Below are 115,027 nucleotides of genomic sequence, written 5' to 3'. Positions count from 1 at the left end.
ATGACCCGTCTCAGGTGTCGCACTTGGCTGGTGGCGTGTCTCTGGGGTGACTCGAGCAGGAAGAGAACTTCCGGCCAGCTGTTTTTCTGCATCCCAGGCCTGATGCTGCCGCTCAAGATGAGATGGGTGCAACATGCCTGGACACAACTGTGGCAGAAAAACTGGTCCCAGCAACTCAAGTACCCTGCAGTCCTTGAGGAAGGCAATCCTCAGGGCCAACTGAAATGTTCACACCAGGCAAGAGGGCCAGCTACCAGGTGAGGCACTGTGAAACGCCACCCGGACACAGAGAGCAAGGGGCCCCCGCGGGACAGCTGGGGAATGGTGTTTGAGGTGTTGCAGACATCGCACCCCTGCTCCGTGCCCGGCTCCGCTCCACGCCGCTGCAATAGCTTGCTGCTGGTAGAGGCACCACAGGCCACTTCAGTCAGCAGCTGGCTCGTTTCTTCCTCTTCTGGTCTCAAACTGCCCCAAACCCCAAGGTCCCAGCCACCCCCAAGACCTGAGGGAGAGGGACGGGTGAATGGCCAGTCCGCTGCTCTCTCACCAGCTCTCTCCCAAACTGAGAGGTGGAAGGGGACGAGCCACCCTTACGCTGTAGCTATCAGGTAGCCCACGGAGCACATCACCCCTCCGTGCTGAAAACATACCAAAGGGTGTTTTATAACAGTATAATGTATCTCTTCGGAGGCTGTATTTCCTAAGCGTATTGGTACGGTAGTAATGTTATCCCAGATTCTCTCTACAGGTTACTCGCTGAAACAATATACCCTTTCCTTCTCAGGAAAGAGGGATTCATGAATAGCTACCAGGCTTTTCTGCTACTAGATACTGTACAATTATATATATCAGATGACTCGTTAATCAAATAGCTCGTTATTGGGATACAGGCAGGCTTTCAGCGTTCCACATATTGCTTTTGTGTGAACAGCCCGGAAATAAACAATGGGCAGCGGCACAGGGAACAGTCAGCTGTCATCACCCACGCAGCTGAGAGGTCCTCGGTACATAATTTAACTCGATGTGACATATCTTGCTTCTCTGATCTAATTCCGGCTCACCAAACGGCTCTCATGTAGGAAGTTTTCGCTACTGTAATTTCTTTGGGTCAGCGCTGAGCGCTGTCAGAGAGCAGGGCTGGCCGAGGCTGGGACAAGGGACTGCCTGAAGGAGTGCCTCGCCTCTCTCAGGCTGCTCAAGTCCCGTAGTCGCCTGCAGGACACCGTGCTTGTGGTGGCCTCAGCAGCGGCGGCACTCCCGCAGCAAGGAAGGTTGTACCACCAGCGCCAAGCAGCAAACGTACCTTTGACCTTAATGCACAGTAATGACAGGCTGTGTGGAAAGCCAAAGGACTTGCAACCCTTTCTGCTCCCTAGTGCAAGACAACATGCAGCAGTTTAGTCCCCTGGAACCCTTTCAGCTGGAGGTATGTCTGCACCCGAATGTCATTGCAGCTTTGTTACGTTAATGTTAAACGACCCCCAACAACCATCTCCCAAAGCCTGTGAGACAAGGGTCTCCCCTGGTGCATGCACCGTGTGCCTGCTCTGAATCGGCGCTTTTGTCTTGCGTTCTCTGGCCATGAATCACACCGGTATTTTGAACTATGTGCTCTGAATTTCTGGCTGCTCTCTCATGATTTTTTTGCTGCACCAGTGTGATTAAGTCGTCCGTCCCTGTCCCCGTCCCCCCATTCTGCTACACACTGTGGGTTATGGCCAGCCTGGGCTGAAATTCAAGGACTTGGGACAGAAAGGATGATTCCTGGTTCCGCTCCCTTCACCTCCTCATGTCCTGCTTCCATAAATTGATCAGCACCCCACTCACAGCTGAGTTGTGCTGTCCTCCAGAGCAGGGGAGTGCTGTGGTTCTCATTAGAGTGCTCCGTAAATGTAAAGAGATGTAAATGTAGCTCAAGTCATGATGTCAGCCAGGGCAAGAAGGATATGGGAGAAGACGGAAGAAGCTGATAGTTCTTTCATGCTCTTTTCCTGGAGCAGTTTAGCTGTGAGCTCTGTTAGCACTCCAGGTTCGGGTGGCTGCCAGTGATAGGCAAGCAGGAGGATGCTACAAACCACTTTTGCGTTGATTTCACAGCTTTGGCGATGGCATCTTCCCAAGTGGCTCTTGCTGGAATGGTCCTGGCCCCTGTATGACAGCGCTCTCTGCCATCAGCCCTGCAGAAGACTGTATTTCTGCAGAGTCCTGCACGCCTAGGCAGAGCCTTGTGGAAGGTTCAGTATCATCAACACGAGCTGTCTCCATAGATCCAGACTAGTTAGGAATTTGGGACTATTCTCTGTAGCAGATATCAATTCCTGTAGCCATTCTGGGCGCTCCCATTTACCTCCCCTCAGATGGAAGACAGTTTGTGCTAGCCTTTGTCCTGAGTGGCTGCAGGCTGACAGGGGAATGTGCACTTGGAAGGCCAGAGACAGATGGAGAAGCTTCGTGTTGCAGCTGGTGGCCCAGGGACTTTCACCCCTCTTAGTAACTGGTCGCTGCGTTTTATGCAACCTTTACGGCGGTAGGCTGTATGTCAGAAATAGCCAGGAGCTCCTCACCTGTTCCACATAAATCGCAGATATGCAATTGCTTTTCACACTTTTCCTCCTTTTGTTTCATCTCTCAGGTTGGTTCCTTTCTGTGGAACCAGGATGTCTGAAAATTAATTCAAACCTTCCGTTGACTTGAACTTATCAATCTCAGAGCATGTCACATTATGTTAAAATGAATCAGTAGAAGGATTTTATTTGCTTCCTATCACTTAAACTTGAAGTGGGTCTCCAAAAAAAGCAAGGATCCCAGGCCAGATCATCAGCTGATGTAAACTAATTTGTATAATTTTATACCAGTGGAAAAACTCCGGCCCTGTATTGCAATCCTGAAGTGTCATGCAACACAGGGATCTGTCTTGGCACATTGGTATAGAAATTAAAATAGAAAGGAAATTTGTGTTTCCTGACCTGTGAATTATGTTGATTCTCCCAGGACAGCAGCGACAACTCTAGATTTTTCTGGTTGATCTCCTTCTCCGTCTTAGTTTCTACTTCTGAACGAAATCTGAGCAGTGAAGCCTGCTCACATGCTCTTTTCTTTCTGCTCCCCTAGGATGGTGAGGTTATTTTCCCATTTCCATTACACAGGGAATCCACTCAAACATGCACCCTTGGCAGCCGTCTAGTGTCCTGAGGGGAGGTCTTCTCCCACCTGTACACCACGCTTGAACTCGTTGGCCATCATTACCTGAGGAGATCTACTTAAAACGTGTTTGAAACCAGTTGCAGGTGGCAGTACGGGAAAGGCTAACACAAATAATTGAGTACAGAGGACAGAAGGAGTGCTTCCATTTTATAGTATGCATGGGGGAAATGGATCTGTGTAGATGTACTTCCATCGCAGGGGACTCTGATGTCACTGACAATTGCAATGCCAGAGCAATGGAGATGCGAGAAAGATGATGTTACAGGTGGTGGAAAACTGTGCCGGTATTCAGTATGAACTACTTCAGTGTTAAATTGTACATTTGAAATCATGAAAAAACCCGCCACTTAAATGCATTTCCAAGTGTGCCTGCCTCGGGTAAGGATTGTGACCTGCTTTTATTCTCTTAACAGTGTTCAGAGGCTTGCATCCAGCTTGAGCAATACTAAAGAGAATTTGTGTAAATAGTTTATGAATTTTATATAAACTGCTTCCTTCCACAGGGAGTGATGTAGATGGGAACTGTCACTAGCAGAAAAAACCAAAAAATAAATTTGCCATGAAACAGATGAGACCTTCTGATCGCTGGAAAGGTTTTACAAGCAGGACAAATGAGACCAAAGTGTATTTCAAACCTCAGCGTACCTGCACGCAGACCTAAACCTCTCCCTGCAATAAACCCCATCCCCTCTAGTTCTTTTGGGCACCACAGGGGGATTCCTCCCCCACCCCCCATTCCCACCTGTGCTGCTCTAGGGAAGAAAAAGGAGCACAACTCTCTCTAGTCTCTTGGTGAGTGGTCAGGGATCCGTCTGCTTCTGCGTCTCTTCAACATTCAGTTGAGGTCCCATCAAGGCCACTTCAAGCAGACAAACTCCTGCACCTTCTCCCTGATAGCCATGTTAATAAATCCCGCCCAGGACTCAGATTTAGCCTGTGATTCCCTGGGATCCCCAGATCTCTCTCTGTGATGCATCTGCCAATTCACATCTTCATTTCCTGTTGGAGAATTTGATTTTTGTCTCCTCAATGTGTCTAGCCTTCCTTAGTGATCAAATTTTTACTTTCCATCACCACAGACTGAAACAGGGTTTTACTTATTTTTCTATACTTTGTTCTAATAGATACTGGCAAAACCAAGGAGGTTGCTAAACCGCTAACACTAAATATGGCAAACAAACAGCAACAATCAACACGAGAAACTGAAGCAGTTCTGCTGCTGCTCTGTGGCTAAGTCAACATCATCCATTACTAATGGCCAGAAGAAACAGTCCTACCCTTAGCCTGTACCTCTCATTTCCCTTACTTCTGGCTTTAGGTCCTCTGGCAAAGGCAAATGTAATAAAATTAAACGGTGAGTTTCAAATCCATGATATTTTGGAGCCAGACTTTTTGTTCTACTGTGCTCAGACCTTCCTGACACCGCAGATGCCTACCTCCAGGCTTTTTGTCTTGCTCCATTTAAAGACCTCCATCCAAATACCGTAAACGTATTCATTCAGTATTCGCGAGGCATAAACAAACCAAATAAAGTACAGAGTGAAAACTGCATCTGTACTATGTGAAAAACTATCTTTCTTCCTAGCCTGTCCCATGTGACACTAGCATAATACCACATGCCCCTGGGAACAAGCTCATTTAAGAAATGTGGGTTAAGTATGTAGACTACTATTAATATTTGATGTACTGAGTATTTTATTAGATATTTATAAGGAATCAGCTAAAGTACGTAATCATGCATACCACAAGTATATAGTGTAATTGCCGTTTTTTGCTACAACTACAGTTAATCAAGTTTGACAATATAAAGCGAATTTTGGATATCTAGAGTTTTAACAAATATTAATTGAGAAAACACAGCACGCTTGAGTCTGTTAATTTACTGATTCTATTCATTTGCTTAAAAGAATGTCTCTAATGAAGAAATCAGAGACATGCAAATCAGGGAAAGATAAGGGAAAGATGTGCGCTGCTGAGATCTGCATGCGACTGCGGCAACCTATGTTTTAGTGATTGTGTGTGTTTTCCAGAAGGGGCAGTTCTGTAACAGTGAAGGCTCTGAAGAAGGCGGCTTAGACACGAAAGCTTTTCAGACTCATCTGGCCTTCAGAGAGAGTATCATGCCCCTCTACAAAGCATGTCCAATTTATGCCTTCAAGGTTTAAATGCGTCAGCTGGCATCCTGTGCTTTTGTTTCAGCTTAACTACCCCAGGATTAGGTTTGAGTTAACTTTCCTTTTTCAAAATGGCATGCCCTGTGTTCCTGCAATGAAATTCTTCCGCTGCATTTACCCATGGGTTAATTCAGCCTTTCATCCCCACTGAAAGTGGATTAAGGTCCCTGCATATTGAATTTGCACAAAGTGAGGCCGGTGCAGACCCCACTGTGGCCAAGGGCTGACCCTCCTGGCGTCCGCACTGCACCAGAATGAGCCTGCACCTTTACCTGTGTGTCCTCTGTGCGTCCGAGGCTCTGCAGACCCTTAACACCAACAACATGCTTTTAACAGCAGTATCCGGCTGGGATCAGCACTTAGGCAGATGTCCGCGCTGCTGGAGCACCTGCCTACAGCGCAGCGAGAACACTGTCACAGCCAGCCTCGGCCAGCAGCACCGCACCGATGGGGGGTCCTGCATCTCCTTCCCCCTCTGAAGGCTGAAAAAGCGCTGGTGACCCCTCAGAGAACCACCGGCTTAAACAAAGTTGGCTTATACACATGAAGGAATGTGCAGCGCAGAGCAAAAGGCCAAAATTGTCACTTAGGGGAGTTTATCTGAAGTCACAACAAAGCAAATTGTTCCTTGTAGTGTTGACAAAAAGCCGAGGGTGAAGCGCTGTGACACTCCTGCTCCCTGGATCTGGGCCAGCAACTTGTCGTGGATGTGAGATGGATGCCAACGCTGGCCAGCACTGTTTGGGGCCAAACCCCCCAAATCATGGTTCCCTGTGTGTGTTGTGGGGCAGGACAAGCCAAGCAGCACAAGGTGCAGAGCCAGCCACAGGGTGTAGCATAAGAGAGCTGCAGCCCCGAGTGCTTGGCTGTTGCTTTGGAAGGTGTTCCTGTCCCATACACACTGCAGCGCCGAGTGAGCTAGTACAAACCTTGCTGCGTGAACTTGGTTGCTTTTCTCACATGGGTGATATGCAGAAGCACGGTCCCTGATGGTGGGAGACTGGGCCCCACCACGGGCAGACAAGCACTTACGTGCTATTCTGGAGTTTCTAGAGAAGGAAATTTCCCTGGTTTTCCATGCAAGTTTCTTTTCATTCCTTTGACTCCTGCAGGCCTCTTGACAACTTCAGCAGTTCTCAGCATACTTAAAAAGGCATCCCTGATGCAGCAACCCGAGTGGAACGGATTTCCCTCTGATTCAGCTATCATGCACTCACTTCACGAGGGCACGCTCGCTTTGCCCTACTGTGAAGGAAGGGAAAGTTAAATGCACGTTGGTCTGCCAAGGGTGGCTCCTCCCAGCATCCTCCCCAAATAACTTGCCAGCCAAGGATTTCAAACTGGTTGAAGACAAGAAAAATCCTTCTCCTACTAGCTAGGAACATTGCGTTATTTATTATCTTTTTACTGTTTTCATATAGAGCTGGGGTGGGTGAAGTAAACTATGTTGGCAAAAGGACACTTTAGCCTGGTTTGGTTTTATTTTTTTATTTATTTTTTACCATTAGTTTAAAGCAATCAAGAATAATCTGTTCCTGACTGACACCAGTAGATGAGCAGAAGTGTGTAGGCTTGAGCCACCTCAGCCCGCAAGACAAAGCACCTCCAAAGTATCTGAATCTTCCTTTGCCAGTGTTTGCAACGTACAGACCTTCACTGGAGTGACTGCCATCGGAGCGTTTATTTTTGAAGGACAAAATAACCCCCTTCCTTTATGTTCCTGTTTGCTCCAAATCTGGCTAGCATCAAAAAGCACCAGAAGGCTCAGCTTGTTCTGATGGCAAGAGTTGTCTGTGGGTAGCTGGAGTCGGCTGGGCAGCCAGTAAGAGGATGGGAGGGGGATCCCATCCAGACTGGCTATCAGATCAACAGCTGCTGCAGACTTTAATTTCCTTTTATAGAAGGGAGATCGTGGGAACTGTTGCTCTTCATAGCCTGCGGAGTCTTCGGCTTAAAATACTGCCCTCCCTGGGGACCAGACGCTACGTAACATCTCAAATGCTGGTCTGCGTGTTTCCTCAGGTTTCTGCTGCAGCCAAAAGCAGTGTGCTTGCCTTTGCTTTGTACAGGGACCTGCGAAGCCTCCCTGTTCTGTGGCTCCTGGACCATGACCTGGAGTCACAGGAGGTGAGAAAGCCTGCAACAGTTCAGAGGGGTTACAGGCGGGTGGTAAAGGAGATGCAGAGTTAGGGCCACCCAGGAGCAGGAGGAGAAATGTGCTAGGAGCCTACCTGCTGCTATGCATGGGGCCCCGCAGGGCAGGGTGCAGGCTCTGGTGCCTGCCTGGGTCCTGTGCTGAGTGCCACTGAGCACAGGAGCGTGCCCATTACAGGGCTGGGGAACAGCTTTCCCACCGCTAGCTGCCATTCCCAACTCATCCTCAGAGTTGGGAACACCCCTCCGCGGGGAGGGGTGTGCATCTCAGGCAGAGCGGAGAACATGTGCCTCTGCTCTTCCCTTGTATCTGCGTTTAATAAAAACCAGGATAAGCCCGGGGTGGCAGAGGGGAAGGGGACAGGACTTGGCCTATGGCCAGGGAAGCTCACCTTGTTAACACGGTTTACATCTTTTCTTTAGATACCCACCATCGCAGTCCTCACTCGTACCAGCAGCAGCTCATTTTGCAGAAAGTTGCTTGAGACTGGAGTTTATTTACAGTGAAAACAAGTGTCAAGGCATGGAGCCTGCTGGTAGGAGCACTTTGCATGGTCTGCACAGGAAGCTATCTATAGCAACTGGGAAGCCACAGAGGGCACATGTCATCACCACTCCACAGGACGCACTCTCTCTGGCCATATACAGGGAGTTATATATAGAGCCATACACAAAAAAATATAGAAGAGCCCCATGGCTGTGTTGGAAAGCCTCATCCAGACAGATCTCTAGCAGAATCCTGTGCTTGACCCCACCAGAGAGCTGCGTATTTCAGAGGCTATTTCAGAAGGATGCTGGGCAGCCAGCACCACCCCAGGACGGCTGACCTGCAAAGTATGAGCGTACAGACCAGAGTGCAAATATGCCCAATCCTTCTAAGATTTCTGATTTCCTCTGAAGTATCTTTGTGCTATTCATAGAAACATCCCCCCATTCCCATGACGTGCCTTGCAGATCAGCACTACCTTAAACAGTTCCACCAGCAAAACTCTCCTTAATTGAAGAATTTACTGGGGGGAAGGGGAATTACAAAAATTACAGTGTTAAAGTAGAACTAAAGAACTGTAAAAAATAGTCCAGGAGGGTCCTTAAGAGTCCACCAAATTGTCCCAAGGCGGGATCAGCTGTCCTTACGTCATTCACAAAAGTTGTTAGTGTAACCTGCTATGGAAGAGGACCCCTGACAAAAGCTCCTTGGGCAGTAGGTTTACACAGATGCCTTTCGGCACAGTGCTTCTCCACAATGAGTCTGAAGTTAAAGGAGGCTTTAATGGTATAATAAGCAGTACGAAGGTTGGGTCCAAGATTAAAATGTAATTTTGTAAAGTGAGCCTATTTTAGTAAGGAATGGTCATATTTTAAAGAAGGTTGCTAAATGAAGACTCCTGGGCAGCATAACAGCAGCAAATAAATATAGCTCTGTGCTTAGGGAAACCTTTAAATTAACCAAAGGCAGCATACAATTTCAACAGCAGTCCTGCATATTTAGCTTTCTAGGCAGCATAAGCACCACTCTTGTCCCACAAGCGCTCAGGAAGGGTGATGAACAACAGGAAGCTGTACCTTGACTTCTATTCTGTCATTTTCACATCAAATTGTCCTTCTGCAGACTTCCCATAAAAGGATAAGGTGGGATTCTGCCTCCCAGGGTGAAGGCAGAGCCTCTGTCCCGTGTGCTGTAGCAAAGGGGACACTGGGAGAGATCTGGTGGAAACCCAGGGATGGTTCTTGCAGAAATAGCTTCATGAAGGTCTCCGTGCTCTCTCAAGACTGCGAGCATGCAAGGTGGTTGGTTTAACCGGCGCACAGGGTCCTCCTGGTCCTTGTACCAGAGCCTGGTTATCATCACTGTTAGGAGTTACCATGGAAGCCACCTTCACATGCATACATGACTAAAACTGTAAAAACACAGGCTTCCACATGTGTTATCTCCCTCCTTTCATTTGCGAGTTTAACATAAACAACCTAATCTGTCAAGCTGAAAGCTCTTCCCTTGACACAAACATTTCCCCTCCCATGCACATTTTGAAACTCTTGAAGTGAGAGGTTGCAGATTGTTCTCACACACATTTTTCTCTTCCTTCATGAACTTCCACTTTTTATTGAGAGGCAGGACTGTTTCCTTCCTCGGGATCCTGCTTGTTCTCCAGTGATAATGGCCACTTCTGTCCAGTCCCATTCCCAAGTACAGAGCCTGTACCTACAGATGAACATTTTAAAGGACGTCCTTGCGATGCAGTTATCAAAGCACTTTGCCAGTGCCTCAAAACCAAAGCAGTAGCGTAGGGGTTTGCTGCCTTTGGTGGGTTCAGCTTGAAAACCTTTGGAGGTTATAATTTTCTGTGCCCTTGAGAAGGTGGTGTGTGGGCAATTCTTCACCCAGAACATCTGACTGGCTTGGCAAAAAAACCCCACCCCACAAGAGCTACAGCTCACGAAGAATAAGAGAGTCTTCCCTGCTTCCCAAAGCAACACTTCATTGATTTTCATTAAATTCAGAAACTAATCAGGAAAATAGAGACCGGGAAGACAAAAGCTTTAAATTGGTGGGCTGGAAGTGTAAATCTGTGACATACTGTAACCACTCGGTGCAGTAATTTAATAATCATTTAGTATAAAGATGATGAGACTTTCTTCTCTTTCACCCAGTGCTTGTCTAAAATGAGGAAAACTTGTTAAGTAGTCTCTACTTGCAATAGCAAAACAAGAGCTTTTCAGAACAACCACGGTATCTAACACCAACCTAAACAGATGAATATTGTCATTCAACTGATGAATTCTGGAGATGTTTCACATTTTAGTTGCAGCAATAGGTTCTGCTTACCTGGGGGTCTCTCTCCTCACATTCCGACAACATGTCTTCTACCTCTGCAGGGGCACCAACAGCGGGGTTCTTCCAAAACGCAAGGAGATGGGCTGTCCAAGAAGGCTCTGACTCTGGAATCATTGTTCCTTCCCTTCTACACAAGGTAACCCCAAACTGAAGGGCAGAGGACTTGCTACAAAGGTGAAATGTATTTTTCTGGGAACGCTATTGTTTCTACAGGGTATTTAATTTTTGATACTGGCTTCCATGGAGAACTGCATATATGATGTAACTTCTTCAGCTCCTCTCAGGTTATCTTTTACTTTGTTACAGGGCATTAGAGCATGGATCAAGGTAGACTTAATATGTGCTTCAGCATACCTGCTCCAACACCCAATTTACTTGTTAGTTTTTTTCACAGCTGATGACCGTTCCATTTAGGAAAAAACTTCTCAAGGGGAAAAGTTCATAAATACGAACATAATTAACAACAGTCTTCCAAAATGGTGTTACCATATCTGGCAGCAGCTATGTAGAAATCAAGTTGCTGTGAAAGCCCTAATGACAATGTTTAAAACCTCAGTCCTCAGATCCCATTGAAAGGACACATTTAACTTCCTGTGTTCAACAAGCCAGTTCAAAGCTGGTTTTCCCAAAGATGAGGTAGAACCACAGACACAGTTTGTGAGCCCTTCAGGTAAGATAGGGGCAACCCAGCTGGCATATATTTGTCAGCCTGAGCCAACATCAGCAAGCTTTGAGCGCTGCTGAGGATTACATAAGGCATTAATTTTATAAATATATTCTTGATAAACAGGAAGAATTGGGAAGTGGGTCTGTTGTACGATACCATTGCTGGAACTTCAAAAGGTTGTGGCAGTGTAGCCATTTTGCGTAGTGCAAGCCCTGATGGTCAAGATGTTTTACATCCTCAAGAACATGCTAAAGCCATTTAACGTATTAATTTCTTACTTAGGTTCACCCTCAGCAACGTAAAGCTGTGGTTAACAGAAAATTATTACTGGTGGGTAGTGATCACATGGTTTGCTTTTTCTAGCTACATTTAAGCTTCACAGTTCATGTTCAAGTTTTAGCTGCATTTGGACGTCTCCGTTTAAAAAGAGGTTTAGGTTATGGACTCCTATCTGTGAAATTGTTGTCCATTGATTTATGATTTAACATTTTTCTAGTCAGAAGACACAATAACCACAAAAATGGGAGAGGCAATGCAATCTAGCATTAACTACATAGTTAACATTCAATGTTCACCATTTGTTTGCCTCATATCAACTGGGGCATTAAGAATGGCAAATGATGCATGTGGAGTTGCTTATTAGCACAGATTTTTGCCAACTTAAAAAAGATTAAAGATTTTAAACCAGTTAATTAATTGATTCTCAGTGTAATCAGATTCTCAGTGTAGGGTGAAGGCATACCAATTTTTCTGGCTTCAGAACAAACTTTGGGAATTAATGGGAAACAAATACACCTCCTGCAACCTTTAGAAAAGGGTAACTGCTGTCAACATTCAGCCTGAAAGCAAGCCGTTATTTAGCTGTGAAAAAAAAAAAAAAAGTTGTAGAATAACTGGGTGCCAAGGAGATGTGAAATGTAAAATCTGTAGAAACAACCCAAGGTATCTTACAGATACAGAAAACAAAGCAAGAAATATTAGCTGCTTTTCAAAGCAGAACACTGTTAAATTACTTGCCATGAGAAATTAACTTGTTATTCACAGAGTATGATTTTTCACTGTTGTCCCCATATACTTCTCCACCCTGATGTCCCCCACAGATGAGAACCCAGTCACAGACAGGCAAATTCAGGAACCATAGTTTAGGATTTTGCAAGTAAGGATTTGCGCCACAATAATCAAATACATCATTCCTCACGCAGCCAAGTAAGAAAGTATCAATATTTGGGATGCTTCCCAGCAGAGGCTTAGAGCTCTTCCTTATTCAGCTCTTCCAAAATTCAAAGGTACTTCCTCTAACAGGGAATGTACTAAATGCTAAAAGTGGTTTTTCGACATAGACAGTTCTCCAACAAGGCAGAGAGGTACAGGTAAGGATGGGTAGCTACAATTACATCTCATCTTCATTGTAACTTCACCATGTTCCAAAACCCCACCCCACTCTACCATGGGTCAACTTGCAGCCACCATCTGATGTCACGGACAAGCAAATACTGTGCTATTTTGAACAAATTTTACACCAAGTTTGGTGTGTTTTTTTTTTTTAGTAGACTCTCAGCTAGGTAGATCCCCATGACCTGAGTCTTCTGTTCAGGGAAGCTACCTCAGCCTTTGCTGACCAACATCCCATTAAGCTCCTCCAGAAAAATGGACTCCCACAGAACTGCTGTAGTGTGCCCCCAGCCTGGTAGATCCTCTCTTTTAGATATCTCTACTATTTGTTTTTATTTGCAGCTGATTTCAGGTCATCTCAGGACACGGGGAATAAAACAAATTCCCAAGCTCTATCTTCCTCACTTCACTCTCTCAGGTTGCTTGAGTCAGTACCTCCCTCTTGCTCTTGCTCCCTGATCTATGCACTTACCCGTGGCAGCTCAAATCCTTTCTACCATTTTGGTTCCACACTCTTACTCCACATTCCCGTCCCTATTCTTCTCTTCTTTCCACCCTCCGTATCTCCCAGTTTTAATATTCTCTTACTCTGCACCAGTCCTACTCTAGCACCTCATTCACCCGTCCCAATACTAGCCCTACAGTCCTGTTGCTTACAGTGCTCCAGATTCCGTAGTTCTTCCAGCTACGTAGCCTCTCCTCCTGCAAGGAAAGTGTCTACTGGGACATGCCTAGATCACACGTCTTACTTCCAAGCCTTGCCCCATGCTCTTCTGCTTTTCAAAGCAGACCACCACCACTGGTGATGCTCCCAATGCTGCCACGGAAATTAATCTGCTTATAGAAATAAAATCATTTCTTTAAGTAGGAAGGCTGCTACAGGTTTGGACACTGGGATTGTTCCGTTAGCCTGCAGATGCCCATTGGATCTCTCCAACATGTCTAACAGGGGTACAACTCCTCTAGCCTTTTCACTTGCACTGCATTGCAAAATCAGAACCATGGTTATTCCTGAAGCTCTTTTTGCTGACTGAAAGGGTCTATATCCTGTTTGTTTGGGCTTAGAGGTGTCAAATGGTGTGCTTAATCTGGCTTGAGAGGTCTTCAGTTATCTGTGTTTGGGAGTCCTTTAGAAAAAAAATGTGCCTTAATGACTGGCAAGTAGAAAGACATCCTCGTATCTACTGTATGCCTGAAATGCACAAACTGACCCGCCACAAACACAACAGCTGCAAAATTACATGCTTTGATTGTGAGCAGCATTTCAAGCATACGAAGTAAGGCACCACTGCTAAATAAGCTGAAAATGTTCATCATCTCTCTCTAACAGTAAACCACTGCCACTACTTTAAGCCCAATGTTTCATTCTTTACACAGAATGGTTACGAAACTCCAAATTATTTCACACTAAAAGGGAAATACGTATAAAAAAAATAATCAGAGTGCAGTTGTACACTTTTAATGTATTGCAAAGGCTTGACTTTGGAAACAGGTTCTAATGCTGCTCTGCACACAGCTACTCCTCCAAAAGACTGTGTTCAATATCTCTTATTGTCATACCTCAATCCACCACACTCTCATTGCATTTCACACAAGGAGAACATTTCAAATGAAAACTCTTTGGCTAATGATCCACTGCATCTGTGTAGAAGCTACTCAGAATTATGAAATCCATTTAGTAAGGCCACACGACTTTAGAAGTCCAGTATACTGAATAAAATAATTTTATTTTATTTTTTTTTTAACAAAGTTTATGGAATCTGAAAGTAGACGATAAAAGGTAACTTTTAACCGAGACTTAAAATGGGAGATTCTCTACCAAAAATATGTCAAACATTAAGGTCATAAAGAACTCCAAGGTTCTGTGCTATACTGTATGATATGTAAACAGATTTTGAAAATACTTCCCCATTATATATTTTGACACAGTATGCACAAATTTAAAAAAATAAAATAAAAATGAAGTTTAAATGCCTCAAGGGATTTCTCAGAAGTAAAGCCATTTGAAAAGCCACTTACAGTCTGCGGTGACAAACTTCTATATAATCAAAATATTTCCTTTTTTCACAATGCAGAATAACCTGCTGAAGGCAACTCCCTATCAAAGTGATGCCACCAACACAGATCTGATTGTATGACTCCAGCACTTAAAAGAGCACATTGGTTATACATGGCTTTTAACCTTGGGCTACAATTATGCTACCAGAACTACATTCAAGTCTAAATCAGTCATGTAGAGACGTGTGTGTTGTCTGAACACTGTTTAGAGTCCTTGTTTTCCAGATCTGATGAAGGTGGTGAAGGCGCTCTGTGGTTCTTGTGCTTACATTCAGGGCAGGATGAACTTGGCAAATACCAGGTTCTCCAATTAACGACAAACCACAGATCCCAAAGTAGGCATGTAAAGCATCTGAAAGAAGGACAGGAAAGGAAAAAGAAAATTATATCAGGCTGTAACAGCCAAGTGTTCCTGGGTTAACACCTCTGAATAATTACAGCCAAGGAAAACAAACAAACCGGTGCTACATTTTAAACTTGAGTTTTGACAGAAGAAATCAATTTCTACCCAAAGCCACCAGCATGAACTGATAGTCTGCAATCTCTAAAACTAGAGTCCAGTTTTCTTGAGTGCTCAGGCCAAACAGCAAGAGAATTTGAGCATCTGGAGATAATTTCTGTCCACAAAGCCAATTTTTTTTTCCCGAACATGAACATTTTTTTGCTGATTACTTGATGAACAGCTGACTACTGAAACACCAAAATTAGTGCCAATAGCTGCCAAACAGTAAGATTTAGAAGTATGAAAAGGAGTCATACTCAAAGAGGAGTCTCTCAAATTCCTGGGAGAATACACTAAGGGTAAGAATTCATGAGGTGGCTTGATCAGTCATAACAGATGACTGCCACAAAAAAGGGATGCTCCTATTCCTCTGTCCCACGCTGCTCCTGCTGCCTACACCAGCCTGCCTACCTTACAGCTTGCTGAACACCCTCCATGACGTAAAGCAATTGAAAAAAGATGGAAGAAAATTAACCCAAGCAGGAGAAAATGGACAGTTTTCTGACATTTTAGTGAATTAAACTGGTTTGCAGGTTTTGATATACACCAAAGCTAATGCAAAAAGGAGAAAGGACGTACAGCCGTACTTGGCAAAGCTGGGAGGAAGAGAAGTGAGTGTGCCTCCTCTGGGCAGCAGCAAGCCACTAGATTGGATTATTTGCCCATGAAATCACAACCTAAAGATGGAAAGAGGATGTGAACTTAAATGTGCCCCTTACAAATTCTCAACACTTAGTAATCTTTTGGAGGTGTCAGTAAATTCATATCTGACTAAAATGATATTACAAGAAGGTATCTGGAGAGAGAGGCTCTGAAAAACGGCTTCTGCTTATCAGCATTAACATGCAGACAAAAGCATGCTCAGCAGATACAGCCCCCACTGACCTTGCAGAAAGTACATCAGACAAGGACACCTCAACTTCAGGACGTAAGACTATATTAACCCCTGTGGACAGCTGCACTGATATGCACTAAAAACAATATACAAACCTAATTACCTGTATATGGCTATTTGCTGGGTTTAACCACAAAGTTCAGCAGTTGTGCAAATCCATGCTAACTTAATACTCAAGTTAGTTCTAGCCAAAACACATATATGTAGCCTGTGTACTCCTGTTTCAAGCTATGAAATACACCAGGTTTTCAAGGTCAAAAAACACAGGTCCAAACATTTTGTTTCCTAAGTGACTCACAAATACAGAATGCCGCACGCAACCTCACAACTGCTCGGCTGCTGTCTTAAAAACAGTAACAGAGTAAGGTGTATTTACACTTCTATGAGAGCAAATGTAACTTCAGTGTTTTACATGTAGTAATTGTGCACATTCATTTTCATCCTCTCACTCTTTTATGTTAAACCTTTCGATCTGTATGTACTTCCAATTCTTTTATATTGTGTATAATTTAAAGATAACAAATGAGATGCATCAGAGTCACGGCACGACCTCCTGGGGCATGCAGCAGTACATCTAGTAATTTCAAATAAAAGTTTATTTATATCTAGTCATGACTTACACACAAGTCTGAAAAAACCCAAATGGCTTAGGTATGTGTTGTAGCTAAATGTTGTGGATTAACGCTGGTACACAGCTAAGCACCACGCAGCTGTTCACTCACTTCCCCCCCTCCACCCCCAAGGGGAGAAGAAAAGGAAGAGTGAAAGTGAGAAAACCTGTAGGCCGAGATAATGACAGTTTACAGGGAAAGCAAAAGCCACGAGTGCAAGCAAAACAAAGCAAGGAATTCGTTCACTATGTCCCATGGGCAGGCAGGTGTTCAGCTGCTTCCCAGAAAGCAGGGCTTCATCACCTGTAACAGTTACTTGGGAACACAAACACTGTAACTCCAAATGTGTCCCCCCCCTTCCTCCTCCTCCCAGTTTCTACTCCTGAGCAAAATGCTGTGTGGTATGGGGTACCCCTGTGGTCAGCGGGGTTCAGCTGTCCCAGCTGTGCCCTGTCTCAGCTTCTGGCGCACCCTCCGTCTGCTCGCTAGCAGGGCGGTGTGAGAAACAGAAAAGGCTTTGACACTGTGTAAGCGCTGCTCCACAACAGCTAAAACATCGGCGTGTTATGAACGCTGCTTTGGTCACAAATCCAAAACACAGCACCATACGGGCTCCTAGGAAGAAAATTAACTCCAGTAAACCACATTAATGTGGTTTAATGCTTTTAACAAGTAACATTAACACCAGGTAGCAGATCTAACTGCTTAACATGAAAGACTTAGAAAAAAAAATACGTATCAGTCATTTGTAAACAAAGAACAGAACAAATGCAGGTGTTCAGTTCTGTTTTGAAGTATGACTCTCCTTAAGCCAGTGTCCATGCCTGCTTCATAGAACAGTAATACTACTACAATGACATTCAGAAGATTTTTCAGATGAAAGCCTTTCCTATATTTGACAACCTGTCAATCACTATGAACAAAACAAGTCATGTCCTGATTCACTTTGTTATGCTCATGTTTTCAGAGGATTACTAGCATTTAAGAGTCTTTTGACTTTTTAGATTTATTTTCAAAGGCAAGAAAGTTTTCTAAGCTCACTGATCAATAAGCATGCTAGTCCAAACACTATTTTAAATCAAGAAAAAGCGTTAAATAACGCTACTGGCCTCCAGACCAACACTGTATTGATGTCTGTTAGCATGGGAATATCAGTACTACAAAGTAATATTTCCCTGAATCACGAGTTGTGAAAAGTTACTTGCAACTTTGGAAGTCCATGTAATACATATATTATCACAAGCTGTTGACTGTTTTCTGCAATTTCTTCTAGACTTCTTCCTAGAAACATTATTGCCCTGCAAAGACAGGTTGACTATCCAAATTTAAACAGAGCTTTTATAAAGTAGGAGCTACAGAAGTTCAAATTCTGAATCTATCTTAGAAATCACCTTTGAAAAAATGGCATGTTCTTACTTTGCAAACTTTCCCTGGAATATTTTGTCACATCTGAGTTTTGCGACAAAGCCAAAGACAGCTTGCCTTTCAGATACTATACTGAGCTTGTAGGAAGCTCAGCTTGTATGTATGACAATGAAATCACAGTTCCACAGAAACAATCTTTGCAATGCTGCATTTACAGTCACTCTTCACATCAGAACTGCATTGACTTTTTACTCTGTCCTTCAAAACACAGACTTACGTCACCATCTGCCTGAGGAAAGAATGGTGCAATAAGCCCACCTATCACAACAAAACAAGAGACAGCAAAAGCTTGCTTTATAGGAAACAGTAGCATTCAGGCTGTAAGACCACACAAATCAAAGGAAAACAGCTTTATTATTAGTCTTGACTTTCTCAAATCTTATCTCAAACAATCACAGCTATGCTAAAAGACAGGTTAAGGAACTTTGCACATGACTGGGTTTTAAACAGATTCTTTAACCCCTAGCTCACTACGTAAATGGTTCATCAAGATAAACAGAAATATTTCCTCCAAGTGATACTGACTGATCTATATAATAAAAGAGTAAATACAGCTAAAGTTCTCAGGAATCCTAAGCTTATTTTCAGGGGAGTGGGAGGAGCAAATCTATCACAAGCACTGTGTTTTCAGTGTGGGTTCACCTTGAAAAATTATCAACTGTTGTTGAGAACGATGAAAGGATGAAATATCAGGACACAGATTCTGAACAGACTCATCCTTTATTACAACTAAATTTTTATCTTATTTGGTCAGTTTACAGACCGTTTATCTGCCCCGTACAAAATGTCACTGGGCAACACTACTGGCACAAGGTTTGTTTTCACAAGTTTGCAATACCTTCATTGAATTCTAGCATCTTTTAAAATTATTTCAAATTAAAAGATTTTAGCATCTTTTCAAGTTTTTCACTACTTCAAATTAGGCCCTTCCGAAAGGATAGTAATTAACTTTCAGATATACTATGTATAATTGCTATGTGCAACTACAATCTGTAAATCGTAATATGTGACTACGTAAGTTTTGACTATTTTTACATACATCAGTGACTTCTAAATAAGCTTAAGGATTCCTTTATTAAGGAAACAAATGTTTTGAAATACTTTACTCAGAGGATTTACAAAGATACCCACTGCACAATATTCCCTTTAACTAGAACAGTTAAACACATACAGAAAGGCTTGCCCAGCTCTAAATACACAGCGATACTCTTTTAGCAATAGTCTAAACAACAACAGCTCATTTGCTCTGTGGCTGAGCAGGGAAAAACTATACCTCTCTCTTTCCACTTAAATAATGAAAATCTCATTATATTTTAAGGTGGGTTTTTTTCATTTTTTGAAGGAGACTGAGGAGAAAACTTCCTTTACACCTCTTGGATGTCTGACTGCTGGAATGTATTTCTAGCTTAGAACACACTCACCATGATTTTGAAAAGTAAATTTACCTGGATGGCTATCTGGCCACTTGGCAAATCCACCAACAAGACGATCTTGAGTTGACAGGATGTAATTTCGGTTTTTCTCAAAATTGGTATATTCGAATATATTCAAGAGCTGAAAAGAAATAAATTACACCATTACAGTAACATGCTAAATCTTAGTATATTTTTAATACTAAAAGATAGTGCCTATTTATGAGATAAGCAGTCACAGCAGAGATAGCACTAATCTGGTAAACCTCCATATCCTGCATTTTTGCAAGATGAAAGGCCTTTACAGTGATCTGTGCATATTCATGCGCTTGTGCCAAATATGTAACTCTTTCAAGCAAAAAGATACGATGCTTAAAGAAATCAAAACAAGTCAGTAACTATCCTGTAGCTGTTCCATACACTACCTTCAATGTTGCTCCCACCCAAAAGGAATAGCAAGTGTCTACAGGTTTGTTGGGTCGTCCATGGTAGCCATTCTGTTGCCTCATTATACACCATCTTCTTACTCTGTTCAGTTCTTTTTCTGAAAAAACTTCCTCCAGTTTACCCATCAAACATAGCGATGCAATACCACAAAATGTAGAGCCACCTGTGAAGACAGAGTTTTTGCAATGTTTTGATACCCAGATTTTCACTGAAGCCTGTACGACCTCATTCAGAACTTTAACTAGGGCAGTAACAACTAAATCAATGGATTTTTAGAAGTACAAAAGTGTTAATTTTAAGCCTAAAATCCACCTAAATAAAAAACACTTTAGTTCATGTATGTCAAGGGGGAAAAAAACTTCAACCCAACCCTTGCACAAATAAACCTGAATTTGTTTTCTTAAAGCTGGATTGCCTCTCAATGCTGCGCAATTTACATTACACAGCAGTCCAGAAACAAGTAAATTGCAACGCAACAGAAAACATTTCTTCATATGTAACTTAAAAAAGAAAGCTATTGGGATGCCAGCCATCAGACTGAAGCAAAGATGCCAAAGGCAGTCTCAGACTCAATCCCCCAGAGGATATAAACACACAGAAGTGTCTGATGAGCAGAGAGCCAAAAAAAAAAAATTAAGGAAAAAGCAAAAAAAAAAAGAAAAAAAGAAAAAAAGACGTGGTTAATACTATGAAAAGACTGCTGGACTCTCATGGTTGTAATAGATACAGATTATTATAAAATTCGAAGGAATTTTTTGTTGTCAAGGAAACTGCACTATAAAATTCGAAATTAGAAGAGAAACTCATGTTCTTTGTGTATTATGGCCAACACTTCTTAAAGACCATCAAAACTCATTCTGAGTTTATTACCTGATATGATAAAATTACAGCCTGGGAAAGACCGTGAGCAAGCTGTTGATGCAAGACTTGGGGCCCAAAGTTCCTTACACTATCCCGGTGCTAGAAGACCTCAGTAACTCTAAGGTTATTTTCATTCTGATGCTGCAATGGAGCAGCAGAAGGATACTGAAGTAATGCTATCTGCTATCACTAGCATTCTACAGTAACTTAGTTAACTAATTTTTTAAATACGTAGGGGTATAATTGAAGTTTTTCAACTTTATCCATCCTGCAGGAAGAAAACAGATGGAATCCTATCAAAGCTCAATACTAAGGATAAAGCTAGCAAACATTTGACAGATTTAGTATCAGTCACATAAAAGTCAATAGTTTCTCTGTCACAAGCAGACCAGACTTCATGGCACAGAAACATTTTGCTTAAAAATATTAGTCTCGGGAATTCCTATCTTCACTACTACAGTTTACAAAAATTAACTGCTGCTTCAAGATTTGAGCCCTTCGTGGATGCTGTAGTCTATCAGACGAAATGTTTCTAGGTTTTACTAATAGCTGCTGAAACTGGAGATTATCAGGTGCACTGCACAAAATCTCTTGCAGATAAATCCAGAGTAGCAATGGTACACATGGAAAAAGTTTGCTCTGTCAGCAAGAGATGAGAACTACAGGCAACACCTTTCAACAAAACATTCATGAGGTAAGATTAATGGAGTTGTTATATTAACAGCCCGTCTGGTCTGATATTAAGCTGGAACTAAGGGAAGACAACAGATGATATTCTGAGGCATGTTTTGGATTTGCTCCTCATCATCCTACGTCCTTAAAATTAGAAAAGATGGAAAGGCATGACATACCCTGCATCTCTTACAGCATTTGCAATCCCAGTCTTTACAACAGGTGTAGAACATTTTAACACTTACCATGAGATTCCAGTCCAGCTCCCTGTGCCAGGCCATTATCATAAGACTGAAGAAAAAAGCCCATAAACCAGTTACTTTAGAACCACATCACTTTCACAGACATCGCAATTTCTCAGTTTGCTAGCAAAATTATCATCAGCCCATAACCACCATTTAACCTGATTAAATTCTGAACCTACACCTCAAACACAGGTCTTGGCACAAAACAGTTAACAAATCAGCCTTGTTTCAATGCAGGCAGCTTTTATGACTTTAATGGAGTTCATTTTAGTTGTTACCTATGTTAAAAGTCTGAAAATGGGTAAACATGTCTTTGCCAAAAAGGGAAAACACGTGATGCAGATAACCATTAAAGAAAAAAAAAAAAAAACAGACCCATTTTTTTTTGTCTTTCTAAAAAGAGAAAACGGATATGTAATTCCAAACAAAATTAAATGGATAAAATAATCTGTCTCTAACCCAAAAGCTGGTTAACATACAAAAAGGCAAAACGCAAGGTACTACTGTGTGTGTAATACTCGAGTACAAGAAATGCTTTAGTAAGGAGCAAGAACATCAGGCTTTAAAAAAACATGAAGATGGGGTGGGGGCTGAAGGAAACCAGAAGCAAAAACATAACAAAGCATACTATTGGACTAAACCTGCCCTGTAAAATATTACTGTTAAAAAATAGCTCAGAAATGCTGAAAAATCACTTTGTTAAGTGAAAGAAAAAGGAGAAACTTGAGTCTGATGAACAAAGCACCAAGCATATTATAGTACAGGTCTGTTAAGAGCAATGCAGGACCAGATGACGCTGTATATGTAGGAATAACAATCTTTCTTCCCTAAAAATTCATTAAATCATTTTGCATAAGAAACAAGAGATCACAGTAAGTTATACGTAAACTGTTTATTTTACAAGAGTTCATAGAATATTTAATAAATTATCACTGGACAAATACCATACTGTTTAGTAGGAACAAAAATGAAGTTTAACTTTTGAAGTGAAATTGCACAGGTCCTACATCTTCTGTATTAACTGCTCAATTAATGATTGGTTCCATATCTGATCAGACAGAAAGCAATTTTAACTCCCCCTCCTGGGGTGCTGACTATGAACTTCTCATGCTTTCTCCAAAACATTTAACAGTGGCTAGTAGATAAAGGACACCTTGACAGACCACTAATGACTCCTATAGTCCTAACCAAAGAATGGCTACAGGAGCTAGCATATCTTTAGGAATGACCTAAGGATTATTTTGTACATCTGTTTTTAAAGCTGACATTGAGAAGAAAAAAAGAAATAGAAGCAGACACAGAAGTGTGCTGGCTTTGGCTGTGATAGAGTTAATTCTCTTCATAGTAGCTGCTATGGGGCTACGTTTTGGATTTGTGCTGAGAACAGTGTTGATAACACAGGGCTGTTCTCGTTACTGCTGAGCAGTGCTCACACAGAGTCCAGGCCTTTTCTGCTTCTCACCCCACCCCACCAGCAAGCAGGCTGGGGGTGCACAAGAAGTTGGGAGGGGACATGGCCGGGACAGCTGACCCCAACTGACCACAGGGATATTCCACACCATATGGTGTCATGCTCAGCATATAAAGCTGGAGGAAGAAGAAGGAAGCGGGGGACGTTCAGAGTGATGGTGTTTGTCTTCCCAAGTAACCGTTATGCGTGATGGAGCCCTGCTTTCCTGGAGAGGGCTGAACACCTGCCTGCTGATGGGAAGTACTGAATGAATTCCTTGTTCTGCCTTGCTTGTGTGTGTGGCTTTTGCTTTACCTATTAAAGTGTCTTTATCTCAACCCACGAGTTTTCTCACTTTTACCCTTCTGATTCCCTCCCCCACCCCAGCTGCAGGGAATGAGGGAGCAGCTGTGTGGTGCTTAGCTGCTGGCTGGAGTTAAACCACAACAAGAAGCTATATTAAAACTATATTGCTCAGTTTTTGAGTTGTTGCTGCAGGTTGAGGCAACTAAAAAGACTATCATCTGATACATACACTTCAAGCTGCAGCTTGACCTTCTGAAGTTTGAACCAGTCAATTTTAAGTAACACCTACGAACATCTGAAAGTTAAAACATACAGTGTAAACTCTTCGCACTGCCTTTTGAGAACGCAATGCAAAGGTGCTACCGCACACCACAGACCCATTAATTGCTAAGCAAAGGCAAGATGATTACCACAGCTATGCTGACAAAGCTAATTAACTCTGCAAACAGTAACTGTAAAAGGAGATGATTTGCTTTATGTATGACAAAGTAATTAGCTCTGGAGAAAAGCTGTTAAGCGTGCATCCCAGACAGTGTAATATGTTGAGCTGTACAATTAGCTTGAAATTTTAATAGACAATAGTTGACCTTTGGCTTACTGGTGCCTATTTATTTACAGACAGCAGCTGCTCTTTGGGGACTTGTATGCATTAAAGAACTAAGGAAATACTTTTGTTTCTTTGTCCTTTTGAAAAGACCCAGGAAATTATATATATGCAAAAGAGGCTCTAGGTTACTGCAACATGAAAACTGCATAATTAAATACTATCCTCAGGAAATGTGTAAATCCAGTGGGGTACAATCTTTGCTTCACAGTCTAAAAGTTTTACGACCAGCTTAATTACATCAACAGACTCATATACCTGCATTTCAGGAGGACTCTACTATACTAGAAGTAGCAGATGCTATACTTAAAGCTGCTTTCAATAACTCTACTTAAAAAAAACTGGCAGTAAACCAAGCAATGTTGCAAAACCCAGTAATTTAGAGTCTGTGGAAGTCACTAAAAATTTCTGCATCTTAGTGTCTGTTGTTTTGATTAGTGATATATCTGTCTTTTGAATGTGAAAGCCAAAAATCAACCTATGCTGATAAAAATTGTGTGATTAGAACCTGACTATTTTACTGACAATAAAACTGATGCACAATTATTTTTGTGACCAGTATTGTATAAACACTTTTCAGTCAGATGATAACAAGAGCGCTATCCATTCTGTGTGAAGATTCAATTCTTTTTAATATAGTCACTTTTCCGAATAAAGCAACACCATTGTTTCATATTCCAATCTTCTGCTGTTCTTGACATGCCTAACTACACAAACCTCCTCCCTCCTTCAGCTGTATTGAACTACATCTGTCACAATTCTTATATTGCATGACTAAAGAGACAAATTCCAAAGAATAAGCTAAAATAATCCAGAAACTTATTACAAAGATTACAGTGTTTTACCAGTCATGTTACTCTCCATCCAGATTAATTGCACTTCACATGTATGCCAATTTGAGTAACTGAAAAAAGTTTGTTAACTATCACTCGTTTCATCTATGTGCAAATGACATATGATGGTACGACAAAACCACACCTTTGTCACAGCAGTGTACTACTGAGCAATGCAACCTCTTTTGTTTTATAATTAACGGAAGTACCAGAAGGAAGTAACATTGTAGTAAAACAGGCATAAGCATTTGCAAAAAAAGTCAGTAACAATATTCACTGTATAGTTGGTTACACAAGGACTAAGAGATGAAATAATCTCAAATAGAATTTACTTTGAATTGTAATATATATATAGGTTATTTTTAGCCCCACCTACAAAACCTTAACAGGAGAAATCAAGCTAATATTCTTGGATACCACATTTCACATTCATTGCATTTATTTAACAAACATGCTTTAAGAAATACTTGGTTCACGTGATAGGTAATTCAACTGGAATACATCTCAAGGAGGGTTGTGGAAAGAGATGAATGAGAGGAACAGCCACCACTGTGAAATGATTTTCACAAAGGTCTACTCCCCAAATGTTTGAGACTTCTTCAGAAACTTCTTCAGCTCTACGATGTGACCAAGCAGGGTGTAAAGATTTTGTGTATTTGCCTAGAAGTGCCAGACACTTTGCAACCGAGTTAGTGCATTGAAATACTGGTCTGACCAAGCAATGCACACTCGGAAAACCCAGACAAAACTAGTGTACATGTGCATACCAACTCTGCAGTGAATTAACAATATACCAATGCTTTTAAAAAAAGAAGTCCTACTGAACACAGCATATAGTCAATCTGACAATTCACAGTAAACCTGGACAAAAATACAGCATCTCTTGTTATATGTTAGCACATGCTAAGACAACTGCTGCCTACAGAACACTGCTTACAGGATCTCTTTAAGTTACTCTCTGAGCTAGCCGGGAAAAGACACAGTCTTCATGATAAGCAACGGGACTTTGACCACGCCCAGACTCCAGCTTTACTTCACTGGTCAACTGAAGTATTACTACTATTACTACAAGCCCTTGTTCTGTTCAGGCTTCAAATTTTTTTTTTTTTTTTTTTTTAAGAAATGGTGTCAATTTTCCCAGTAGGAACATAACAATTGGAATTTGCAGGTACAAGGATTAATACTAAGGCTCTAGAAGCAAACTATAAATTTGGTTCAAGATCACTGTAGACAGTAAATCTCCAGTGCCATTTCAAAGCTCCAAACTTCCAAAAAATCTCCCCTTGCCTGCTCTACCAACGGCCTCATATGATGCTCTCTAGTTCTTGTCTTAGAAATAAATAATTGCTCCCTGCTCACTTCACCTTTTCAGTGCTACTTACTACTTCTCATACCTCTGTCACACTCCATTTAATCATCTCATTTCCAGAATGAAGACTCCTAGTATATCAAATGGTCCTTTTACAGAAGCTGGTTCATACCTCTGACAATTCAACTCAACTTTCTTTGTACCCTTCCACTTCCAGCATACACTTGGGACCAAAACTGCACTAAGTGTACAAAATGCTAACTAACAGTTGATGTGATGTATAGAACAACACAATGAAGATTTTGCTCTCTGGTTTTGTTCTCTACTCTTTCTTAATATTTGATTCTCCCATTGTATTGCTGCTAAGCTATCTGATTACAGGCTAATCTCAGCAAACACAAAGGTCCAGCAAGCATCAGAGGATGAAGAACCCTCCTGACCTAATCAGTCAAAAGCAAGCACCCTGCGTTGGCTGCTCCCTCAGACTGTAAAAGGAGAACAGATAAATCATTGTCCCCAGTTGAAACCCACCGAGAAGATTCAGCAGAGGGAAAAGGGATAAAAGGTGATAGTAGAGCATGAACAGACTGCTGGTCTGTATGCTTGTATGACTGAGCCCTGCCCTTGATCACCTTGGTTGGTCCAAGACTATGGTAGTGTGCCAGAAAGCTTCTTGTGATGTACAGTAAGAAATGCTTACACATTTAACTACCTCCTTAAAAAATAAAAACCAGTTTGGTCTGAAGCAGGAGATTAAGTCTTTTTTAGACTTAAGAGTTTCTCACTCAAATTTTACAATCTCATTGCTGGCAGCAACTACTAAAACATAGTGGTTTACAACAGAAGCTGTATGTAATCATAAATTTGGCTCTTTTTTGTGGACTGAAAGAGTTTACTATGTATGTTTACTCACATTCAGGGAACTGTAGTTTTCAAGCTTACTCAGCTTCTTTGAAAAGCACTATTTTAATCTTGGAAAATGAAACTCAATTGAACTAATGAAACATCATGAAAAAAAGCTGAAAACTCTTTTGCTCCAACCAAATATGAAGACAGCTTGCACAGACACAGAAAAAAATGTGTATATACTAATATTTTCCTTCATTCCAAATATCTAATAAATAATGAAGTACATGACTGGAAACAGTTATTAAGCTTGAACTGATGTTAGTAATTAGTTTTTCCTTTGATTTTGTATATCATTTAAAAAGCAGGACGACAGCTCATTGAAATGTGAGGATTTTATGGATGCAGTGCTTTATTTATGCACTTTTTCTAAGTTATAGGAACATCAGGCCCCAGTTTTCAAAAACTTGCTTTCGATTTTAAATTGAGTTTTAAAGAAAAAAGATCAGATTTAATTTGCAGTGAACAAACACACCAAATAAAATTATCTTGCTAGTGCACACGTTACAATGAAAATACAAATGCAAAAAAAAAAAAAGTAGCTTTGGACAGAGAGATTTTTAGTCATAGTTGAGAAATAAAGCTAGTAACTTTAAAACGTAGTAAGAAATAACACTTTGTGAATACTCACCATACTTCTTCTAATATAGTCTATCGCTTTTTTCATATCCATGCCTGACCAGTTATCAAGCATGTAGCAGATGCAGGAAGCACAGTACACAAACCTCATATCATTCTCACTTCCTTCGAGCACTGCACAGAAACTGAAAGAAACGTTTCTGTCATTATACACTATATAGCCGGTTATATCCGAAAATATGAAAAGCAGTTTAAGAAATTGTGTAATTTATCCTTTAAAAATTAGTTACTTTTATTTACAGTATTCACATAAATATAACCCAAAGCTATGCTAGATTTTCTTTTTAGAAGATGTGATTCTAATTAAGCCAAGCAAAACGAATAGAACTATTAACATTTAGAGGCCTGGGTGACTATTTTCAGCAATGCAATGGCACTGGTCTTTACTTATTCAAAGATGCTAATGCTTACGGTCTTTCACCTATCACACTATATACTGATGTACGAGTTACCATTTTAACATTTACTGCTTTGGACAGAATTCTTTGCCTTCCTAGAAATCTTAATAGCTCACAAGGCTTTCTTTCCTGACTGCACCTTCAGGATCAGTTTCCCATGTATGTATAAATTTAATTATTATTACTACCATTTCTAATACAAATGGTGAAAATGACCTTCAATCCAGTTTTTGATTTATTACAGCTACAATCTTTCCAAACTCTATGAACGTTTTAAGTTGTTGTATCTGGGTTAGCTAGTACAATCCTGTGCTCTCTCAGAGGCCCTTAAAATGAAGATGGATGCTGTAATTTGGATGCTTGTATCAGAAACGGTGTGGCCAGCAGGAACAGGGAGGTGGTTGTTCCCCTGTACTCGGCACTGGTGAGGCTGCACCTCGAGTACCGTGTTCAGTTTTGGGCCCCTCACTACAGGAAAGACATGGAGGTGCTGGAGCGTGTCCAGAGAAGGGCAACCAAGTTGGTGAGGGGCCTGGAGCACAAGTCTTATGAGGAGCGGCTGAGGGCGCTGGGGCTGTTTAGTCTGGAGAAAAGGAGGCTGAGGGGAGACCTTATCACTCTCTACAACTACCTGAAAGGGGGTTGTAGTGAGGTGGGTGCTGCTCTCTTCTCCCAAGTAACAAGCAATAGGATGAGAGGAAACGGCCCCAAATTGCACCAGGGGAGGTTTAGATCGGATATTATGAAAAAATTCTCTCACCAAAAGGGTTGGCAAGCACTCATCAGGCTGCCCAGGGAAGTGGTGGAGTCACCATCCCTGGAGGTGTTTAAAAGTTGTGTAGATGTGGCGCTTAGGGACATGGTTTAGCGGTAGACTTGGCAGTGCTAGGTTAACGGTTGGACTCAATGATCTTAAGGGCCCTTTCCAACCTAAATGATTCTATCATGAACAGAAATAGGTAGTAAGTTTAATTACCTGTAACAATAAATAAACCTTTAACTGTTTGTTCTATGATTGGCTGCCTGACAAGCCTCCATTTGGTTCAAAGAGCTAGTTAGTATATTTTGATGACTTAACCATTTGCAAGAAGCCAGCACAACAGAATATTTTGATGAGTCCTCCGGACAAATCTCTTCTCAAACAAAAGAACAAAACCCAAAGGTACTTCTGACTTTAAAGACAGTCTTTTAAGCACAGCTATCACCACTAGGACACTCCCTCTTTGACCCTGCAATTCAACTGTGAACCGCATTATCTTCTTGCACAGAAAAGCCTCCAACATTTACTGGGACATACTTTCAGCTCTCCTAACCCCAACTGTGCCAGGCCCTGCTCTCTGCTGCACATACAGGCATGAACGCCACTGCTCTCTGGATATGGCACAGGACATTCTGGGAAACCAGGACACTTCTCAACATGTGCCAGTACTGTGGTTTATAATCTCACCCTATCCTCAGGTGACAACCACACTGTATGTTATCCAGATACTTCAAATCACATTCAGCTAAGGTGAGGTAGAAATTAAAATACACACACTTATTCATAATGTAAAAAAGACAATATAATTTAATTAAATTTGTTTGTTTGTTTTTAGGTTTTAGTTTTTGTTTCTTCACACTTGTCTTTTGTTAACTAAGGCTTGCATACTTATACTAGGGTAACACGAGAAAAATGTCTCTTTCCCTCACTGAGCTCACTTGCTGTTTCCATTCGGACAAGATGTTGGCTCAGGTTCTGGCCTTCACGCATCCTTCCCCTTTGGAGCAGTAAAAGTGGTTTTCACAGGTATGAGAATGTCTGTCAGAGTAGAAATTGACTCCTCTCAAAGTAACAATTCTATACCAGTGCAAAGCACTCTCCTTTCCCTATAGGGGCTAGATGGCACTCTTCCACAGGGAACATAGAACACAGGATCATGTGTAAGAGTTATCAGTCTGCACATTAAAACCACACAGGACACAAACACGCAAAAGAGGTTAACTGCATGTAGCTTATTCCTGTAATTTGGCAAGATGACAAGTAACCACTTCAAGATGCTAGTGGGTTGGGAGCAACTCCTTCCTTTCGGATATACTTTAAAAACAAAAATGGTCTGACAAATAATATGAATGCTTGGAGCAATGGAACAGGCACCTCCACACGCCTGAAGGAACTGCAAACTATAGCAGATCAACAAATACATGTATATGTATCTGCATCCATACATTAGGACTTGGCCCATTAAGGTCAGCCTGCTGTTATAAATAACAGAAAACTGTACATCATATAGTTCATATTCACCAGTTACATTCTGAACATTCTGAAGTTTCGTGTTTGTTTTTCCTTTGTAAACACACATGTTACATTGCATTTTTACAGTTGTGTTACAAAAAAAAAAGTTTTAATTATACAAGATGTCTTGGCGATACACAGCCATTTGACCAAAATAAAAGCTTTCTTAACTCATAAAGGTTGACAGCAATTTCCTTGTGAAATAAAAGATAATTCCTTCAGGAACTACACTTCTGTAATTCTGCATTTCTTAAAGTACTCTTTCAAAAATTACATTCATAAAACTTAACAACACAGAGAGATCATGTGCACTAGCAGAAGTTTTCATTAGCTACCAGCTTCAGCCTGCATTAAAAAAACCCAAACCCCCACCAACGAAGTGGATCAAGGGTATATACCATCTATTAAAAAATGCAGGCGAAAAGGACAGATTTCACAATGAAGTTTAGTAATATTATACTCCTATTACAAGTAATATATAAGCTAATTCATCCTGTGTATTGATATCTTGAATCTCTCAAAACTAAATAAACCCCATCCTCCCACAAAGCACAGCAAACATCATCATGGTAGTGTTCCAAGGGCCCTGCAAAAAACAAGAGAATATAAACACAGAAAACCTCACTTACCTGAAGGACAGAGCAGAAAAACTATCCTCGAGACATAAACCAATCCATTAGCTTTCCAGTAATATGCATCTACAGTTGTAAGCAAATACCATCATTCTCCAATACAAAAGCAAATCTATACACAAAGAGCTGTTTGGTCCTGTAAACTGGCATGTGTTCTACGACTGATACTGATTACCCACTGAAGTATTTTCTAATAGAAAGAAAAGATTACATAGGTACTTCCATAAAAAACACGTTTCTTATGTTTCATTCCACATCGGGGTTTTCTATTAACCTTCCAGGGAGTTGTAGAACATAAAATATCTTTCACCTTCCATCCTCCAGCTGGAGAGCTCTCAGTCCTGCCAGTATGGCATCTTTGTTTACTCGACTTAAATCATCTCCAAGAATAACCAGACATGACAGACCTGTGTAAGTCATTGCTATGTGCCCACTATCATAGGGATGAAATACACCTGGACCCTAGAAAAAAGGGGGGAAAATAAAAATATTAAAACACCATAAGACCTTAAATTACAGTCAAGCTTCTCTCCCCTCCCCCCTCCAAATTAAGAGGTAAACAAAGTTCTTTTCCCTTCGCTCATTATGGTTAAACTGAAGGCATCCCACTCAGCTTTTCTAACCAAATTAAGCTACTGCACAGCTCTGCTACCCCCTGTAAACAGCTGGTCAGCAGGAAGCTTTGGAAAAAAGCTTTGCCAAGAGTGCTATTTATGCAAAGTTAAGCAAAAAGATGGGATGTGCTCAACTGTACCTAAGTTTATCCTGACACACCACTGGGCATTGGCTTCCTCGCAGCTGGGTAAGCACTGTTAGACAGCCAAACCTCTCTCTGGAGGTCCCTTCAACAAAGATTTTACTATCTAATGATCTACAAGTAGAAAGCAGTGTGAGGGATTACTAGTAATCTGTCAGTTGAAGCAATACCAAATTAGCCTCTCATCTACTTTAATCTCTATTCTAAAACAATAATCAGAGCTTAAACAAAGTATTAACAAAGCAAATTATGTCAACTGAGAAGCTAAAATGAGTTAAACGCTGACTAGTCACATGATACAAATCGCAATAATGGGCGGGGATTGATACAGCTGTGCTAAAATTATTGGTTTTCCTTCTGATATTTCATAGGCACATCCTGGACTGTACTGCTTCATGAAAACAGAAAAAACACGTAACAAGATGACTCTGGGGACTGTCGTGGTTTAACCCCAGCCGGCAAGTGAGTGCCACACAGCCACTTGCTCAATGTGCCCCCACCCCCCAGGAAGTGAGCCCCATACTATGAAGAAAATGAACTCTATCCCAGCCAAAACCAGCACAGATAGTTAGGATGGTTCAATTTGGAGCGACTGCAAGACAACTGTTTTGAACAGGGTAAAAGGTATTTCAATACTGAGTAGTAGAGACAAGGAAGTTTACAGATCACATTTTCCTAGCATTATTGCCCAGTCAGTTGCCATTTTTATTTTGCAATTCATCCTAAAAACACAAGCAAAAAGTAGTATAAAACCAAATTTAAGATTATGTTATGTGGGTGTTTTTCAGGCAAGTCACACTTATTCCCAAAGCCAAAAAGCTTTGCTCCTAGTAAGAAACTGGGAGAGAAATACTTATTACCCACTAGACAGCCAGGGACTGTTCTCACACTAGGGAATGAAACACAGTTGGGAAAGGGAGGCAGAAAACAAGGTGAAAGTGGCTGCAGCAGCACTGACAAAGCTCTAGCTATGCAACAGAGAAGGGGAACAAGGGAGTGAGCGCTGAGAGCTGTACCTCTTCTCCCCCATTTCCAGCCCTGGACTCTGTTGAGAAGGGGGCACAAATCTCAACAGCTCCCACTCCTACCCTGAGCTGCCACTGCCCCCATCACTGTCTCCTGCCCTGCATATCCCCTAGTCGCACACACACAGTCACAGAATGGTGGAGGCTGGCAGGGACCTCTGGAGGCCATCTGGTCCAAGCACCCTGCTCAAGTGGGGTCACCCAGAGCCGGGTACCCAGAACCATGTCCAGAGAGCTTCTGAATATCTCCAAGGATGGAGATTCCACCACCTCCCTGGGCAACCTGTGCCAGCGCTCGGTCACCCTCACAGTGAAAGAGTGTTTCCTGATGTTCAGAGGGAACCTCCCGTGTTTCAGCCTGTGCCCATTGCCTCTGGTCCTGTCACTGGGCACCACTGACAGAGTGCACAAGAGCCTGGCTCCGTCCTCTTGGCACCCTCCCTGCAGGTATGTACATGCATTGGATGAGATCCCCCAGCCTTCTCTTCTCCAGGCTGAACAGTCCCAGCTCTCTCAGCCTGTCCTCACAGGATAGGGGCACCAGTCCCAGACTGACTTCTCCATAGGGCACCCCACAGATGGAGGACAGCTGTGCCCTCAAACAGCTTAGAAAAAGCTACTGCAGTCGTGAAACACGTTTTTCTAACTTGAGTGGATGACAGGCTCTAATCCCAGAAGGAACAACTTGGCCTATCATACAAATTTTAGGGATTTTAAATCTAACAGAACCAAAACTCTTTCGTTTCAGAATACCTTCCCCTTAAAAAATTTATTATGAGCAGCTTAACCCTCGTGATGCATCAGCTTATTTCAAATGTAAAATTCCGCTCCAAAAATCCTTATCCATATAAGGCGATACAAATTTGCCCTGACAGAGAAGTATTCAGTTTAATGTAACTGATTAATTTAATTTTAAGCAAAGCAAGACTCCAGTCTAAAAAGCTAAATTTGAACCAGTTCTTGCCGTAAAAGAATTCTCAATGTCTCAGCTCTATAGCTAAAGCTTCTCACATATTTTGTCAAATGAAATACAAGACACACACTAGTCAATGAAAAATATCTGGAAAGGTTCTCTGATAGTAGGACCAACTGCTTACAAAATGTCCCAGCAATTCCCGTCAGCAACTACAAAGAAAACTAAGTTTCCAAACACCTATATAAATGATGTTAAACTGGAATGAGAGGAACACTTATTTTCTTCCTACTTGGAATAACCTAGAGCAGGGGAAGTGCAGAAGATGCCTCTGCTCATTTCACACAAATACGCTGAAAATGCTGGAGCCTGCAAATCAATGTTAACTGTTCATGCTGAAAATGCTGGAGCCTGCAAATCAATGTTAACTGTTCACCACTGCTGTTTACACACTTTTACAGGTAGTTCATCTCCGAATCAATACTGACATCAGGAATAACTGAACAGTATAGATATAGTGAAGGAGTTCGACTTTACATTTGAAAATATTATTTCCAGAGAAGGCTATGTTCACTAAGCAAGGAAGGTTTACTCTACGGATATTCAGACTTGCTTTTTAAAATTGTATTTATGAAAACTCTACCCAAATGTTCTAAGTACTACAAATGTGCTTGGATATTCAGGAAATTTTTTAAGGCACCAATAGTTCTCAAACAACATTCTCCTTGAAGTAACAATTTTTCACACAGTGTCTACATAAAGTAAGTGAAAATTCCCACAAGTTTGTTTGTTTGTTTTTTAATTGTACTTGTCTATACACAAGGTAATTCCATATTGCCTGTAAAACTTTGGTAGCCTACAAACATGTTTAAATAACTGGGCCCTTATTTTTTAGTGAATTCTGTATTTTAGTATTGTGGTTACACTATTACTTGCTGCAGTAAAAACAGGCTGCAGATGAAGTGTTATAAGCACATACACTGTATGCTCATGCAACTAAGTAATACCATCCTCCCCAAACAAATTGCATCAATCACTACAGTACCTGGACAATGTACAAATTCTATCTGTACTTCCTTTTCTATGCAAGTATTTCAACATGTAGTGGTAGCACACTGCTTTTCCAAATTCAGGGTTTCAGCAACACCAGAGCTGTATAAGTTTTTGCAAGTCCGGTAGTTTTAATAAAGAGCACAAACTATACTTGTATGATGCGTATAAAGCAAACAATAGTGTCTGATGCCTGTACATACAATCATGAAGTTCACAGCTAAATTAGTACTGCCATCTGTTTCTGTCCCTGAGCATCAAACAAGTATTTAGGTACAAGTAATGCAGAAAAGACTATTAAATACATGATTTTGAAACATCGTTACTTGGGGAATCTGGGAGATGGTCTCAGCATTCAAGAACAGCTGCTTGTAGGTCACACAACTACCTTTACTACTAATAGTTTTCTCGTATCACAGGATTATCATGTGGCAAATAATTAAAATCTTTATATGGTAAGTTGGTATACTGCTAGGTATCTTGACATGCAATTACTAAAAAAGCCAGTGGAAGTGACAGAGGGTCCGACACACTGGTATGGAGCCAATGTCTTCAGACCATTTGGTTTAGGGCCAGAAATCCCAACAATTATGGCCAATATTTCAATAAAATTAAATTAAACACAGAAGGATAAGAATCAAATGTGAAGTCATATAGGAATTACTACAAGGCATACTCACAGAGGCCAAAATGATGTTTCATATGCGTAATTACTGTAGTATTTTGGAAGCTTTTGAGAGCCTAAAAGATCTTTATACACCACATATGGTTTTAAAAGAAATAAATAAAACAGATATACTTATTCACCAGAAGAATAATAGAAGAATAATATTTTCTGTAAGCTAACCATAATTGTTCAAATTTTAAGTGTACTGGAATCCACTTATCTTCTAGGTCCCCTGTAATTATTTCAAGCTCATTGTGATACTACTTAGAAATTTTATGTTGTATGTACTAACACCAATACATACTTCACACACTAATGCAACAAAACACCTGAGCCCAAGTAACAAGATGTCTTTGAGGGGACAACAATCGTAATTATTTGACATTTCAGACAAAAAAAAAAAATCACCCAAGAAAAGAATACTTTTTTGCATAAAATTAAGAATCCATAAAATTTGTAGAAACCGGCCCTGTGACAATTTGACATCACAAAGTAGGACTGGAATGGCTTCTCCAAATGCAAAAGATTACAACAGCAAGCCTCAAAGGTTTCACGAGACACTGGCTAATACCTCTAAAATTTGCATGGCTGGGAGGAAGTGTTGCTAGACTGTCTCTGCTATGAAGGGCAAAGTAATTCGACATTGTGTAGAGATTTGTTCCGAATTTATCAAAGACACCGTAGTCAAAGCACCTAATTTTTAATTGGCATCTTCAAGCTTAGTAAAAAGAGTTCTGTTTTAAGTTCTGTATTATGAACAAAGTCTACTTTTAGCGAAATAGAACTGTTTCTGCCTCACAGACACTGCAGGCTAAAGCAACAACAGCAACTAAGCAAACTGTCAGCCTAAGCACAAAAACCCCACCACTGCCACCACCTCAAACTGTGAGCTTCATGGTCCAAGGACACAGAGATAAACAGAATGAAGTTATTTTAAGACTGGCAGAAGTTACATCTCAAAAACTAGGAACAAGCTCTTAAACTGTGGATGGATTCTAAACACTTAGACTAAGTAACCAGAAGAAATACACTTAATCCATTAAGGTTATGCCTACATGAAGGAGGAATGCAACAGGAGTGTGTCTGGAGGGCAGAACAGTAGGTGCTGCAGTACTGGTGCCCACGCTATATGCATTTCACGATTTGTGCCACCTGTAGTCTGACTACATGGACTAACAGCCCACTAATGAAGAAGTTCATTCAGAGTGCACCTTCTGGTTCAGTTTCATTTGAAAGGAGCCCAGTTTGCGCGACTTGCTGTTTTGGAGTAAGCACATTAAACGGCTCTTATAAAGTGCTCTCTACTGATCTGAACTAATACACTGGAGCAGACATACTCTGAGAAGACAACAATGGGGATATGGCCAGGTCCTGCTCTCTCTATACACTTTACCTTTTGTGATAGAGTTTGTGGGTCATACAGGAAACAAATTAATTTGGATCTCATCGATGGAGTAAACCAGTTCTGCTCTACGGGCGTTACCATCATGGTCTCCACAACCTAAGCCTTCCTTAAAAGAATTAAAGATGCAAGGTAAGGGGAAGCTTTCAAGCATTTAAATCTCGTTCAGTGACGCGATAATGCTCCCTACCACATTATCCAGAACAGCTATTTAAACATAGCTCATGGTCACCAACAATTCCTGCTGACCACTGCAGGGCTAGAAACTCTCTCTCCTGCAAAAGCATGCGCAAGATCTCTCCAAACACTAAAGAATGGTACTAAACATATTCCTACACAGGCAGAGTCCCACTTTCAAAAAACTTTCTTCTCTCACCTGGCATCGGTGTTACGAACATGGATTGTTTCAGCCTTAAGAAAATACAATGTTGTGTCAGGAACACAAAACAGATCTTTTTTACCCAAGTGAAAGCATATGTTATTTACTGCAATCTTACATAAAAGTTCCAGGTACTGGCTTTCAATCTACCTCCTAAAACTGATTCGTAACACTGTGAAGAGACTGAAAAGACCTAGGCCCATCTGAAACTCTAAGGAGACTGTTCAACCTTAAATTAAAAAGCTAAACTCCAGTAACACCAAATCAGAGAGACTGCAGAACCTGAAGCGATTTCAGAAAATAATTGTTATCTAATTTTCAATGATTCATGTTTAAATGCAGTGATAGAAGCGGCACTCTTAACCTTCATTTACAGTTAAGATTGTTCAGGCTTGTTAAGGCTGTGTGTGGTGAGTTGGTCAAGTAGATATCGTTTTGCTTCACTTTTGGTATAGTTTGAAAGAGCTACATAGACACTACCATCAAACACTGAAAGGGTAACAGCTAAAAAAACCAAACCCCAAACCAAAACCAAATGAGCTATCCTAGTAACATTTAGTAAAGTTGGAAATTCTAACATATCCCTTGCTTGCTTCTATTATTTTTGAAGGGACCCTAGTGACAGAAATTTAGCTACCTCCAGTATGGCACTTTCTCAAGAGTTCAAGAATGAAATCACTGTTGTGGCATGTAATAAATAGCAACTGTCAATGCAAACCCAAAACGCTTACAGGCTTTTTCAAAAAGTATTTTTCAAGACATAGATTTAATAGAACATTTTAAAATGATGAATAAAGAAAAGTGACAAGACCTTAAACATAATTCAAAGTCATCGCTGTGGATTTCCAAGCCTCTCTTTTTCTGAGTTCTTTTAGAATATTTTAGGGCAACAGTGCTGGAAACACTTCAAACCTTTGTATGCTAATAAATCAAGCAGATCTGATCCCTCTGATACAGATGCAATGAAAAAGTATTGCAATGCTTGAATAAAAAGCACACCCATCTGCAAATAGAGATGTTTTCTAGAGATAATGATCATGTAGCTCATTTCCACAGGTTACATGATTCTACCCCTTTGTCCCTTCTGCAGATTGGCTAACACATTATGAGACACCCATGGGCTGCAACATATTTCCTGAAAAGAGAATATTTAAGTATGAAGCATGTACTATTGGAAGTTGAAACTTAAATTAAAACACCAGAAAGTGCTGGGAAGGGATAATGACGCTTTGCCAATCTTACTGACTTTTTGTCTTCAGAGGCCTTTACAAGATCTCACAACTGTATCCAGAACTCACTCTTCAAGCTTTATATGCTGGGGAGGATTTGAAAAAGGTTCCCAAAAGCATGCACTGATTCAATGTACTACACCTTACTGACCCAAGTCTTTAAGGAAACACGACTGATACATTTTTATTATCTCAGTTTGGTAAAATTATGTCTTTATTCATTTTAATATGCTGTTATGCCACAATAATATAGCACGACAACCTCAATTTCTTTAGGTGACTGTTATCAAATACAACCACCTTCCTTCTGAGTAAACCCAGTCATTTTCTTATATAACTATAGTGAGATTATTGTCCACTATTTTGTCTTTTAAACTTCATTTCTAACAAAGTATCCCAGTAAGTCACCACTACTACAGATCCCAAATTGGTTTAGGTTTTAAGCAGAAGTTTTCCTTTTTTCCCTTCAAGCTCAGCGGGTGGTTGGATTGCCACTGAGGTTAATTCCAATTAAACAGATGACGAATTCATCTTGCTACTACAGTGGGAGCTCGCTACAGACACCATCTGTAGTGCGAAACAGGATAAATGCCAAAGCAAACCAAGAGACATATTACCTTGCCTGTCACATCCTGCTGTATCACCCAGTGTAGAGATGTAAAAAACCCTCTTCACAATTATTTTTCCCTTGTTAGAAAGCGCAACCTCTTAATATTACTGCTATGAGTAATTGGCCGACTTGCTATGCAGAGAGGTATACACAGTTATTACTCCAATGTAGATTAACAGTCCCACAGGTTATTCAGAAGCATAAAGTTATGCTGTTAACAATAAATAAAAATAAGGCCAAAACAGGCTGCTGTACTACCTTCATACTCAAGTTAGTTCACGCAGGTTTACACTTAACTGCAGTCAACAGTGTACCCCATGTCTATCCTTGCTTTCAATTTCAGATCCCAAGATTCATTCATTTATATCTAACATCTTGCTATCTGTCCACTACAAAAATCAAATACTTCGTGATAACTTAATGCTCTTCCAGATTTTTCATCTGCTCTTTAGTGAGATTTGACGACTCACTCTCAAACACAGGGTAGAACTCCTGTACCTCTCTCACAGCCCTTCCTGCACACTGGCCTATACTGCCCTCTTCCAACTGTATCAGACCTTCTGTACCATCTTTAGCAGCCTCTAACCTTCCTTCCCTCTTGTAATACGGGTACCTTCTTTTAGTATACAGATTTCAACTCTCTTGAACCTCAATTCCCTCAGCTTCAAAGCATCCTCTTACAGTCACGCCAAACTGGGATGAGCAGAGCCTTGCCTATATTCAGTGGATACCAGGTACAATCATATATGCGTGTTTCATCACAGGAAGAGGAATACTGAAGAACAGCATGTGCTGCACCACTTAATACAAAGCTGTTCTGCCCTTCTCTACCAGGTGATAATTCTTGAGTTAGAGAAGTTTCCCTACTTCAGTAACAGGCCAGAGAAGGGGGAGAGTGCACTGAGACAAGCCACAATTCATGTCAATTTCTTCACTGGCCTGGAAACTCAAGCAGTACCATTTTAGTATGTTTCTTATGCATGTTTCTTAAAAGCTCTGCAAACATTTCAGTGTATTAACAGTGCAAAAATCCCTGCCTTCCAGATATTCCATAATTATGCAGTTAATATTATAAAGAAGACTCAAGATCATTTATTGCCTAATTGAAAATATTTCACACACACAAAGACACACACTTAACTGACCTTGGAGGGATTGAATGGCATCCCTAAATATGAAGAGCCTCTGAATCCACAGCGATTCAAGTTTGAGCCTGGAAAGGATAAAAAAATAAAGACTCAACTAACTTGCTTTGCTGAAACACTCATTATAAACTATAATTCTCTAGTCAAGACCAAGACCTGTTAGTTCAACATTATTCACAGTACTACTAGAGTTTGCATATATCCTTCAGTATGTTCCCAACCTCAGTTTGTTATCGCTCTGATTAATAGAAGAAAAAAACCAAAGAAAACCACAAGCAAACTTGATCCTGTTATAATGACAAAGCAACAGATTTTTTTGATTTGGTGGAAATAGAGAGTTCGTATCAGCACAGAATTGTCTTCCATGCTCACCAAAAAAAAAAAAAAAACCCCAACCAAAAAAACCCCACCAAACCCAAAAAAAGAAGATTGCTCCCCTGGAAAAATGCCCAGAGTTAACAGATTTTTCTTCCTCTATGGATTCCTGCCTGGTAATACCGTCTGTTCCCAAGCAGAATTGTTTTAAGTTACTTTGCAACATGTACAAGGACAAACAAACTGTTTGCAGTTTTAAGCTAGCACCGATCTAACGGAACACTGTCAGAGTGAAAGATTTAAAACTATGTAAAAGGCAAATTTTTAATTGGAGCCATTTTTCTCTCACCCAAAACACAGGTACAAGAACATTGTAGCTAGCAAACATTTCTGCTAGTGATTCAGTATAATTTGTTTTAAATGTGTCACAGCACCAGTGCACGCAGCATAAAGAAGCATGCAACACACACTGTCTAGAGCTAAGTACGGGTTTGCAGGGCCCAAATCTGCTTCTGCATGGCAAAAATTCAATTACTTTACTCCCCAGCCTCTGAAAGTAAAAACCTAATGAGTGCCGTAGTTCAACAGCACTTGTTCTCTTCTCTCCCCTTCTTTTTTTTTTTTTTCCCAGCTCTTCAGACTTTAATCTAAAAATCCTCAAGGAGATTAGGGAAAATTGCACCAGACTAACCAAACAATGATAGTTATAAAGCTGAAAGTCCTGAAAAACATCACTATGCAATGTGGTCTACCATTTCTTGTGTCGTTTATCAGCACATTAGCTTCTACTTTTAAATCCCTTCTGCATGTATGCAACATTTAAACCAGAAGCTTTTATTAGTCTAAGTACTTCAATGTGGTTAAAGTATGCAAGTTTCCCAGACAAGTCTTTGGATCTAACTTACATGGAGTGAACCACCTGCAATTCTCCACTTTTCCACCTTTCAATCAAAAGTACTTTTTAATGATTCTACATGTGTAATGAAGGTCATTTCAGCCTGCACTAAAAACTGGTATGCTGTAGTCATACCCACAAAGAGGAAACAGAAAGAGTATCTGTATTTGCAGACAAAAAATGCATAACTTATAATTTGTTATAATCTAAATCTGCTCAGCAAAAAACATTTGTCTGTTAGTTCCTGGAGTCAAGGACTTGCATTTTATGTTGCAACAGGTTCTGGAAAGCTCAATTAAATAAATAAATAAATCAAATAAATATTAGTTTTAAGGACTACACTAAGGCCCTGAAGGACACTGCCCCAAAAGTATCACAATTTGAAGAATGACACGATGTCAATGATCAGTAAAAGGAGCACTAGAATTCCTACTTCTTAAATACCAGATTTCCTAGGTGACAGTGTGGAAAAAATCACCATTCACTTAGCCCATTTGACTCTGTGTCTTAAGTGCTTAAGTAAACTACAATATTCACTTTGAAATGGCACTAATGTGGAAACTCTTCATCCAGAAAAGTTGCTAGCCTACCAGCACACAGCTGTTCTGGCCTGCTACAAATGAAAACATGCTACAATTAGGACAGCTCTGCAGTCAAACAGAACTCAGCTGCTAGTTGCTAGATGGAAGGATCCATACCAGAAAGACTGATACCCATCATCGGCCTTTTAGACCATAGCTTATAATTCATTATCAAGGTAGAAATGGCAGTATGAAACCCAAGTGCAGTGTGCTGTTAGTGGGTCACTTTGATTGGCTTCTGACTTGACAGCTACTACAAAAAAGAGAGATTAAAAATAAAGTACATGAATGAAATCAGGATCTATTATTCCCTTTATCCATTCAATTTTCATGTAGTATTTTAAAACTTTTCTTGTACTACTAAACTGCTACCAACTAAAAACCAGCATTGGTATTTTTAAAATGCTAGATTTTTAACTGTATTGCTATCATGGATTTAAAATCTATTTTGACTCTTTATGTCAGTGACTTCTTATCTCCCATCCTAGACTTTACACACTGGCTCCTAGGAGAAACAGAAGAACAGCATAGCTCTTCAATGCCCTTACTACTGCATAATCTTTAAAGGGAATTTTATCCCCTCCTTCAAACAAAAAACCTTTGTCATTAATGTGCATGCAATAGATGCTTCCTAGACCTTCAGCATTACAATTGAATTGCTAAATTTCTAGTTACAATTCTTGAACTAAAAAATAGAAAGCTGAGCTAATACAGGAAGTGTTAAAACAGGAAGTGAAAACAGCTCATTTCTAACCAGATGACTCTGGCATATTGACATCATGTCTCAAAATTTTTTTTAGCTTCCTGTGAACATACAAGTTCAAAACCAAATGGGAACCAAAGGGGAACTGGGGAAAAAACACTGTCTTTCAGTTTATGCACATCATCTTATCTTCTGTGAAGTTGGTTTTACTATTTTATTGCAAAGTACTTGTACTTCTTATCTTACCTAATAGCTTAGTAGTGCTAATCAAATTCTTGCCTACATTCCTGAACCACAAACAGCCTGTCAGAATCAGAAACAGAATTAGAAATTAAACATACCCTAATTAAAAGTATATAACTATAGTTTATGTCCCTTGTAAAAAAATTGTTGGAGTGACCAGTTCAGCTCCAGCACAGTATGCTGAAGCATCAAGTATAACTGCAGTTATAAAATGGTACCACCTAGTGTTCACTTTTAGAATTAAGCATATTTACCCACTTCCTTAAAAAGCTTAGGACAGCGTAAAAAGTAATAAACGTTTCATCAACCACTGCATGACTATTGCAAATTGAACAAAACACACCTGGAAAAAACTTTTCACGTTTGACAACACAACTAAAGAAAACTGACCCTTTTCCCAAACCAAAAGACTCCACACAAATCAAGAGCTGAGACTTTCCAGTGTAGAAAACCACATTACGTATGTGTGCATAGGCCAGAAAGTCCTTAAGACATGTAACGGAGCTTCAAGTGATGACCACAGACAGCTTATTCTGGGAGCTATTTTGTTACAGACAGGACATTTTTGTTATTTATCTTTTATGATTTGTCTTCTGTGGGAAGATTGCTAACTTTTACCACTACTTCTTCCAATCAGGTTCCTCTCATTCCAGGGCTTTTCCCTTTTTGCTAAGTACAGAAGCAAGCTTACACACATCATTAGTATCTTAATATAAAAAAAAAAACAACAAAAAACCCATAGCTTTAACATAGGCTGACACAGTCAGTACATCCAGATAAAAGTAAGCATAAGCAATTCTTACTGAACTAGGGCTAAAAAATAAATATTCTTATAAAGCAAAGCACTAGAATATGTCATAAAATGCAAAGTTGCATTCTCTAAAACAGAAGTCCATTATACATCCAGATAAATACTTCAAATGTAAGCATTGAAGAAGGTTATGTTGGGAGGAAAATTCATATTTCTGCTCAAGAAACTCATGATCAGAAAGCTCACATGTAACAATGATCTCAAAAACAGTGACATTTTAGCTGTTCTTTTCAGTACTGACACACAAGTAAAGAAGAAGGAGTCATTATTACAAATCTAAATTTAGACTTTGACAGAAGAAAGTTTTAGGTCCCTGATGTAGTGTAATGGTTTTCAGCCTGCTATCCATGGGTCACACAAATGAAGTATGTCTCAGCTCTCCTTTTGGTGCCATTTCTTAGTACTGCATAGTGAAGCATCCAGCTGTCAAAAAGTAGAATCTTCTTCCCTCTCCCTTACCCGGCTGGCACTAGCACTCCCAGCCAACAGTTCACCAATGCAACACAAAGCTAACCTTCTGTTAGATAAATGAATGCATGCTTTTCTGCCACTTCAACAAGCTAAACCAGCTCTCAAGCGCAGTCAGACAAGCGCCAGTGTTGCTATGGGGTAGGATGGTGGATGAATATGGCCAAGGAGTGTGCCTCCACTGTCTGTCTACAGTTAGATTACTTGAGTACAGAGCTCTGGATTCACTCTCTTTCAAAAGTGCTGAACTGGATTTATATGTGACCTACAAGAAACTGGGACAGCTCTTTCTCACATCGCTAAGAGTTGCACTTTAACATAGTTAGAGTAAATTTGAAATTCTGCCTGGGAGCTGTTTTATGAGAGGAGAGACAGTAAAGCTCTGTGTGGTGGGTTGACCCTGGCTGGACACCAGGTGCCCACCAACGCCATTCTATCACTCCCTCCGACTCAGCTGGACAGGGGAGAGCAAATATAACAAAAAAGGCTCATGGGTCAAGATAAGGACAGGGAAAGATCATTCACCAATTACCATCATGGGCAAAACAGACTCAACTTGGGGAAAATTAACTTAATTTATTGCCAATCAACCTGACCAGGGTAATGAGAAATAAAACCAAATCTCAGAACACCTTCTCTCCACCCCTCCCTTCTTCCCAGGCTCAGCTTCACTCCCGGATTCTCCACCTGCCCCCCCAGCAGCGCATGGGGACAGGGAATGGGGGTTGTGGTCAGTTCATCACACGTTGTCTCTGCCACTCCTTCCTCCTCAGGGACAGGACTCCTCACACTCTTCCCCTGCTCCAGCATGGGGTCCCTCCCACGGGAGACAGTCCTCCATGGACTTCTCCAGTGTGGGTCCTTCCCACAGGCTGCAGTTCTTCACAAACTGCTCCAGCGTGGGTCCCTTCCATGGCATGCAGTCCTTCAGGAGCACACTGCTCCAGCATGGGTCCCCCGCAGGGTCACAAGTCCTGCCAGAAAACCTGCTCCAGCGTGGGCTCCTCTCTCCACGGCGCCACAGGTCCTGCCAGGAGCCTGCTCCAGCGCGGGCTTCCCACGGGGTCACAGCCTCCTTCCGGCACCCACCTGCCCCGGTGTGGGGTCCTCCATGGGCTGCAGGGGGACAGCCTGCCTCACCATGGTCTTCCCCACGGGCTGCAGGGGAATCTCTGCTCCGGCGCCTGGAGCACCTCCTCCCCCTCCTTCTGCACTGACCTGGGGGTCTGCAAGGTTCTTTGTCTTACATGGCCTCATTCCTCTCTCTGGCCGCCGTTTCTGCGCCCGACGCAACTTTTTTCCCTTCTTAGATCTGTTACGCCAGAGGTGCTACCACTGTCACTGATGGGCTCAGCCTTGGCTGGCGGTGGGTTCGTCTTGGAGCTGGCTGGCATTGGCTCTGTCAGACATGGGGCAAGCTTCTGGCATCTTCTCAGAGAAGCCACCCCTGTAACCACCCCACTACCAAAACCTTGCCACGCAGACCCAATACACTCTGACATGACAAGAGTCTTAAGAACAAGCAGTTCAAAGAGGGTCTTCTGTCAACCCTTTTCCAATTTCACTAACACTTTAAAAATATGTGTAATTGCCGATAAGGCTTGGAAAAGAGCACCATATTCCTCAAAATGGAAAAAGGAAAAAAAATTTTTTTTCCAAAGATTTCAACTTCTTTCTAACAGGAAACACAGTGAGGTCTTGCGGCAGTGAACACACAAACAAAACAGAACCACATATTAGCCATGCACCTAAGCAGAGCATCTACTAGAACTAAAGGAACAATGGACAAAATCTACGGAATATAAAGCCAAACTATTCTGCAAGAGTTATAGAAGACAGTGGCCCTTCAAATAAGCAGAAGAGAGCAACGAGACCAAGCATTCAGCTAAGGATGGTAGGCTTCTGTGTGAGGGTCAGCTCGCATGGGTGACATGCCATTCCTTCCTAATTAGAACTGGTATTGAGTCAGCCTCTAAAACACTTGAGCTGAAATTATGGTAACTAAAGGACATTATTTGTTTGAATCAGAGTTACAATAAACGCACAGAAGAATACAGTCTATCCTGACAGACCTTAATCTTTACCTTCCTTTAGTGCATTTCAGTTAGGTTCACAGAGTATATATATGCTTTCTTACTCAGCAAGATCAAGATCTCATCACTTTGCATTCATGACTTTTAGTTTCACATAAAAATTTCAAAGGCTACAAACCTCTGAACTGAAGCTTTCATTAGCCATCAGACATATCGCATACCAGTAAATACAAATCTGTTACCTAAAACTATCACAGTATGTTGTAAGACTCTAAGAAGTATTCTAAACCACCGAATTCTGAATTTTCTACCAGGTTCTGTAACACGCTGCTGTGGCAGGTTGACCCTGACCAGCAGCTAAGCACCCACAGAGCCACCCAGTCACTTCCCCCTCCCGTGGGAGGATGAGAAAACAGACAGAAGGGGAGAAGACTCATGGATTGAGACACAGTTTAATAGGTGAAGCAAAAGCTGTGGGCACAAGGAAAGCAGAGGAAGAATTCATTCACTGCTTCCCATCAGCCACTCGTCAGGCAGGTGTTCAGCCACTTCCAAGAAAGCAGGGCCTCAGCACGTGTAAGGGTTACTCAGGAAGACAAATGCCACAGTCACAAACATCACCCCCTCTCTCCTCCTTTCCCCAAGCTTTTACTCCTGAACATGTCACAGACGGCACAGAATATCTATTGGGGTAGTCAGGGTCAGCTGTCCTGGCTGTGTCTCCTGGCTGTATCTGCTGGGCAGGGAAGGGGTGCAGAGGAGGGGAAAAAAGAGAGAGCCTTGATGCTGTGCAGGCACTGCTCTGCTATATCTGAAACACTGGTGTGCTACCAACACTGTTTCAGTCATAAACCCAAAACACAGCAGCATACATGCTACCATGGAAAAAATGAATTCTATCACAGCCAGTACATCTACTATAATAGTTATTGATAAAAACAGACATTAAGTTTGCAGAGCATCAACCGTTCCGTCTCCCATACATTGGAAAAATGACTGTAAAGTAGCTGTAATTCTCAAAATAATTTGAATTTGCCATCTTAAAAAAGTGCTTTAAATAAAAATCAACCGTAGTGCTATGGATATGGAACCTTTGGAGGGACAAACATGAACAGCAGAGAAATTTATTTTTCTGGTAAGAATTACATGAATTATTTTTTTGCTCATTTTAGGAATTCAACCAAGTGATGTGATCAAAAACAAATCCCAAGACTCTGTAAAAACAATTTAAAAATGTAAGTTTTAAATAGGTTTTCAGTCCCAGAGCCAAAATTAATGAAGACTTATAGGAAATACAATACAGTTACTTAAGGCAAGATTACTGGAATTCATCATTCCAGGAACTAGATCATAAACCAGTGTTATAATTTAGATGTTTAAAAATCAGTCTTCCACGGAAAGAGAGATTTATCAGCATGCACGTAAAAATAGCTGCAAAAGAATGTTTCTTTAAAAGCAGAGTAAAGTCTTGTTTTTGTTTTTTTACCTGTAAGGATTCTGATGCATCAAGCTAGCAACCATTCTCTTTCACCAGAGATGCACAAGCATTTTGAAACCAAAAACTTCACTGCTGCAGCCTACCAGAGTTTAGCTACTTCTTCAAACAGGCCAAAAGAGGGAGTCAGAGCTCTACTGCTGGGAGGCTGCCAATTAACAAACGTTGCACGTACCCACGATTAAAAACCAGAAAGTCAATACATTTTATTGAAAGTAGACTTTACAGTAGGGTATATGTTCTCTTCTGCACATTTAATCATCCAATATCCAACTTGCTGCCGTTGGTATCATTTACATTTTGCATCATCTGTTGTCCATTAGATGAAGTAAAAATGGAATAAAAATAATGTTGAAGTATTAGGGGTCAAGCGAGCAGATAGAGTAGTGTTATTACCAAAAGCATACAAGCGTAAAAATAACAGTGTTTTTACAATGTGATACAAAAATACAGGATTGGAGGGAAGTTTGTTCTTCTGGTGTGTCCTGCTTACAGCTGGGATAGAGTTAATTGTCTTCCCAGCAGCTGGTATAGTGCTACGTTTTGAGTTCAGTATGAGAAGAATGTTGGTAACACTGATGTTTTCAGCTGTTGCTAAGCAGTGTTCAGTCTAAAGTCAAGTATTTTTGAGCTTCTGATGCCCAGCCAGCAAGAAGGCTGGAGGGGCATAACAAGTTGGGAGGGAGCACAGCCAGGGCAGCTGACCCAAACTGGCCATGTCTAATATATAAACTGGGGTGAGTGGGGGAATCGCCACTCAGGAACTAACTGGGCATCGGTCCATGGGTGGTGGTGAACAATTGCATTGTGCATCACTTGTATGCTCCAATCCTTTTATTATTACTATTGTCATTTTATTAGTGTTATCATAATCATTATTAGTTTCTTCTTTTCTGTTCTATTAAACTGTTCTTATCCCAACCCATGAGTTTTACTTTTTTTTTTTCTCTCTGATTTTCTTCCCCATCCCACTGGGTGCAGGGGGAAGTGAGTGAGCGGCTGCGTGGTGCTTAGTTGCTGGCTGAGGTTAAACCATGACATGGTGAAAAGGTGATTTATTACTTAAAAGCACAGAATGCACTGCCAAAAGTGCCCTCCCCAAAACTACTCTGCTGTAGTTTTATGACAGGATGATAGCTAGAAAAAGAAGGAGCACTTCTCAGCTGTGCCCTGGACTGTTAGCCTACACATCTGCCTGCTGAGATTTATACTGCCCTCCCTAGAAGGCTCTTGACAATGGGACTATTCCAGAGATCGGCGAGGTAGAACCTCCCCCCTGCAAGAATTACTGCATACTATCGAAGACAAAGAAACAAAAAATGCCTATTCTAATCTCTCTTCCTGTAAGCTTCACTGTTCTTTCAGAACACACTCCTGAAGACTGGGGTAAAGATCAGAAAGTGAGCAGCTTCTAAAAACAAAGCAGGTACACCCTGGAAAATTTTTTTAATGCTATGGGACAGGAGCCTTCTCATGATTAAAAACATTGTGGGAATAACTATGTGATCCAAACCCCTAATATTGTACAATCTGTCCTGGAATACAACACAAGAAAAAACAAATCTATTAGAACTAATGCCTGCGGTGGATATGATGGTTTGTAAGTCTCCAGATTAAGAAAAGGTATCTTTTTATCTGTAAAGATCAAGCATCAGCAATCTTGACTTCCATATGCTTACTTCATAAAAATGCTTTTATTTAATAAAACTGCTTTTAGGGAAGAGACCTAATTTGTAGTATATAATTAGACTAGATATTATAAGGAAACACACAATTTTCTTCCTACAACCATCCAACATACAAAGTACATGTTCATGATTTTACAGACAGACACCTAGAATCACCTTTTCCCTAGAAACCAGCCTGGAGCTATTCCCACACCAGCACTTAACATGCCAGCACCTCCTGTCATAAAGCAGCAGTGCCTTGCCCACATCCCCCTCCCTTCCACCCCCTCTACTGCTATTAGCCATTCACCTGTGCTGCCACAGAAAAAATTGCTAATATCAACCACCCCACAGAAATAGCACCTCCCTGACTTCTGTCAAGTCACCAGGAAAGGGACACTTCCTGTGTGCTCCCTCTCCAGCCTGGATTTGCTATGCATCTTCCAAGCTGAGGACAGCCAGGATGCCGTGACAGCATTACTGCTTCTAAAAACCTTAGGTAAATTTAACCTTCACAGATCTAAGGAACAGATTTTTCATTTTAAAGCAGGAAGTGTGTTTATCATTTTTGCTTCTTAACCTTACACCTCCCATTTTCCAAAAGCTGTTCCAAATAACCACACCTGTGCTCAGAGCTCCTAGTGTAGCTACAATTAGCGGAAGTCAATATGATCACTATTAGACTTGTAATACCTATCTGCATTTCTTTTAGAACTAGGTGATACATTCCTCTGAGATGCTTAAAGGTGCAACTTCATTATACTATTTTATGCTGTCTTACCTTCAAATTAATGAACTCATTGCTTCACCTTGTACACATAAAAAGAGCTAAACTAATTGTTTCTTCTAGCTTTATTACTTTAGAGGGATGTACTTCTAGGATTTGCTTGACATCACTATCTGAAATAAATCAGGACAGCACTTCAGGAAGGTCAACCTTGTATCTTATAAAAACCAAGAGCCATCCACTATTCCCCAGGTGAAAAACAAAAGTAAAGATGTTAATATCAATTAAAAAAACTAAAAACTCACTCACTGTCTTCTGTGGGAAGGACCTGCAGGGAATAAATCCATTCTATTATATCATCTTTGTTCACCACATCTAAGGAATCCAACATATCCAGACCAGAGAGCGCGAAAAATGCAACTGTCAACCTAAAAGAAAAAGATAAGACTTACACTTCCCACCATAAATATCATGGGGAAATTAACAAATGGTTGCAGAAACAGAAATATCTACAGATTCTCAGCCTTTGACAGTAGTGCAACACACAGAGCCTAGCTCAGAAAGCATGAAATTTATCTATGGGACCAAATTTTGTTCTTTGTACTGTAAACATTATTGTGTTTCAACAAGGCTTTTCATATAAGTCACCCCTCCTTTTATATAGTAATGATATGCCAATTCAGACATTAACCTAAGGGCCTGCTTACCTGAAAAAACCACTACAAAGTAAACGAGGTTATTAACATACAGAGCACTAGTTCTCCGTGATGAATTCTTACATGAACAATCCCCTAATTATGCAGTAAGTGCAAGGTAACCCTGAACTACCATAAGCTGTCTCTCCTTGTGTCCAAAACCCTATTTCAGATGCTTAGAAGTTAAGTGTCAAACAGTAAGGCTCCCTTTGCAACCAATCAATGTATAAATAGGCACACAGGATGAATTACCATCTAGAGGTACTTATTCCTCATCCTTTGGTATAAAGGAGCCTAGATGACTAACTTATTTAAACATCTAAAATTAAGCACGTCAAATCCAAGTATCCCATACGGGAGTGGAACAGCTAGCATGCTGAATGTCTTTCTTGCCCACAGCTCATTTCCTTCCATAAATGTATGTTACCATACCGTCTTTGAAGTTTTTGGTTTTACCTCAAAGCATTGCAGCCACCTAGCTTACAGCATGACTCCTCAAACAGTTGCATTACTTGCTCTGACAGAGCACCAAAGCCAACAGCACTGGGTTAGGAACTTGAGAGCTTGCTATGAGAGAAAACGTTCATGTAATTGTAAATTCTGACTCAGATTAAAATTAGCTGGATGTACATTTTGCCACCCACACTTGCATCTGCCTATCCTTCTAGAAATTCTTGCTCTCCTTTCACCAGGTAAGATGATGGATTGTGAAACAGCTGCTACACAGGCAGAAACTACAGTTTAGCATGCTAAGGAAAACCAAAGGTTAATGCCAGCTTTCCTTAGAAGACTAAGTTATCATTTGCAGCTACGTCACAAGCTGGTGAGCCACCTTGGCCACCAGTAGTGGGCACCTCTGAAGTTGAGGAGACAGATGTGGACAGAAGCCTCTACAGCCACTTAATTTCTGCATGTGGTTCTGCATCAGAGCCACAGTCAGACCAAAGGAAAAATGGTGATGTGAGTCAGCCCAAAACACACCTCCAGAAAAATTCTTCTAATTAAAACACACAAGCCAAATGATGATGCAGTAGACACTGATCTCAATACAGTGGCACAACCTCAAAGGGTGACATTCCTATCAGTGGGCTGACTGGTTGCTATAGTCATCATATGGCCATTCACAAGCAGAATTTAATTCAACAACTTCTGCTTCAAAACTCTTATAATCTAGGATTACATAGCACAAGCAGGGCCCACAACTCAGTTGAATAATGCGACTTGTTAACCTGAGGTTACTTGATTTTACACTTTTATTTTGACCCTCAGCTTTTGCATTGCTTTTCATACCACTCTTACAAACAAAAGGTTTTAATCTATAATCTGCTTGGATATTGAACACTAACATTCCCTCTTCAAAAAACCCCTCCATGCAACTCTAAGGTCCTTGCAAAAAAAACAAAAAAAAAAAAACACAAAAACTCAAACACAGAATAGCATACAGCTCCATTACTGCAAGTATTCATGACAGAAAGAAAGTGTATACTTACTCTGTTGTTATTGCATTCTAAAATATGTCTCTTCACTACTATTATTATAAATAAAGATTTTGAGTATAGAAAGCCAAAAAAATGTATGTTGCACACAAAGATATTTCTATGTGGAACAAAAGTATTTTAAGTCCTTCGATGACTAAGAAGTTGTCTTTCAAAGTGCAAAATTAACACTTCAAGGCTTGTATCAACTTTTGCCATTGATCAGATCTGTGTAACCCAAGATCTGACTCTGGATAATAACCCACTATTTGAAGCAAAACCACTACTTTTATAAAAAAACAAGGAATTTATTGTTCTGCTACAGTAAATTATTTGTTTGAAACCTTGCATGTATTTTCTGATTTTCACAAACACTAAGTTTGACAATCTTTTACTGAAACTACTTAAAGACATTTTTAGACTATGTTACCCAGCTAAGCTACTTCCAATGAGGCACAAACAACACACCAACTTCAGCACTAGAAACTGCTGCAAACTAGGTCCAAAACTGCAAGGCTGTACATACAAGACAAACAATAAATCTCATCTGTACTTAAAAAACATGTATATCAGATAAATGAATGTAAAAAGTGGTTTTACACATAGTTAGGTTTCAGTTTACTTATTTAGAGTTGATTCTCTGAGTTAATAGTAGCAGCATGACTAAGAAACAGGCCGTACAGTGTGTTGGAATGCACATGTGACAGGCAAGAACATCTGGCACCACCGGACACAGACAAGTCCCGACACAGCCGCCTAGATACTGCATCCTTACTTCCGCCTCACAGAAACTTAACAGACACATGTTCTAACACTAACAATGATAATTTTTAGCTGCACCTTAGCTGACACATACCATGAAGTATAAAAACTGTATACACAGCAATTTCCAGAGGGCTGCCCTTTGTAAGACAGCCCCCAAGTCTGGCATCACTTTTGCTCTCTCTTTTCTTCATGCCTTCTACCACTTTATTTATGGCATGTGTATTAATTTCGAAAGTCAAGCATCAAAGCTTGACAGCCGAAATTTGTTAACTGACCTACCGAAAACTTACAAAACAGGCATCATTTGTCCTGAAGTTCCCCTCAAAGACAAGCACTAAAGACACTTCTGATAAATTCAGAGCTCTTCATCTTCAGGCATGGACAAAGAATACAGTTTCTCAGCATAATTCAGAAAGCATCTGAAGTGACTGATTTGAGAAACTGAATAAGCATGCTACAAAAAGCACATCTGAAAGACTTCAAAGACTAGGGGAGTTGGATTCTACAAAACCTCACAGTACTGACAATCAGTGCATATGAAACACTATCAGTCAGATTACTTAAAAACTACGGTTGCTGATGCTCCATGCAATAACTACAGACAAAAATAATTACGAAGGCTCTGAGGCAATAAGTTGAGTAAAGAACGTGAAATCGATTTTCTTTATTGTACCTACTCCCTTATTGTTTGACAAACTACAGGTTAAGTTAGAATGGACTGTCAGTGTGGCAAATTTCATCCTCTACCACCCTGCCTGGTGACTAGAAGTGCAGTTGTTTCTTGCTGCAGTGCAGTGAACCAAAACCAACCCACTGACAAATGAAAGATTTTTTTTTTTTTTTTACAAGTCTCTCTCTAATTTAGTTGAGTTTCCGCATCTAATTCACCACAGAACCACACAATGCAGGAACAAGGGATGCAAGAATAATAAAAGGGTAACAGCATTTCTTTCTGCAGCAGTACCAACTCAGGAGGCTTGCTGAACTCAGTGACCTTTAAGTTGTCAAAAATACAAACTTAGTACCCTCAAGGTCAAACTGGGGATGATGCATTTATGGTTCAATCCCCCGCTTAGAATTTGTTAACAGACATGTACGCACATCTGCAGAACACTGATCTAAAAATCAGTATGTGAACTGAAAAACCTCCGGCTGAGTAAAAACTTCACAACTTCAAAAAATGCATGAATTTAGATACCTTCCACTTTTATTCTAATTGAAGGCTTAGACTGTGCTGATTAGCCAAAAATTAAGGCATCCTGAAATAGTTTAAAATCGACAGTTCCGATTTTCAGAAAACAGTGTTCTTCCAGTGCTGCACAGCCCTTAGGTACAATACACTGGGCTGCGGTTATTTAATGTATTGTGGCTACTATGACCACACATTAAATTTAAGCTCAGGCAGCTCACTAACTTCTCAAGAGTTCTCAAAACAATTAGTATTATTAGCATTATTCAGTAAGATTAGGGAAGAGCCCATGTAAACTAAACCCTCCGTTTCAGCTCAGGGGCAAACTGCAAGAGCTTAGCAATGTAAGTCATAGAACAGAAACATCTAGGTTGTCAAGGGCCTCTGGAGATCACTGGTCCCACCTTCTGCAAAACACAGGGCCTTATATGAGATGACCCAGGACCCTGACAAGCCACGTCTTCAAGGGAGACTCCACCACTTCACTGGGCAACCTATTTGTGGTTAACTGCTCTAATGGTGAAGGGCATTTTTCCTACATCCCCATAATTTTCCCCGAAGCAACTCATTCTCATAGCCTCCTGCCCCCCCATCATTGTGGTCCCTTGTGAAGGGTGCACCTCCATCTTTCTCTGTAACTAGCTTCCTGGTAATGGAAGATTGTGATCAGATCCTTTCTCCTCTAGGCTGAACAAACCCCTTTTCTTCAGCCTTTCTCCACATCTCAGTGCAACTAAGGTTAGCCCTTTGCATTATGATTCTAATACACCTGCGTGTTACTGTAACTTTAACGCCTAGAAAAAGTTAGAGAGTATCACATGCCTAGACTTCCTCTTGCTGTCATTTAAAATAACTGACAAAGTATACTGAAACATCTGCTAATTCTTAATGGATAAATGATTTACAACTCTGAAACCAAAATTTCTAACCTTCCTTTTGAATATAAAGTTACCTGTTACTCCACACACAGTTTGGCGCTATCCATACTAGTCCTTGAATGTTTTTGCCAAGTGTTCCTACTCTCAACTGACATAAAGCTTCATTTAGGAGAAAGAATTGATCAAAGCCATTAAGCATTCTTCACAGCATGACTTGCAAAAGACTGCAAAGTGAAAAGCATCTGATGATTTTATTGGTTGAATAAGATGCTGAACCCTCTACACGTCTCCAAGTTTTTATCAAGTGCAGCTTGACAATCAAATTATTGATCCTCTTGTGCTGCAGATGTAAGAACTACCTTAAGTGAAGACTTTTAAGAACCGGAAGTAAATGCATTCTGAAGACATTACAGGCACGAGCGTCCCTCTAATTCAAAGTGAGGAACATAGTTCACTAGTATTTTAACTCCTACGCTAGCTAATGAAGATTTTAATTACTTCTGTTACATAAGCAAGAGTCTTCTGCATGCTGACTTCGAGCTACAAAAGGATTAAGTCATTTACTTTAGAATCAGCTTCTGGGGTGGATTAAAAGAGCAAAGCACAAGAACGAAAACAGATTAAAAGGATCAGCAAGTCTTCCCTCCTGGATATCGGGGGCTGTGGCGGACACAGCTTAAGCAAGCACAAACCAAACCCCTACGGCGACTCCTGTTTCTTGGGAGCCGTCTGCCGGTGGGCAGATTTTCAGGGAGCGCCTTCCTTTCGGCCACCGCCGCGCCCGGCCGTGCCGGCGGCCAGCACGGCGCGGTGCTGCACCACCCTGCCCACCGCCGCGGGAGGCGAGGCCAGGCCGGGCCGGCAGCTCTCCAGGACGGATCTCCCATCCACGGGGCTGCCCACCGGAGAGGGAAGAGCCGCCGCCTCCCCGAGACGGCGGGGGCCTGGGGGTGCGTCCCGCCTTCCCACCGCGCGGCCCGAGGCCGGCGGGGGCGCGCCGAGCCCCCGGCCGCCGGCCCCAGGGCGGCGGGGCCCCGCGGCCCCGAAGGCCGGCACGGCGGCCACCGTCGACCCCGAGGCGGGCAGGCGGCCGGCCCGCCCGCCCGCAGCCCGAGGAGCCCGGCCCGCTACCTGCTGGTCTCCAGCGAGGAGTAGCGCTCGGGCAGGAGCTGCAGGCAGCGCTGGAAGAAGCGCACATGCCGCTCCCGCAGGAAGTCCAGCCGCTCCGCCTCCCCCGAGGACGACAGCTCCTCCGCCGCCGCCTCCATCTTGCCGCTGCCCACGCCCGGCGCGCACGGCTGCGTCACGCACGGCGGCCGCCCCGCCCCCTTCGCGGCGACGTCACCGGGAGCCGCCGCGCCGGGGCCCGCGAGAGGGTCGGTGGCCGCGCGTTGCTTCGCTGCCGGCGGGGAAACGCGCTTTTAATGCGAACGGGAACGCACGCCGCCAGTCCGACGGACGACGCTTCAAACCGACACTCACAAACTGCAAAGGTAACACACGTCACTGCGTCAAACACATTTTGTGACAGCCCCGGAGCTCTGCTGGCCGCTTCACGGGCCAGGAAGTCATCATCCTGCGACAGGGACAGGCGGGTGCTCGTCCTCTACAGCCCTTGTCTCCAGACCGGGGTAGCTCTGAAAACAAGGCCAAAAAAAAGCGTAAAGAACTCACACATAAACTGTATTTTTGTCATGCCGTGCATCCGTCGTTCTCCTCCTTACCGACGAGGAACAGGTAAAAGCGGTTCTGACGCTGTCACCGCGACCTCTCTTGTGCGTTCCTCCCAGCCCTGCACAGCCCGGTCAGGTCTCTGGTTACCCGAGTCTCGACCTCGGAGTGAAACAGACAAACAAATTGGTCGTTTTCATCGATCGCAGAGCGAGTTACATACACTCATTAGGTCTCCATCATGTGGATGGGTGCAGAGTGAAAAAAAAAAAAACCAACACCAAAAAAACCCAAACGAAACGAACCAACACAAAAACAACACACAGCTGGTAGCCCAAAAGAGACTTTTCCCTCCCCTCCATCACAGGAAATGGGAGAAACATGAAATCAGTAAAAGGGGCAACAACTGCTTGCTCTCATTGAATTTTAGTAATTTAAAAGGTTAGAGACTCCAAGAACCCAGACAGCGTCCCCCAAATAAGCCTGCTTATTTAGCTAATGGCAGAAAACCATTTAAAAAATAAAAAACGCCACCCATATTGCAGCTCATTTGTATGAGCTGTAGGCTTTACCCAGAATAAGTATTGCTGGGAGTTAAATAAATTCTCTTGTCTCCCCCCCTCCCCCCTTTTTTTTTAAACACAAGAACAACTATGCCTGCTACATTTTTGTCTCCTGATAACAAGCATGACTGACTTAATTTTTTTCCCTTTATCAACCATTTACATAAGTAAAAATAATTGCTTTTTAGCTCAATGAGGAGAAAGGTCGTTTGAACAACCAAGCTGCACACACCTCAGATTAAAATAAAGGTAAGTTACCTTCTCTCTTAACTTTGCCAGCCTTTTTTCTTTTTCTCGTTTCTCTACTTCTTTAGCTTGTTTTTGTAGACTCCTTAGCTTCAGTTTATGTAGAACCTGAAACACATAATGAAGGAAAAGCAAACTTTTCTTTGGAAGTACAACACATCGTATGAAAACATATATGCAGCCTTTTCACAGTTTTTGTTTTGATATTATTTCGTCATAGTACAGAATAAAGTTATACTAGGTAGCTACTTGCTATAGCTTGTCCTGCACAAACAAATTATAATTACACAGTTTTGAAAAAACATGGATTGTAATAGTTTAATCTCTGTTTATAAAAGTGAACTCTAGTGTAAATGCTGAAAATAATAGCAGTTCTCCAGTAATCAGATTTACACTGATATGGGATCTAACTTGATCTTACAGCTACTGAAACCTGCAGGATATTCAAACATTGCTTTATTTCATATCTGCACACAACAATCAGGTCTTCTGACGTTTTCTATAGCATGGAGAGCAAGGCAGCCCAAGCTGGTTTTCCCCAAACATTTTCACATTGAAGTAAATAAAACCACTTCTATATGTAGAAAGAAATATGGGCTTGAATCTTCCTGTAGAACTTAGATAGTGAGGAAAAGGAACATCTTTGTCTAAAAGTTTCATACTGTTTCTTGTATGTAACAGATGCTGTTATTCATAGTGAATCAAAAATAGATTTAAATTAATGAAACTTGGATTTTAAAAGTGTTTAACAGATTCTATTGTAGGAGGAAGTAGGCGAATTTAAAACAACAACATGCATAAATGGAGATATAATTACGCACATGCTCTTGAAACTTAGTAATTTCTTCTGCAGCAATTCTCTTCCTTTCCTCCTTTTCAGCTTCCTCCCTCTTTTCCTTTTCAAGCTTTTCAAGTTCCTCCTTTTCTTTCTTCTGCAAGGTATACCTTTCCAACAGTAACTTCATGTGGCATTGATGCTGGCGTTCTTTTTGCTTTTTCACCTTCTCTTTTTCTAGTTTTAGTTGTGATGCTTTTTCCATTGCAAATGCTATTGCTTTCTGTTTCTTCCATGCTTCAATTGCTGCTTGTCGTCTTTTTCTTTCCTCTGCTTTTTGCTTCTGAGCTTCTTCATGCTGTAGCCATTCTTCCTTGAGCATTTTTCCTGATTTCTCTTTCTCCTTCAAATTTCCTTCTTTTTCTTGCTGCTGCTTTTCTTTCCACTTCTTAATTGACTGCAAGAGAACAGCAGGGGAAAGAAAATAAGGTTTTCATGAAAGTTTTCCACATTCCCATTGATTCAGTCTGATGAAAACATACGCTCCAAGGATACAAAGTGCAGATAGGAATTAAAAGTCTACTAAAGGTGGAACCTGTGGCCAAGAAGCAACTATGTCTGCTTTCTCACAGGTTTGGGGTTTTGGTTTTTGTTTTTGGTCGTCCCCCCCCCCCCCCCCCCCTATTTTATGGATCACACGTAGCAGGTTAATACATGCCTGCTAAGATTATTTAAGTTATGGCATTCATATTAACTTTGGGTAGTTATGAATGTTTGTGTAATACACTTTTTAAATGCAAACATATTTCAGGTCTTAATTTTTTTTTTCTTCAAACTAAAAATTCCACCTACTATTTTATAATTCAGTTTTTATGTCAGTGTATCTTTTATTATTCAGAGGGGTAGTTTTTGAAGTAATCTTAATTCTCTATGTCAGTATGGCATAGGCATATTGCCTGTACAGTGGGACAGACTTTCTTAGGGACAGATATAACAAGAACTGCAGTTTCAGATAGGATCATTTACTGATCTGGCATTGGCATCTAACTTGCTGGACCACTGCCATCAAAGGCATTTATTATATACTTTGGCAATACACAGCCCACTTCAGTGCATTGTTAGGTCTACGCTTACTGCTAATTCTTCAAGACAAAGTATTTCTGGCAAGTTGAGGATGCTGAAGAGTTCAGTTATATATCATCACCTATAACAGAAATCCACCTAGCACTACCACCAGAGAGACAAATACAAAAATAAGACGTGCATGCATTTTAAAAATAAGTACTTTTTCTTAAAGCTACAAAAGCCCTAGAGGGGTTATTTTACCTCTTTCTTTCTTTTCTGTAAAATTAGAAATTCTTGATACCATTTGCCATGCTGTTCAATATCTTCTTTTGTTCTTCCACAGAGATACTCAAGGGCTTCATCCACATAAGGTAGCCTTCCTTTTTGTTTTGTCCATACTTTCAGAAAATTTTGATGATCATAATCATCCCAGCCTCCTTGCCACCCTCCTGTTCGCTGAAGAAATCTTTCAAACTCTACTACTTCTTCAGGTAGATGATTTTCCAGTGTTTTATCAACTGAGACCCTGGCTGACGGTAATTTTGAAACTTTTTCTGTTATTGAACTGCCTAATGCCCACAGTTCCACTTTTCTCTCAAAGACACTGAGCTCATTGATGGCAGTTTTTTCCTCCTTCAAAAGCTGTTCATATCTGAAAAGAGAATAAACACTGAAATGCAAGAAAAAAAATCCAGTATTCATTGTTCATTCACCGAAAATGAATTTTGGAATTGTTCAATGCCACAAAAAAGCTATTCTTCAAAGATTAAGAACTGAAATGGTAACACAGATGACAGCATGGTTGTAATGATCCCATAATAAAGCACTACACAGTCAGAATTAAGTTACCCTTTTAATGAAAGCACACATTTATGGCACTCAAACAATTAACTCAATCCCCTCCTGACACCAGTAGAGAGAAAGGGAAAAAAACCCCACCCACTTAAAGAAACAGTAACAACAAGACTCCCACAATCAAGACTCCCACAATCTCATCTCTTCTGCAGCCTTTCTCCAAGAAGCCTTTTCATAGGCAAATCATTGTTACATTGCATCACTGCAATAGCTATATAAACAGCCTCTTTAAAATGCTGTTTATGAAGATTCTAACACTGATAGCTTGAGTTTTGATTTACATACCACAGGAATCACAAGCAACAGAGTAAATTAAAAGAATAGTTTACTTGATTAATGCAAAGTTTTCATTGTGTTTTATGAAAGCACTTTTTCTTGTAGCTGAAGCATGTATAAACATACATTTGCCTCTGTTCCTCTTTAAAAGCATTGATTGCATTTTCAACTTCTTCCATCATTTCCTTGAGCTTGTCAACAACTAAAGGAAAAGAAGAAAAGAGCATATCTCACTTAAGAAGTCTACAGTATTTACCAGTAATTCAGCACTATCCAGAACTGTAGGCACTTGTAGAGACTTCTGGAACACTTTTATTTCAGTGTACAACAAAGCATGCATTTCCATCTCAAACAGCCTTAAAAGACAGACTCTCATTTATTCAAAAGGTGTGATTTCACAGTGATTTAGCCAACTGGAAGCAGATCCCAGTATGTTTACTTCCATTAAACAAGTCTCAGAGTAGCCTTCAGCTGATTCACAGAATAAGACGGCCTTGTCCTAAAGAGTTTCCACTTTTGTTTTTTATAACAATGCAGTTAGCAACTTAAGAAAGATTTGAGTGTGCTTCATTTATACCAGGCTTTAGCAATCCTATTTAACCTACAGGTCACTACTTTTACAAAGCTGACAAAGAAACATCAAAGTAAGATTTTATCCTGTACTGTCAGCATGCTGTAGTCCTGATGTGGAGAAAGACAGTAAGACAGCTGTATTTTGCAATGGTAGAAAAGAAGCTCTATTTTGCAATGGTAGAAAAAAGTTTTAGAATCTGTTTCAAACCAGCACACCATCTCTATGGACACATATTGAACACATAGTTTAACTAACTTGTCTTTAAAAAATAATAAACTAAATTGGTACAGTTATATCATCTAAAACTCGTAGTTCAGCTTTCATGCCTTGTTAGTTCTTGGTATCTTTGCTGACAGCTTAAGAGGATAATGCATTTTTATTGACTAGACACTGAATAAATGAAGGAGATGCATTTTATCTAGCATCAAAGAGCCGTCAGCTAGTAGGAGGGCTTCAACCTGAACTCCACACAAGCTGGTAGAGTATCACACGAGAAAGACACTGAAAGAACCAATTTCCCAAAAGTTTCAAAACATCCAAACTCAATGAGTTGTTTCAGCATTTTCTATAGAATATTCCGCCTCACACTTCAAGCCATGTGGATGGCTAGAAATGAGTCCCTGTAGACCCTACTCTGTGACCTCTTACCAGATGAAAGGGAGCTACATCTAAATGGCACTACAATACTAACTTTCTTTTACATAAGGCAAGGAGTTACATACAGAAAATACCTGGCTTTTAACAGCCTGAAGAAACAAACCCACACCACTTCTAAGACAGGGCAAGTTTCTCTGTTTCCACACAGAACTGCAAGATCTTTCAACATTTCTTACATTTCTGTATTCTTCCCTTCCCAGATTCCTGGAAAAGCAGACAGACTGGGGAAGGAGTATCCGAAGTCTGCAGGAGAATCACAAACCCAACTACACAAGAAATCTGTCTACAGACAAAACAGTTTTTAAATCTGTCATCACAACTTACATTCTGGTGTAGGCTTCACATCTTTTAATTGCTGCTGAAGTCTCTTCACGTTATTTTGTATTTTTGATAGCTGCTGCAGGATTTTAGCTTCTGTTAAACAAAATAAGGTGCTGATAGTTCCAACAGTTTCCTTGTGCATTAAATTCAATACAATAACAAGAGCAATAAAGTGTCTGAAATAAACTGTAGATTTCGTCTAAGCAGGAACACAAATTTTGTTTGATCATAAGAAACTGCCATAATACTAAGCATGACTGTAACTGCATGTAGCTGACTGCATGGGCCATTTATCTCCCCACACAGCATCAACAGATTTTAAAATTAGTAGCTCCTATTTCTAAAGGGGTCAGCAGGATAGTCATATCTAGATTAAATCAGTTGGTTGGTTGTTTTTTTCCCCGCTCAAACCTTTTATCAGGTAACTGGAGTTTGGAGAATATTGCCTATGCAGATGACACCTGCTCCAGAATTTTGAGGGATACTCTGACCTAGGCCTCAAAACACTCAGCAGTTAAGAGAAAACAAACATGGAAAGCGTATGTGAATGTACTACTTCAGTGTAGTTAACTGAAGTACAATAAGTGGTTTTGTGTACTCCAAGCACGCATATGCTTATTTGCTTTGTTACCACTTGGCTCTTCATGAGTCCATAAATACGATACTGATGAGGATGAAGTTCTGGATACATCTTAGGTACTAAGGAGCTGTATCTTCTATGCTAAAAGATTTGGTTGAAGGAAGGGATAACAGAGTCCAAAACCTAAATGTAACAAAAAGTAGCTAAGACATGACCCTAGTGATTCCTGCTGAGACCACAGAAAATGTAAAAGCACACAGATCATGCTGAAAGACCTGAACATAGTAAATGGGAGGTCTGGGGGTTCTCGTACACACCCTAAATGATCATACTCCAAGACTCCTTCACATCTCGCATGTAGTGCCTTACACCTCTCATCTTTGTCCTCTTTATTATCTCACAACAGCATCTCCACCCATACTTCCATGCTCCCTTCTTACCCTGGAAAATTTTCTGAACTTTTTAGCTTAGTCATTCCTCGGAAATATTTACATTTCTTAAGGATTGCAAGATGTAAAGGACATGATAAATTTCCTTAATTAAAACACAGACATTAAAACACATCCAAATTTGTAAGGTAAGCGTATTTTTAGTTGTCTCTACATGTCCTTTCCCTTCTTCAACTTACTGATCTTCTGTATCAGAAGGCATAGCATGATTTATTTGATTACTTTTGAAAGAATCTAGGTACTGTGACCACGGAGTCACTTTTCCCCCCCTGAAGTAATTAATTAGTCCATAAGTGGACCAGATATTGTAGGACAGACTGTGTACCATCTCACACCACTATTTAGACTATGAATATTCATTACCCACAAATTTAAAAAATGCAAACACAGAACTCTTTATATTTAAAGGCAGCAATCAGTCTGAGAAAACTTATGTTGCGGTTAAGTATATATTTATTGTACCTTAAGCTAGACTACATTAGATTTTGCAATACACACACAAAATTGATTCCAAGTTTCTAGAACAGTAACCTTCCCCTGAAGTTGTTGAGGGTGGTATCTGCTACATTCAAGATTAAAAGAAAACAGTTAATAACACGGAAGGCCCCAAATGTTTATGCTTCTGAATTTTGCAAGTGAATTGTGGAAGTCTTCTTTACAAACAGTAGACATGGTGAAATACCACACTTTTATTAGCATCTACCTTCCACCTGAACTAATCTCTCTGTACTACTGATTATTAAAGCATTTAAACAAACAGTAGAGTAAAAAAAAAAAAAAAAGCAAACAAAAAACCCCCCAAAACCACCACTTACTTTCAGTTTTCCTGCTGACAGTCATGCTCCGTTCCAGTTCCTCTAGTGTGCTGTATTCTACCCTGAAATCACTCTTCCTATTGTAAAGATGTCCAATTTTTTCTCTTTCTATATTTGCAAGCCTGCAAAAAAAAGGTTACCACACTAAGACATGAATACTTCACAAAGCCCTGAGGTTTTCCAAGGTTAGTATCCAGCTGAGGCTGTGTCACCAGGACTGTCTTAGATTTTATACAAATCACTAGTTTGTTCCTACAGCTGTTTTCAAGGAAAATCTTTCTGCAGTTGTAAGACTACACACCAAAGTAACCCAAGAACTTGAACACGAGAAAGAAGTTAACATGGAAATCACCTCGCTGACAGGCAGTGGCTCACACATGAAATGGCCTGAAATTTTATCTGTATGCTCACTATCAGGAAGCCTCATGCAAATTTTCATTGGAAAGCGCACAGACAGGCACAGGCTGCATTAACGCAGCTGCACACATAGATGGAGCGCCAGCACAGACAAAACAAGTACATTCCCTCAGCCTTAGCACCAGTAACAGTACTACTGCAACTGAAGATTCAAATTCATTAGCATTTAAATAACTTAAGATACTAAAGCTGCTACCTTACTTACTATGTATAGTACAGAGAGCTATAGGTGACTTCTGCTTTCCTATTAAGGTCAGAAGCTTTAGAGTACAAGTCAGAGTGGGATGTGCTTTGCTTTACTACAACCAGGCAGTATACTAGGGTCTGACCTAGAGAAAAAGCAGATACTGCAATCCTGAGCATATCGGTGAGGTTTGGTGCCAGCACATTAGAGATCAGAACAGCAGGACACTGGTGCCACAGAGTACAGAGATATCTGGTAGGATTCCCACCATTAAGCAACACTACCAACAGCCCCAGAAACTCTTGTCAGTAGCAGCTTCGTTCTTCAGCAGACTATTGCTGCTATGTGGTTCAAACCCCTATATGGTACAGTTTATGGTCCACAGTTTAAATGTTTTGCTGTCCACTGGAGTTCACAGACCAGACCCAAGTACTAAATCTCCCCACACAGTGCACTAGAAGCCTTCAGAGCACAACAACTACAGAAGAAGGACAATGTGCCGTAGTTAAATGGCATGCCTTGTTTGAAGTTGCTTGGGAACGTTTACATTACCCAGTAGTCAATTTTTTAGCCGTAACCCAGGATCCAGGATAACCAAGGAAGAGCTGATTCAGTCAGTCAGCGCAGAACACTGCTGTGAGACTTAAGTGTCACTGCTCTTTCAGGATTCACAACTACAAACCCTTCCTTCAGCCAGGTGGCTATGTCAGCTCTTCCTCATAAAGGTCATCTATTCAAGAAGAAAACTCCCTGTTTTTTCAGCTGCCAGTGTAGTTGTTACAGGACTTACTCAAGATGTGGGGAAACAGATTTAAATCACTTCTGTGCCTGAGCTGTCTTGAACCCCCATTTTCCAAAGCAGTGGCCTAGATACTCTACATGAAGTGCTTTCAGTCTTCTCTGAGTAAGCTGTTGTAATGGTGCTGCAACTCCCCTTTTGTTGGTGTGTCTTAAGGGCTTTAGGTCCTTAGAAGGGTAAGCACAGCTGAGTAAGAAAACTGAGAACTCAGTTATGCCACATGCACTTTCTTTTTTGTGCATCTGGCATAGCAATAGCTTACTAAAGAAAATGACCGACTGAAGTCCAAATGGTAATTAGAACAACAGGCATTTTGGAGCTCATGAGCCTATCCTGAACTACTGTAACAGCCACAATAATCTGCCTGAGCTCCTAAAAAGGAGATCTTAGCCTAAAGGTTTTGTTACCATAAATTCTCACCTTGAAACCTTGAGTTATGTTACCTCCAGAACAGCATGAAAATATACTTATGATGAAGTGTTTAACTTACTGAGTTTTTAGCTTTTCTGCAGTCCTTACGAATTCAACTTTCTTAGCTTGTTCAGCTCTCATCTTCCAGTTCTGAAATTGTTGACCAGCACCTGCAGTACTGGAACAGCTGTCATTCTGTACATAACAAAACCAAATATTATTCAAAACCAATTGTTTTTTAAATGCTTATTGGTTATTTTTAAGCAGACAACACCACAGTGCAGAGTAACAGCATTACTTCAGTTTTATACTGGTGCAATTCAACTAATTTTAAGTCACAGAGATATAAAACTGGAGCGATAGCAAGCTGATGACTGTATATAAAACCACATTCTTCAGCAGAAAAATGGAAAGACTGCAACACCAGCTTGCTTTAAGAGAGGCTGCTCACCACACTGCAACACTCAATCAAGGCGACCGCCTTGCCTCTCATGGCGGTCAGTCTCTGACGAGTCTGAATAACTACCCACCTGACTATAAGCATGTAGTCTACACTAGGCAGATTACCCCCATTTCATCTTGTTCAAGAAAAGCACTAGCCTGATGTCTCTACCCTGCTTAATAACGCTTGCAAATTGCCAACTCGTATTCATAGCAACCCTGGACATCCTTAACACAACCACTGCTAGGAATGCAGTTAATGAAACCGCCTGCTCAGGTTATGAAACTACCATTTTGAGGCCAGCCCGCCAAACCCGCACTGCTTCCTACAGGTTTCTTTTTAACGTTTATCCCTGCACCTTCTATGAGGCTGGAACTCCTCAGCCGCCGCCGCCGCCGCCTCCCGGCGGGCCCGCACAGAGGGGCTCCCCCCGGCCGGCGGGAAAGACAGACCGGCAGGCTGGGCGGCGGCCCCGCAGCGCGGCTAGACAAGACGAGCCGAGCCGAGCCCAGCCCAGCCCAGCCCTTTACCTGTTCCTGGCCAGCGGCGGCCGCCACCGCGACCGCCATCGCCAGAGCAGCCATTTTGACGGCGGCCGCGGCGGCGGCGCTGAGGGGCGGCCCGCGCCCCGCTCCGCCCCGCCGCGCCCTGGCGGTTTGAGGCGCTCGAAGTCGCTGGGATTTCGGCAGAGCGCAGCGGGGGGTCGGGGGGGTCTGCCCAGTGTTGTCCGAACCGAACGGTACGTGCGAGAGACATGCCGCCGCCTTGAGGGGGAAGGTGCCGTCCAGAGCGCCCGCAGCCGCGCGGTCGAGGTGGTGAGCGTTTGGAGAAGACGGCGGCCTCGAAAGGCCCCAACCTCTTCTCCAGTGCTGTTGGAGCCCCCTGAGTTGTCTTGAAGAGCTGGGGTCATAGGCTGGGCGTCACAAGGTGGTGTCCCGTCAGAGCCACGTGCTGAAGACCCGCTGGACAGCCCTGGCCTGGCCTGCGGGGCTGTTCAGAAATCCTGTACATGGAGATCCATCAAATGGCATGGCAGCCGGTGGTGCTTGCTGTAGGGTAGCACTGTGTCAGGCTCTTCTCTCAGTGGCTGGTGTTAATAGGGAAGAGCCATGTGTGGTTCTTGTGATAAATGATTTAGTCCCAAACAGGATTTTAATTAAAGTTTACAATTTATTAAATGAATAAAGGCAAGCAAACAGCGCTGAGCACGCTGGCAGCCTCTGCTGTACCAAGACGTGCACTGTGAAAAACAACACGGCTTCTTTTATAGTCTAGCATTAGTTACATATAATAGGCGTGTTCTCCCTAAAAAACTTTCCACCTCCTGGCTGCGCAGGTGCAGTAGTTCTTTTTGTATCTTTTTGAACTCTCCGCAGCAACCGAGGGGCCCTCCAGGCAATGCATCTCCGACTAGGCTCCCCACTGCTCAGACACAACAGCGGACATCTTGTGTAACAGCCGACACCCTGCACAACACCAGCTGTGGCTACCAAAACCCAAACAAGTTCAACAGCAAGACATAACAGACACTTCTCTTTTAACAAATGCATATAACAAATTGCTTATACACAGTTATCTCAATACACCCCTTGCTCACACATACCAAGGGTCACCACATTCACAACATTGTTCAACACCATGACAAGTGCCTCAGTTCTCCCTTAAGATCTCTTGCTTAACACTGTGTAGTTAATCAGCTCAAAACCAGTTTTGAGCTAGCAGAAAAAGAACTATATACATGCTATCTGTTTCCCCTTGGTCTGCGGTTATACAAAGACCCAACAAAGTGGTTAAAGATTATAAATTCGGCGAGGGTCACATTTTACTATGCGACTCTAGCATTGTTTTATATTAACACGAATCAGGTGAACACATTTCACAGTTGTGATTTGACTATGACTGATTAACTGTCTTGTGTCTACGACTGAACACTTTTTTCTCCTTTCTTAACTCATGGAGGGCGCTTGTTACTGGCTCGGGTTTCATTTATGTTAGGACGCAAGGTTTTGTATTGATTGCTTCCTTCAGGAAGACCAGAATATATCCTCATTACCCTGACAGAAAATAAAAAGAGCTTTGCATTACTCAATACATTTTTGGGACTCTCAAGATCTTGTTTTTCACTCACATATACCAATCAAACTTTTAATGAGTTGCCAATTAACATTTCTGCAGAATAGAAATAATCTATTCATGTAGTGGCTTTGCTAGCTAAAGAGATTTTACAAACTGGTGTTTTCCCAGCTGCAGAACACAAAAGCATTCACAGATGCTAACCAAATGGCCTAAGCTGAAGACATTTTATTGCCTAATTGATGTTTTTAAGAGCACTTCCCTGATATATTTTTCCTCTTCGTGCTTTATGGCTGCACTTACATTTGATTTCTTTGTATTTGCTGAATAGGAGTTAACAAGTAAAGAAGAACATTTCAAAACCTGAAAACAGTCATCAGCATAAATTAAGAAGGATTGTTCTCACAGATTGCTACCTGAAATGGCTTGTAAAAGTATTCTCTTCACAGCAGCGTTTCAAAATCTTCTTTGTCTTGTCCTTCACTATCAGATGTAAGAGAAAAAAGTGTGTCTTCTAGAACTTGTTTGTATTTGCTTTCCTTTGGTGACTGTCAGCCCTCCCAAGGTTTCTGTTAAAAGGATCAGCAAGCTGGTAACTGGTCAGGGATTGCTCCACAGCAAGCACCTGTTTTCAGCAAGCATTTTAACAAGGTGGCTCCGGTCATGGTGTAATTCAGATACTGTTCAGTAGTTTACCAAATTCTGGATGGTCAATCTATATTATTGTTTGCCACACATTTTACTCGTGAGTTACTCAAAATCCTGAGGACTTTAGAAAGATGACGTAGAAACCATGTGCAGAGATATTTCAGGTATTGGAGCAGAGCTCGGCTTTGCTAGTTCTTTGCTAGCACCAGGGAGGGTCAGGCATCAAGGTGTGATGCTGGTATAAAGATGAACCCTGGCTTTCAGCTGGGCCAGGATGTTATTTCATTCCTTCTAAGAAGCAGGATGCATCTAAGCCAGGATATGCCTGTGGTGGGTTGGCCTTGGCTGGCCACCAGGTGCCTACCAAGCTGCTCTATCACTCTCCCTCCTCCAAAGGACAGGGGGAGAAAATAAGATGAAAAACTCATAGGTCAGTAAAGGCAATTTAATGAGTAAAAGCAAAGGCTGCGTTCGGAAGCAAAGGAAAGCAAAAAAAAAAAATTCTCTACTTCCCATCAGCAGATAATGTCCAGCCACTTCCTGGGAAGTACAGCCCCAGTACACATAGTGGTTGCTTTAGAAGACAAACACCTTAATAACAAATGCCCAACCCCCCCCCCGGCCTTTTCTCTTAGCTGTTATTGCTGAGCACGACATCGTGTGGTATGGAATATGCCTTTGGTCAGTTTGGGTTAGCTGTCCTGGCTGTGTCCCCTCCCAACCTCTTGCCCACCCCTAGCCCACCGGCCTTCGGGGAGGATGTTGGAGAGACAGCCCTGATGTTGTGCGAGCACTGATCAGCAGTAGCCCAAACGCTGGCGTGTTGTCAACACTTTTCTAGCTACAAACACAAAGCACAGCTCTATGTGGGCTGCAGTGGGGAAAGTTAACTCCATCCCAGCCAGACCAAATACAATGCCACAACTCTTAGGTGGCCTCTGTGTCCTTTTTGTAAACAGGTAATCTAGATCCAGAAGAAATGAGCTAGATAATTACGTAAGGTAAATACATCCTGACCTCTCTCATACTCTCTGAGCTTAGTTTGGTATTTGAGGTTAGCAAATCCCTGACTTCTGTGTGTGTTTTGCTTCATAAAAGCTTTCAAGATTTTGCACAGAAATGAAGCATGGAAATACACCAAGAAAAAAATAAAGCTGTTAAAATTTAAAGGAACTGGGTATACACAGAACAAAAAAGCCCAAGTAACAGAAAAAAAACTGTTAGCCTGGAAGATACCATGCCGGCAATCAAAGATTTGATCACAGCCACTTACCTTTGTGGAAGAGGCCTCGTGTCACAGTATTGGTTCACCATTTTCCTGAAATCCTTCAAGCCAAATAGAGAAAAAGGACTGCACAGTAATGTTGCATTCCCATCCATGAGATCCTTGAGGAAACTGCCTATCTTACAAAGACGCATAAGCATCCACTCACTGGATGCAGATCCCCGGAAGAAAGACTTTCCTAAGTCAATATTTCTCTTCAAAGTGTTGGGGTGTTTTTTGGTTTTTTTTTTAACTGGTGCCTTACCTCTGAGTCCTCAACAAGAATGCATTAGGGGAGTTGTAAAGTATCAAGCAGAAAAGACAGCCTGTGTTAGAGAAGCAAACTGGAAGCAGTTTAAAAGAGAAAGAATAAACTAATGATCAGAAAACCAAAGCCTTTAACCCTATGGGTACAACTATCCACTTGTGAAGGCACTCATAAAAAATTGTCTAGTTATGCTAGACTATAAAAGCACCCAGCTGCTGCTAACAACATGGGCTTTCCCTGTATTTTCATTTCTGAAAAAAATGTCTCCACTCTACTCTATGCTCAAACTCACAGGTCAGAATTAAACCAACTCAGGGCATCAGCCAGAATATGAAAAAAAACATGGATGCAGGTGCAAAAAAAGCTATTACAGGTACATGGATGGTATGTGCTTATTCTGGGGTGCTGTAATAACGCACTCTGGGGGGCGATAAGCAGAGTAGGGAGAGCACCTGATAGGTACACCAGCAGTAAGTGCAATAGTGCAGATGTGGACAGGGGTGGTACAGTTCTGCACTGTGAAGGCAGGCTGCTTTCATCTCTTTAGTTTTTGTCCACCAGGTGTCATCTGAGAAGCACCTGATAGCTACTACAGGCATAGCTTTTGTATTTTTTTCTTTCTAGAAACCAACAGCAAGCTTTTACTGTCTATAAGCAACACATCCTGCATTCGGCCTTTTGGCTGTCTCTATCCCTCTTTACAGGATGATCTGATCTGGCCCCGTACTGGCGCCATCAGCTCCCCTTCATTTGATGAGGACAGAGTGATTAGTACCCATGGGCATGGGAAACAAAGGAGAGAGTGGTCATCACTTCTTCCTGTGAGCCCTGTCCTGGAGTGCTAGCAGACCTGACAGCCTGAACACACAAAGGTTTGTTGTTCTGTAGCCACAGCCCAGTGTTGGTGTCCCCCAGTACCTTTTCCTACCAGTGCCTAACTTGCCCCAGAAGTTGAGGAGCTCCAGACTAGACAGTGGCAGTATAGTAGATCCCTTTTCTCTGTTCCCCAGATGAGTGCCTATTCTGCTCACCCTAACTCATTTTTTGCATAAAGCTTTGCTTTAGGTAGAAGGAACTTTGCATGGTGTCGTGATGGCAAGGAATGGTGGCTTGGCTTTCATGTTTTGTTCTGTGTAGAAGGCATCTCCAAAGAAGCTAAAAGCACAAGATACAGAAAGAGGCCTGGAGTCAGTAGCTTAGTTTTAGTAAATGTTTGTCGGAGAATATAGATGGTAGGAATAAAAAAAAACTGTATTCATAATGTCCACAGAAATATCTGCTCATCTAAACTACCACTTCCTTTCCTTTCTGTAAAACACAGTCTGTATCTTTCAAGAAAATCGACCTTTATTTGAACCCCGATTGAAGTTTAGATTTCATGCTAAAAGTGAAGTGGAAGACCAAAAGGGAAATGAAAAAACCTGAACAAATCCACATGACAAATCCAAGGGTCCCAAATGAACAGGAGCACATCATTTTGCTGTTCTTCACTCTCTCCTGATTTATAACTGTGTAAATGACAACTGAATCTGATCTCTTAATAATTCGTCCTATTCCTTCCTTTTTTCCTCCAATTCATTCCTTCTTTTTTTCCACTCTCTAGGATTTCCTCATCATTGCCAATTCTTGGCTCTTCTGTAATTCTCTCCTTCTTCATCTCCCTTTCCCGTTACAAAAGGAAGAAGAAAATGTTCCTGCAACTGTACTTGAAACACACAAAAAGAGATAGCAGGCGTGCCAGTAGAACACAGAGTGATAGTCCTAAGTTCAAGTCCCAATCTTGCAAAATACCTTCCTTCTTAGATCCTGCAAGCAGAGGACAGAAATGTGCTCTGGCAAAATTACAGGAAGTTTTAGGCTTGGCCAAACTTCAACACAGCAAAAAGTTGGATGCTCTCCCCAGTACACATTTGTATATTCAATCAACAACCTTAGCAGCTGCTTGTGTTTGAAACTGGCACACTGCATAAGTCACACTATTGACTGCATCAGTCATGCTGGGGCTTCAAGACCTTACTCAGCAGCTGTCTCTGCCATTTCTTTTTCATGGTGAGTTTTTAATTTATCAGCTCCTATGCTACTTTTCTGCAACTGGTTATTAATTCAGTCAAGTGTGTTGAACTTTCTTAGGGCCTTTCACTGGCCTTTTCTGTGGCTTCTGCAAAAAATTGGCTGCCTACTTCAGTCTGTCGAGAGCTTTTCTTCCTCCTGTCACATAAAGGCCAAGAGTCTACTAACTCAAGTGACTCTCAGCAGCACTCCCCAAAACCTCAAATAAGTCAGAGGCAGATAAATGAGAATGCATTACCAACATAATGAAGGTTGTCTAGGGAAGTGTGCCCTGCAGAAAAGAGAGGGTTTCCTAGGTCATGATGAGAATGGCTGGCTGGCAAAGCTGACCTGTACTAGGAGCAAGTGCAAGGATATTTGTGTGCAAGCGCGAAGCTGCCATACACAGATGAAGAGAATCACTTGGTCTGTCGCAAGTGTATGGCCTGGTGTTGCTACAGCTGGAAGCGTTTAAGAGTTTTGGCACTGATTTCATAATGGGCACATTAAAGCTTTACATTTTTATGATTACTTCTATTTTTCTCAGTTCTAAGCATTGTGTCTAATTTCACACCTGGCCTCAGAAATGTTTACTGTAAAACATGACATTATCTGTGCAAGAATATACCTGTCTGTGCCCATATTAGGTCAAATAAGTGTTTTGGCAAAAGAGGCAGTAAATTTTTGTGGGTGTAAGGTAGGATCTTGGTACTATTTTAGAGGAAAGGATGTGGTGAAGACCCTCAACACATTGTCCCCTTCCCTTGATCTTCCATGCAATCTCTCATGGGGAGTATGCAGTCTCAAAGTTGTGTGACACTGGGATAAGTACTCCTGGTTTCTGCCCTGACCGAACATTTGCCCTGGTGAAGCCAGGAGAAATGTTGCCATGTGAACAAGTTGACACGAACACCATTTGTGTCTAACTTGATGCTTTTTGCTAAGGTTTTGGACAAGTTTTTCAGGCTAGTAACACTGCCTTCAGGTTTTAGGACTTCTTGTGTCCAGGTCTCAACCACAAATACTATTGAAGCAGCATTCACAAGCAGTGTGAGAGGAAACGGAGAGCTCAGGAGGCTTTAAAGCCCTTGGTTTACATTATTGCCTTCATTTTTCATCTTCCTGGATTTTAAAACAATATTTAGAGCCAGAAGAGCCCCAGTGGAAAAACTTAAGAAGCAGAAACAGATGAGACAACAGGGCAAGGAGAGACTACCTGTCACATATGCGAGGACTGATCTGGTAGCCTGCATACTGTTCCTACAAAACTCTGCCTCTCTATGTCACCAGTCTTGTGGTTCTCAGCATAGCTGCAGGAAGCTGAGGCTGTGATGGGAACCTGAAAAATACTCTGTGTAGATGATTCGCAGATGAGTTTGAAGACAATGATTTCTTATATATTTGGCCAGCAAGAAGCATAAAGTGTCAAGGATTTTTTGGTTTTTGTTTTTGGTTTTTTTTTTTCCTGGATTGGTACTACTGTATAACTACCTTAGAAGGATCAGCATAGCCATTATTGATTTCTGTCTGCAGTAGATAGGAATTAGAAAAGGTTTGAAATGAGCCAAAGGTGAAAATTAATCGAAGGAACATTAGTAGTACTCGTCTGTTGGAAACCTTCAATGTCAGGCAGGTGTTGTGCTAACAGGGGTTAAAAATGCTATAATCAGTAAGTATTCCAGGGCCAAACTGTGATCAGTAATTAGGTTATGTCCTTATATTTTTTATTCTTTCCTATTTGGGTTTTTTGCTTTTCATGGGATATCAGATTTTTGTCCCTTTCAAAGTAGAAAATGAAAGCAGAGCACTTTTGATTAGTCCCTGCCTGTTGGCAGAATGGCAAAATATTGAGCTGTTATTTTCAGTGGAAGTGAATGGGCTATCAAGATGGATGAAACACTGTCATCTGCATGTAGGTAAAAAAATATTTTTACATGTATAATGTGATATCAAATGTGCAAGGCACTGGAGATGGCTGGAGTGGAATAACTCACGGTGGAGGCACATCGGTGCAGTGGGCCTGGAACGGTGACAGGAGTTCAGAGGTTGTCACTCCTGCCTCCAGCACAGCTGCCTGGGGGACCTGAGGGAAGTTGCAAAGGCACCACCCGTCCCTACACTGGAACATGCACGCCCGTGTGTAGTGCTTGAGGAGCTTGTGTGGGTAGCGCTGCGGCATTGCCACACACCATAGGAATGAATGACAGTGTTGAGAATAGCACGTCAGCATTTGCTTAACCGTTCACTTTGCAGCACACAAGATCAAATTAATAGTCACATCTGCATTTGTACTTGTGCTGCTGTTAGCCACACCTCTAAAAAACCCATGCAAACATATGTAGACTGTGTGTATAGTATCCTATCCTTGGTAGGTAACGTGGACTGCAAGCCTGCAGGTCACAGCAGCTCTTAGATAATCCACAGAAATATGTTTGGCTGTGAAAAACAACATTGTGGGGCACAACGGAGAAGTGAGGTATTCTTGCTTCCCCCTCACAAACAAGCTCCTGTACTGGGCTGATCCATGCTTCAGGCAGTTGATAAGGAAATGCAGGATATCATAAAACAAGCTTTGTCCCTTAGTGAAGTGTGTAAGTAAGGGTAATGCTGCTGATTACACCTGTGAGAGGAAATAGCCTGCCGTACATACCTTTGGAGGATGAGAGGTGTGAGGAAGGTGAGAGGCCTGGCTATATGTTACAGATCTCTCTGGCAGGTCAGGGAAAAATATGTAGTGCAGTATATTGCATAGTTCCAGAATAATACAAACAGGTGGGACTGTTAGTGGGGGAATTTGCAAGGATAATTCATCAGCAGACAGCCCAGTATAATTACATGGTTTTAGCTGTGTATGAGCATGGACCAAAATCTAAAGGTCAAGGTGAGATTGCAAGTGGTTTAAATGCTGGTGACAGAAGTATGCTCACAAAGCCAGCTGCCAAACATGTGTGTGATGGTGTAGGCTGCTCTGTAGCACTCCTGATAATAACATCCACAGGTTTCCACTTTTTCCTGTGTTTCCCATGGTACTAATCACAGGCACCGTCCACTTCCCACATAAATATTCACAGGACCCTTCTGAACTCCACTCAGATGGGTAGTCCCCAGAGCAGAGGCAGCACAAGAGATTGCGTAAAGCCACTTTTGCCCCTACCACTCTCCTCCTTGCCTTCTGGCTGAGTGGCACTTCAGTACCCACAGGAGAGGGAACCCACAATAAGCTGTAGGACACCAGGGCTTTTCTCTTGTCAAAAGGCACATGTCTAAAGTGATGAACACACACTGTCAGTGCCCTATAAATAAACAAATGGTAGTTACTACCCAAGCAAAACAAAATACCCTTTTCTTGGCACCCTTTACAGATATTTAGCTGAATCTATGTTGAGAGAGGTATTAAACCTCTAAGTATACAATAGTCCATTTGGTAGCATATTCTAGATTGGTACATGATAAAGCTGGAGAACATCCCTCAAGCTCAACATTCTCCTTGGAAACAATTTCACTGCACAACCACACTATTAAGCAAACTGTTATATGCTCTAACAGAACTCCTCAGGCAGTTTTCTCTATTTCCAAGCTAAGTTCACCTTCACCGCCCCCCCCCCCCCCCGGTGTAATTTTTTTTGTTTTATTGGAGAACTCCAGTAGGACTGGTATGCTCTTTCTCTTCCATCCTTCCCTTTCTGACACCTGTCAAAAGCTACTCCCATTAATTATGTTTTCTTTTAGGGAGAGCAAATCTGGATCCTGACCATTCCTGCAAGTCAGATTACGCTATCAGGGCATACCACCCTGTTGAGAACCTTTAGTATCCCAACTGTATCCTGCAGCGCTGAGGATAATTAATGTTTATGACAGGGTACTGTGAGTTGTTTGATCCCTGCTCTGCATAAGAGGAATTGTCCTTTTTTTTTGACTAGACCTCTGCTGACGTTTTGGGGTTTTTGGTTGTTTGTTAACTGGTGTTTTTCTGTCATAGCAATACACTGAGCACTCAAATGAGTGCACCGTTTGCTAGGACCCAGGGATACTCATGTGGCAAATGAGCATGCGATTAGGCACACTGACTCTCTGACAGTGCTGATATAAAGTGATTTGAAAAGTTCCCCCAGTTGGAGAACTTTGCTGCAGAAAGATGCATGGCTTGCTTTAACATGATCTTTGTGTTGGAAGCATCTATTAACACTTCAGTGTGTACATATTAGCATTTCAGTACCTCTTCAAAACAAAAGCAATCCTTCTAACACTCTATTTCTATGCCTATGGCATTAGATCCTTCCATGCGTTAAGGTCACTTTGTGTCTTTTCCTGAAGCCAGCTAAAATGACCCAGAAGGATTTTCCCAATGCACCCATGTCCCAGATGGCAAAGAGCTGACATCGTGTCTCTTCCATTCTCCAGCTTTGGGCTCAGGGCACATGGGTGAGGGAGAAGCTTGTTTGGAAGTGTAGGAAGCCACATAACCTGGAAACAGCTGAGTTTGATGGGGAACTGGCTTGCTGAGTTACCCCTATGCGGCGCATGGTTTACCTACATACCAGCATCTGCAGTTCTCCTTCCATCCTGCCCTCAGTCTCCTTCTGGGTGCAATCAATGTGATGTAAGCATTTGACTGCCAGGTTATTTTTCACAACACAATTGCTCCTGTTGTGTTTGCACTAATACAGGTTCCTGCAAGGGTAAAGGAGCAGGCACAGTGGTGTGTCCACAGCCATGAAGTCAAAAGGAAATGCTGGGCCTTTCAAATCTGGCTCCAAGTGTCATGTCACAACTTAGTCTCAGAAATATGAGAAGTGATCAAAATGTATTTTAATCCTTTCATTTCATAGAGCTTTTACATAGCTTTGCTTTTATCAGATGAGATTTTACTTGGGTGGATGAAGCAGCAGATGCTGCCAGTGCCATACCACTGCTGACGGACTACCTGTGGGAGATAGGAGCTTCTCGATGGCCACGGAGACACCCATTCAGACTGGGCCTGTGCCTGTCTGCTGTGTCATGCCACATGCAGGTCCAGCAGTATTAAATCCTAGTCCAAGTGCCAAATTCCATAACCAGGTACACCCGTCGATAACTTGACATGGTTGAGTAGGTCCCCCATAAAACAAATACTTGTGGGTGTAGATTCCAAGGTACTGAGGAATATATTACACAATCCCCAGCAAGTGCTGATTGCTAACCTCAAGACACGTTCTTGTGGGAGCCTACTGATACATGTGTATGTTCTGGTTTTAAACACTCTTGAAAATAAGCTTAGCTGTCATTCCTTATCTAACAGCTCTATCTTGTCTTTCTTTATTGTACAATATCAAGGTGCTTTCTCTGTATTGCTGTGTTTGGTGTGCCAGAAAGATTGAATTCCTCTCTATAAAGATCCTGGAGGAGCAAGGGGAGAAAAAGAAAGATAACTGCTTGGGTCATGATCAGCAATTAGAGGAAAGAACAGCAGCAAGGGAATCTACAGATGCGTGTGTAATTCCAGTGTAACTCCTGAGACTTAATGCACAGGAACTAATATTAATCCAAAACACAAACATCAAGTTCTTCCAAATGCTTTTTATTCATAACACGAATATTTCGAAGGTTTCAATCATAGTGTGCTTTAGTGTGCTTGTTAGTGAATCAGGCCATACTTCTCAATATGCACTTCTTCTGAGTTAGCCCCCAGCTGACCAGAAAGATATTGCATAAAAGATGGTGTCTGCAAGTAAATGTGATAACAAAATTGTACTGAATGGCTAAACCCCAGACCTATGTTGTAGCTACCTTACATGATACTCGCAGCACAGAGTGGTCTAAGCATTCCTCCTCGTGTGTGGAAAGCTTTCTGTGGGAAGCACCTGAGATGGCAGCTGCTGTCAGAGCTCACCAAAAAGCATCAAACCTACCTGTTAGTAAATGCCATTTTCTGTCATGCTCCAGTCCTGAGGACATTTTCATTCTGACCATTGTTACGCTAAAAGGTAAAGGAATTTGGCAGAAAATAAAGCCCCTTGCATTCCAGCTTATCCTCAGATGTCAGAGGGGCTGGGAGCGGCTAGGTTTAGTTTCTGAGTAATGTCCAATTCAGCGCTGTAAGTCTGGCTGCGTAACTATCACGATGACAGATGCACTTATAGCACACTGCACTCTCGGCTTAGCCGCGTTCAACGCACGATAATTACCAGACTTAGGGATTTTGGTTGCGTTAACAAACTATCACGACTTGATTAATGAGCAGCGCAGTTTATTAAAGCAACAGTACAGGTTCTTTTGGATTGTCGGTGATAAATACACTGTCTGCAAAGCACACGCAAATGATAATACAGTCAACTACAAGCGCATAAAATTAGGAAAGAAAAGAGCTCTAAAGGATTCTAAGTTTCCCGGGGCAGCACTTGGTACAGCCGAGTGTTCGAATCTCACCCAATATGTGTCCCTACAGGGGGCAAGAAAGGTTCATCCCGTCAACTCATCCCGGAAGTCAGTGATGTCCTCCTGACTTGTCTATGATGGTATCCTCCCTAATAGTCTTCCTCTTTTGGGGTCTTTTTATACTATTTTTCTTTTAGGTGAAGCTTGAGTGACTCTAGTCATACATACCTTTACTTTGATTGGTATAAAGTTCTCTCGCTTTGCTTTTAAAGGTATATGCTAGAAAAAATTCAGAGCGCGTGTTCTGTGGGGGAGTGGTTGCACCTTGGAGGTGGGTAGCTTTTGGGATGGAGGTGTGTTTTGGTATTATAATGATATTATAATGAGCAAAGTTCACCCAAAGGACATGGTGTTACATGTCAGTACCCCAGAACTGGGCATGTGTGATATAAATCAGAAGTAGGGCATTAGGTCAACAGAACCCCCATTATTTTACCTCCTTGCTTCAGTGGATTCAATGCAGGGACCAACCGTTCTTGTTCCTATCGTTCCAGTTCCCTATCCCTGTGATTACAGAGCCTGGCTGTGGCGCCTCCGCTCCGCTCCACCCTCTGTGTTACTTTTCAGAGTCAGCACACCAAGTTCCCCTGGTGTTGCTACCATCTAAAGTTGCAGGCTATATGTTGCTTAGGGAACTACCATGGAACTGATTCTTTATGTGTCCATTGTATTCCACCCTGGAGGTTCACCTTCCCTTGACGGGGGAGGGGGGGGGTGTCATATCGATAAGTCACCTCCAGCAAACATCCCACAACCATTTGCACTTGAGTATTGACTGGGAGGCATGAACATGATCTATGCTATTCCCCTCCTGCTGTTCTGGCCTGGGGCAACCCTGCACACAGCTGATGTGGTGACGTGACATCTGGGTGCCCAGGGGTGGATGCCCCGAATATTCAGACATACTTCCTGTACCAGATTGTAAGAGTAGGCACAAAGCACTGAAAAATCGACAGACTGTTTAACAAACTGCCCTTTTTGTCAAGTGTTTGCACCAAACTCTCAGTATTTATCTAGAGTTTTAGAATGTGCCCTTCCCCACAGTATCTGTGCATGCACCTATATAATGGAAGTAATGTCTGTCTTTACAAACCTATGTGTGCATTATACTTACATACATTTCAGTGTGTTACATTATTTTATAGAACTGGCCTGCTACTGGAAGTAAGACTTAATTAAATTCAAATACCTTTTGTTATAGTGATTAAGAGCTATTGGGAACTAAAACTTTGGACTTTACTTGAAAAAGAATTATTCACTGTTAACTTGCAAAATAGACACAATGCCCACTGAGTCTCAGATATGCCATGCCATGATAAGAGGGTATGAGGATCAAAATTCTTTTTCTTAAACAATTAATATCCATATCAAGTACAGAAATACAGTTTTTAAGTGGGTTTGGGCACACTGTCATGCACAAGTCTTTTGAAAGGCTATGTTAATCTGGGGCTAAATCATAGATGACATCTCTACCCAAACCTGCACTGTGGAGGGTACAACCAGCTTAGGCCCTTTTGTTCCAAAGCCAAATGCTTCCTATTTAAACTAAAGTATTTGTTGCCCCGATTATAAAGACTAGTAATAGCAGGACTGATGAATTTCCCTACATTTGCACCAGCACTTGTAGTGGATATAATTGAAAAGCTGGTTTAAAGTGGTTAATGTTACATTTTCATTTGAAATGGCTGGGCAAAAGCCAGTTGTCTAAAAGCCAGAGATGGATCAGTACTACAGATTTTATGCATTGCTTGCAGAACTCCTCCAGAACACTGTGCACTCAAAAAATATTAATGACATAGCCATAAACCAGACAGTAAACACTTCTGGTGCATATGGAATTAGAGGGCTTAACTGTTGTTATATCCATAGTTGCCTAAATTATTAGCAGACCAGAGCATAGTGGTGTTTATGTTTTGAATAAAATACAATCCAACATAATCATTAACATAAAAAATTAAAGCTGAAAAAAATCTTAGCTCTTTTTTTGAAAATAAAACCGAGAAGCAATCTAATATTGATAGAGAAATTAATCAAATAATCTAATGTGGAATTGGACCAATAGATTGCATTTTCACCTTACAAAAGTTTTATGCAAAATCCAGAAATGTACAGGTCTCTAACTCTTGCTGATATCTGCAAAAGTTTGATTTCTAAATGCATTTTAAAGTTCTGTCTGTATAAAATTAAGAATATAACACCTGGACTAGTACGATGTGAATCAGAAAGAACATTAAATTCTGCTGTCCAAGGTGTCTGCTTCGTTAGTCTTGGGGCCATTATAATTTTCTTGGCTTTTGTCAATATATTAAATGTCTTCCAGAAACTTTTCTTAAAGAAGAATATTAGCATGCTTAGTAGTTCTTCCATGGTATCTAGAAAAAATCGATGTGGCGCTATAATGTCTGCTCTAAAATACATCAAATATCACAGGGCTTGAGCAGCAGCTCAGATTATCTAAATAAATACACGGACCTCTGTTTCCTAGTTTCTACTTGTTTTTACTGTTGTAGTTTAAAAATACACTAAAATAAATTTAAATATACACTAAAACGTTAAATGCATTACATGAGTCAACAACAGAAGTTCTTGTCCCAGCAGGACGATGATATTAGGGTCACATGAGGCAGTTCATAGGAAAAGACAAGACTTGCCTTCTGCTTTTGCATGTGGCAAATCCTGCAGTGGTAATGAACGAGCTTCTGAGGGGCTAGCTAGGAGGGAAATAAGAAAGGGAACGGCTGCTGGTAAAAGCCAAAGTTCATGGGGGAATGACCACCATGCAGCAGAGTGCCCACTGTCGCCTGGAAGCTCACACCGGGACAAATGGAGAAGTTGCCCTCAGAGGCTGCTGAAAGGCTGCAATGTTGGGGTTGTGGTGGGAATCTGTTCTTGGGATGGTGACCACCTGGAGACACACGGCTGCCCCCCTGCAAGGCCAAAATAGCTGCCAAAGCTGACGAATGGACTGCAGACACTCTAAGTACATGTGCTTGCCAGGTATCCCCTTACAGGCCAATGCATCTAACAGATGTTTGCAGAAGAGGACTCCATTGTTGTCCTCTGCATCATGTAACTTCTGCTATGAATGGCATCTTTTTAATTTAGCTTGTTGATCTCTTTAACAGAAAAAGATTTAGCTTTTATTTTACCATCTAGTGCTTTTTAAGCTTTGTTATTCTGGGAAATACTGTTCTCCAAATGGGTAAACTTGTCAATGCCCTCATATACTTCCAATACTTCATTTTGTGGGCACAAAATAATAAAAATAGTCAAATGTGTAGTTATAGTAGGAATTCTTAGACCCTATTCAAATTATCCTTGATTGTTCAGAGGATTTTTGCTGATGAGATGTTGTCAGATCTCTTCAGCTGGGCAAACGAGAAAGACAAATGCCAGCAGTTTTAGCTCCATGCTCTTCCTCTTGCTTTTGTCTGCACTGCCGACTGAGCAGAGGCACTTGCAAAGATGGGGTCTCTGTTTGTTAGAGCTGGTCTACATGGCAAGTCTTGCCAGGAAGAGGATGCTTTTTCTGGCTTGGGCTTTTTCTGGCTGTGGCTTGTAGTCCAGCAAACATTTGCATGGTAAAACTTCCTGAGAGAGACAAGGCACAAGTATTGGTCAAGTGAAAGCCCATTTTCAGCCTTCAGAACTTAGATCAAACATGAAATAACCTAAAAATTAGGACTGAAAAGGGCATGAAGGCCTGTCCAAGGGCTGTCCCTGGGAAACCCAGGGAAACATTCAGGCTGTTCTCACCCGACTCCAGCCCAGGTGCCTGGATCCTGTATGTCTTCTAATGTTAGTAGTAAAGCCTGTAACTTCAACGAGAGTTGGGCTGAGTTTGTAGATAAAGTGTGCAGGTACTTTACCAAATGGTTATTTTATCTGCAAAACTGACAATTTTCCCAAGGGAAACTGGAGCTCTGAAATTTGAAAAAGAGCACATCTTCCCAGAACAAACCCTTTGCACTTTGAAGAATGTTTCTTTCACCAGTGCTTCTGTGGGAAAAGATTTTGAAAAAAAATATTTCTCTTTTTGACTCCATTCCAAACAGCAAAGAATTTTTTACTCTTACTTTCTGCAAGGGCTTGGCTAACTACCTAACAAGTGACTTGTTGCACCACCACAGTAACAAAAGGTCTGATGTATTTCAGTTGTAATGGAACAATGAGAATTCTTGTTTCTCTTGTTCCTATGCAACTTTCAGCATTTCCAAAGGAACTATGAAAGCCTGAATTTGTAGAAACTACTAAGTTTTTTCGAACATCTGGAATAAAAGGCAAAGAGTGGGCAGGTTTCCTGCCTTATTTCTCAGAAAGAACAAGATAAGAAGTTAAATCAAAAAACAATTCAATTTATGAAAAGAAATGGCAGGAAAAAATGGATTTCTGTATCAAGGGGAACTTCTACACAGAGTGTCTGTCCACTGCTACAGGGAACAGCCCAGGCCGCCTCTTTAAGCTCAGAGCCTGAGTGCCAGCAGAGCAAGAAGTTAGAGGCCAAACCTAACGTTCCTAAGTAAAATATAAAATACTTATGGCAAATAAAAGAGGGCATTAGTTTAGTATGAATTATTTTTATTTCCTTGGATTGAGTGCAGTTTGCAGCAGACATATAATGATTTCCTTCAGCTCAATTTTTCTACTGGCCCAGGAAGCTGCAAATGGGCTGAGTATCTTCCTCCAGTTTGAACAGCCAATATGAGAGTTTTAACTTTTGGGTATATATTCCACTTCTCTGGTCTCCCAGCATTTCCTGCATGCAGTGATCTAACTCTGATTTAATCAACACCTTTTTTGGCTGGTGTTCTCCTGTCAACTTCTGCACAGTTGGTCTGGTAGCAACCAGCTAGCAACCATACAATCAAGTGCTCTGCTACCTACAGCTGTGCAGCTGCAGCAGGATGCGTCTCAGGCAAGCACAGATCTGCCAGAAATCCTATTTAAAGACTCAGCTGCTGAAGCCTGAGGTGTTACACTAACTAATTTCTGTCTGATTAGTCTAGAGCTAGTTTAATGTTAGCTAAGGAATGGATAGGCTGCAGCCACAAAGAGAGCTGACGATTTTGTAGGTGGATGCAGTGTCAATGAAACCAAAAAAAATGAGCCAGGGCTATTCAAGTGCTGTCTCAAATGTTGTGGCACAGGAGAACGTATCAGGAAGGCCTGATCCAACACCCTCTGGACTCAGTGATGGTCATTTCATGGCTTTACTGCAACAGATCCTTAGACACAAGTAATAGCTGGGAAGTGTTTGAGAAACATTAATACTACTACCACTACTACCACTACTACTACTCCCTACTACTACTACTCCCTACCTTTTCATAGCAGGATTCCCCTTACAGTTGTGATTTCAGTGCTTACTAAAGATACCTGGGATTTTGTATCCCCTGTGCAAATAAATTCATGGGACCTTATTGGAAATATGTACATGTGCTTTAGACATGCTCATACAAAGACTAAGCCTAAGCAAAAGCTAGGATTTGTAAAGCAATTTGAAATGAAAGATATTTGCAAGTGCAAATGTATATTGTTATGTTAATTTCTTTCCTCATTTTACATATTACTTTTTCTCATTAGAAAATTTCACTTTCTTCTTCACAAAAAGTCTGTAGATACCCCATTTCTTAGAATAAGAGAAGACAACATAAAAATAAATGAAGTTTTCCTTCAGATACCTGGACCTAAATGCAAAGCAACATACTGTTCTGTCCTGTTCCAATGGGAAGACACTTTAAAGTGAATCTGAAAATACTTGCCAATTAATTTGCAATTGCTGAGAGCATAACTGCTTGGGGACTTTAGTCTGGCAACATTTCTAAGGGCTGAATGTTGACATCTCTTTAGAAAGGTATTTTCATGATGTACCTTTGAAACAACACATAGCCAGGCCTACAGTGCTACAGACGCAACCTCACCTGTTACAGCTGCCTGCACAGCTCCAGGCTTTGGTGAAATGTCTCTTTGATAACAGAAGAGTGACCAGCTTATGACTTAAAAAAGAAGACATACAGGTTGTCTTTCCCATATACCTTTAATACCCTTCGCAGTGTAAATACTGGAAAATTACTGTCCACCTGGGGAAAAAGTCACAGATGTAGAAAGAAGTCATCAGTTCTGAAATTTCATGGTAGTAAAGCTGCAAATGCTTGCTGCCTGTTTGCTGTGCCCAGCAGTTTGGACTGTGCGGCCGGCAGAGGTCTAGCAGTGCACACCTTACTTCTGAGCACCCCACGGATGGTCACCACGAGAGCAAGTTGGTAGGTACTGCCCTGCAGTCTAGCCTGTAGATGTTCTGAAGAGGCTTACAGCTCCATAAAGAACATTTCACAGGCCTACCCAAGTTGGCTACATATTTACTCATCACTAGATGTGTTTATTTTGTATAGACAAAGGAATTAAAAACTAATTTTCCAACAAAGAAAGACAGACAAACATCCTCAGGTAATGGGGAAACCATGAAGACTTGCCACAAGAGAAAATCCTAAGCGTGTATTTAATGCTTAGTTTTAAGTATGTGTTTTCCTACATTTCCATCCAGAAAAGGACTTTTTCTAAAACAGTGTAGAAGTTGCTGAGTATGTCTTGGGCCACACTGGAAAGCTGATGGTCTTAGCTGGCAAAAAAAAAAAAAAAGTGTGATATAGGAGACTCACAGAAAGGGTCTTGCAGTAACCTGTGCACCACAGATCTGTTGACTTTGACAGTAAAAAAACATATGTTCTGTGTGCTAAAGCAGGCCAGCCAGGCAAAGCTTGCATGGGGTGGATTGTGTGTGCAAATATGGATTACATATTCTGTCAATGTCAGTTCCTTCTTCATGGGGAGCCAGTTTTGTATTGATTTTTTCCAGCATTTGTTATTTGTGTGACATTACTATCATTATGTGGTATTATTATTATTATTAATGTGCTATCACTGTTATTAATGTGGTATCATCATTATTAATGTGGTAGAAATATTGTTATTGTTGTTGTTGTTGTTATTATTGTTATTATTATTATTATTATTATTACAGGGTATTATTCCAACATCTGGTATTTAGTAAACCATAGATGCATATATGGTTTAAGATGGGCACACGTGCAGCTAATCCTTCCCAGAAATTGGCTCCAGAGTAAGCTGGGCTGCTGGTGTGCTCCCTGCAGACCTGCTACTCTAAGTTTCCTATTCAAAAGCCAAAACGGGGGTCACCGTTTGGTCCAAATGAAGATGCTCTTGACTTGATTCCTGATTTTGTTTACATCACATATGCATTCCTTATTTACATATATAAAAGGCAGGACAGAAGAAAGTCCTGTGCCTGTGAGATGGGAGAATGAAGTACCATTAGGCTACAAAGCTCAGCTTTGCAGAAGATGAGCTTTGCACAAGTACAAACACATGTTTATCAGATAGAATGTGAATCAATAAAGCACCATTGCCCAATTTACCTTACTTTGGTCATATCACATCATTTGCCAAGCTTATCTAGTGCATGAAGCAAGTGGTTGACATAAAGTGTTGCCTGAGCAGAAAATGAACTTTGGTCAAGTATCAGAGAACACAAGCACGTTACAGGACTTGTTCATATCAGCTTAAAGTAAAACAAATTATCTAGCTTTTATTTCTTCTGTGGGGACCTGACACAGTCCACATCAAACTCAAATTAAGAGGTAGGATTCTTTTTTAAACCCGCCAATCATTGAAAACATCAACATAAATCAAGAAAAAAACAAACTTCAGAAACACATACTGCAGTGACTAAGCAATCTAGATTATGCCTTTTCTCTATCTGAAAATTCAATGAAAGTGGATATTGAAAAGAAGGGTAGCAGTGTGAATGAAATAGGTGTGTATGGGGTTTTTTGAGCAGTCAAAAGTTACAGGTGAGTTTGACTTTGGACCAGCAATAGCACTATCTTACTGCATTTGATTCCATTTGATTCAGTTGGCTATGATTTACTCTTCAGCTGTTCTCCCATTCATAGAAGTCAATATATGACTTGGATGACCCATTACAACATGTAATTTTTTTTTAGTTTAGCTCAGTTGAGTGATTGCTTGCTTTATTTTATCCTGAGAGATTTAAAAGTCATCAGAAGAGGAGATGAAAACCACCTGGACTTCTCCAGGGTTGGGGTGATGTCCAGCTAGACTGCTACAGAGGTTAGAAAGGAACTCCAGCTCCTTATATGCCATGTCAGTCAGAACTTAGACAGTCACTATCTTGACTTTCCCAAGGTTATGAGGCTCCTGGGTTTTCTGTGCTCTCCCAAGAAAGCCATAAGGTTTGATATCCAGGATACATGCTGCAAAACTCAGGGATCAAAGTTATGCTGGGCCAATTTTGCTTTCTGCTCACTATGGGGTAGGTCTCACCCCACTGAAATGTAGATCAGACTCAGGGTGTCTGTGCATTATGACTGGTAACAGGGCCATCCTGGGACAATTTGAGCAGCTTGAAGATTTCTGGGAAAAGGGGGCCTTGGTTCTGGCCTGTGTCTGTGAAATGGTCTCTGCGGGAGCAAGAATGATGAGGCAAAGGTGATGGTGGGGCTCTCTGCATGCTGCTGCTGTAAGAGCTGGGTGACACTGCTGAACCAGGGTGGAGCAGACAGCTTACAGCAGAGAGTAATCCCCTACACATATTTACATTTTTCATACCAGATTTCTTATTGTGCATGAATCACTTTTCAATGATCTGGCCATGTATTGTTGAAAAAACAAAGGTCCTTGTTTTCCACAGGGCAGGATGCCTATTAGCATTAGTACTGCTATCATAGACTCCTGTTTGGTTTATATGACAAGCTGTTCTCTTAAATGTTCAGAGGATGGAAATTTTAGTAGATTCAAGAAGACCCCAGCAAAAAAACTTACTTCCTTGTTCCTCAGTGTATATTCAAGAAATAAACAGGACACAGATTTGGCAAGAGAACTAACGTTACAGCCACCTGGCTTCTTCGGTGTGTCCACCTCCATTCTCAGCAGTCCAGGTTAGTGCAGTTTGCCCCCCTGTACACCCTCTCTGAAGCACTGCATTTCACTCTAGCATCAGTCCTGTGAATATAAACAGATTATCTGCCTCTCATTTCATTTAACACCAGGTTTGTGCAAATGGAAACTGATGACTCCCAAGGATTGTTCTGGCACTGGCTCATTAGACTCAGGAGAAAATATTACAATGGCTTTTCCAAAGAGGGCAAATGTGGTTCCCTGAATAAACACACTGTACTAACAGGTAAGCCCCCCTGGCGTGGCTGGGCTTTATTGCTCTGTGTGCATATGTATCTTTCTGCCTGTCTCTGAACCAAGCTTTTTTATGTAAAGGCTACTTGTGCAAGTGAAAATGCTGTTGTTCCAAAGGACACATGCCAAGTAGTCAAAAAGTGTATTGAGTTTCTATCTGGCATAAAACCAAGGCCTCAGTGCTTTGCACAAAGTGTCCCCAATGCATGAGTAGTATGCATGAGTAGTATGCACAATATGATGGAAAGTAGTGGCAGAGCCTGGCATCAAAAACCTTTTGCATAGTTTGGAGTCTCAATTGCAAGAAACCCTCAAAATGGTGTATACACAGGTATATCTATCTTTGTATTACGAATTTCTAGTATCATTACTGTAAATAACTAACATTTGAAGACAAAGGTAAAAAGGACTAGTGCAGCAATGATAAACAGAGCAAAGAGGTGCCCTGAAGTGTCGTGAAGTAAAAGAGTGGGAAACATATGCAATGAAACATCTACAATGCTTGAAAACACCATATGTTGCTTTGCCAAGAGCTCTAGCTGTGCCACTTAACTGTGCTGAGCATTAGTCATGAAGCAAGACACCCTCCTGCGAGGGAATTGGAGTTAATGATCCTGCCTTTAAACAGGCTTCCCAATGCAGGAACCCTCTCCAACCACAAGCCTGCAGTCTTCTATTGCAGCAGGGGCCATCATCCTTATTCGGACTTCTTCTGTGGTATAAAGGATAAAAATAAAGTTTGCAAGCCTAGTTACAAAGTGATTTCTAATGTATATTCTAGGATATTACTACCCCATGAGTGATACCCCTTGATGCCTTTTGGAAACAGGAGACCTGCCCTAATGAGTGGTAGGTCCCTCCCAGCCCACATTCCTACATCATGGGCAAGAACATGCCTGGGAATCCAGCTAGGAAGCTTTGCTAGGGCCTTTTGCTATGATGGCTTAATTCAGACTGACCTTTGCCTCCATTAGGCGGATGTTGCCATTGCAAAGGGGCTCCAAATCTGCCAGATTGCTTCCCAGTGAGTATCTCCCAGTGTCAGTGAAATCCTCATGTGGCTTAAGGGACATGCAGGTGCCAGTGGTGGACTCTCAGTAAAAATGTTGACACCAAGCATCAACCATCACTGATGTGAAAAAGGAGAGAAGATATACCTCAGCACTTTAGTGAAATCCTGTGTCACCTGTAAGGGCATATTGCTTTCCCCATTCGGTGACCAGTGCAGAGCCTTGGCACCCCACAACTCACACTCGTTCCCACCCCTCTGAAGGAAGCTGGAAATGGAAAGAGGTGGAGAGAAACGTTTGTGTATCTGAACTAGTAGTTGGAAGAGAAAACAAAAGTGTTCAGAGAACAGCACAAAATAGTCAGTGCCTTCCCAGGATTTGAAAGTAAGTAATGACATTCTGCTATATTCTGCCTAAAATTCTCTTTACAGTTTCTCTCTCAGGCAAGGTTTAAATACCTAATTCATGACATTAATTTAGAGACTGAAGTGAGGCAGTTAAATTAGGAACTGTATCTCCTCTCTTTTGGCAACAGGAAAAGGAATGGACTTACAGAACTTGAGGTCCATCCAGAGAAAACAACAACTCAGTTCTCAGCAATGGTCAGAAAAGTGAAGGAAGATCTGAGTTGTTCAGAAAACAGTTAAGGACTAAACAGGGAATTCCATTATGCCACTGTATGTATATCTATGAGATATCTGCATCTTGGATACTGCATTTGGTTTGAAACAGCTCAGATAAGTCAAAGAATTAAGAAGTTACAGAGAAGAATGGCAAGATTTATGAAGCTAGAAAACAGCTTTCCTAAGATAAAAATTCGAACATTTTAAGACACTTCAGTCTGGACAGGAGCAGGACTCAAGGGTCTCTAAAATCTTGAGTGACTTGAAGGAGATGACCATTTTTCACGGGCTCTTCCAACACAAAACCTTGGGGACATCGACTGAAATAAACATAGGGAGGTTCCAGACGAGCGCAAGGGTGGCTCTTCACAAAACACACGATTAACTTGTATCACTCTTTGCTGCAAGACATTGTAAATGATAAAAGTTGCCTGGGTTTTCAGCATAACTCAACAAATTCATGGGAAAAGTTGATCTAGGTTTACTAAACAGAAAGAAACCACCACCTAAAGATGGAAGTACTCTTTGGAAAGTACTCACCGGATTTTTCTAGGTCTTCCCTGCCCTTTCATCCAGACTAAACAAGTCTCATAAAAAGTTATCTGGTGAAATTTTATAAGACTTTTAAACCAGCTTTGTTGTTATTATTATCAACTAACTTGGAACTAGTCAGTAATCTTTCCATTTTGGGGAAAATATTCATGACTTGCAAAAGACTTAGAAAACACGAGGCAAATATTCAGAGATTGAATAATTGTGCGGGTGAATGGAAAGACTGAATTTATCTGTGTACTGGTTCGTAAGATTAGTGAATCAATCTGCACACCTAAGTGTAGCTTTGAGGATAGAGCTTCTGATTTTTATCACACAATATGATTATGCAACGGCTTTTGAAAACTTGTTTGAAAATGCACTGGACTGGCCTTTCGTCCAAACTATGCACATGGTCTAATTCATTATATTTTGAGCTGTCAGTCAGGCGGATGCCAAAAGCAAAAACAACTGCAGCTTCGGAATAGTGAAGGAAAGAGAATATTCCCATGCAAGTCTTACCTGCTTAGAAAAGCAAGAGAGAGCACCACTGAGAAGCCTATGCAGATGATGGACTTTCTGCTTCCCCTGTCCAGTTCTATCTGATCCTGTCTAGGAGGTTCCTGCTTGAGGTTACCCCTGCAGTCTTGTTCATGTTTTAACAATTTCTGAGGAATTTTCATTCATATTCCAGGTGCTGTAATGGAATAGAAAATGTATGTGTGGCTGAACTGTGGCATGAAATCTCTAGTATCCAAGGAAACAGAGAACACATAGGCAACTCATCCTGTAAAAAGCTAAACCAAATTATCTGTATTGTTTTACTTGTCCAAGGGACTTATTTTCTCACTCAGATAAACCACTGTAAGAATATTTAAAATGTCAAAATGGAACTCACACTGCAAAATATAGATCCTAGCCTCAAGCACCCTAGTTCTTAACAGGGTTTTCATTTGCAGGTGTAATTTTGGCCTATTAAAATCACAAGGATGAATCACAGACCCATTATTTGTCTCCAAAAACATGGATCACCTCTCAAGATGAGATATTTTCTTGCAGGTTGCTAGTTCATGCCTGCCAGTAATAAGAAGGAAATTGTAATTAGTTGGTTAGGCAAAAAAATGAGATGTACTGGAGTGAAAATATTGAAATACTATCCAGTAATCTCAAAAGAACCACAAAAGGAAAATGTCCCCTCATGTTCTCACTACAGTTTACCTGCTGCCACCCAGAAGTGAGAACTACTGCAGTGCTAGGAAAAATGTTTCTGTTGGAGCTTTCCATTGCAGCAGGGCGCTCATGTTATGAGTAAAAATGGGAAGAAACCTGCAGACAAATGGTATGGATAAGTGGCTCCTTTTGATCTGTTTTGTATAGCCAAGCAAAGCCCGTGTAATGCTTTTTGTTCCGTTCCTTGCTTTTTTTTTGATATATATATATATATACACACATTATATATATATATATATAAAGCCAATATCATTATCCAGAGTTGCTATTTCAATGAATAATCAGGTACAGACAAACCCTTAGGCATAGTGGAAAGGGGCCAAAATGGGGCCAAGAAGCTGTGTTTTAGTTTCCACGGCTTATTTTTGAAGTTAGGGAAAAAGGAAACAAGAACAAATGTAAAATCTTAGTGATAACCAGTGTAAGAGAGAGGTGTATTCCTTGTTTTAAAGTGTTGTGGTCTGGTATCGCGCCACAGCATGCACTCGCTGTACATGCAGGACTGCATACACACACTCATGAGCTCTGTGGGGTGCCTGAGGTTGGCCCAGACAGTTCAAATATGCCATGGATAGATTTTTGAGGTCCAGGGGTCTACTGAGAGTCCAGGTTGCCCAAGTACATCACGGCTTTTTGTGCTGTCACCTATTGGGTGAGAAGAGGACAGGGCTAGAGCTGCCCAGCCTTGCGTCTAGACAGTCCCGGCAAGTTTAAATGCATACATATACCTCGCATATGCACATGTACACATACACTGCTCTCATGCAGAGAGCAGAAGACAAGGCTAAACAGATCTGAATATAAATGTAGTACCTGTATAGGCACAAAAATTGCACTGGCTTCAGTGGGAGGAGGGTCAGTACCCCTTAACACTGGCACTGGAGCAGCGTGCCTCTGTGCACAGTCCATCCAGACTGTGAGGGGTCATGCAGACCCCTAGGAAGGCTGCAGCCTTACAGACGAATCATACCTGGTGACGTGTCATCCTGATTCTTCACTTGCAAGCTAAGGCCTTTAATTGCTAGACCTCCCCAGTGTGAGGGAAACCTGGGCATGTACTGAGGCACCTTACAAGGAGATAGAATAAACCTTTCTAATTTTAATGACTTTAAAGTGAATGCCATTATTCTGGGAGGTGGACATGTGAAATCAATGATTTTTGCTGATCAGGGCTAGGTTCTACTTTATTTGCAAAAGAATAAAACAGAGGTCCACGCTGCGCAGCCAGGACTTCTTGGTCAGTACTCAGTCCAGCAACTAGCTCCAGCAGCTGCCGTGGACACTGACACCTAAGAGCTGCACCAAAATTAAACTAATGCATTGCTCATGCAAGAAGCAGTAAAGTCAAACAAAAACAATCGATAGTTACCCCAGGGAATTTGCTTGGCTTGGCCACTGCATGACTTAAGAGTCAAAAAAATGACCTGTTGCGAAGATCCACTTTGACAGCCTGTGCTGGGACCAAATCTGCTCCTGGGGGCATAGTGCTCAATAACAGAAGCTGGCAAGCTCTACTTTTAAAACAATAATACCTAAGGAATGGTATGACCAAGAAACTCCTGTTAATGTTTACTGTGTTGCAGAGAAGAGATCATTTGTTTCTGAGAAGAACACGAGGTTCAACCGGAGGTGGCCGACAAGAGTTCACGTGAGACCAGATCATTCTGGCACTCGTCTCCAGGTGAGTGGTTTCAAGACCTGGGGGATGCCTTTCTGTGTCCCAGAACACTTTTAATAAATATGGCAGGAGGCCTTACCTATACTGAAGATTATTTCCCTCATTTTCAGGCTGTTTCCAACCATTTCTTGTCATCGTTCAGCCCTTTCTTTCACTTCTGCAGCCAGGACAAAGGACAAATGGTCCTGAATTAAGGGTGGTCTCAACTATGTCATCATTTATCCATTTCTACAGTCCACCACATCTGACAGTATAGTCTGAGGTGTGTGGTGAGACCCTGGTATGAAGTGCAGCCCCTGAAGTACTTGTCTGTCAGCCATCGACCATAGGAACCCAGAAGAAAACCAGGCAGAAACGTCTCTGAGGATACTGGCAGGAACCACAGTACCTTTGCACTGTGAAAAGGCAAAGCCTCAGTACTGCTTCAAGGCACCATTCCTGTGGCAGCAGCAGAGATGAAGCCAGGGACCAAGACTCCTTCTGTGCCATCTTTCTTGCCACATCTCTCCTCACCCGGTGCCCCAAGAGGCGTGAGCAGAGCCAGAGGCTGCATGTGAACTGGGTTGCCTCGCTTTCCACTCTGACGTGAGCATCTTCGCCGGAGCTGACCCCTGAGCAAAGCTCAAAGGAGAGGGATGAGCAGTAGCATAGCCTTGTGACTGGTGCAAATGAGCACTGCTGATCCCAGATGTTTAAAAATTGCAGGACCCAGCAGAATAATATAATTAGCTAGAAAAAATATCAGGAGATTAAAATAAAGCTTGGGCTCTTTTTAGTTGCTGTCTTGTTTTTTGACCTTTAAAGCAACATTCAAGTTGTATTTTCTAGCTTTTCTTCACATCTGTGACAAGTAGAAATATACTCTTATTTTCTCTTTTTTTAAAAAAAATAAAGATGACTACACTGTCATTATTTAATGCCCTGCCTCATCGTGAATAAGGTGAGATTCAGGATCAAATTCTGAGAGGGGTAGGAAATGCCCTTCTCACTTGTCATGCCTGCAGGCCACCCTTGCAGCACAGCACTGTCACCTCTGCTCTCACACCCTTCTTAGAATTTCTCACCTTTCCAAGTAAAAAGCCAAGCACCTGCACTGTGGTCTCATGAACTGAGATGATGGGCAACCCACATAACGCAAGAGAAACATTCCCCATCTCGTGTTTTATGATGCAGAGGTTTATTCCTTCCTCTATCCCACCTCCTCACCGACCACTCCTTTGAGAGTCTGCAGCATCCAGCTGGACTTTCACAGCTGCAAAGGGGTGTGGGCTGCAGACAAAACCACCATGCTGTCCAAAATGACTTTACTGCTTCTTGCACAAGCAATGCATTGGTTTTGTTCAAAAGTTTCTTTCTAATAAAATGAATGCCAATATCTATAAACTCTCTGACAAAATGTGACATACTCAGCATCACAGGAGCCAAGCTCAATTAAGTAAGAGGGAGACTGTTTTGCTCTTATTTGAGAACAGCAGGAAGAGAACAGGAGGTGGAGAGCTGTGATCTGCTCCTGTCTGGGAATGAACAGTGCACAGCATGGAGAAGAGGGAAGCTGAAGGACTGGGATTATGATGTGTGAATTTTCTGAGCTGTGCAGTTATTGGCTGACCTTTTCCACCAAAGCTTCACTGTCATTAAAGGACACCCAGTTAGCATCTGTAGTGAGGCAAATGTAGTCTCAGACTCAGAGGACTGTACTTGCTTATGAGCATCATCCTTATATGCTGCTTAATATATTTAAAGCAGTGGTGATTAAAGCCACCAAAAATAAAGCTACCACACATTCCACTCTATGATGGTACCTCTCCTCAAGTCTGGGGGCCATACTTAGACATTTTAAGCACACCAGACATTATATGTATGGGGAAGTTCTATAGGATTTCACTGAAATCCATGCTTTTATAGGCTTTTGAACCACTCTGTAATATTTAGTAGGGACCCTCCTCTGCAGAACAGGGCATTGGAGGTGGCACTGACGTGACATCCTGCAGCTGCCCCAGGGACAGAAATGCTGGCTTTACTGGCATTACTGGCATTGTAACCTGGCATTACTGAATCTGCCAGAGATGTTCCTGGACCCAAGAAAACTGTATGTGTCCTCTTTCTGCTTGATAGCACGCTGTGCTGAAAGTTTCAGGGCAGGTATGGTTGCAACCGAAAGTGTCACAGAATGGGGGCTTACAGAGATGCTCAGCCGGAGGCGGGGTTTGGTGCAGATGGGAGCTAGCTCAGTGAGAGGGGCTCCCAAAGCTGTGGTAGCATCTGGCATTACGGGTACAGGAATAGCTATTTTCCGATGACAAGAAAACTTGTTAAGGCAGCTTCAGCAACAGAGGATTTACAGGATGGGGAGGTCTTGGCAGTCCTGAGAACCAGGCTGTACCTGCACCAAGGGCAGGAGAAGGATGTATTCAGCATGATGGAAACAAAAAGGAATGGGCCATTGCTTACACGTGCTTGTTTTGTCCCAGGCAGGCGTGCCAGCTGAGCAACACTGGGTGCTGGCTCAGCTGGCAGCCTGCAGAGCAGGGTAGAGCTTCAGGGGATGTGCCTGGGGCCAATGCCAGAGACCCTCTGTGGGGTGGACAATGCGCTGTCTTCATCTCCAGGTCCAGGTCTAAACCCAGAGAGCAGTCCAGCCCTAAACCCAGAGAGCAGTCCAGCTCTAGAATTGACCTTCTCATTTCGTACCTCCCAAAGTGAGTGAAAGAGAGCAGGGGTTTTCTGGCCTGTCCTGGGACACCCTGCAAGCAGAGGCACAATAAAAGACATGGCTCCCACTGTTAACGATTAACTGCCGAACGCATCGCTTTTGGTGTTGGTGTCGCTGCCTGCTTGTACAGTGCCCTTGTGCAATGGGGGCTCCGAGGCTGCCGCTCCTGAGGGGCTCATGCAGCTTAATGACTTCATATTTGCATTTTGGTGGCGGTAACAAACCTTAAGCCAGGAGGGCTCAGTCCCCTAGGCGCTGCACAAACACGGTCTGGGGACTCAAGTTGCAAAACACCTTCTCTGTCATACCCACAGCTCTGTAAAAATTATCCAGTCTGCACTGACAAGCAATCCTCTTAGCTGTCAAACTCTGCCTCACATGTTCAGCACTCAAAATTAAAAATCTTAAATAAAAGGGGTATTTTAGGAAGCTAAATGTATTCTAGAGATGAGAAAAGCTATTTTTACATATCTAATTAGTCACACTTGATAGTAATAATAGCATTACTTGGATTATGCTATGTTATTAATATTATGCAAAATACTAGATATCAGTTGTGACATTATCTTTTCTTTTTTATCACTAGACCAGAATGTCACCAAACAATAATTTGTCATGTAAACTCTTTTTTTTTCAATTTTCTTTTTTTTTAATTTTACCTCTCTTATGTAAAGGCGTAAGTGTACCCATATTAGAGGAGCAGGAAGGAGCAGAAATCCTGGCAGGAATCGAGTTGACAGGTGAGGACCCCACGCTAGCTGGAGAACACTGAGCATGGTGGCTGATGTTTTCTCAAAGAAGACGTTAATTTGCAAGTACCATTGCTCAGCAGTGACCCTCCAAAAAGGGCAGTGCATGCACTAGCCGTCACTTTCATTGTTAAGGATTCAACCAGCTTAGCTGTAGAGAGGGTGGTTGTGGAAACTTGCTGCCCTGGGAGAAGGGTGTCAGCCGACACAGCAGGCGGCTCCTGAGGCACACTGGCTTGCTTGGTGTGCGCAAGCCACCGCGCTGCTGCAGCGTGCTGGACATGCCACAGATGCCAGCATGTCCTTGGGTGGGCTGGGTGCCAGCGCCCCTCGTCAAAAGGCAGAGAGGCTGTTTGGAGCTGTCACACAAGGAGAGGTTTTATTCCTTGCCTGTCGAGATGCCTTAGGCTAAGGGCTGAGGCTGTCGGACCAAGTGCCACCCTGCAAACGTACCTCACGGTGGGTACATTCATCTATCTGCTCCCATCTTTTTGAGCAAGTTGGAAGCCCTCGGTGCAGGATCTAAGCAATGGAGGAGAAGGACACAGAGAAAAACTCTGGTTTGTCACCTGTTTCTCAGGTGGTGAGACGTCCTGTGTCTGGGGAGAAGGTGCCTGCCCCAGGCAAGAGTCCCCCCATCCTGTGGGCACCCACCAGGGGCGGTGCCAGGGGCTGCATGTACAAACATCTGAATGGGAGCCAGGAACATTTCCTTTGATCCTTAGGCTCCAGCCTTTGAAACATCAGATCATGTTGATCCTCCATGACACACCACAGCATATATAGAATCATAGAATCATTTAGGTTGGAAAAGACCTTCAAGATCACCGAGTCCAACTATCAACAATGCCCACTAAACCATGTCCTGAAGTGCCTTGTCTACGCACTTTTTTAATACCTCCAGGGATGGTGACTCAAGCACTTCCCTGGGCAGCCTGTTCCAATACCTGACAACCCCTTCAGTAAAGAAATTTTTCCTAATATCCAACCTAAACCTCCCCTGCCGCAACTTGAGGCCATTTCCTCTCATCCTATCTCCAGCCACCTGACAGAAAAGACCAGCACCCACCTCACTACAACACCCTTTCAGGTAGTTGTAGAGAGCGATAATGGGCCAGTGCTGTCTGGGGACCTTCCACCAGATTTAATAACAGTGGACTTTGGTTTTCATGGTGTTTAGTTTACCATTCAGACCTCTGTTCTGAAAAAAAAAAAAAATCTCTCTTCTTTCTCAGAAATAATATTTGCTAGTTTAAACAGATATTTATGCCTTTGACCAAAGATTTTAGTTGTATTTTCTTCTCCTTACTGAGGCAGCCATCCTCCTGGCAAAGATGCATTTGCCCCACTTAGTGGGGTGGATCCCATCTCTCCCAAGCTGATGCTGATCTCCAAACAGAGAGGGGTCCCGTGGTCCAAAAACCAAAATCCTGTTGCCGACACCAGCTCCACAACCAATTCCTGACATGCATTATCAGTGACCTCCTCCTCTCTCCATGCTGGCAGGGTTGAAGACAACATCACCTGGGTCCCTATGCCCCTGACTGTCACCCCCAGAGCTCTGTAGTCACCTTTGATACTCTCCAGGTTTCCCCAGCAGTATCACTGGTGCCCACATGTAAGAACATCAGGGGGTACTAGTCAGAGGGTCAGACAAGCCTTGGCAGTCTCCCCACAACATCCCGGATCCAGGCCCCCAGCAAGCAGCAAATGGGTCAGGTTGGCAGGTGGGTGCTTCTGTCCCCCGCAGCAGGGAGTTACCGACTACTGTCACTCTCTGCTTCACTTCCTCATGGTGGTCTTGCATGGTTCAGGGTCCATTGGCCCAGATACTTCTTTTGAAAGCATACTCAGCTCCATCTCAACCTTGAGGGCAGTGAACCTATGTCGTAGTTACAGGCCTTCAGATAGAGCAGGAGCCTTCCTCTTGGTGCCAGAAGTCACCAGCTTCCATCCTTTGCTTTCCCCAGAGGTTGCACTTGCCATTCTGTTGGGGACAGACTCTGCTTGCATCTTCACTCCAGCTGGGGTCTGGGGCTCTTGAAGCTGTTGCATGTCTGAGAAGATCCTTTCTATCTCTCTTAGTTCTACTACATATTAATTTTCTTTTGATTTTTTTTTTTTTTTAATATGTGGGAGATGTTCCTGTCTTCTGCTGTGATTTCTTTATTACAAAGAGAGTGACGAGGCAATTTTACCTTTGGTTCCTGCATGGTAGGAGAGCTTGCATAAGCAGAAATCCCTTATTCAGCATAATCTTCTATCAACCTGAGCAAAAAGCACTGGAAGCATATTGGAATAAAGTTGTCTTTGTCTAGCTAGCATGTGGTTTTAGGGAAAATTTATTTCCCTACAGGGAAAACAAAAGGTCAACATACCATTTAAAACTGGTTGAAACCATGTTTAAGCTCAAGATAGGGCTGGAAGTTTCAATGCAAAAAATGTAGCTGAAGAAAGCATCTTCATTAGACAAACCAAATGCTTCCATTTGGCCTAAGTGTCCTTTTGGTGTGAAGCAGAGGAAAGGGAGAGGAGAGGTGGTACATGATAGGAGATACAGTTTTACTAGGACTTTGTAAACTATGTCAGGATGGGAGGATGAAGGACACAAAACACATTTTCTGTGAAGTATTTGGGAGTACTCCTAATATGAGATGTTCAACTCTCTGCCAAAAAAATGTTATTTGCACGACTGTTGAAGCCAAATATTTTCTGACCAGCATTAATGCCCAACCCTGTGCTGTCTGCAGAAAGCGTACCCCAAACATGCACAGGAGACTCTCCCTGGCTCTCTTACCACGGCTGAAAGACTGATCTTGATAACCTGTGCCTCAACATGGCTCACAGGGAGCATGGAAGCACAGCATGGTTGTATTATTTTCTTTACGTGACAGCATAGGGACCCCAACAGATTTTTGGCTCTTTGAAAACAGGACCTAAAACAAATTTGTGAACTGATTGAAATTACAGTTTGGGTAGGGTGAAAGAGACACAAGGACACAAGTTAGGAGCAGAGTTGTCAGACCTTGTATCCATGCTGCTCCAAGTGGATGAAGTATGTTGGGTATGTCTGTTAGTTGCACAAGGTCATAGCTTTGCTCCTTTTCAAAAGACAAGGGATGATTGCAAGAGCTGACATACTTAACTCTGTGGGTCTGTTCCTGCTACCTGAAAAAGTTCAACCAGTTTTGCCTAACAATTAACTGAACAAGATCAGATGAACTGGAAAGCATGCAAATGCTTTATAGCAAAGGGAGAAAAATATCTGGACTCACTTGGCTATCATCTCAGGCACTGCCTATTCAGAAATACATCACAAGCTATCTGCTTGGCAACCAAAATAGCTGGGTAGCCTCAGATAACCCTGAAGGCCATGGAAGCCTGTGGTTAGAAGAGAGCTCAACCCAGCTTAGAGGTCTGTAGGGTCCTTGTTGTCTCAGGTTTTGCCCAGGCAGCTAACGAAGTTCTGCACATCCTGTGGCTGCGAACATGCAGGGCTCTGGTGTGGTCGCACCCCCGGTGCCCTGCAACCGGGGAATGGGATGTTCATGCCTGTGCTGCCTCGCCAGCAGTATGTCTCTGGCTTCATTCAGTTATTTGTTTGTGCCATTTGATGTTTGTGTGACCAGCAGTATTATATGCACTATGACTGGCCTATGAGGGTGGAGCTGGCAGTTCTGTATGGGTCTGATCCACCAGGTGAGAAAAGACACCTCGTGGTACTCCTGCAATACCTGCAGTTTTCCTGTGTTTCTGCTGGATGCTGAGAATGGACCATCGTACCTGAACATTGGTGCAAGGCGTACAACACTTTCAACATCTAAAATGTTTCCTTTCATCATGTCCAGACTTACTCTGCCGGCAAGTCCAGCCAGTAGTATGCATGTAAAGATTCACCACCTGTGATGGATACACTTGAACCCTAGCCATACTTTGGTTCCAGCTATCTAAGAGAGCAAGAGGCCTCATGCCCTGTGATGAACCTGTGAGCTGGAAAGCTCCTGGCTCATGTACAAGGGAGTGAAGGTGCTTCAGAAAAATATTTCAAAAGGTGGTTTCAAAGCCCCAAGATGCAAGATAACCAAAGCACAGAACAAGATACCAGAGCTAAAACGAAGACATCTATGTTGTCTATACTACTGACTAGCAGCCAACTACTTCATTCTACAGATATAACCATCAGGATGGGCCCAATTTGAGCTCTCCCAAAATTGCAGCTCGACTGCAGGCCAGGTGACTCTCCCCTTGAGCAGGGATGCCTCTCAAGGTTTGAGATTCCTTACCTGAGACTAAGAGATCCTTTCTTGCCCAAGGTGGAGAGATCCCTTACTCGCAACAGATCCTCAGTAAGTGACTGATAGCATGCTGAATTAATACTAATGAAATATTACTAATACATGTAGCTACTCAATATTAATTATTATAAGCTTTGTATAGATAATTCCATTAGACATAAACTGTTGTCCAAGTCTGAGACTAAAACTGGACCTAGCCACACTTAGGCTCCATAAAGAGTTTAGAAAGCAAGGGGGTCCACTCTGAATCTTGTGACTCAATGGGAGGGTCTTCCTTACCCTTTGTGTTTCTGGTGTCTATATGAATCTTTCTAACTCGATGCTAGCTCAATTTTCCTGTGTATGTTTCTTCCATACAGTAATCAAAAAGGTGAAGCTTGCCATCAAGCTTATTGAACCTTGGTAAACCAGTGTTAAACTTTGTTGAATTCCATCAAATTTATTGAACTCTGTCAAATTATTATTTTACCTCAATAAAACATATTGCTGCTTCTCTCTTTTGAGGTGCATTCCACTCCTCTGTGACACCACCTCCTTACTAGTCTTGCACAGCAATAGTCCTGCGTCCTGCCAGTGTGAGGGACTAGTTTGGAGCAGCAGGGAATAAAACCATGACATGTATTTTCCCCACGGCACTGCTGGAGTCTCACAACAGACCTTGGGATGCCTTGCATGTGGAACATGGGCTTTGGGCAGTGGTTTGAGTTGGAGCTCCCTTGTTTTGGGGACAGAACTGGAGAGCTACATGGTTAAAGGAGTATTTGTTAAGAGTCTGTAACCCCTAAGTAGTCACAAAGGGCTATCAACAGAAAGACACTGTCTTTGTCCTCCACAGCCTAATCCCAAGGCTTCACCACAGACTACACAGGCCTGTTCCTTTTCCTCTTGGTTCTAGGCAGAGAGCTCACAGGTACATAAAATGCTGCAGAGTCAAGATCCTTCGGTGACAACTTTACCTGGAATTCACATGAGGATAGACTATAAAAGAAGTATTTCAGAGACTTTACCTGCATAAGGTGCCAAGGGAGCTTGACAGAATTAGTGAGGCCCACATGACCTCTCTCTCTACCTTGGCAAGGATTTTAGAAGATCCTTAGCACCAATTTTGTCCATCCAAAGTTGGCATACCATCCAAAAATCACACACCCTCGTGAAGACACAATGTGTCCATAAGAAGGAGGAGGTCCGTTCAAGGAAGAAACCACTGAGCTCAGTTCTACAGCCTCCCAGGACACAGTCACAACTGAGAATGAAAAAATAACCAATTACAAAAAGTAATTTTGTAATCCTCTCACCCTTGAGACTGCTATTACTTTATGTTTCCTCATTTTGATCTTCCTTCACCAACTTTCAAACATGCTGCCACCTATCACCTTCTACTACATCTGTACGGGCAGTACCTGCTTTGCAAAGCTGGCACAAAGGGTTCAAGATTGCTACCCAGCCACCCTGACATCTAAGTTTGCCATTTTGCCTGACCAGCACAGCAAGCACTCGCTGCCATCCTGCTGATAGTTGTGATGACCTGAGCTTTTATCGCTCCAGGGACAGAGAACTGCTCATCCTAAAACAATCAATTTGCAGCAAGCTGCTCTGCCTGCCACTGCGAGGAGCAATGTGCCTTGGAGGGCAGGAATCGTGCGAATCCACACCTGTCATGGCGTTATCTCTGTTCCTCTTCATCGATCTTTTACTGTCACTTCTGGCTTGCAATAGCTGGAAATTTGATCTCCTGTTATTTTTAATACAGGTTCTCTTGCTCTTTTACTAGTATTGTGGTTTAACCCCAGCTGGCAGCTAAACACCACACAGCCTCTCACTCACCTTCCTCCCAGTAGGATGGGGGAGAGAATTGGAAGAGTAAAAGTGAGAAAACTCGTGGGTTTAGATAAAGACAGTTTAGTAGGTAAAGCAAAAGCCGCGCACGCAAACAAAGAAAAACAAGGAATTCATTCACCACTTCCCACCGGCAGGCAGGTGTTCAGCCACCTCCAGGAAAGGAGGGCTCCATCACGTGTAACGGTTACTTGGGAAGACAAACGCCATCATTCCAAATGTCCCCCCCTTCCTTCTTCTTCTCCCAGCTTTATTTGCTGAGCATGACGCCATATGGTGTGGAATATCCCTTTGGTCAGTTGGGGTCAGCTGTCCCGGCTGTGTCCCCTTCCCAACTTCTTGTGCACCCCCAGCCTGCTCGCTGGTGGGGTGGGGTGAGAAGCAGAAAAGGCCTGGACTCTGTGTGAGCACTGCTCAGCAGTAGCAAAAACATCCTTGTGTTATCAATGCTGTTCTCAGCACAAATCCAAAATATAGCCCCATACCAGCTACTGTGAAGAGAATTAACTCTATCAGCCAAAGCCAGCACAACTAGAGAATCAAAGAGAGAACATCTCAAATAAAGGGCATGGGATCACCCTAATAAACTGGTGCCAGCATTGGGTAACAACATGCAAATGAAACATTTCCTTTCAGCTGCAATAATATGTGAGGGTGTGTTTTTGTCCACAATGATTACCTTACAGAAGATACTACATGAAGCACAATTCACTGAGTGGGTTCTTTTTATTTTGCTCAACAGTACCTCTCTTATTTTGTTAAAATTACAGGATGTATCCTCTGCTCCTCCTCCACTTCAAATGCCACAATGTAACATTTTTTGTTATCCTCCTAGTGACTAAAATACTTGGTAATCCCTTGCCACTGCTCAGAAGAGTATGCTGGAGTGTGCTGGTATTGGCTGGGTGTTTTGGGTCTGCGTGGCAAGGTTTTGGTAGCAGGGGGGGCTACAGGGGTGGCTTCTGTGAGAAGCTGCTGGAAGCTTCCCCCATGTCTGACAGAGCCAATGCCAGCCAGCTCCAAGACGAACCCACCGCCAGCCAAGGCTGAGCCCATCAGTGACAGTGGTAGCACCTCTGGCGTAACAGATTTAAGAAGGGAAAAAAGTTGTGGCGGGCGCAGAAACGGCGGCCAGAGAGAGGAGTGAGACCATGTGAGAGAAAGAACCCTGCAGACCCCCAGGTCAGTGCAGAAGGAAGGGGAGGAGATGCTCCAGGCGCCGGAGCAGAGATTCCCCTGCAGCCCGTGGGGAAGACCATGGTGAGGCAGGCTGTCCCCCTGCAGCCCATGAAGCTCCACAGTGGAGCAGATATCCACCTGCAGCCCACGGAGGACCCCACGCCGGGGCAGGTGGGTGCCGGAAGGAGGCTGTGACCCTGTGGGAAGCCCGCGCTGGAGCAGGCTCCTGGCAGGACCTGTGGCCCCGTGGAGAGAGGAGCCCACGCTGGAGCAGGTTTTCTGGCAGGACTTGTGACCCTGCGGGGGACCCATGCTGGAGCAGTGTGCTCCTGAAGGACTGCATGCCATGGAAGGGACCCACGCTGGAGCAGTTTGTGAAGAACTGCAGCCTGTGGGAAGGACCCACACTGGAGAAGTCCATGGAGGACTGTCTCCCGTGGGAGGGACCCCACGCTGGAGCAGGGGAAGAGTGTGAGGAGTCCTGTCCCTGAGGAGGAAGGAGTGGCAGAGACAACGTGTGATGAACTGACCACAATCCCCATTCCCTGTCCCCCTGCGCTGCTGGGGGGGCAGGTGGAGAATCCGGGAGTGAAGCTGAGCCTGGGAAGAAGGGAGGGGTGGACAGAAGGTGTTCTGAGATTTGGTTTTATTTCTCATTACCCTGGTCAGGTTGATTGGCAATAAATTAAGTTAATTTTCCCCAAGTTGAGTCTGTTTTGCCCATGATGGTAATTGGTGAATGATCTCTCCCTGTCCTTATCTTGACCCATGAGCCTTTTTTGTTATATTTGCTCTCCCCTGTCCAGCTGAGTCGGAGGGAGTGACAGAATGGCGTTGGTGGGCACCTGGTGTCCAGCCAGGGTCAACCCACCACAGTTTCAAAGCACAGGAATACACCAATGCCAGGTAATCAAAATGCTGGTAAGATTATAATTTTGTTCCCTGACTGCCAAAGGTTTTGAGTCATTGTAGCATCAGTAGGATATGGAGGTTCTTTGAAACTTGTTCACAGATTATGCTCTTAAATTTGATTAAAAACACAACACTCTTACAGTAATGGCTGCAGTTATTGTAGTAATTGTACTCTTCTGGAGGCCCTTCAAATTTGTTAAACATGACTTTTAAATAGATTTGTGGAAAACTCTCTAAGAGAGACCTGTCTTGATGCCTGTCTGGATTGACAATCTCACTTGGCATGTGCCATCCAAAGTCAGGACGGTGTTTGCATTGTTAAGCACCTGTGCTTACACAGTTCTGGAGGTGTGGCAGATTGTGTATTTCCCTTCCATCCAGTCCTGGCTCTGCACCCACCGCATAACTCTGTAGCATGGGCTTTCACCTGAGGGGTGGTACAGGAGCTATCACTATCCCTTGAGACTTTCCACGAAGATGGAGAATAAATCATCACTTTTATCTGTAACCCCAGACTGAAGGATTACATTCTGCCTGCCTAAATCCTGTCCTCCACAGTTTTAATTAGATGTTATATTCATCTTCCTGTCCCAGTAGTTAAGCTAGGTTCACTGTCCATAGAGATGCAGTTGCAGCATTTCACACCAGAGGTGATCACAGGTACTGTGGCAGGCACAGCAGCTCCTCCGCGGTACTGACTTTCACATGCGTGTATGCTTGCTGCCCACTTAAGTGTACAGCAGCATGGTATGCTCACGTGCTTATAGAGGCAGAGCTTCACCTCCGTTCTGGTGGTGAGCTTCTGGTACAGGTGAGTAATATATATGCCTAGCTGAATTCTGGAGGCTGTCTTTTATCCTAGTCAGATCTCATAAATTTAACATAATTTCAGCTCTAGCCTCACAAGGGTGTCTGTTTTCCGGTCCTTCAACATGATGGACTTTGTATTTGCATTCCCAAATTATAATTAACACACCTATAGTCACACACATGCTGTACATGGCATCTTGCACCTCACAGCTGCTAAGAGCTATTTCCTTTATGGTAGCATAGCTTTTTATGAAGTTTTATGTTGGTTCTTAGCTAGGAAATTAACATGGGGCTGCCTAAAATTGTACTGATATTGAGACAGTCCGTTCCTGACTTTGAACATCTTCAGACACACTTTTTAACTTACTCGTAAGTGCAGTGGTTGCTTTCCCCATTATGCCGTGAGGAACGTGGGGTTTTTGGGAGCTGGAGAATGGCAAAGACTGCAAGGAGGAGGTTCTAAGGGTGTTGGCATTTTTGTTAAATGCAGCTTGCTGTTGGGATGATACAGGTGGGGAGTTACTGACAGAGTCTTCCATTTTAGTGTTTCACTTACCATCCAAAGACCAGTGGTTTCATGCAACTATTTACTACACCAGAGAACCAAGTAGATTAAATCAATGCCTTACATCAACAAAGGACTAGCTTTCCTTACCCTGAAGAATTTTATTCTCATGCATTTCCTTTTTAGTATCGATCATGAGAAGCTCACAGAAGCTTTTTTCTGCCCAAAGAGGGAGGATAGATCTCTTTTATGAAGAGGCTGCAGTTCATTATTTTGCTGAGGGTACAGACCTCCTGTTATTCAAAGGAAAAGTACTCATCAATAATCAGAGTTTATTTTTTCTGTTAATATACTTACTGGTGTTGTCAGAAAGCCAGTCTCCTCCAAGACAACTTGAAGTCAGCTCCTTCACATGCAGAAGTGACACTTTAGTGTGTGACTAATTAATTTCCTAATTAGCAGCTGGCAATCTATTATTATTTTTAATTAACTGATCCACCTAGGCTCATTCTAAAACAAGCAACTGTTTCTCATTAATATAAAAGTTAGATGCTGATATTTACACATTAAGCCCAGCTAATATAAAAGGCGAGCCCTACAAGAGCTGTACAAAGCTTGTGCACAACTGACCACCTATGTTTGCATGCAAGTGTTTGTGTGCAAATGCCTTCATACTGATATAACCCTGACCTGCACACCCCCTGACTCCTATGTGCTTTTTTCAGTATGGCTTTCAGCTCATGCCTTTTCTGAATGTTCCTTGCAGGTGGTTCATGTGTAGGTATAAATCAAGCTATGGGGTGTAGTTTTGCCCAGGAATGCCTGTATGTTCTCCTTATCTGTTTATTAAATATAAAACACTCTAAGGTAAGTTTTGCTTTATGGCATGTGAACAATAGTCAGTGTAAACAAGTACGGTCTGATTTGAAAGCAGACTGCGGAACTTGGTTGAATTCAATCAGTTGATCCCAACAGACTCTGTTTATGCAGCTGTGGCTTTTTACAAACTTGCTGCGTCATGTATGTAACATACAAATATAACTTACTGAGAAGTACAAAGGGCTACAAGTCCTGGAGCAACTGAAGAGATATTAATAGAAAAGTGGTTTACAGCAGCCCAAGCTATATTAGACCAGGCCTGTGTCCACCTGAAGCCTGGCAAGTGGAAACTCTCTGGCAGATTTATTCCTACGTGGGAAAGGGCACTGGGAGGAGGGGCAGGACTGGGTGCCTTATCAGAAGGAAAATAAATTCTTGAGAAACAACCATAGGAGATGGAAAACTAGACCCACACACCAGCCCTGTCCACTGTCTGCTTTTGTTTCCTCTGGCCTTTTGCAGTGCAGACGTGTCCTGAGGCTGGGGGGACTCAGTCTGTACCACTGCAGGAGGGAAGCACCCATCACTGCAGGGCACCCAGCCAGGCCGGGAGACCAGGGGGTCTTCTCCAGAGCCCTGAGACCAGCCAGAGGAGAGGGACAGCAGGTGACAAATGGAGACATCTCCTTTCCCCCTAACCTCTGCCTGCCTGGCCACCCTTATGCATCCCCCACCTGCTCCTCCCATCTGACACAGAGACCCCAGTCTGCTGGCCAGGCAGTGTGCCACTGCTTATTCAGTTGGGTCCCAACTGGGTCCTGAAAGGGCGTGGGGCTTCCCACTGTTACCAGGGTGCAAAGCAGCCTCAAAAACCTACAAAAGCAGCTAGTGTTGTCTTGAGGAGTGGGAAGCAGGGGTAATTAATTGTAGGCTAAAACCTGTGGGTTTTACAGAGTTTTTTATCCTAAGGAGTTGCAGCTGGAGGGCCAGGAGTCACCCTGAGCACGGTCTGGTTAGGAAGGTCATCATGAACAGTGGTTTGAGCCCAACATATATGGACCTAGCTCCAAGTTGAGCCATACAGACAGTCTGTCCTAAACCTCTGGATTCTTTCCATCTGCATCAGACAGGCAGCATGCTGGGCAATGCCAGCACACTGTGGCCCAGCACGGAATGGTCAGACTTAAGTAACACCAGGCTGAGCTTTCTGCAGAGACAGCTTCATAGGAGGAAATCATTAACCGTGGTGGTACCAGTGGTCTTCCTACCAGCTAATGGTGCAGCTATAAGGCTGTGCCTGGAAAAGAGATTTAGGCAAGGCTAAGTCCCTGTGCCAGGTGCCCGTGCTAGCATGCTCACGGTCCCTGTGTGGGGAAAGAGCTTTTCTAGCCCTTCCCACCTCGCCAGCAAATGCTGCATAAGGGGTTTTACGTCTACCCAAAGTGCTTCGTAAGATATGAGCAGCTTATTATTTTTAATGGCTCTGACATCATTATCAGGCAGGGATTTACCGAAAGGATAATGGGCTGTTGTTTGCCACTGCCTTTAGCGCTAAGCCCGTGGTGTGTGCATGCCCAGTCACATAACATAAGCGATTACACAGCCTCCATCTTCACCTTAGGGCTACAGTCCACATTTTTAAACCACCCACTGCTTTAGTGTCTGGAACTTGTACTGGAAACATTACTTGCTCTCCAGCATCTTCTTCTTAGTGGGTGTTATGGAAATAACAGATACTTTAGTGGCTGAGAAAAGAGGAGAATTTTCTTCTTTCTCATACCAGAAATATCAGAAGACATTGAAATTGTCAGTGGATCAGTAGATGCAAGAATATTTTTCTGGTTTTTATTTTTAAACTTATGTCCCTAATCTTCCAGTCTAAACCAATTTTCTACATTTTTTTAATTAATAAAATAAAACATGCCCAAGTCTATTTACTGTAATCAAAATCAGAATACACACTGGCATTTGGGTGGTACTTTTAATCTGTTTTTCTCCTTATATAATGACACACATCCCTGTTCAGTTAGGTGACTCATCACACGCTTCATCAGCAATGTGCTCTCAAAAACAGAGCAAAATGCATTCCTAACAATTAAATACTCTTTAAAAAGTTATAATCAATCAAGATTGATAGAAACAAGGTTAAGCCCCATTTATGTCATTTAAAATGATAGCATGGTCTATTTCACCGCAGCATTCATTTTAAAAATGGCAGCATAATTTGTGATTCACACCCATACCCCCCTGTCACATAATCACATGTTTAATTCCATTTAGCCACCTACATACATTGGCTTGCTTTTCACCTTTATTGTTTGCTCTTTTGTGCTTCACCCAGGCTAATGTGGTCCCAGCGCTCTTCTAAAGTAGCAACAAAGATATGTTTTATTTATTTATTTATTTATTTATAAACTGCATTTATAGGCTGCCAGTTGTTTTTGAAGTTTAATGCACAGTTAGCCTGCTAATAGGTAGCCAGAAAAAACTAACTAGCTCTGCTAAAGGACGGCAGACATGTCAAAGAGAAGGGATGTGTTTCACAGAAGCCGCATGGGAAGCAAGACCCTGAGGAGATTTGGATGCGCTCACTTTTCAGTCCTCTCCCAGTGCATGGGGACCTGCAGCCACAGCCAGGTCATACACATGGCAAATCCCAAGACAGCAACTCGATCTCACAACCAGCCAAGTTATCATCAGACTGCTCAGTTAGTTTGGCTGTCCTGTGCAAGTGGGATTCAGAAGCTGTTTTATGGGAATACTCTTCCATGAAAGAATAAGGCCTGCCTCCAGACCAGGCACCAGGAGACGGTTGTTATCCAAACCCAGGAGGCTGGATATTGTAATTGTAATTGCCAATTTCAGCCCCTCCAACACCTCAAGCCAAACCATGTAGGCCCTGGAAATCTAGACTTGGGCTTTAGTTTTGAACAGCATGAGGAATCAGAGCACCAGGCAGATATTCCCGTCTTGCTACCAACAGCTCAAATTGGCGTGTGATGCACAGTGCACCATCCAGTGACTGTGGGTTCATTTCCAAGTGCAAGACATTGCAAGCATCAAGTCCACAGGACAAAAAAGCGTAGGCCTTTGTGGCATAGCTGTATATCTAGTGGGAAGGGAACCAGCTTTTAATTTGCTGAAAAGAGCATGAAAACAACATGAAAAGAAGGGCTTCTACAACTTTGAGATGTATATATCCAGTATGTGTAAGGAATTGAGGGGACAATGTGTGATGTTAGTTAGAGATTTGCTCAAAGAAAGGTGGGGTAGAAGTCAGATCCAGTCATAAGGATTTGATCTACAAGATGAAAAGCATTGCAGAGCCATGACAAGTTCAACAGGTGATTCCTGGATATAATTAAGATATTTACTTAAATATAATAGCTCACCCTTATTTTTAAGCAGTTGATGAACAACCATTCAATACTATACAGAATTCAGAGGATGAATAATGTTAGGGTTAATCTTGCGTGGAGGAAGGTGCCAAAATGTTAACAAATACAAAAATTAAAGATATCAGAACAGCTCAGAAGATCTGCAGAATGGATTTCAGCAATCCTGCCTGGACTGCTCTGCCACAGAAATAATGCTGGAGATTTCTCCCCAGTAATAGACAGATCCTATTTGAGCAACTTGTTTATGCCTTGTCTAATGCATTGACATGTTTTTCAGATTCAAGATGTAGGAATTAATTGTATTCTTTGCTGGGTGCACTCATTAAAGCTGATTTAACCCATGGGTTGCTGTTAAGTAGCGTCTTTGGTTTATTGCTATCCCTTTTCCTGTGGCATTGCTTTCCTAAGGCTCACCATGGCTTGTGCTCAGGGACTGCCAGCTTGAAACCCATACAGTGGGGGAGGAATGAATGGCAGTGAGCTGACAGCACCAGTCAAGCATCACTGCAGATGAACAACTGCACAGAGTTCCCAAACTTTCTCTGATGCACAAATATTGTTAGTAATAAATAAGTTAGTGAAGCTGATAAACTCATCACACTAATTCACAAAGCATTAGTGACTTACTGTGCTGTCACATCCTAGAGATTTGTGCAGCCAGCTGTTAATAAGGATTATTAACAAAGTTTCAGGTTCAAAGCTGAACCTCTAGTTATCATTCATACCCAAATTCTCAGAGAAGAAATATCACAGCACTAAAGTACTGCCTGATCTCTGGAGCTTTATTCTAATTAGTAAAATGTTAACCTCACCTCTAACTTACTCTCTTTTGGCTATACCACGTAACATGGATTAAGCTTACTTAGTTAAAGCCTAAATGTGTCTTTTGCTGTGAATCACAGAAAGTTAGATCAAAACATTCAGTTTATGTTAATATTGTTAACATTTATATTTTCCTTAACATAAGGAGAAATAATGCGAACCTCAGCAAACATATCTAATAACTCAAACTCATAGAGCTTCCCGGGGAGTAACTTTTAACAAACAAGAGTAGCTGACAAATTTTTCCCAAACTGGCTGCAGTGAGGTTTATTCCTATTAAAATACATCAAGCGAAACTGACAAATCAGGCTGTTTGCTAGATTCGTGACTGATGGAAATATTTTCTGTTCTTATCCAGAGTAATTCTGCAAATTTCACTATGAGTGAAACTAAATTGTGCATCAGTGGAGGCGGTAGGAAAGCTAAAGGTCAGTGTTTAAATTCAGCAGCTCCCTAATCTATGGTGCATCTAGAAATCAGCCCACCTTGTGAAAGAAATGTGTCAGCAGACGAAAGGAAACAAAACTGCATGAAGCAGAACATCTGCATTAAGGGACACTTGAGAAGTATCTAGCAAGAGCATCACAGCCAGGCTGAATCAGAACGCAACAGCTGGAGAAGGAGTCTTTCCAGGTGGAAGGGCTCTTCACCCTCGTTTCATCCCATTTCTTGTAAGTCATCATCGTGCTCAGGAGACAATCTGTGTAATAGGCAACTTCCAGATCTTAGTGGATGCTTTTATGTTAGTGCTGTTTGGATGAAACTTTGCACACTGGTGCAAACTGTGCAAAGTCAGTAGGGACTGCAATATTTTGCCCGGGATACAAAGGGACATTTATAGGAGATGTTTACTCATTGTAGTTTCATTACGAAACTAACTAAGGGAATAGCACAAAAAGTTAGAGTGCTGTCACAGTCAGTCTTCAGATGCAGTTTTGAGCGTGAGAGTGGATGGTGGGACAGGAAGCATTACCGACTGCCTTCTGCAGGCTATGCCTTCGGTCGTGCAGAAAGTAGTGAAATCACCGGTCAGAAAAAGAAGGAGGAATGTTGTAGTTAACATAGATACAGTAAGCAGAAATATTACTCTAATGAATTAATTTTTTAAAAGAAATGACTACTTCAAAAGGAAAGAATTAAGACATTTCCATTGTATAAGCTTTAGGACATATTTTGACACAACAGTGATAGAGGATGAATTTAATAAGCTCAGTGAAATGCGATAAAGAAAACAACAGATATTTAAAACTCAAAGAGTAAGTGTCACAACTGAGAAGAATGTGAGAGCTGGCATAGCTTTCATTGCTGCACTGCCATTCTTGGCAACATTAACAACGAAACAATGAGATTGAACAAGAAGAGAGCTGAAGTACCAAACAGTGAGAAAAAGGTGCTAGAGCTTCTGAGGGAAGAAACCAGATGGGGATGCTCTGTGGAGGACTCTGTACCAGAGCAGAGTGCCATGTCACAAAAAAAATAAATTATACAATAATTAGAGGAACTGAGGAGAGTCAGAGAAGAATAAATCTATGCTACGTACAGATCAGAAAAGCTGGTAAGTATCTGAAAGAAATTAAGAAATGTTTGAGCATTGCAATTCTAACAGCATGATATAGTTAAGAAAGGCCAAATATTTAAAAGGGAAATGGAAATACACCATCCACAAGTATGTGCCATGGTTTAACCCCAGCTGGCAACTAAGCACCACACAGCCGCTTGCTCACCCTGCCCCCCAGTGGGATGGCAAAGAGAATTGGAAGAGTAAAAGTGAGAAAACTCATGGGTTGAGCTAAAGACAATTTAATAGGAAAAGCAAAAGCCACGCACGCAAACAAAGAAAAACAAGGAATTCATTCACCACTTCCCATCGGCAGGCAGGTGTTCAGCCATCTCCAGGAAAGTAGGGCTCCATCATGCATAACAGTTACTTAGGAAGACAAATGCCATCACTCTGAATGTCCCCCCCTTCCTTCTTCTTCCCCCAGCATGACGCTATATGGTGTGGAATATCCCTTTGGTCAGTTGGGGTCAGCTGTCCCAGCTGTGTCCCCCTCCCAACTTCTTGTGCACCCCCAGCCTGCTCGCTGGTGGGGTGGGGTGAGAAGCAGAAAAGGCCTAGACTCTGTGTGAGCACTGCTCAGCAGTAATGAAAACATCCTTGTGTTATCAACACTCTTCTCAGCACAAACCCAAAACATCGACCCATACTAGCTACTGTGAAGAAATTTAACTCTACGTCAGCTAAAACTAGCACAGTATGGAAACACCTCCCTCGGCTCAGACCTCCTCTTCTCTGTCCAGCACTGACCCATTCAGGACACAGAGACACACCAATGCTTCAGTTATCAAGAGGTGCACCATGACACACCAGATCTGCACATTTTGTGTGAACTTACTGGTTGTCCCCCGGTTTTGGTGAGCCACCTCCTGACTGGAGATTTTAGGTAAGCTCTGCCTGGTGTGCCTGCTCATGCCATGACCCTCAGCAAAATCTGTAGGTTTCTGCTCATTTATTATTTATCTCTTATGTCCTTGTCATTACTGGCTGCAGTACTAGCACCAGCTGGGTTCATGAGGTCTTGCATGCCAGCGGGAAAAGGCTTCACTGAAAAAAGAGCCCCCCACCTGTCAGATGAGCTCTGCTATGGTGCTGTGCTATGGTAATCATACTAGAAAACTCCATAGCCTAGACACTGTGTGTGGCAGGCACCTTTTTATAACAAAAAAGCCTTTCTAAAGCACCCAGGAGGCAACCTGGCAAGCAGCTAGAAATCATCCCCAGTTATGAGAGCATGTAATGGAAGTGCCTGAAGCTTTTGACCCTTGGGCTACCTGAGACAAGGGGAGTCAAAAGAATCTCAGTAGACATAATAAGGGGGGATGAAGGATGATGTTTAGTGCTTACATTGTTGAAATTAGCTGAGGCAAAGACAGTCTTTGATAAGAAGAGCTAGTCCCAAGGACCAGCCAATGAGGTAAAGACAAGAAGCAGGAGCAGGCCCCAAGAGCCAGCTAAGACTGGTCTTGCGGCTTGGGTGAATACCAAGAAATCACTGAGCCTGCGCAAGAAAAAAGGTTACTAGCGGTGATGAAGAGGAGTCATCTATCTTCATCTCTGCGACCACCAGACGACCACCATAAAGAGGCACCGCGCAAGTGCAGTTGAGAGGAGACTATGGAAATGACCTCTCAGAGCTAATTTTAATATGAAGCGGGGATAGGTCATGCATATGTATAGGCATATTGTGAATATGTAACACTTGACTGTATAAACTTGAGACAAACGGCTGAGTCGGGCGCGCACGACTTTGGTGGGACTACCCCCCGTGCTGCCCAGCGCTGAATGAACATACCTACTTTACAATCTCACTGATTGTGGAGTCTGTTTTCCGCATGTCATACCCAAGAACTCAGAGCCCTGTTCACCATGAGAAAATATCTACAGAGACATCAGCTGTGAATTGCTCCATGCATGTAACTCGGGTTTGCACCTGTTTGGTACAAAACAGGCAGGGTAGCATTCTCTGGCAGTCAGAGCTGTTCATTTGCCTTCAGAATGTGCCTGGCCTTGACCTTTGCTCTGTGGCAAAAGCAAGACTGTACAATAATCAAAGAAGCCCCGAGAAAATCTCCAAGAGGCATCTGTTCCAATTTTACCTCATCATTACAGTATGACCCACTGCTATAGGAGGTAAATGCCCAGTTGATTTAATTTTAGGGTACCACCTTGTTATCTTGCAGATGCCTGTAAGCCACACCAGATTATTCCACCAACCACGTGGCAGAAGACAGATTTTTTTTTTCTCTCCCCAAAGTCCAACTTTTTAAAGTGATTCCTGCAGTTGTTTTCAG

The 115,027-nt window shown here is 42.1% G+C and overlaps 2 protein-coding genes and 1 long non-coding RNA gene across 3 annotated transcripts; 1 reads left to right on the top strand and 2 right to left on the bottom strand.

The window, feature by feature from the left end:
* Positions 1–14,137: 14,137 nt before the first annotated feature.
* PGGT1B (protein geranylgeranyltransferase type I subunit beta) lies at positions 14,138–56,392 on the bottom strand. Its single transcript, XM_052776659.1, is given in 10 exon segments — positions 14,138–14,700; positions 14,703–14,834; positions 19,361–19,469; positions 19,753–19,937; positions 21,553–21,598; positions 27,592–27,724; positions 31,212–31,363; positions 40,079–40,146; positions 50,326–50,444; positions 56,150–56,392. Coding segments are annotated over 10 exon segments (1,128 nt in total). The 5' UTR covers positions 56,287–56,392; the 3' UTR covers positions 14,138–14,653.
* A 28-nt stretch (positions 56,393–56,420) lies between these two features.
* LOC128136711 (uncharacterized) lies at positions 56,421–62,224 on the top strand. The gene is made up of 4 exons (XR_008233452.1): positions 56,421–56,511; positions 57,441–57,501; positions 59,682–59,829; positions 61,901–62,224. It is a non-coding gene; the product is annotated as an uncharacterized LOC128136711 (long non-coding RNA).
* Positions 56,513–66,712, bottom strand: CCDC112 (coiled-coil domain containing 112). Its single transcript, XM_052776657.1, is given in 11 exon segments — positions 56,513–56,655; positions 56,743–56,815; positions 56,818–56,851; positions 57,511–57,606; positions 58,320–58,730; positions 59,600–59,990; positions 60,596–60,671; positions 62,025–62,114; positions 63,866–63,987; positions 65,756–65,871; positions 66,649–66,712. Coding segments are annotated over 11 exon segments (1,494 nt in total). The 5' UTR covers positions 66,703–66,712; the 3' UTR covers positions 56,513–56,624.
* Between the last annotated feature and the right edge of the window lie 48,315 nt (positions 66,713–115,027).

Source organism: Harpia harpyja, chromosome Z (genome assembly GCF_026419915.1).
Source record: "Harpia harpyja isolate bHarHar1 chromosome Z, bHarHar1 primary haplotype, whole genome shotgun sequence".
In the NCBI taxonomy this organism is placed as follows: Eukaryota; Metazoa; Chordata; class Aves; order Accipitriformes; family Accipitridae; genus Harpia; species Harpia harpyja.
This window is presented reverse-complemented; position numbering and strand designations above follow the sequence as displayed.